The 129293-nt window shown below is 41.4% G+C and overlaps 1 protein-coding gene across 1 annotated transcript; it reads right to left on the bottom strand.

Annotated features, from left to right (window-relative positions):
* Window positions 1-37262: 37262 nt before the first annotated feature.
* On the bottom strand, window positions 37263-93812 carry LOC134382000 (ATP-binding cassette sub-family C member 2). The gene is made up of 32 exons (XM_063102032.1): window positions 93780-93812; window positions 91854-92027; window positions 80557-80682; window positions 78666-78800; window positions 78351-78458; window positions 77881-77936; window positions 76501-76729; window positions 74324-74487; window positions 73342-73519; window positions 70692-70946; window positions 69560-69625; window positions 67534-67671; window positions 66832-66978; window positions 65185-65269; window positions 63976-64042; window positions 62357-62483; window positions 60348-60524; window positions 59201-59368; window positions 56542-56722; window positions 53299-53425; window positions 52877-53012; window positions 52027-52246; window positions 51721-51875; window positions 49085-49240; window positions 47138-47337; window positions 45498-45624; window positions 43773-43874; window positions 43189-43332; window positions 42203-42361; window positions 40994-41160; window positions 38170-38364; window positions 37263-37392 (listed from the first exon to the last, which is right to left on the bottom strand). The coding sequence occupies exons 1-32, from the start codon at window positions 93810-93812 to the stop codon at window positions 37263-37265; spliced, it is 4632 nt and encodes a 1543-aa protein (XP_062958102.1).
* Window positions 93813-129293: the final 35481 nt, after the last annotated feature.

The following is a 129293-nucleotide window of genomic DNA, read 5'->3' as shown; positions in this document are numbered from 1 at the left end:
CATCAGTGTTTTGTTTTTTGTTTGTCTGGTTGCGTGTGTGTGGGGACTGACAATTTTCTGGGGCGACATGGGGCAGACTGTCTCAACCCCTTTAAGTCTGACTCTAAAATACTGGACTGATGTAAAGGACAGAGCTAATAATTTGTCTGTGCAGGTTAAAAGGAATAAATGGACCACACTGTGTTCTTCAGAGTGGCCAGATTTCCAACTCGGCTGGCCCGCTGAAGGTTCCTTCTCTCCGCCATTGATTACAGCAGTAAAAAGAAAAATTTTCAGTTCTGAAAGTCACCCAGACCAGATACCTTATATCGTTGGCTGGGAAGATCTAGTCATGGATCCTCCTCTGTCGGTCCATCCCTTTATTCCCTTAACAGGTCCAATGGCTGTATTTGCTCTCCAAGAAATAAAAAAGAAACCGGAGGTCCTGCCGCCCACCGACCCGGACTGGCTTCTTTCTGATCCTCCTCCCCCTCCCTATCCTCCCTCTCTCCGATCACAGGCAGTCCGGCTGTCAGCTCCACCAGAGGACCCACCAGAAAATGAATCTGAGGGAGGGCCTACTCAAGGGACATGCAGTAAACGAGTAGCCTCTCCAGAGGCAATCCCTTTCTTCCCCCTGCGGGCTTTTGGCCCTCCTGATGAAGAGGGCAACCAGCCCTTACAGTACTGGCCTTTCTCCTCTTCTGATCTTTACAACTGGAAAACTCAAAATCCCCCTTTCTCTGAAAACCCCCAACGTCTCACTAACCTTGTAGAATCCCTTCTCTGTACTCATCAGCCCACCTGGGATGACTGTGAGCAGTTCCTCCACGTCCTGTTCACCACCGAGGAGAAACAACAGATCCTCCTGGAGGCTCAAAAGAATGTTCCAGGAGCCGAAGGGCAACCCACCCTCCTCCCTGATGTTATAGATGCAGGATTCCCATTGATCAGACCAAACTGGGATTTCAACTCGGCAGAAGGTAGGGAGCACCTGAAGGTCTATCACCAGGCTCTAATGGCAGGTCTCCGAGGGGCAGCAAAATGCCCCACCAATTTGACTAAGGTAAGAGAGGTGAACCAGGGGCCCAGTGAGTCTCCAACAGCATTTCTGGAAAGACTCATGGAGGCATTCCGTCAGTTTACCCCATGTGATCCTAGTAATGAAGAGCACAAAGCTACTGTGACAGGTGCTTTTATTGATCAGTCTAGCAGAGACATCAGGAAGAAACTGCAGAAACTTGAAGGGTTACAAGATAAGTCATTGAGGGAATTAGTGCAGGTGGCTGAAAAGGTTTATCATAATAGAGTCAGAGGAAGAAAAAGAAATAAAGAGAGAAAAGTGCCAAGAAAGAAATTTTCACAAAATTCTGGCCACTGTAGTCAGGGAAACTAGGGAGCCTAATGAGACAGTACCGGGCAACAAAAAGGGACCCCTGGCAAAGGATCACTGTGCATACTGTAAGGAGAAAGGACACTGGGTTCGAGACTGCCCCAGGAAAAAGAAAAAGCCTCAGGGCCCCAAAGCCTTGGCCCTGCAGGAGGTCAATGACTAGAGGGAATGGGGTTCGGACTCCCTCCCCAAGCCCAGGGTAACTCTAAAAGTGGAGGGGAAGCCCACTCAGTTCGTGGTAGACACCGGAGCTGAAAATTCAGTGTTACAATGAGCAAATGGACCCTTTCTCAAAAAGAAGACATGGGTACAAGGGCCTACAGGGTACAGACAGTACCCCTGGACTACCCAAAGAATGGTGGACCTAGGCGTGGGCCGGGTATCCCACTCGTTCATTGTCATTCCTGAGTGCCCCTACCCACTACTGGGAAGAGACCTCCTCACCAAAATGGGTGCTCAAATCCATTTTGACCCAGAGGGACCTCGGGTGCTAAATCAGCAAGGAAAGCCTCTCCAGATACTAACTCTCAGGTTAGAAGATGAATACCAATTGTTTGAAAAACAAGGGTGGGAGACCAGACAGATAGACTGGTGGTTAGAAAACTATCCCCAGGCATGGGCAGAAACTGCAGGGATAGGGAAGGCTAAGAACCAGCCCCCCATCCACGTAGAGCTGAAGGCTCAAGCCAGTCCTATAGCTGTCCGACAATACCCAATGTCCCGAGAAGCACGCGAAGGCATCCGACTCCACATTGCCCGTTTGCTTCAGCTGAGGATCCTACAGAAGTGCCAATCAGCCTGGAACACACCCTTGCTGCCAGTCCGAAAACCTGGGACTAATGACTATCGACCGGTCCAAGATCTCCGAGAGGTAAACAAACATGTGGCCAACCTCCATGCCACCATCCCTAATCCCTATAATATTTTAAGTTCTTTACCTCCAGACAGGACCTGGTATTCGGTACTGGATCTCAAAGATGCATTCTTCTGTTTGCCGCTGACTGTAAAAAGTCAAGATTACTTTGCCTTCAAGTGGAAAGATTCAGAGACTGGCCTAACAGGGCAACTCACATGGATCCGCCTGCCTCAAGGATTCAGAAACTCGCCCACCATCTTTGATGAGGCCCTCCACCAAGACTTGGCTATGTTCCGGGCCTCTAACCCCCAGGTAACTCTGTTACAGTATGTAGATGACCTCCTCCTGGCGGTGGCCAACGAACAACTGTGTCTGGAAGGAACAAAGCGTCTCCTTACGGAGTTGGTAGAACTGGGCTATTGAGCCTCCGCCAAAAAGGCTCAGATCTGCAAGCGACAGGTCAGTTATCTGGGGTACCTTCTTAAAGACGGGAAAAGATGGTTGTCGGAGGCCAGAAAAGAGACAGTGTCTCACATTCCGCCACCCTCTAACCTGAGACAAGTCAGAGAATTTTTAGGTACTGCCGGGTTCTGCCGCCTATGGATACCTGGTTTTGCTGAGATGGCAGCCTGTTATATCCCCTCACTAAAAACAGTCAGCCCTTCAAGTGGGGAAGAGAGGAGCAACAGGCTTTTGACAACATCAAGACGGCCTTAATGTCTGCACCGGCTCTGGGGCTCCCAGACATAACTAAGCCCTTCCACCTGTATGTGGCAGAAAATAAGGGGGTTGCAAAGGGGGTCCTAACTCAAAAACTGGGGCCCTGGAAAAGGCCTGTAGCATATCTGTCTAAAAAAAAACTAGACCCAGTAGCCTCGGGGTGGCCAGCTTGTCTAAGAATCATAGCGGAAGTCGCAGTTTTAGTAAAAGATGCTGACAAGTTGACTATGGGACAGAGTTTGGTTATCTCGGCACCTCATGCCTTAGAGAGTATTGTCCGCCAGCCCCCGACCGCTGGCTCACAAATGCTCGCATGACTCACTATCAGACTGTTGCTGAATTCAGACCAGGTTACTTTTGCTCCACTGGCAAGCTTAAATCCAGCCACATTGTTACCAGACCCGGACCTTGACCCTCCTATCCATGACTGCCAACAAGTGCTTGCTGAGGCACATGGATGGCAGAAAAACTTGTCAGATCAGCCTCTCACGGATGCCGAAGCCCCCTGGTTTACTGATGGCAGCAGTTTTCTGGAGGAAGGAGTACAAAAGGCAGGAGCCGCTATAGTAGATGGCCAGAATCTGATATGGGCACAGGCCTTACCTGCCGGAACGTCCGCCCAGAAGGCAGAGCTCATCACCCTCACGAAAGCCCTTGAACTAGGAGAGGGCAAAAGAATCAACATCTATACAGAAAGCAGGTATGCCTTTGCCACTGCCCATGTGCACGGTGCCATCTATCAACAGCAGGGCCTGCTAACTTCTGGAGGAAAAGAAATCAAAAACAAGGCAGAGATCGTAGCCCTGCTGGAGGCCCTTCACCAACCGCTAAAAGTGAGTATTATACACTGCCCGGGCCACCAGAAAGGGGATCCCCCCATCACCAGGGGAAACAACTTGGCCAATTCTGAGGCAAGGGTGGCAGCCCATGAGTCCTCATCTATTTTGCTGGTTAACGTCCCTGAGCTAGAAAAGCCCAAATTTAAATACTCAGCTGAGGATGTAGCAGTGATCTCAAGGGACTCTAATAACCACTTTGATCAGGGAAAAGGGCGCTGGCATGCAGGGTCAGGCAAGCCTATCTTGCCACAAGAACAAGCCCACACCATGATCAAACAAATGCACCAATGGACTCATCTGGGAGTAAACAAATTAACCCAGACTGCCCTGAGGACAGAATATCATATCATAGGGCTAAAACAATTAGCAGAGCAGATAGTTAAAAGTTGTGTACCTTGTCAAAAAGTAAATGTCTGCAAAAATACAGCGGGACCTGGCAAGAGACTCAGGGGAGACAGACCAGGGGTGTATTGGGAAGTAGATTTTACAGAGGTTAAGCCAGGCAGATACGGTTACAAGTATCTCCTAGTTTTTATAGACACCTTCTCCGGATGGGTGGAAGCATTCCCAGCAAAACAAGAAACAGCCACTGTCATGGTCAAGAAAATCCTAGAAGAAATCTTCCCACGCTTCGGGGTGCCCAAGGTAATGGGGTCCGACAATGGACCCACTTTCATTGCCAGTGTAAGTCAGGGAGTGGCCAGACACCTTGGGGTCAATTGGAAATTACATTGTATCTACAGACCCCAGAGTTCAGGGCAAGTAGAAAGAATGAACAGAACTCTAAAAGAGACCCTGACTAAATTAACCATGGAGACTGGCGTAGACTGGGTGATGCTCCTTCCCTTGGCCCTGTTTAGAGCTAGGAACACCCCCTCCTGGTTCAACCTGACCCCTTTTGAAATTCTCTATGGTTCCCCTGCCCCCTTGACTTTACTGGGGAACGCCTTTGAACCCACTTGCCACAGTAACAGTGACTTATATGCCAGGTTTAAAGGACTACAAGTGGTGCAAAAAGAAGTCTGGACACAGCTGGCTGCCACCTATGAGCCTGGGACCCCCAAAGTTTCTCACCAGTTCCAGGTTGGAGACACAGTCTATGTGAGACGGCATCGCTCCCAGACCCTGGAGCCCCGCCGGAAAGGACCTTACCTAGTGCTTTTAACAACCCTAACAGCTGAAAAAGTAGATGGAATCTCCGCTTGGATCCACGCCTCGCACATAAAACCTGCACCACCAGAGGACCAAGGACTGAGAGACACCGCCTGGAGAGTCCAAAGCTCCAAGGAGCACCCCTTAAGACTTAAAATTGTTCGGGCGCCTAAGGTGTTATAAGATGAGGGCCCTTCTATTCCTCCTGTGCCTGGGGGTCTTTTCCCTAAACCGGGGAGCATCCAACCCACATGCCCCTAGAAAGTTAACTTGGTGTGTTATAAATGGGGTAGGAGATACAATCTGGAGTCAATCCAAGGTAACTACAGGAGGACGGTGGCCTGACTTATTTCCAGATGTGTGTAAACTAGCTTTAGGAGCCCCACCTAATTGGGATTTAGTAGAATACTTTGATAGCCATAAACCCCCTGCTGTCCCCAGCCCGCAGCACCTTGGGATCTCACCGGGGGTAGGTTGTGCAACCCCTTTTAGGAGGAGTCGGCTGAGTGCTCTCACCTTTTATGTATGGGATAGCAGATTATTTCTGCAAAAGCTGGGGGTGTGAAACCACAGGAGACACATATTGGAGTCCATCATCATCCTGGGATTATATAAAGGTAACTGCTAATTATATCCACCAAAAGTACCAAAAAACTGTCCCTGCCTGTAAGGGATGGTGTCACCCCCTCCGAATGTCCTTCACGGATTCGGGAAAAAAGGCCATTGGGTGGGAAAAAGGATTTACGTGGGGGTTAAGGTTCTACAAAGAAGGATATGATGATGGGCTGTTATTTACCATCAAGCTCAAAGTAGAAACCCAGTACACTGCTGTAGGCCCAAATAAATATTTAGCCCCAGTGGAGCCTACAATGGTCAGACTACAAACTACCTCAGCACCCCAGGGTACTCCACCAGAGTCCTCAGCCCTCGCTAAAAGGTCAAAAGCCAAGGCACCAAAGAAAATGTCTAAACCTTCTAAACCTAGGCTTCAAAAACAATCTGGGATATTCCGCTTAATCTCTGAAGCCTTTAAGGTCTTAAATAGAACCAACCCCAATGTTACCCACTCCTGCTGGCTTTGTTATGATGTTGCTCCCCCATATTATGAAGGAGCAGCCTTTAGAAATGAAATTAAAACTGCAACTGATGTCTCTAACTGTCATTGGCAGCAACGACAGGTCACACTCACTCTGTCAGCTGTTACAGGGCAAGGAACATGTGCGGGAAAGATCCCCTCCTCACATAGCCAGCTGTGCAATGAGACACTTAACTTGACTGAGTGGTCTGGTGACTCATATCTGTTGCCCCCTCCAGGGGGATGATAGGCTTGCACCACGGGGTTTACACCCTGCGTTAGCTCAAAGGTCCTGAAAGAAACCCAGGATTTCTGTGTCCTGGTTCATTTGCTACCTTGGCTCGTTTATCATCCTTACGAGGAACTATTATCATATTGGGATAAAAATAATGGAAACTACCGAACTAAAAGAGAGCCCCTAAGTATCACGCTCTCTGTCCTCTTAGGCTTAGGATTGGGAGCAGCTGGAGCAGCTACAGGAGCCTCAGCTCTAGTTACTCAACATCAGAATTACCAAAGTTTGCAGACAGCCATAGATGCTGATATTAAAGAGATAGAAATTTCAATTTCTAAGTTACAAGAGTCCCTCACCTGTCTTTCTGAGGTGGTCTTGCAAAATAGAAGGGGGTTAGATATCTTGTTCCTTCAGCAGGGGGGGCTCTGTGCTGCACTAAAAGAAGAATGTTGTTTTTACATTGACCACTCAGGAGTAGTTAAAGACTCCATGGCTAAAATTAGGGAAGGCTTAGCCAAAAGAAAAGGAGAAAGAGATCAAAATCAGGGATGGTTTGAGTCATGATTCAACTCCTCCCCATGGCTCATGACCCTTGTGTCTACTCTGCTAGGACCATTAGTTATTTTAGTGTCACTTCTGACCTTTGGTCCCTGCATTTTAAATTGCTTAGTAGCTTTTGTTAGGGAATGTGTTAGTACTGTCCAGATTACAATGTTAAGACAACAATATCAGGAAGTAAACCAACAAGAAACAAATATTTCATGATTGAAATACACACAAGAAAAAAGGGGGGAATTGTAGGGGAATGAATTGTAGGGGAATTGTAGAAAAATATAACTTTAGTATACGCAGTTTTGTAACAAATGCTTGCTAAAAACATTTTAAGTAAAGAAGCTTCTAAGAGGCCATATAGAGGTCAGGCGGGCCCGAGCACACGAAACATTCCAGGAAGGGAGTGACCCCCACCCGGTTCCAGGAACTGACTAGTTCCTTATCTAAAGGCCACCTGGCCAGACCCCAGGGAAGATAAACGATTGAGAAATGCGCTGTTCCTTATCAGGGTGCCAGCCAGCCTGCTAAAGCCTACCTGTAAATCTAAAGGTGCCACAGATCTATCAGGGTACCAGCCTGCTAAAGCCTACCCATAAATCTAAAGGTGCAACAGATAACCAGCAACTCATCCTGTCACAAAAGTCTATCCAGAAAAACTGTATAAAAGGTGCTTGTGTTATAAGCTCATGGTCGCTTCTGTCCAGGAGACTAAGTGACCCCAGCATGCTGGAATAAAACTCCTCTTGCCTGATTGCAACAGTCTCTGTCTCATGGTCTTTGTGAGGTGAGCCATGGTGGTGTGTGTGGGATTTGTGCATGGAGCACGGGTCTTACATTTTACCATATAATTTGGTATTGACATTGGCATATGAGCTGATATTTTGAGACTTTACAGAATTTCTTCTAAAAGGCAGTAAGAGGACATCATGTTTCACATTAGTTCTCCCACTTGAGAGGAATTAGGAAGAGTCCCCAATTTGTCCTTCTGACAAAACACTGACCTTATCTACATACAAATACAGGACTTGAAGGCAAAAAGTCTAAAAATGTCATAATAAAACATCAAGCTGATGTGTGAGGCACTGATGGTTTTTGCTCAGGGACATTGTTTACCCTTGCAATATATCAATGGAATTTTTAGTACACTTACATTTGATTTGGGTTAATATCAAAATAAGAGGAATTCTCTAAAACTACAGAGGGCAAAAGCCCACATTATGCCAAGTACTCAGAGAACACCAGCCTAGGACTCAAAAACTGTCACGATCAATCAGGAGGAGCTCACTGTGCACTCACTCCTTTATTCAGCAAATGGTAATTGAGTCAGCGACCAAAACTGACAAAAGCCCCTGCCTTCCCGGAGCTTACATTTTATTAGGGCGGTGGGGAGGGAGATGAGACCATATGCAAACTTTAGTAAATTGTAGTGTGTGTTAGAAGGTGTTTCTGCAATGACAAAGAATGGAAGAAGCAGAGCAGGGCAGGAGCCACTGGGAGCACCAGCGTCAGCACCGGAAAGCAGGACTGTGGTAGTGGTTGGGTGGTCGTGGCAGTTGTTTGAGCAGGAGACCGCATGAGCCAAGACTTGAGGAAGTGAGGTGATCGGTCATTATCAAAATCCTGCAAAAATCATCTTGGTTCTAACTCGATCATTTACTTTTTGATGAATTAAAAAAACCTCAAATTAGGGGAATACGGAAATCCTAGAGATGATAAAAGCCTTCACCAGGGCACAACTATAGGAATAATAACTTGAAAGGAATATTAGAAATAGTTAAGATGTTACCAAATAGATATTTGAGATGGTACAAACTACTTTATAATGAAAGTACTAAAAGCCAAATTGCTTGGGAAATCCTAAATAGATATATCTGGGACTGTTAAATTGCAAATAAAAATGAATGGGTGGGATTTGGCAGTTTCTTAAAGATTTCTGGATGGCTTAAGGCTGAAGAACACACGCACACTTGAGGAGCTTACGGGTGTCCAACAGTAAATGATTTTAATAAGATACTACTAAGCACCTATTTATGTTCTATATGTGTTCAATACCATGCCCTCAACATCTCTCCCTCTAGAAAGAATTAAAGAGAAAAATTCTTTGAAAAGTGACAAGTAGTTAAGATTATGAAAGGTATTATGGGTGTGTGAGAGTTACTGTGCCCCAGATTTATGTAACAACTAAATATAAAGTTAAATTCAATCTGTATAGACACATATAAATAATAAGCCTTATCAGATAATCACATCTGGTTTGCAATGTAAACATCATAACAATGTGCAGTTTAGCATTTATCAACTAAGGGGCTAAGGTGGGAGCAGCATATTTTGCATACATATTGGTGTGTGGGAATTGTCAGATGAAGTGTAAATTGAGAGGTTTTGTGGAATATGCAAGTAGAGTCTAGTGCTGCATCAGCAGGATGCTATTGTGCATGGGTCTGGCTTGTGCACTAGAAACAAAGCAGATGATTCAGGACACAGCAAAATCAGTTGTAGAGAATCACACATATGAGGTGCTGACCAGCTGAGCGATGTGCCTTTCTTGTCCCTGCAGAAGGAGAGGACAGAGCGGCTTGTCATCTCTCCCTTAAGTCAGTTACTGAGCATGTATATGGGGCCCCACAAGCTGGTACAGAAATGCTTTGATAAGTCTGTGGACTTCTACAACTGTACAAAACAGGCAGAGAAGTTGAAGGACAAGAAGACTCTGCAGGAGCTGCAATCTGCCCAGAACAACTACGAGGCCCTGAATGTGCAGCTGCTGGACGAGCTGCCTATTACACTTCCCTCTGTGTGCTGAGAAAAAGAAAGAATCACTCAAAGTACCATCAATGAGGCCTGGAGGGACTGCCGCCCATCGGGGGAGCAGCAGCGATTCAAAATCAGCCTTTCTTTTTATTGACAAGACAAGGTAGTTTCACAAGAAAAAACGGTTGATTCAATCATCAAAGAAGGACATAAAAACAGACAGTGTTACAGAAGGGAATTATAGCTAAGTATAGCTTTAAACAACTAAAAACTAGTAATAGCAGTAAAATTAACAATGTGACATTCCAGAATGCAATTTGTAAAAAGCTAAGTTGATCCACCAACAGAGAGCTTGTCCCCAGTAAACATTTTCTTTTCCACATACTTTTTACAGCAATTTCTTTAGCATATTTAAACAGCATTCAAGCAGTTTCTTTAACATATCTTAAGAATAATCAGTACATTAAATAAATAGTCATTCAAGCTGGAATCAAACCAGCAACCTAAAACAGTCAAAGTACACAATTCCATCCCTAAACAGTGATTAGAATTGATTAGATGGCTATTGCCAAACTTATCTGTGGACTATTGTCCCCTACTCAAGAGCCTTTTGGCTCATTCATGTGTTATTTAAAAATCCTATTCTAAGATCAAAGGAGAATCAAGATTTCTGACCCATTATAGCTGCCCAAGTTCCAGCAGTACGCCCAGGGCCTCTTCACCAACTGCATCCACGGCTATGCCGAGGCCCACTGCGACTTCGTGCACCAGGCTCTGGAGCAGTTGAAGCCGCTGCTTTCGGTGAGTTCCTTGTGCCTTCTGTGGGAAAGTCATCTCTGCTGTTTTCCTGTATTTTTCTTGGAGTGCACACAGGGTTGTTTGAGAAATCCAAACAAGATGATTTGTATCATTTGGTCAAGCCCATCAGGAATTCTTGATTCCTTGATGGTGTCATGAAACCTGGAGTCTTTCCATCTTGAGCAATTCCCGAACAGTGGGCCAACATGGCCCCAGTCAGTGCCACAGAGAGCTTTGTCACCTCAGGCTGCAGTGTTGGTAGCTCCCTGACCAAATTGCAGCTGAACTTCAGCTTCCAGTTGGCTCTAATGAGGCTTTGTCAGTCCCAGTGATCTTTTATCCATGTTCTCTTCTTTCCACTATCTTGGCTGTTCCCGTGGGCTCCAGTTACTTAAAGTGTCTGGCAGAGAAGGAAACCTGATCGCCATCTTCCACGAAGAGCACAGCAGAGCTCTGCAGCAGCTCCAGGTTTTCACCTTCTTCCCAGAGCCTCTTCCAGCTACCAGAAAGCCATTTGAGAGGAAAACCACTGACCGCCAGTCTGCTCGGAAGCCACTCCTGGGCCTGGTGAGTAGGGAACTGGGGAAGGGTGGTAGGGCCTGGCGGTTAAGAGTGTGCACTCTGGAGCTAGACCACCTGGGTTCAGATCCCAGCACTGACACTTAATTCACTGCGTGTCCTCGAGCAATTTGCTTAACTTCTGTGCCTTGGTTCCTCATCTCTAAAACACAGATAATAATTGTACCTACATATAGAGTTATTATAAGGATTTAAATAAATTAACATTGGTAAGGCACTTAGAAATTGCCTGGCATGTTGTAAGCACTGTAAAAATAAGCTGTTATCATCATCATTATCATTAACATTGAGGGACCTGGCCGAGTCTCTACAGATTAACAACTTAATAGAAATCTGAATATTTCATAATAAATGGAGAATAGAGGCTATTGAGTTCTCATTCATTCATTCATTATTTACTGAGTATGACCGATGTGCCTGCTGGCACTTGATGGCGACCGCCTGTAGTTTTCTCATATACTCGACGTGTACTTCAAGCTGCCCTCTGAAAAGCGTTCTTGGATCTTAGTCCCACACCAGTGAAAGGAGTTAGTAAACTATCAATATTAATATGTCAGTCAATAAATTAAGGGAACCAATTTGAAGGTATATTAACTCTGCCAGGCCTCCCTTTTTTTGATCACGTATTGGAAAAGTTAATGCCTGGCTGCTTTTTGAGAAATGATCCAAACTAGATAGATTAAGTGTGTCACTGGGTCAAGCCCATCAGCAATTCTTGATGGTGCCGTGAAACCTGTGACCGTTTTAACATCTCTTTCCATTCTGAGCAATTCCCAGAAGAGCTGGCTGCCCTGGCCTGCAGGCAGTGCCATGGACAGCTTTTTCTCTTGTCGCAAGAGGCAGCGTCCACAGTTCACACAGTGGAAGCTGCAGCTTTTTCTCAGCTGGAGTTCTGATCTTTAACTCAGTCTTTCACAGTTTAAAAATTAGGGTAAAATACACCATATTATGTGGACCCACAATCTAAAAGACTGCTGATATATGTTTGCTTATCATATTTTTGCTCCATATAATCCCATAAACATTAATTTACATTGCATTAAAAGGGAGAATCACATTTATTATTACCTTTATTTTTTCTTATTTTTATGACTATTATTTGCTTTTATAGATGGGGAAGTCAAGACAGGGAAAGTCTTGATTGTTTAGGGTTGTCTAGCAAAATATAAGACCTAGAGTGTGGTGCTGGTCATACCAAGTTCCTGGGTTTGATCCCTGTACTGGCCACCCACCAAAAACACACACAAAAAAGATATCATTTGAATTGCATTTGAATCACATTTATATGTGATGTCATTTGAATTGCATTGCTACAAAGGGACCAAAATGTTCCCTAAACAATCATGATTTTTACCCAGCCACATGGGCTGACTCGATCACAAAAGCATCTGATCACAAAAGCATCTGATGGGGTAGTGAGTGGCTGATTGTCATTGCCTTATTTCTGAGACTGGCTGCTAGGAAAACGTTTCTATTTTTCTTTTGGCTGCTGGCCGGTATGGGGATACAAACCCCTGACCTTGGTGTTTGCAACACCACGCTCTAACCAACTGAGCTAACCCACAGCCCTGTGATGAAATATCTTGTGATGCCTTTTAGCCAATTACATGCTGCAGTCAGAAGAACTCCAGGCTTCCCCTCTGGCAAGGTATCCCCCTGAAAAACTCTTCCAAGCAGAGCGGAACTTCAATGCTGCTCAGGACTTGGATGTCTCACTTTTGGAAGGTGACGTGGTGGGTGTGATTTAAAAAAAAGACCCCATGGGCAGTCAGAACTGCTGGCTAATTGACAATGTAGGTAAGAATTTTAGACATCAGATGAATGTAACTCTAAAGGATGAAAAAATGATTTTGGCTATACCTGAATTCTGTCTAGCTCAGAAATAACATGAGAGTATTTGATTAAAGAGAAAAATAATCTTAAAAATTCTTTCCTTCTCTAGGTGTGCAGCACCCAGATCATTACTGAAACAGAACCTGTTATGTTTTTGTTTTAACAAATTCCAGAGGAGACTCCATTACTTATCTTGCAAGATCTTGCCATATTTTACAGCTCTTAAAGGCAGGAAATTCTGCCTAATGAAATTCTGTTCTGAGTAAGCCACATAATAAGCTGCCCTCCCCAATTTCTATTTGTCTTCCATGTGTGTGAATGAAAAAACTGTGGTTGTTTGTTTGCTTTTTGATTTATTTTCCCCCACAGCAAACAGTTTTACCTCATGACTATTTAGGAAATGACTTTAAAAATAGCTCACATCTTTTGGGGATGGAAGCGGTGACTTAGAGAATTTAAAGAAAAGTACAAAGAATAATACTGGTCTATAATCTTTTCTCTTTTTTTAAAAGAATTCCAAAATCCAAAAAGCTCTGAAAAACAAAGGTTTTTTTTTCAAAACCCATTTGCCAAAACCTGTACAAAGTGAAGTGAGACTATGCATAATCGTGGCTTATCCCTTTTGGTAGGAATAGTTACATATTTTCGTATAGAAACATTAATGGGTTTGATTGTAGGTGCTGATGCAGACCCTGCTGGGAGTGTTACTTGACTACCTTCCCAAAATCCAAAAAACCTGAATTCCAAAATACATCTGGCCCTAAGTGTTTTAGATGAGGATTGCAGGCCCATGTAATAAACATCTGTGTACATACCACTCTGAACTGAAAATTTTAGCATTTCTTGGTTTCTTGAAAAGCATCTTGTAGATTTTTTTCCTTCTCCCCTCTTCTGCTTACCCACACTAGTAGAGGTTGGAAGTGGGAAAGGACGGACCAAAAAGGTGGTGCCTCCCAGGGTCACAGGCAAGTGACAGCCACAGATGGGGTGAGAGATAGATGGACTCCTGGTAAAGTTTGATTTTGCTTTTCTGTTTTTTATAATCAGAATTTTTGTGTTTGGGGTGGTAGTGTATCCTCATATCTCAGCCATCTTCCATATTGACTGAAGGTTTCCTCTTTCTCTTTTTAAGGCAACTCTGAAAGAGTGAAAAGGTGTGGATTTTGGTTTACTTTGAATCTGCAATGTCCATCATGGTAGCCACCAGCCATATAGCTATTTCAATTTGAATTAGTTAGAATTAAATAAGATTAAAAATTCAGTTGCTCAGTCTCATTAGTCCTATTTCAGGTGCTCAATAGACACATGAGGCCAGGGACTGCCATGCTGGACAGCACAGACATAGAACATCCATCCCTATCACTGAAGAAAGTTCTGTTGGGAAACTGCTTGGAGCAATGCCGTCCATTTCCTAACTCACTTTCTCACCCTCACACAGGTCTCTTTTGCTGTGTATACCTTCAAGGCACGAAACCCAAACGAGCTGAGTGTGTCAGCCAACCAGAGACTCAAGATCCTCGAGTTTAAAGACATTACGGGAAACACAGAGCGGTGGTTAGCTGAAGTTGATGGGAAGAGGGGCTACGTTCCTTCCAATTATATCCGCAAGACTGAGTACACCTGAGCCTGTTCTGCCTCCCTCTCAAATTTGCGGCCTTCGCTGTCAGTCTGCTGAAGGGTTCTGGTGTCCCACCAAGAGAGCGTCTGCTCCCAAGACATGGGGCCTTGTCCACATTGCTTAACCACGGCACGGTGGAGCACGGGAGAAGTCTAGTCCTCCTCAACTGGGCTGTAAACCTTGATGCTCACTAGAATTTCTAGAATGTGAAATGGACCCTGGGGTTTGCAAATGATTCAGTGACCATGAGAAGAGAGGCAAGTCCTGGGGTAAGCCCTTGGAAATGAGAAATTTCCAATCAGAAGACCAGTATCCTGTGTATGAAGGAAGCTGTGTTACAGCATTAGAAAATGTCAGCATTGGTTGTACCACACTGAGTCTGCGGTGGCCCCAGGCTCCATCATCAGCTGACCAGAAACCAGTTGGATGAAGAGAATTATGGCTCTGGAAGCCCTTTTAGGCTGTGCTTCTGCAAGTGGCAAGGAATTTGTCAGGGTTGTAACAAACCAAGTGTTTCAAAGTTTCTAGGACACCTCCAGTGTCCAGCACATATTTTCTATCCCTCGTACACACACACCCCTAATTTGTAAATTCCCTAAAATACTGCCATCTTTAATTTCTTATTCCCAGACTGGTTATTCAAAATTCAACTGCTTTGTTCTTTTAAGCAGTGTTTAAGGTCTTTATTTTCCTTTGACCCTTCATCGGAAATGTTCTCTCCTTTTGATAGATACGGTGATTGTAAAGGTACACGACTACCCCAGTTGTCGAGTTGAAGCAATAGCTATGCTAATTGTATGGCTGGGAATTTTATAACTAAAGCCAAAACGTTCCGTTGTTTTAGTTATACTAAGTTTACATTTGTATTGTCAGGGCTAGGGCTCAAACCCTTCAAATCCATTCTACAGGCTGGGTCACCAGACCCCTCACATGCCAGGCTGAGTCACCAGACCCCTCAAACGCAGATCCACAACCTAGGTAATTGGGAAAGGTCCCAGGAGCCATTGGCAGATGACATGAGCTCAGTCCTCAGCAGCAGCGGCAGTGGCCCCCGGAGGCCCTGGCAGCAACAACTTGCGGCAACAGTAGCAGCCTCCCTGTGACCGCCCCTGAGGGCAGGAGCTCCGTGGATCAAAGCCACTCGTTCTTTATTCTTAAGTCATAACCCAGGACACACGCACAATTACATTAGACAATAACCAAGGAACACCTGGGTGCACGTGCCTATTCACATCAAATGCTCAGCAAGATTCTGAATATCTGAGGGCCCCTGACCATTTTCCTTCACTTTCCCTCCAGTCATCTACACCTTTCTGACAGTCATCTCTACTTTATACAGTCTGTGCATGATGTCTTGTGGCACTCTCTCCCTGGACTCAGCAACTGATAGGAATAACAGGGTGAGAGGTCTAGCCATTCCATTCAAAGTATTAGTTCTGCAATGAGCTGAAACCAGTCAAGCCTCGTGGAAGACTGGATGCCTTTCTCCTTTATCCAAGCACACTACTACCATTTAGCTACATCCACAGATGCAGAACACATAACACACGTGACTTATTTGAATTAGGATAAGCAGTTCCAGAAGTAGCTTAGCCTAGCCTCAGAAGTAAGGTCATCTGTTTCACCACTAACCTCCATGTTTAAGAGACAATATTCAAAGATGAGATTATAAGGTGCCTGATAGTACCTCTCCTAGTTTCAGGAAGACATTTACTAACCACTTACACTAAGAATCTCCTCTTGAACGTTCTGTTTTAGCAGGGGTCTTATTCTTAGGATCTTCCCCACATTTTAAAACGGCCTTGGAACAGGACACTATGAATTTAAGAAAGGGAACTGAGAACAGCCTTAAAGCCCCTGCTCCTCCACGTGCACATTTGCCCTTAAAATCCTGGTGAATTGGGGAGACACCTGTGGACTCCTTATCCATAGTGTCTCTGCTCATCATGCTCAGAAGGCAGTCACGCAAGAGTCTCTCGTGAAGAGTGTTTTAGAGGTGTTTATATTTAAGAGTTATTTTATAAATAAAAGCATTTCTAATTGCCATGAGTGTGTTTTGATTTCTCTCCATGTTTAATCTGAACATTTCCCTTGGCCTACTAGGGGTATCTTCTTGATAATTCAGTGATGCCCAGATTCTGGAAGAATGGGAGATGCTAACTGAAGAAATGCAGGTCAAAAATTTATTTTGTCAACTCTGTGCACAGAATTTCTGTATACTCAAAAGATATACTTGCTACAGATGACTGCCTCTTTATTTTAAGCTGTCTTGTACTAGCAGAAGAGAAGAGCTGAAATCTCTAACTGATGTCCCTAAGGGATAAGTATTTTCCCAGTATTACAGATGTGGAAACCGATTCACTAGGGATTAACTAAAAAAGTCACACAGGACCAGCTCGGGCAAGGTAGAAGGCAGGGAAAGGAATAGTAGGAGTAGTGGCAGAGGTGGGATTGAGGACACTATGTGGGTGACAGTGAAACAATTACCCAACATTGTTAAGAAATAGAAAACAAACATGGTAGAATAGGCAGACTGTTGGAAGAAAGTTACAGGTCACCTAGACCAACTCTTCTATTTTATGGACTAGGAAAACACAGGTTATAATCAAGTTCTGATGGATTATGAATTTAAACTTGGGCCTGCAGGCTCTCTAGCTGAGTCAGTACACCTTTTTCTGGAGCCAGACTAGCTTCGGACACTTAAGAGCTTTGTGATCTTGGCAATTTGCCTAACCTATGCTTCAGGTTTTCATCTAAAGTAGAGGTAGTAATATGAGTACTATCCACCTCACATGGTTGCTGTAAGGATTGAACAAGGTAACACATGCAGAATGCTAAAATAGGACAGCAAGGTGGTGGAATAGGACTTTCCAGTGCTTGTTATCCCACGGAAATATCAATTTGAGCAACTATCCATGCACGAAAATGCCTTCGTGAGAGTGAAGGAAACAAGGTAAGAGAATACAGCACTTGGATGTAGCAAAGAAATAAGACAAGATGCATTGAAGAGGGTGTGGGAGACAGTTTTATGTTACCTACGTCACCCCTACCCCAACTCCAGGCAGCACAGCATGGAGAGAGACACGCTTCTCTGTGTAGGGGAACAAGAGGGCAGTGCGCACCAGATGTTGCCTTGGACTCCAACACTGGACCAGCCCCAGTGCTAAACAGGACCCCATAGCCTCAGACTCCACACTGGTACCTGCAGACTGAACCTCCAGGCCTGTCTGCAGCATAGATGGTTCATGAGGGAATGTCCAGAGATCACAGCAGACACTCATGTTTGCCCGAGACCATTCACCTGCCCATCTTTGCTAGAATAGGAATGACTTCTGTATTTTTTTTTTTTATCCTGCTGGCCACAAGTTTTAGGGTATGTAGTTCCCAGGGACTTTAGCTTGAGGAAAGCAAAGGACAGAACAGGAAGATGATGAGTGGCAACAGTGCATCCAGCTGGAAAATGGAAGGAAATTATGTATGCAAAAGGCTTAACCATGGCTGCTTAGTACTATGTGCTCAGTGTGAGTCAAGTCTTATCCTTCTTCTTATGTTCTACTCTTGATGAAGAAGAGAAACCCAGAAATCACTCCTGGATGAAGAAGGTACCACTCAGGAGCTGGTTATTACCACCCAGTAGCCATCACCCCCACAAATCCTCCCCATCCAAAGCACCCACCATCAAATTCCCCACCCAGCTCTAATTATTTGGTATGAGGTTAGTTTGAAGGGATTAAATCATGGGTAATTAAAGACATAAGTAAGCATAAGAGATCAATACCTTAGCGAGCCACTCTCCTGTTGCCTTTTGTAGCCCTCACATTTATGCTCAGTTGATTATTGGCAAAGGTGTCAAGAAAACTTAATGGGGAAGTCTTTTCCATAGATGGTGCCAGGACAACTGGATATCCACATGCAAAATAATAAAGTTGGATCTCTTAAACCATATACAAAAATTAACTACAAATGGGTTATATGCATAAATGTTCCAGGTTTTTTTTTTTTTTTGGTAGCTGGCTGGTACAGGGATCTGAACCCTTGACTTGGTGTTACAAGGTGGTGCTCTAACCAACTGAGCTAACTGGCCAGGCTGTATGCCTAAACATAACAGTTAAAATTATACAAAACTTAAAGGCAAACACAGGAGTAAATCCTCACAACCCTGGGTTAGTAATAGTTTCTTAAAATGACAGCAAAAGCACAAATGACAAGAAATAAAGATAAATTAAATTTCAGCAAAAGTGAGAACTTTTGTGCTTAAAAGAACACCATCAATAAAGTGAAAAGAAAACTCACAGAATAGGAAACAAAATATATTGCAAATTATATATCTGATAAAAAACTTGAATCCAGAATATATAAAGAAATCTTATAACTCAGCAATAAAAAGACAAATTTTAAAAAGGGCAAAGGATTTGAATTTCTCCAAAGAAGATATACAAATGGCCAATAAACACATGAAAAGATTCTCAAGACCATTAATCATTAGGGAAATTCAAATCAAAATCACAATGTCATACCACTTTACATCCACTAGGATGGCTAAAATAAAAATGATAAATGAGATCTGGACATCAGCAAGATGGTGGAATAGCACATTCCAGCATTTATCTCTCCATAGAAACATCAATTTGAACCACTATCTAAATGCAAAAATACATTCATGAGAGCTAAGGAAACCAGGAGAGATTACGGCAGTTGGGTGTACCACAGAAACAAGAAAAGATTCATTGAAGACGGTAAGAAGGACCATTTTACATTACCACAAAATCTCTTCCCCAACTCCAGGCAGTATAGAGTGGAGAGAGATACCCTCCAGGTGTGAGGAGAAAGAATTGAGCATTATATCTTGCCTTGGACCCCATCACTGACTCTTTTGGACCCAGTAGGGCCCATGTCTGCCCCCACTGACTCAGGCTCCAGGTATACCACAGTGCCAGCCATCCCCCATGGATTCAGCCTATCCCAGTACCTGGGCAGACCCCACAGACTCAGGCAAGGCTCATCACAGCACCAGGCCAGCCCCCTGGTGATCCAGTATTCAGGCAAGCCACCACAGATATAAGCTTCAGGCCCACACTAGCAGACACATGCTCCTGGCTCACCCCCATTGATAAAATCAACAGGTCCACACCAATGAACCCAATCAATAGGTCCACCCAAGTGGTTTCAGGCTCCAAGCCCAACCCTGCAGACTCAGGAGCCAGGCCTGCCTGCCTGCTGACTCAGGCACCACCCCAGCCTCCTCAGGACTGCAGCAGCAAGCTTGTCCAGGGACCATGCCAGATGGCCTTCCCAGAATCTCTGGATGGACTGACTGGTGAAGATGCTTTCCCAAACAAAACCAGTCTGCAAAGATTGGTATAATGTCCTACTTTCTTCAAGTGAGCAGACACTAGTGCATGGCCATTAGGATAAAAATTTTAAAGTGAAAAAAAGGAAAGAAAAGAAATCATGGAAATATGACATCTCCAAAGGAATGAAAAAAGCACCGGTAATCAACCCTAAAAGGATTCAAAATAGTTGTTTAAGGAAGCTCAATGAGCTTCAAGAAAATACAGAGAAACAACCAAATGAAAACAGGAAAACAATAAATGACCAAAATGAAATTTAACAGAAAGAATGAAATTATATATATTTCAAAAAGTCAAACAAACTATGGAGCTGACAAATACAATGAACGAAATGAAAAACGCAATGGAGAGACTCAACAGCAGAATTGATCCAGGAGAAGAAGGAATCTATGAACTTGAAGATAGATTATTTGAAAATATATAGTAAAAGGAAAAAAAAAAGATAAAGGAATAGTAATTGAAAAATCCAAAACATGGTAGAAAGCATATAGGATTTATGGGACAGCATCCAAAGAGCAAATATTTGACCCATAGGATTTCAAGAAGGAGAATAGAGAGACAAAGAGGTAAAAAGCTTGTTTAAAGAAATAATTGCTGAAAGCTTTCTAAATTTCGGTAAAGATATAAATATCCAGCTATAGGTAGGTCAAAGGTCTGTAATCAGATTCAATCCAAATAAGAATACACCAAGAAAAACTATCATCACACTGTTAAAAATGAAAGACAAAAAGGATACTGAGAGAAGCAAGAGAAAAAAAGCAGATTGCATATAAGGGAATTCTGATAAGGCTCACTGCAGTCTTATTAATAGAAACTTTACAGGCCGGAGAGAGTGGCATGATATATTTATAGTGCTGACCACCACCACCACCAACAAAACTGCAAACTATAAATACTGTACCTGGTAAAGCTATCCTTCAGAAATAAGGAAGAGATAAAGACTTTCCAAGACAAACAAAAGCTGAGGGAATTCATCACCACCAGACCTGAATACAAGAAATACTAAAAGGAGCTCTTAAAGCTGAAAGAAAAGAATGCTAATTTGTAACATGAAAACATACGAAAGTATAAAACTCACTGGTGAAAGTAAGTACACAGTCAAGTTCAAAATACTCTAATACTTTAATGGTGGTGTGTAAACCACTTATATCTTTAGTATAAAGGTTAAAAGATAAAACTATTAAAAGGAATAATAGCTACAATAATTTGTTAAGGGAAGCACAATATTAAAAGATGTAAATTGTGACATCAAAATCATAAAATGTGAGTGGGGGTGGAGTAAAAATACTGAGTTTTGTATGCAATCAAAGTTAAGTTGTTATTAGCTCAAAACAGCTTGTTATAACTGTAAGATGTTTTATGCAAGCCTCATGGTAACCACAAAGCAAAAATGTATAGTAAATACACAAAGGATAAAAAGAAATCAAAGCATACCACTACAGAAAAATCACCTAATCATAAGGAGGACAACCAGTGAGGAAGAAAAGAACAAAGGATCTACAAGATGATTTTGTAGGGGAAAAAATTTACAAATGGCAGTAGTAAGCCCTCAACTATCAATAATTACCTTGAATGTAATTGGATTAAATTCTCTAATCAAAAGACATAGAGTGGCTAAATGGATAAAAAAAAAAGACCCAAGTATATGCTGCCTGTAAGAGACTCATTTCACAATTAAGGACACACATAAACTGAAAGTGAAGGGATAGAAAAAGATATTCCATGCAAACAGAAACCAAAGACAGCAGGAGTAGCTATACTTATATCAGACAAAATACACTTTGAGTCAAAACCTGAACAAAGAGATATAGACTGTCATTATATAACGATAAAATGGTTAATTTATCAAGAGGATATAAAAATTGCTAATATATATGCACCCAACATAGGAGCACCTAAATATATAAATATTAATAGATTTGAAGGGAGTAAAGTACTGCGGTACAATAACAGTAGATACTTCAATACCCCACTTTCAACAACAGACACATCATCCAGACAGAAAATCAATAAGGAAATATTGAGACTTACATTATACTTTCCACCAACCGGACCTAACAGTCATATAAAGAACATCCATCCAATAGCAGCAGAATACATATCCTTCTGAAGCATACATGGAACATCCTCCATGATAGATCATATGTTAGGTCAAATAATAACTCTTAGAAATATAAGAAGGTTGAAATTATGTCAAATATCTTTTCCAACAACAATGGTATGAAATTAGAAAGCAATAACAGGAGGAATTTCAAAAAATTCACAAGTACTAGAAATCAAATAACATGCTCCTGAACAACCAATGGGTTCAGGAAAAAATTAAAAGGGAAATTTTAAAATACCTTCAGACAAACGATTGTGGACACACAACATACCAAAACTTATGGGATGCAGCAGAAGCAGTTCTAAGAGGGAATTTTCTAGCAATAAACGCCTACATCAAAAAAGAAGAAAGATCTTAAACAACTTAACATTAGACCTGAAGGAACTAGAAAAAGAAGAACTGAGCTCAAAGTTAGTAGAAGGAAGAAAATAAGGGTCAGAGAAGGAAAAAATGAAAAGAAAGCAGAAAAACAATAGAAAAGATCAACAAAACTGAGTTGGCTTTTTGAAAAGGTTACCAAAATTCATCAAACTTTAGCTCGACTAAGGGAAAAAAGAAAACTCAATCTCAGAAATGAAAAGGAGAAATTACGACTAATATCACAGAAATACAAAGGATCATAAGCAACTACTATGAACAATAATATGTCAACAAATTGAATATCCTAGAAGAAATGGATAGATTCCTAGACACATGTTACCTTCCAAACACTGAATCATGAAGAAACAGAAAATCTAAACATATCAATAATGAGGAAGGAGATTGAATCAGTAACAAAAAGTCTTCCATCAGAGAAAATCCTAGGATCTAATGGCTTCACTACTAAATTCTACCAAACATTTAAAGAACTGATCCCAATCCTCAAATTCTCAAAAAAATTGAAGAGGAGAGAATACTTCCAAATTCATTTTATAAGGCCTTGACACCAAAGCCAGACAAGGACAGTATAAGCAAAAAAAAAACTACAAGCCAATATCCCTGATGAACATGGAGGCAAAAATCCTCAGCAAAATACTAGCAAACCAAAATCAACAAGCACGGAACAAATCTGGAGTCCGGCCATCCATCAGACACAAGCGAGGAGGCACAGGAGAGTGTAGAGATCATCATGCCTTAAACAGGGTACAGAGGAAAGAATTTCCTTTCCTGAAAACAGAAAAGACATTTTAATCTGGCAATCCTGTCACCCGTTTTCTTTGTGGAACTCAAGAGGCATGCGGTGGCTCATATTCTGAAATAGCCCTGTAACACTATTTGTAAATTTGTCCTTAAAGGTCAGCCTGGGTTGGGATTCATTGTTGACAATCAGCTCATTTGACAACTGTTTCTTGAGGGAAAGGAGACTAACGTTTATTGAGTGCCTACAATATCCCAGGCATTATGCTGGGGTTTTAAATGTGTAATCCTCATAATGAAATGTTGGAGCTTTTAGGATTAATCCCGAGTGCTTTTCTCTTGATCTCCACCTGCGTAACTTCCTGTGAAGTCACATTTCTATCTCCAGCTTGGCTTCTAAGGGCCACATTTGAAGTAACTCAAACTTCCTTCTCAACTCTGTGCTCGGAGAACCTCAAATATTTCCAAAACTCTTCATGCTCTGCCCAGCCCACAGCACCAAACTGCTAATGTCTAAGGCTGTTTATCTCAGTCAATGACAACCAGATTATCTTCAGTGGTTCCATCTTTGCATCTGTCTCTATCTCTGTTTCCATGTAAGCTACTACCCCTGGCCTGGGCTCCTGAAAATCCTTTCAACTGGTGTCCCTGCATCCTGTCTGGCCCTCAAGTGTATCCATTCTCCTCCTCTCAGAACCTTCCAGTGGCTTCCTGTGATTCTTGGAATAGAATGCAGAGGTCTTAAGGGGACATCTCCGGACATTTGCTTATTTCCTCTGGTCTGGCCACAAAAGAAAGTCTTGTAGGTTCCAGGTTCCTTCCTATATCAGGGTATCATTCATACCCATCGAGTTAACAAGAGATTATTCTGTAAATCTGGTGCAATTTAATACTTTAAAATGAGGTCTTGTCAGTTCTTCCCCAGGCACTTACCTATCTCATTGTTTTCAGTTTAGTCCCAAAGACATTTTAATTTGGTAACCCTGTTTTAAGCCTCGATCTATATTTATATTCATGCTTTCTCCCTAATACAGTCACAAATGGGATAACAGACAAATATTGTTCTCTAACTTTTTTTTCATACATACTTTGTGTAATTCTTTTATATCAGTTCTTACAGATGTGCCTAATTCTTCTTACTGCTACTTACTCTCTGGTGGTGTAAATGTACCATAATTCACCATTTCCCCATAAGTTGCTCTCATGTTTTTCTTTTATTAATGCTGTAATGAATGAATGCTATACATCTGTGTACGTGTGTGTTTAGGATTTGTGTGAATATTTATATAAGATAGAGTTCTGGAAGTGAAATGTTGGTTCATATGAGCTGTGCATTTTAAGATAATCATTAGTTTGTCAGGGTCAGTTGCCCTAAACCAACTTCTAGAGCAGGACTAAGTACTAGAGGAAACCTGGCCCAATATGCACGGTAACAGGAGTGGAAAACTTAGAATGACAATGCCCAAGTGTCAACTGGAGATTAAAACGGACCTAGGATGAGAGGACAGGGCTAGAGCTGCTGATTTGGTAACTCCCTCAGAGGTGTCAATGTGGTCTGTGAATCTTCTAATATTGAGTAGATCTAGAGGAAGAACCACCCTCAAGGGCCAGAAAGGAAGAGAGGAGTACTTGAGGAATGAGAGGACTGGGGCAGAGAGTGTCCAAGCACAGAGAAGAAGCATCAGCAGTGACAGGGGCCAGAGAAAGTAAGGAGAATGAGACCTAAGGAAAGACATTTGAGTTTGGCAAGGAGAGTTTGTGGTAGAGTAGTTTCTGAATTCTTATGAAGCTCCACTAAGAATGTGTTCGAGATCTGCAATGCAGAAACAACTACCATTTATTGACTGTTTACTCAGTAAACACTCTAAATCACCCCTGAGGCACAGAGAGGTTAAAGGCCCCAACACAAACATCTGTTGAGGGGTTGAAGCCTGATTTTTAAAACACAGTGTTCCCCTGCCGTCCTCAACACAGGAAGATGTGTGTCTCCCCAAACTATTCATAAGATCTGAACTCCAACGGTGTTGACTTGGCTGGTCCTCCCCACCCTCTTTGAAGGGCTTATGGGGTATTCAGTGCATGCTGACCTTTCTCATGTCACAGCCAGGCCATGTCTGCTCAGGTCAAGCACCCTTAGGTCTTAGGGACATATCTCAGCAGGCCTGTGAGTCAGCTCCCCTAGGGCCCCTAACTGATTCAGTCACTTGCTGTTGCTTCAGAGTATTAGTTTCTGTGGTTGCACTACTTCCATTTTGGTGGGTGGGTCAAGAGATAAGCAATATGTAGGAGTGGGTTAGAGTTTGGATTTCAGAGTCTGTTTACTTGGGCTCAACTTTTGGCATCCTGAGCCTCGGTTTCCTTTTCTGAAAAGGGAAACAATGATAGTACCTGCCCCATAGTTGTTGTGAGGATTAAATGAGGTAATGTGTGTTGTGAGCTTAGAACAGCAAATGCTATTCACAGATGAATGAAAGCTCAAGGGGGCAGGGACAGGCTGGCGAGGTGGGTGCTTCAGAGGCAAGGAGTGCAGACTCCATCTTGTCTGTGTGGAGTTGAATTGGCTCTAACAAGAAGTAGCAAGCTGTCTAATCCATCTGTGCTCATCTGCCTCGTCCATGCAGTGGGGATAAAGAGTAGTACCACAGACCACTGTGAGGATTAAAGGAAACAGTGTTTAGATTGGTGCCCAGCACATAGCACCATGGAAGTGTTTGCTATTACTGATCATTCTATTTACAGCCATCAGAAGCATACATGATAGGTTCTCTGTTTACTCAAAGGCATAATGAATTATATTTATAAGCAAAAAACAAACAAAAAAACCCCCTCTGGTATATTAGAAAGATTATTCACCCTGATCAAGTAGGATTTATCTTAGGGATGCAAGGACAGTTCAATACATGCAAATCTATAAATGTGATACATCACTTTAACCCAATGAAGGAAAAAAACCTTTTGATCACAACCTTATACAGAAAAACATTTGACAAAATTCAACATCCTTTCATGATGAAAACTTTTGACAAATTAGGAATAAAAGAAATGCACCTCAACACAATAAAGGACATATATGACAAACCCACTGCTAACATCATACTCAACAGTGAAAAGATGAAAGCTTTTCCTGTAAGATCAGGAATGAGACAAGGAGTCCACCCACTCCTGCCACTTCTACTCAACACAATACAGGAAGTCCTAGTCAGAGCAATTAGGCAAGAGAAAGAAATAAAATATATCCAAACTGAAAATGAAGAAATTAGTTCCTCACTGTTTGCAGGTATCCATTCAGACAAACTGGGTTATCATTGTTTGCAGGTATCCTAGTCAGAGCAATCAGGCAAAAGAAAGAAATAAAATGCATCCAAACTGAAAATAAAGAAATTAGATTGTCACTGTTTGCAGGTGACCTGGAACCTTTCTTATATATTGAAAATGCTAAAGACACCACAAAAACAAGCAAACAAAAAAATTAAAAAAATTGTCAGAACTGATAAACAAATTCAGTAAAGTTACAGGATAAAAAGAATCATCATATGGGGCTGAGCGTGGAGTTATATCACTAAGCAGGGTTGGAATCCCCATACTGGCTGGTCAGCTACTGAAAAAAATAAAATCAAGATACAAAAAATCAGTAGCATTTTTATATATTAACAATAAACTATCCAAAAAAGAGATCAAGAAAACAATCCTATTGACAATAGCTACCAAAAAAAATAATAAAATAGAATACTTAGGAATAAATTCAACCAAGGAGGTCAATGACCTGTACACTGAAAACCATGAAACACTGATGAAAGAAACTGAAGAAGACACCAATAAATGGAAAGATATCCCATGTTCATGGACTGGCAGAATCAATATTGTTAAAATATCCATACTACCCAAAGTGATCTACATATTCAATGCAATATCTATGAAAATTTAGATGGCATTTTCCACATAAATCAAAAAAATTTTCTAAAATTTGTATAAAATCACAAAAGACTCTGAATAGCCAAAGCAATCTTGAGCAAAAAAAGAACAAAAAACAACAACAATAACAAAAAACAAAGCTGGAGGCATCACACCATCTGACTCTGAAATATACTACAAAGGTGTAGTAACCAAAACAGTATGGTACTGGCATAAAAACAGATACATTAACCAGTGGAACAGAATAGAGAGCCCATAAATAAACCCACACATTTACAGACAAATGAATTTCCTCAAAGGTGCTAAGAACACACAATGGGGAAATGACAGACTCTTCTATAAACAGTGTTGTGAAAACTGGATTTCCACATGCAGAAGAATGATAGTAGACCCAGTCTCACATCATATAAAAAGAAAACCTCAAAATGGATTAAAGACTCAAACATAAGTCCCAGAACTATGAAACTACTAGAAGAAAACATAGGGTAAATGCTCCATGATATTGGTCTGGGCAATGATTTTTTGGATATGACCCTAAAAGCACAGGCAACAAAAGCAAAAATACACAAATGGGATTATATCAAACTTGAAAATTTCTGCACAGCAAAAGAAACAGTCAACAGAGTGAAAAGAAAACTGACAGAATGGGAGAAAATATTTGCTAACTTTACATCTGATAAAGGTTAATATTCAAAATATATAAGAAACCCAAACAACTCTCTAGGAAGAAAACAACCTAATTTTTAAAATGGGCAAAGGAACCTCTAAAAAGAAGACATACAAATGGGTAACCAGTAAATGAAAATATGCTCAGCATCACTAATCACCAGGGAAATGCAGATTAAAACCCCTAAATTGCCTCACATCTCTTAGAATACCTAGTATTCAAAAAAATAAAAGATAGCAAGAATTGGTGAGGATGTTGAAAAAAGGGAACCCTTGTATTCTGTTGGTGGGAATGTAAATTGGTACAGCCATTATGGAAAACAGTATAGAGGTTTCTCTAAAAATTTAAAATAGAACTAGCATCTGATCCAGCAATCCCACCACTGGACAGATATCCAAAGGAACTGAAATCAATATGTTGAAGAGATATCTGTATTCCCATGTTTACTGCAGTATTAATCACAATAGCCAAGTTATGGAATCAGCCTAAGTGTTCATCAATTGTATTAGTCCGTTTCTGTTGCTTATAACAAAATACAAGGAACTGGGTTATTTATAAATAAAGTGACATTTATTGCTTACAGTTTTTGAGGCTGGGAACTCCAAAGTCCATCTGGTGGTGGCAACAGTGACCCAAGGATCTCACATTGCAAGATGGTAGAAGCAGAGAGAGCAGAGAGAGCAAGAGAGACAGATTCTCCTCTTCTTTTAAAGCCCTGAGAACCACACCCCTGACAACTATTTTTAATCCATTCACTACTGCAGCGTCCTACAATCCAATCACCTCTTCAAAGCCCCATCTTTCAATTACCATAATAGGATTTCCCACCCTCTTAACAGTCACAGTGGGGGCTAAGCTTCTTTTTTTTGTTGTTGTTTTTGTTTTTTTGTCTTTTTCGTGACCGGTACTCAGCCAGTGAGTGCACCGGCCATTCCTATATAGGATCCGAACCTGCGGCGGGAGCGTCGCTGCGCTCCCAGCGCCGCACTCTCCCAAGTGCTCAACGGGCTCGGCCCGGGGCTAAGCTTCTAAACATAAAACTTGGGGGACACAATTCAAGTTTCAGTGAGTTTTGGAGAGACATAATTCAATCTACTACATCAATGAATGAACAGATGAAAAAAATGTGTAACATAAACACACAATGGAATACTATACACCCTTTAAAAAGAAGCAAATCCTGTCATTTGCAACAACATGGATAAACCTGAAGGACATTATGGTAAGTGAAATAAGCCAGGCACAGAAAGACAAATTCCACATGGCCCCACTCATGTGGAATCTAAAAAAGTGAGAGCCATAGAAGTGAAAGTAGAATGGTAGTGGGCAGGGACTAATAGGGTGGGGAAGGGGTTGGGAGATGTCGGTTAAAGGATATACAATTTCAGTTAGATAGGAGGGGTAAGTTCAAGAGGCCTGTTGAACAACATTGTGAATATAGTTAATAACAAAGCATTGTATTGAAAAATCAGTTAAGAGTAGATTTTCAGTGTTATCACCACAAAAAACAAGTATGTGAAGTAGTACATTTGTCGATTAGCTTGATTTAGCCATTCCACTACATATGCATATTTTAAAACATGCTGTACATGATAAATATATATAATTTCTGTCAATTAAAAAAATAAGAATGCTAGAATATTGCCTGACACATAGTAAAAACATTGAAGAGACTTGAGGTCTGTATCAAGTCTTTCAGATTTGATGAGTCAGGTAATAGCAAACAACTATGTTTTCTTAAGGGGACTGCCTGCTTTAGGAAAGCTCAATGAAACAGGACGATTTGGAGAGACAGAGAAGAGATCTAAGACAAGAAAAACCAACTATTGGCAAGAACTGATAATGTTAACAGATTTGGGAGTTTGATTGAGAATGGAAAAAAACAATATACTATAAAGAATATGAAATTTAAGAAATAATGGAATCACTGGCAAAAGGGAGAGAACTGGGTTGAGAACAAGTTTATGAAAAGAAGATGAGTTTTGTTTTAAATGCTGGATGTCTTCTAGGCCCTTGTTCCTTAAAACGTGGTCCCCAGACCAGCAGCATCTGCATCATTATCACCTGGGAGCTTGCTGGAACTGCAGGCTCCACCCCAGGCCTACTGAATCAAAGTCCATTTTAACAAGATCCCCAGGTGATTTGTGTGCATGGTAAAATCTACAAAGCAGGGCTGGCTGGTTACCTCAGTAGGTTAGAGTGCAGACTTTTAACACCAAGGACAAGTGTTCACATCCCCATGCCGGCCAGCTGCCCACCCCACCCCTCAAAAGAAAACAGGAAGAAAAATTAGTAATAATGATAAAATTTGAGAAGCAATTATCTAGGCAATTTTTGCTTTTTGGTGGTTGGCCGGTTCAGGGATCTGAACCCTTAGATCTTGGTGTTATCAGCACCAGGCTCTAACCAACTGAGCTATCCTGTCAGAACAAAGCAATTTTTAAAAACGGAACTCTTTACTGTCAGAAGAGCAGGAGTGTAAAGCCATTTGAGTTCCATTTAAAAAAATTTCCCAGGGGGGTGCTAAGAAAAGAAAGAAAGAAAGAAAGATTTAAACAATCCTTGAACTTTCAGAGTACTAGAGATGGGGATGAGGTGGGGCAGGGGGTGGGGGATAAGGAAGGATAGGTTGGGTAAAGGGGATAAAGAAAAGTCACAATTTGTAATAATAATACGCTTATAATAAATAATATTTTAAAAACTACAAGATATTGCCAAAGAAATTAAAGGAAGCCTAAAGAAATGGAGAACTATATATTGAAAAAAAAAAAAGCAGGAGTGAAGCCTTGTTCATGGATGGGATCAAGATGGCAGAATAGATGGTCCCAAGCATCAACCAATTAACAACTATTAAAAAGCAACGACTGCCCAGTTGGGGCCTCTACAGTTCAAGGGAACAAGATGAGAAGATGAGAGACCTACAGGGTTCATGATGGCAGGAGAAGCCATGATCAGTGAAAGAAAGGAACATCTGACCATTTCAAGCCCCGTTTCAAGGCTGGCCCTGGTGAGCACACAGAGCAAGAGCTGGCAAAAGCCACAGCCATGTCCTTCTCATAAAGTTGCTTGGAGGTTGTGGGGGAGAACAGGATGATAGTAGACCCCAGGCCAGCAAGACCACTAACAGGGTTCTCCTGGACCCATACGGGAGTGAGAGGCCACAAACAACTGGGGGAAAAAAAGCCACTCAGAAGCTGGTGAGTCATCAGAAGGGACCAGCACATGGCCCATCCCATGGGAAGTGTTTGGAGTGTGGGTGATGGGAGAGATCCGCCCACTGGGGGAACACTGGGGTACAGCATGGACAGCTGATCGAATCAGCTCCAATCAGTGCAAGACCACTCAGTGGAGATTGGTCAGGAATATAGAACTGCAGGGGGTGCAGTTTGCTGAAAAACTCGGGTCCAGACCAGAGTTTCCACATAGTCCAGGTGTACCAGACCTCACAAAACCTGGAAGTGCTTACAAGGTCAACAATTAAAACCTGAGCCACACAAAAAGCCTTCCGCAGAGAATCAGCAGCAAAGCAGCAATTTAGCTCAACCATGGGGCTCAAGTGCTGGTCCCCATAGGAAGTTCTCCCATTTTAGAAGTAAGCAAAGGACAGCAAATTAGTTCCAGTGCAGAGTTTAAGTGGTGGGGGTAGCTACTAATCCAACACAGAACCAAAAGTAAAAACAACCCACCAATCAGAGACAAAGTTCTGATATTAACTAGTAAGGGTCCAAAACCACCAAAGAACACCTATGAAACCTAGAAGAACCGGAAGCCCCCTGGGCTCCAAATCCAGGGCACAGAGAGGGCCAAGGGCCTCAGCCACACACCCCCGCCCCCCACCCCAACGTCTGCATCCAGCCTAGCCAGGACTGAGCCATCAGCAGAAGCCCCCTGGGCTCCACTGCTTAATGAGGGGGGTGCCATGGGCCTCAACCACACCCCCCCTCCTCATCATCCTACCCTCTCTCCCATTTCCCATCTTTTGTCTCCCCCTTCCCCCCAACCACTATGCAACATCTTAGAATGTAAAAAAAATAATAAGTATTTTAAAAAAGAAAACTAGGAGGTATAAAAATCATGGAGAGAAAGATGGTGTCAGATATTTCAGACACAATAGAAGGAAATGTTATTGAAGAAAATTTCCTTATTTTAAGATTAAACTCATGCTTATAGAAGAATATATATAGTCTTTGCTAACTAAATCGAAGTTGCAGCAGTTTAGAGACTTAAATATCAATGTTTGTGTAATATTGTTCACTTATTTTTAAATAAGTTTATGATCACTATGCATTTATGATTGAATTTATTCTCATTCTAATACCTAAATGGAACAAATTTCTTCAGAGGATGTTTCAAAAAGCACTTCTGAAATTAGCCTGCAAAAAATTTAGGTCCAGTTGGTACATTTATTCCTACTGTTTGTGCCAATGTATTAATGTAGAATTATTTTGTTTTCTTCAACTGTATTTATTACTACTGAAAAAAGAGGGTGCTGCTCGGCTGGTGCTGGTGTCTCTGAGGCCCACAATGACACTGTTTCTGTGAGTGATGGAAAAAAACACAAACTAAAATCAGTGTTGCGACTTGTGAACTGCTGCTGCAGAGAAACATTGCTAGAGTGATGCTGATGGCAACAGAGCAAGCAGGATAGAACAAGTCCCTTCCTCATCTAGCAGCTGGGCTCCTGTGGCACTTTCTGTGGCTGTTAGTTGGTTGTTGCTAGGCTGGGTGTGGGTGGCAGGGGGGTGTGTCTGTGGCACTTGGCCCCCCACCATCCTGATTCAGGAGCCCAGGGAGCTTCCTGCAGTGGCTTGATGGTCATTGCTAGGCTGGTTGTGGGTGTCAGGGCCCCTGACCCTCCCCACTACCTGGCTTAGGGGTCCAGGGGGCTTCTGGTCCTTCTAGGTTTTATAGATGTTCTTTGGTGAAGTGAGAACCTTACTAGTTAATGTCAAATTTGTCTCTGGTCTGTGGGTCTTTTGTTTTTTCTTTCAGTTCTGTGTTGGATTATTTGCTGTTCCCACCACTTAAACTCTGCACTGGAACTAATTTGTTGTCCTCTGCTTACTTCTAAAATGGGGGAACTTTCTGTGGGGACCAGCACTTGAGCCCCATGGTTGAACTAAATTGCTGCTTTGCTGCTGATTCCCTGGGGAAGGCTTTTTGTGAAGCTCAGGTTTTAATGGTTGACTTTGTAGATACTTCCAGGTCTTGTGAGATCTGGTACACCTGGGTTGTACAGAAACTCTGGTCTGGACCTGAGTCTTTTCAGCAAATTTCTCCCCGTGCTGTTCTATATTCCTGACCAGTCTACACAGGGTAGTCCTGCACTGATTGGGGGACAGATCAGCTGTCCATGCTGTGCCCCAGTGTTCACCCATGGGCCCATCTCCCCCACTGCCCACACTCCAAACACTTCCCTTGGGACAGGCCATGCACCAGTCCCTTACAGTGACTCACTGGCCTCTGAGTGGCTCCTTTTTTCAGTTGCTTTGGCTCCTCACTCCTATGTGGGTCCATGGGAGACCCTGTTAGTGGTCCTTCTGGCCTGGGGGCCACCAAGGCTCTCCTCTCCACTGCCACCTCCAAGCAACTTCATAAAAATGGCACAGCAGTGGCTTTCGCCAGCTCTTGCTCCATGTGCTCACCAGGGCCAGACTTGAAGCAGCTGGGGCTCGAAATGGTAGGAGTTATCCTTTCTTTCTCTCCTCGTGGCTTCTCCTGCCTTCATGAATTTCATAGTTATCTCCTCTTCCCCTGAGCTCCAGTGGCCCCAGCTTGGCTGTCATTGCTTTTAATAGTTGTAAATTGGTTGATTTGTGGGAGACTGTGACACTGGTGACTGTCTATTCTGCTATCTTGATTGGAATCTGTTATTTGAAATTCTAATGACCAGAAAGAATAGAAGGTGAAAACAATGGTTAGTTACCTGGCAGTGAAAAAGAAACAGAGTTGAGAAAGGGACATAAGGGAGATGATGATAATGGTGAGGATGATATTGGATTAAAAGAACAATAGAGACAAGAAAAATCAGGAAAAAGGAACAAAGATCAGTAGCAGAGATAAAAGACATGACTTAGCTCTTGTACAGCTTTAGAGGTACTGTATTGTATTAATCCTAAAGTACCTTTATTTTTCCCACGAATAGGATGCATCTTACAAGCAATGCATTGCAGAGATTAACTGGCCATATTCTCTCTCAATGGCACATGAAACAATGGGTATTTACAATTGATGGCATCTTAGGTTAATATATACTAATCTGCAGTATACAGGAGCTACATATCGTGTAGCAAGCAGTTATAGATTTCAAAAGCTAACTTTGAAAAATAGCCAACAACTTTAGAATATACTTAATGTACCAGATCTACTTTGCAGAAGTAGGGGGGGAGTCTCCCTGAATAGCACCCCTAGCCAACACTTCAATATTTATACAACTTGGTAGATCACCATCCAAAATCTCACAGGGCTATGTGTAGGAGGACCACACAGTTTTTGTCATACAAACCAGACAATTTTTACAGTGAAAGGGGGAGCTATTATTATGCTGAGACAAAAGATGTAACCCATAACTGTCCAGAGTAAACCAGATTACTCCAGCTATATGCCCTTCCATTAGGAAGGTTTTTTTGTTTGGTTGTTTAATTTTTATAGAATCATAATTGATTATACATATTTTTGAGATTCAATGTTGACACATGTTGACCAAATCAATATTACTAGTATATATATTGTTATAAATTGTACTTATTCTTTATGCCGCTTGTCCAATCTCTCCCTATCCCCCCCTCCTCCCTCCCACCACTGATAACCCTAGATCCCTTCCCTTCTTCGAAAGAGTAATGGTTACTCTGTTAATTTCTTGCCTAGATGATCTGTCCAATGCTGAGAGGTGTGCTCAGGTTCCCCAATATTATCATAGAGCAGATGCTTCTTCTGTTACTCTGGAATGGGCTTTGTGGAGAGAGACATCCTGCTCTTTTCTTCATCTCTGCTGGTGACTCTCCTTGTGTCAATGCACTCCAGTGGCTGGTGAACCATCTGCATGGTGGTTGTGGTGTCTAGCCACTTTTGCAGCAGCCATGGTTACTGTGGTGGGCCACCCACATGGAGGTGATATTTTTGGCATGCTCCTTGGTGCTGGCAGTGTGCCTGTTTGTTGGGGGGGGGGGGTCTGATTCCTGGCTCGATGCCTTAGGACCCTGGTTGGGTGTCAAGGTGCTGACACTGTGCCTGGTTGTGGGAGGGGAGTCCGGTATGTGGGTCCATGCCTCAGGTCTCTGGGCAGGCCCCAAGGCCTGGCAAAGTGCCTGGTTGTGGGTGGAGGGTCTGGTCCCCCCTTCAAGCCTCAGGTCCCCTAGCATGCCAGAGGCGCTGGTGGTGTGCCTGGGCCAGAACCAATTTTTTGTCCTTTGCTTACTTCTAAAACGGGGGAACTTCCTGTGGGCACCAGTACTTGAGCTGTGTGGTTTAGCTAAATTGTTGCTTTGCTGCTGTTTCCCTAGGGAAGGCTTTTTGTGCAGCTCAGGGTTTAATGGTGGACCTTACAGATACTTCCGGCTCTCCAGAGACCCTGTGCACCTGGGTTGTGTAGAAACTCTGATCTGGGCCTCAGTCTTTTCATCAAACTGCATCCCAATCAATTCTATATTCCTGACCGGTCTCCTCTGAGTGGTCCTGCACTGATAGGGGGTATGGATTGGCTGTCCTTCCTGTGTCCCAGTGTTCTTCCTGTAGGCCTGTCTCCCTCACCACCCATGCTCCAAACACTTCCCATGAGACAGGCCGTATGCAGGTCCCTTGTGATGACTAACTGGCCTCTGAACACCTCCTTTTTTTCAGTTGTTGTGGCTACTCACGCTTGTGTGGGTCCACAAGAACCCTATTAGCGGTCTTGTTGTCCTGGGGGCAACAAAGTCTCTCTTCTTCCCTGCTGCCTCCAAGCAACTTCATCCAAAGGGCACAGCTACAGCTTCTGCCGGCTCCTGCTCTGAGCACTCAGCAGCTCTAGTCTGGAAGCGGCCACGGCCCAAAATGCTCCAAGCAGTTTTTTCTTTCTCTCATAGGGGCTTCTCCCGCCTTTGTGAACTCTGTAGGTCTCTCCTCCTCTTCCCCTGAGCTCTAACAGCCCCAGGTTGTTGCTTTTTTATAGTTGTAAATTGGTTGATTTGTGGGAGAGAGTGAAGCTGAGGACTGTCTATTCTGACATCTTCGTCATGCAATCCTTTAGAAAGTGTAATGCTCTGAACACCTCACTAGACAAACTGTGAAATGCTGGAAAACTCAAAATCTTTCTAATTATATCACTGAAATGGAAATGAGAAATATGATGAACCCAAAATAACATGACAGAAAAAGCCCTGGGGTATAAGAAAGGACCAAAGCTTAGACTGGCTTCTGAGCCTGCTGATCATGAACTCTCATTTTGTTGACAATACAGGATGCCAGGGCAAGAGATAAAGCCAAGGTCTGCCAAGATGGAGAATAGAACAGGAGCTCCACCTGCAGTGTACATGTAAATGAGAAAATCCCACCATACAGAATGCAGAAGGAGTTACCAAAATACTCACGCCTATCTCCAACCTGTCACTATGTCAAGGGGACTACTCTCCCTTGAGAATTTGTAAATCACAAGGTGGCTCCCGTACAGGACTGTGGTCTGAAGTTGCACTAATTATATGGTTTAAAACCACTTAATGGAGAATTTCATTCAAAGAGGGTCTGGGTAAATCTCCCAGGAAATGGGCAGAAGCTTTCACAATTCCTCTTAGGAAAAACTCAGGTTCAACTCAGTCCTCAAGGAATGTCCATAGATAAAGTTGTAAGAAGAATGAGCTTATTGTAAAAATTCACAAGATATACACAGAAATAAAACACCACGGACAAGAAACGACACAAGGTAAAGAATCCAGGTATTGGAATTATTAGACCCAATATTTTTTCCAAACTACATAATAGGAAATTCAAATGCCCCAGAAACATATGAAAAGATATTCAATCTCAATAGTAACCAGGGAAATGCAAATTAAACCATCAATGAGATACCAGTTCATACTTACCATGTTTTAAATTGGCATTACCCAGTATGTGCATGTAAACATGTGCATATCGTCCATTCCCAGATTATACTCTAGAAAATCTCTCACACATGTATCCCAGGAAATGTAGAGCAGAATGTTCAGAGCAGTATTGCTCATAATAGAAAAAGAATAACCCTGGAAATAGCCCTAATGCTCACCAATAGTAAAATGGGTAAACTGTAGTATTTTCACACAATGCTATAAGGCAGAGCAGTGAAAATTAACATCACCATTTGCACCAACATGGATGAATCTCAAATATAGTATTGAACAAAAGAACCAAGTCATAGAAGAATACATGCACTGTGTGTCAGTCCGTTTATATAAATTGAAAGGTAAGCATTGTTTAAGGACACATACAAAGGTGGTAAATCTAAAATGAAAGGCAAGGAAATAAGTATGAAATCCAGGACAGTGGTTGTCTATGGGATGGGTGGGTAGTAGGAGATATGAGGGGAGCAATTGAAGGGTTTCTAAGGGACCTGGTAATATTCATTTTCTCAACCCAGGTAGTGGCAACATGGGTGTTCACTTACCACTCTTCTTTAACATGTACAGTTTATTCATACTGTTGTATGTATGATAAATTTCACAAAAAATAAAGTTAAATGAGGAATGTTCCTTACAGTCTTTCTTTAACCCGTGCGACCTGCTGCTAGAGTGCTGTGGTGTTCACATTCTCAATGCCAGTTTCCTTGGCCATAAAATAAAAGGAGCCACGGTTTTGCAGCAGTTCTTCAGGGCTGCCGTACTCTACAATCTTTCCATTGTCTAGGACCATTATTCTGAAAGAAAGAGGAAAGAAATCACAGTCTTAGAAAGTAGCATCTCAAATCTTGGCATTTATAAGAAGGACTAAGAACTAAGTTGTGGTGGAGTCACGCAAAGCTACAAAGCAGTGAAAATGAAAGAACCATGGCTGTGTGCATCAACATGGATGAACTCCACATGTAATACTGACAAAACGAACCAAGTGACAGAGGAATACACGCAGTATGAGTCCATTTATATGAGGGTTCTTTTCAAAAGTACACACTGTTTAAGGATGGATTGGTTTAAATAGGGAGCCTATCCTCTCCAAACACTTTCTAACATATCTGACCTTTGAGTGCAAGGTGCCAGAGTTGGAAGGAACAGAAAGCTTCTGGTCATTTTACAGGGACAGAAGCGAAGGCCAGTATAACTGGGAAGGTCTGTGTTCAGACCTTCAAGGTCTGTGGTCAACATCTGCAGTTTGTGACTTGGGCCTCCACCTCCCCACACTCAGTCAATACTTACACAATTTCCTGTTTTACCCTCAGGATAATTCCCTTAGACCTATTAACTTTCATTAGCTTGAGGTATAGTTCTGGCCAAATTACTCGGCCTCAGATTCTTCTAGAAATCTCTCGATTTTTCCTAAATTTTCTCTAATTTCCTCTAGAAATTTCTAGGCCTCAGATTCTTCATCAGTAAAATAATGGTGGTTAAGCCTTCTGCTGTAAGGTATCTCATAGTTGACACCACTAATGTTGACCAAGGGTTAAGCCATGGCTACCAAGTTCTGCCCCCCCTCCACTCACTTGTCACTGTCCATGATGGTGTGCAGCCTGTGGGCAATGGTGATAACCGTGCAGTGGGAGAATTCATTTCGGATGGTCGCCTGAATGAGGCGGTCTGTTTCTAGATCCACTGCAGCAGTGGCCTCATCCAGGACCAGAATCTTGGATTTCCGAAGCAGAGCCCTGCCCAGGCACAGCAGCTGCCTCTGTCCTATGCTGCAGCCCAAAGAAGAAACCATGCATTAGCCTCGAAGGACCAAGGAAAACCTGGGACGGGGGAGAGTTTTCATGTTCCAGATGAAACTTTCAAAAGTCCTACTCTAAAATTCCCTAGAATGCATTAGCCTCTTCAACTAGTCCTTCTTTGTTGCTGTAGGCATCATTTTTCAGGCTTTCCCAATTAGAAGACTCACCACAGGTACTTAAAATATTCTTATTTCTGAACACAATCAGAATGCAGAGAAGCCTAAGAATGTGCATTTTCAAAAAGCACCCCAGACAATTAACAAGTTGGGAAAACATTGGCCCATGACCACTGCTTTGAATTTGGCTACAGTGCTATCAACAATTCCAAAACAACATGAATGCCACCAAGTTCACTTCAGCAGTGCTTGACCTGACACCATTAATATAGAGTGACACTATACTACAATGCCAAAACAACATGAATGCCACAAAGTTCACTTCAGCAGTGCTTGACCTGACACCATTAATATAGAGTGACACTATACTACAATGCCCCAGTGGCATTTCTCTGGGGCCTTAGCAAATCCATCTGTGTTATTTTAATGTGTAATTCTAGTCTCAAGGCTATTTGTTTAAGACCTTTGTCTTGATTAGAGAAGATGCCATAGAATGCACATGGTGTCTTGGTGTGAGATGCAATGTATGGAGCGTTTGAATATGCTTGTAAAATGCTAGTAGCTTTAATTTGCTAAAAGCCTGTAATGAAGGCTGGACCTCTTACATGCATAAGAAGGTTTAAGACATGATGTGAAGGAAATATTTAGGAATTTGCTAATTGCTCTTTCCTGCTGTGGCCATTAGGGAACATATTAAACAGGAGGTGGCTGGACTAAAATTCTGTAATTCTCTGTAAGAAAATTTCTGTAGGACATGAGAAGTCACCCAAGATGAACTTCAAATTTTTTTCCATAGTGTAAGATCAGAGACACTGCAAAACTATTTCCTTAGCCTGTACCACACTCTTGTCTCGGTCAATCGGACTTTATAGTAACAGGCTATTGCTGAGGCACCACTTTGGCTTCCAGCTACTCTCTCCTAGCTGATTTCTCCATCGTGCCCCAGAGAAATGTAAGAGGTAATCCCCCAAGCCAGGTGTGAAACTCAGGTCTGGAATCAAGGTCTTGGTAATGCCATTTAAGTGTCTCCCAGCATGAACAAGAGAAGGATGGTGTGATTTTTGTTCTTGCAAACCAGAAGTGTCAAAGTCCCTCTATCACATTCTACCTTAGTGTCCCACGCTTTCCCTCTGCAACATGGACCACACTGTCCTTTATTCACATGGGTCTGTCTTCTCCATTATGTTGTAAGTGCTACAAAGGCAGGGCTTGTGTCTGTGGCACTTGCCACTGTGTCTCCAGTGCCTCACTTATCGTAGGTGCTGATATGTGTTTGTTGACTGAATGTTGGAATGGTCTTTTATGCTGGCCTAAAGAACTACTTAAGTCCTGCCAGTCCGTAGGTATGTTGCTGAGAGAAAACAAAACGATAGTGTTCTCTACCAAGGCTTGCAAGTGTTCCCTGGCACTACACACTGAAATCACTTGGGTCTCTGATCCAATTGGTCTGGATACAGCATGGGCATTGGGATTTTTTAAAGGTTCCTGGACGATTCTAGTATGCAGCTTAGATAAGAATAAGTGCTCTCGGCAGCACTTCTCAAGCTGTAATGTGCATGCAAATCATCTGGGTATCTAGCTAAAATGCAGATTTTAATTAGTAGGTCTAGGGCCTGAGATGGTGCATTTATAATAGTCTCCCAGGTGAAGCCAGAGCTGCTAGTCTATATTAGCTATTGAGCTCTCCATTCTTTCCTGAGCTTCAATTCCTAGTTGTCCATTCCTTGCCAACCACTACTCAGGCACCATAGGCAAGAGCAAGAACTGTCCATGAGCTGTGGGCTTTGCCTAAGAGCTGAACTTCAGTGTGAAGAGGGAAAACCAAATTGTTATAAGGAAAATGCCAGGTCAACTTATTAATAGACAGGGAACATATGGTGAAGGCAGGAAGAGAAGTGTCAACACATAGGAAAATGATTTGAAAAGGTAAAAAGAAATGTGAAAGACAAGAGAGTCTTTCTGCTGATTTAAATGTTTCAGCTGTGCCTAAGGACTTTGCAGACACTACATCCCCAGTCATGCCATCTGCATGTCCTTTAGATCAGTGGTTCTCTAACTGGGATGCCTTTAGCAGCCCCATGGGGATTCTTGAAAACTCCCTTTGTCCAGTCTATACTTCATACCAGTTAAGTCAGACTGTAAGTTTGGACCAGGCATCAGTACTGTTTTAAACCTGACTGTGCACAGCTAAGTTGAGGACCTTTGCCTTCTGTGATTCTCCACAACAGTGGGATCTGTAAGCTCACATTGTGTAATGTCACTTGAAGGGTACATTTCATAACAAAGGATTTCAACAGTTTCAAAGCACTCTCACATCTATTTTATCATGTGATCTTCACAACAGGTTCAATTTACATATTAGGGATTACAGCTCGATACTGAACATTCCACAATGCCAGGCATCCCCTAACCCAAGAAACATAAGAAGTGGTCCCCTCACATCTTCTCACTGCCTGTGGGAGAAGTAGGTTCTGATACCTTACCTCAGATTGCCACCGGCCTCTGTCACATCATGAGACAACCCAAGTTGCAGGCCAGCCACAAAGGATTTAAGGTGAGCCAGCTCCAGGGCCTTCCAGATCTCCTCATCTGAGTAGCTGCTGAAAGGGTCTAGATTCATCCTCAGGCTTCCAGAGAACAAGACGGGGTCCTGCAAATCAAGGGATGAGAGGGCTATTGGGGCTAATGTTAGAAAAGGACCTAGTAGATCCTTGTGGCTAGGAGAAAGCAGGTAGGACTGGCCTGGGATGGACTTGACTCCTTAGGTAGAAAGCTGGTTCGTGGTTGAGCTTCTGCAAGGTTTCCCCTTTTAAGGCCTGGACTGGCTGCCAGCCAGGGAGCTAAGCAGAGAACTAGGAGGAGTCTTGGATGTTTTGGGGTTTTGTTTTTCCATTCTGAAAAAATTAATTTGGTTTTCCAGATTCGCTACAGCATCTTTTAGGTGAGAGGAATATCGCACACTCCCAAATGAAAACTCATGGTTTAGAGGTAGAGGATTCAGGGGAAGGTAGAGGAAGGGACAGTGAAGTCCCATGAGATGAGTTTATTATGTTTTTGAAGAGGCTGGATAAGAGTGTATGGAACTGAGCAAACATCAGACAAACCAAAACTACCCCCAGAAAAACCTTGCCAAAGTGAGCTGAGGGGGAATGGTTCTAACAAGGAGCCACATGCCACCTGAGAGTGGAGAAGCCTCCATGGCAATCTTTATTTGGCAGGGTCCAGAGAAAAAGCCAACGAAAGGGAAGTCTCTCTTGCTGATGCTCTAAGTGTTCCACTTACTGGCAGAAACCTGAAGCAAATTCCCTACTCTGTGTTTTATCTGTATCAAATGGAGAGTATAAAGCTTAATGGCTTCAAGTTTCAGTGGCAAAACTGTCAATGGTGATTGCAGAGGTCTTGCAAAGCATGATGGGCTATAGAAATGCTAAGTAATCATCTGCTCTGTTTCACTTCTGTTGTGTCACTGCCTCCTACTGGTCACATCCTGACAGTCACAAATGCATATTACAAAAAAATTCATAACTTATTTGAACTCTGGAAACAATGTGTCTTAGGAAACTAGCTCAGGTATTCTGAGTAGACTGTAGAAATGACACTGTTAACTGAAGAAACATCAAGAAGAAGATGCACGTTTCCTGCAGAACAAGCTGACCGCCCCTGCGTGTGCCAAAGTAAATTCTAAAGCTCACCTGGGGGATGATGGTCAGTTTCCCTCGAAGGTCATGGAGCCCAATAGAGGCAATATCTACTCCATCGATGGTGATCTGGCCACCTGCAGCCTCTAAGATTCTGAAGAGGCAGTTTGTGAGGGATGACTTCCCAGCTCCTGTCCTGCCCACCACACCAATCTGTGAATATAGTTCCTATGCACGTTAGTTCAAAGTATAATTCTTGGGGAAAAAATGATGTAGCCTGGGCATTCACAAGCGCAAGTGGTAAAAGGTAGTGTCCGGCTACTTTATCTGTAAGATATTGACTTGATTTTGATTTGGGAGGGGAAAGAAGTGCCCAGATGTCAGAAAAAGACAGACGTCCCATCCTATCTCCTAAATCGTTCCTTGCTGAAAACTCACTGAGTGTTGGATATGGACACACACTCTCAGCAGTTGTTTTTATAATTATTGTTGGAAATTATAAATTAAAAAAAAAAAAATCTTGTCTGGCCAGTGGGCTCACTTGGTAAGAGCACTGTGCTGATAACACCAAGGTGAAGGGTTCAGGTCCCAATAACAGCCAGCCACAAAAAAAAAGACCAAAAAAATGTTGTTTAGAAACAAGGAGAAGGGAAAGATCAGGTCTGCCACTAGCTGAGAGCCAGACCTTGACCTAGACCTCAGTATCCTTACCCAGATTTTTCAGGTCCAACCTCAGATCCCAAGTCCTCAGAGAAAAAGAGCACCATATGTAGGAGAGTGCTCAAATTGCAGCTGGCAGGGAGGCAGGGAAGAGCTGAGCACAAAGCCCTGCCAGCTGCAGTGTCTGTTTGATCCCTTGCTATCTCCTGCCCTCTCCTGGTGGTGCTGTGTCCCTACACCTCCCCAGGGCAGAGGAAGTGCCCTGACCCTCTGCCTCCATCCACACGATGAAGGCCCAGTGTCCAGCTACTCTCCACTCTGTGCCCAACTGTCCTCTGATCACAAGGCCTCACATCCAGGCCTTCCTTCAGTCCACCTACCTTCTCTGTGCTCCTGATGTCACAAGTGATCCCTTTCAGTACCAGATCCAGCTCAGGCCGGTACCGTACTTGGTAGTTGCTAAAGCGGATCTCACCTTTATTGGGCCAACTTGCTGGAGGCCTCTTATCGTTCACCCAGGGTGCCTGGCATGAGACAGGATGAGAAGTGCTTTACGTGGCGAACTCAGCCGAACAGTCCTCATAGGACTCATGTCACAGAACAGGAAGAGGATAGCTGTGTCCCAGCTACCTGAGAGCATCTGCACCAGATAGACTGAACTGGATTTGTATTTCCAGAAGGTTTCTACCTTATTCGATTAAAGAATTCCTGTTCCATGAGGTTGCTCTGTAGATCTCCAGAATGAAGTTGCCACTTAACTCGGGGCATTCCATGCCCTGACTTCTCCCAAACCATTTCCTAGTCTAAGTTTGAAGAAATTAGGTCCTTTGAATGAGAGCAAATGAAATTTTTGGAGAACCACTATGAACCCATGTGAAATATCGAGAAACAGTAAAGATGCGCTCTCAAAAGAGTCACAAGTTTTTTGCCTTGTCCCTGGGTTTCTCTAATTCCTCCTCCTTACCTCATTTTCCACATTTATATACTCATTGATTCGCTCAACAGCCACAATGTTGGTCTCTATTTCTGATGTCATCCTCACTAGCCAGTTCAGGGTTTGTGTGATCTACAGAAAAACCAAACAAATGGAAATCATCTCAGGCTCTGAAACCAACTCACTAGTCAAACCACAACGTCAGTCAGTGCATACTTTGTACCCAGCACTGTGCTGGACTGTATGAGAGAGCAAGGAAAAGGAAGAAAGACAATCCTCACCTCCTTGGGGCAGGAAATAAGACCAGTGCATGAATGGCTGGAGAATGATTAAGTGTTCAACTGTGTGGTGCTGTCATGAAGGGCAACATGAGCTTGGAGTGGTTTGGGGCTAAAGCTGGGGTTGGAGAGGCAGGCAATTGGTAGAATGGGACAAGAGCTAAGGTCTCCTACGTATAATCTTAGTGCCCTTTGTGCAAGTGGTCATGGATGGCAGTCTTCAAACGGGAAAGAGCAAGAGGAAAGACACAGGGTAGGAAAAGGCCTTCCAAAAAGCTGCCTCCTTCCTCTCTGCTGTCCCTCAACATCAGCCCTCAAGATGGGGCCATCACATGGACCCTTGTCCTCCTGTACTCCCATAAACTCCAGGTGCCTCCCTGCCAGTACAAAGATACATCTAACCACCAATAAAAGGGTTGTCATGTCCAGACCAGTCTAGAGGCCAGGTAATCTGTGGATTACTCAGATGCAAGCTTCTTTCAGGCAAAGACTCGAGAGTTCGCACATAGGCACAGGGACTTTTTGTTGAGTGAAGGGTGGTTAGAAAAAGGGAGCCACAGACTGCAGAGGACAGGATCACGGGGACTAAGAGTAACCACTTTGTAAAGATTGAACCACATGTAATTGCTGATATTTGAGTGGTTTTGTATTGGTTCAATCTAACTCTTCCCTGAACCTCTGCCTTGTCTGTCCTAGGTTAATTAACCTAGAAATGGGGGGATTAAGGAGCAGTGGCACAAGGAACCAAGTGACTACAGTGAATAACAGAGTCCTTCTGGGTGCCCTGGAATGATCACAGTGGGCCTTATTAACTTCTAATGAAGTCAGCAGTATGTAATGCTCACTTGTGGCTATGCAAATCCCCAAAAATTAGTTGAAAAGATACCCTGAAAGATGGTCAAGTGACACATTAATGGATAACTATTTATTGAACAGTTTCTGTAATGGTGGCCACTGTCTTAAGTGCTGGGAAATACTCTTGTCTGGCATTTATCTCCTAGTCATGCTGGGGCTGCTGCAGTGGGAAACATTATATTGTTGTATCAGACTCTATGTTCTCTATTAGAATTAGCTCCAATTATTCTGTGATCTAAGAAAAACAAACACAGGATTTATTTCCTGAAAAGACTTTGATTGCTATATCCTAGTGAAGAAACTTATTTGTTCTGTCTTTGGACTACAGACAATCAAAGAGGCAAGGAGACAGGGAACCATTACTTTGAAACATATGAAATTCCCTTCTTGAGCCCTAAGGGCAACTACAGTGTGTGCATGTTTCCAGATGACACTGGTCCTGCTTAGAAAGAGTAAGGAGCATGTGTGTGGGTAAAAGGTGGAGCCAGGGTTTGAAATTCAGTTTCTCCGTAGTCCCTCTAGATGTAGAAAGGAATGAAGAGCGCGAACTCCACCTTATGCACCAGACTCAACTTAAGGATAAGTCCATTAACTTAGCCAAACTCCCATCCTTCAGACTCACATTGAGTGCATTGGACAGAACAAAGCCCACAGTGTCCCCACTTAAGGTATCTCTGTAAATAACCATCATCACGGATGAAAGGGAGATGACCAGGTTCCCAATAAACTCCAGACGAACTGCAAGCCACCTGTGGGGCAACAGAACCAGAGAGAGAGAGGCGTCATTGATCACTTCCTCACCTTCCCTACAGCCTCGGTGTTGACAGAATATTCTCAGAGGGTTTGAGTTGGTAGGGATTCACTCTTAGGATGTGACACAATTTGAACTCAGGAATACCAATTATTCCTAAAAGTTTATTGAATTGTTTTGTTTTGTTTATAAGCAAATAAATTCCATTTTAAAGATCTTACAGGAGTTTGCCAAACTAAGGGAATCCTATAGTGCATGTCTCAAACTTGCTAAATCATAAAGATCACCCAGGGCCATTGTTAAAAATACAATGTTACACATTCACATGAAGATTTAATGGACCCATCCCCAGGTGATTCTGATTTTGGGCACCTAGGATAGGGTTCAAGAATCTGCATTTTTAATGAATGCTCCCAGTGATTTCTCTGGATCAGGTCAGAGAAGCAATGCCATTGTGAATCCATATGTAAGGTTAAAAAGTAAGTACCATAGGGAGGTTCAATGTACCCTGTTAGATTTCAGTGTTTTCAAAACGTGGAGAAGCTGAACGTGCAGGGAATTTAGGTGTGAAGTGATGACAAGGAGATACATTGGGGCTTTGTAGAGAACTGAAGAGTACTCATTCACAGACACAGTTTATAAACTTTGGCTTTCCCAAATATAATGTGTTTAAGTAAGTTTGCACCAATAATTCTAGCATGTGTACAAATAAATTTGATACATATTTTACAACAGGGGTTTTTTAATGACTTACTTTAATACCTTTTCCTTCTTGTAAAGTCTCTAAGAAATAAAATATCGTTAAAATCAAATTCCTAACATCTCCACATTTCAAATAATATTGAGCATCACATATCTTGTCCTTAACATCTCAAGACACTTTGAAAGCCACTCAAAAATTTTCCTTTCCTGGGAGAAAACCTTCCTCCTTTAAGGACATACCACCACCTGCCAGTGTTTAATGATGCTGGAAAATAATGCTTACCCTATTCAGGAATTCGTCTCACATGATGTGAGCTTCCACTTCTCTCATCAATGGTTTTACCTAAAAATTCCCAACTGTCCTCTCTCCAACCTCCGCTTCTTTCTGCCCCTAAAGAGAGTATCATGCCTATGGAGAATCTCACGTCCATTCTCAAGGAAGCAAACACAGAATGTCCAGTTCACCTAGCATGTGTAGGGTGGGCTACAAAATGCTCACAATTGTCATCTGACTTCCACCGAACCCTGTGAGGTCGGTTGTGTTCTAACCATTGTAAAAACAAAGAAACTGAGATTTTCCTTAGAGAAGTCAAAGCAATTCACCCGGTTGAGTAACTGGCAGAGCTAGCAAGGGGACCCAGTCTCTGACTCCAATGCTCTTCCGTTCTTTTACCTACGTTCACAGCATGACAGGTGTGTGTGGCCACAGTGAATTCCACCTACCGGCCATGCCTGCACTCCCATGGCTAATCTCAAACATTCGGAACCCCAAAGCACACATTTGGGTAAATATCCAGAGAAAGCCTCACCTGTTAGATGTAATCCAGGAAAATACACATTTCTGGTTGGTGTCGATCTCCATCTCACTGTGTCTTAGAAATCGCTGCTGGTGCTCAAAGGCGCGAATAACAGGCAAGCCTGATACAGTCTCACTGAAGTGAGAGTAGATTGGGGACCTGGTGACAGAGTCCAGACGCCTCAGCTGGCGGGAAGTAGCCACATAAAATATCTAGACACAAAAAGTACCAAGGTGGAGGGTTTGGATCCCCAAACCAGCCAACCGGAAAACAAACAAATAAACAAAAAACAGTGAAGAGTCAGTGAGTGACGCAATTGTGTCGCACATGCTGTACTTCCTCCTTCCTGGCCATGACCAACATTCTTCCCCCTGTGGCCACAGCTCACATCTCAACAGGACAAAAGCCTGCAGTGTCCTCTCTGGCTAGAAGAGCAGGGAGAGGCCCAGAGGAGGACAATGGAAGATTGGGTTGGTGGGAACAGAGGAGGGTGAAAGTGACGAGACTTTATCACACCTTAGAGGTTTGATTTTCCAAACCATGTGAGGAGTTTTGTCAGCTAATCCATATCTCCCCCCAAATCTGCATATATTGTCCAAATGACAGTTTCTGTACTGGTTAGAGAAATGGTCTCCAAAAGGAGGTTGTAAGGGCTGCTGGGACCTGAGGGGAGGGTAAAGTGGGGATGGGTAGAAAATGGCCAAACAAAGGTCAGCTGAGGTTTGGGTGAAAACTGAAGAACAGTTAAGTATTCAGAACTGTGCCTCAGTGGTGTGTGAAGGTAAAGTCAGTTCTGGAGGTGTGCAGAACACTGAGGATATAAGAACTGGAACTGGATGTAACCGAATGCAGGCAGAATCTCCACTGGCCTAAAGGACAAGGTATGGTAGAATGGGTAAGTGGTGCTACTAGATTCTGTGAGGATTTATTGAAACCTTGGAAGAACTAGGCATTTGAGAGTCAGAATACGAAATGCTATACATGGATGTTTCCTCAAATCATCCTGCTTCTCATTTGCTGGTTTGTTATTTACAGTCAGAAAGTTGTTATGTACCTGAGGAACTGCACACAAACACTAGAGTGCCACCTTACCACAGGCCACAAGGCCACAAGACCCTGACTATAGGGTCTGTGGAACTGTTTTCCCCTAGGTGACAGTCCATCACAAGACAACTGGTGGGACAAGAGTTCTGCCCACAGATGCCCTCTCCTCATCATTTTTTTTTTTTTTTTTTTTTTTGTCTTTTTTGTGACCGGCACTCAGCCAGTGAGTGCACCGGCCATTCCTATATAGGATCCGAACCCGCAGCGGGAGCGTCGCCGCGCTCCCAGCGCCGCACTCTCCCGAGTGCGCCACGGGCTCAGCCCTCCTCATCAGTTTTTATTATGGTCATGGGGACCTCCTCTTTGTTCCAGTTTTTCTGTGGGGCTAGGCTCTCAAGCTACCTGTTCTCTCAAAGAATACATTGGAATTGAGCCTAAACCATCCACAGATACCCCAGTGAAACTAGAAATGCCCCTAAGTGAAATGAAATGGATCTAGCTCAGGCTGAGAGACATCTCCAAGTAGATACGTCTGTTCAAAGCCAACCAAGGAAGCAGCCATGGCACAACTCTTCTAGAAATGACCTAACCATTGTGGGGGTTTCTTATGGAGCTGCAAGACTGTCCAGAGCCAATCTCCAAGTAGCCTTGGATCCAGACATAACTGTCCCACTTAAGCTTCTGGGGGGCAGTAGTTTGGGTAAGATTTGCTGTGAATCGTACCACAATTGATGGTGACTCTTCAGCTTCAGAGAGTGGCCTGTGGGCTCCTCAGTATATCAACACATGACTAAATGGCAAAGATGCTGGGGACTAGTGAGTGGCTAAGCAATAAACAAAAGAGAAGATTCTCAGGAAGGAGACTGGGCTTTTATAAGTAGAGAGGAAGGAACACCTGGCCATTTCCAAACCTACCTGAATAGCCACATAAATAATGCCAAGAGGAATGATGACTATGGTGAAGACAGGGGTGACCATGCAGATCATGACAAGGGTGCTGATTATCCCCAGGAAACATATAGCCCAGCTGCGCAAGGACATAGGGAGGGAGTCATCCACCGTGGAAATATCCTAGGAATACAATTAGGAGAGATGGTGCAATGAAGAATTTCTAAGACTTTACATCTTCCTGGTTCCAGCAGGGAATCTGTTAGATTCTCTGTAGTCCTTCATCTAATCATTTCATGATATTGTTTGCATAAATTGTACTGCTCACCCCAATAAGCAATTTGATTTCAGTAATTTCTTCATTTTTTTCAAAATTCCTCCACACGTATATGGCAGTCATCCTCCACCTTTTCAATAGATTTAGTTTTTACTCTTCTCAGTGAAATTACTATATGTCAAATTTATTAAACCATTCATAATCATTGTAGGCTAGTAGAGCCTTACAGGTAAATTCTTCTCCCATAACCAAGCCAGTTCAGTTATTCTAACTTTACACAGGTCCTTATTCCTTTGAGTACATAAAACAGAGCCTGACACATAACAGGCATTCAATAAGCATTTGTTTGGAGACTCCAGTCAATAGGTCCTGTTGCCCACCCCGACTGAAGGACCATCCTATACCTGGGAAGTTGTTTCCTTTGTGAAACATAGAGCTTCAAGGGGATGGGAGGTGGGATTGAATGTGAGCCCTGCCTGGCCAGTGTTCTAACCAAGGAACCCAGAGGTGATGGATGGGTCTTACTGATGAATTGCCTTTGTGCCACATGGAAAGAATAAACAAATGAGAAAATTAATGAATAGATGGATGGTTTGGAACACACTCAGGAAGTCTGGGTTATATTTTTGTGTTGCCCTTACCTAGATTTCTTAGAGGATTATGTTTATTCTACAATGAGTAATATGTGAGTTCCAAGGTGAGTTCAAATTATCTCTGAAGTTTCCCAAACTAGGTCAGGGATAACAATCTTCCAAAAGAGTCATGAATCATGGATGACTCCTGAGTCTAATCTACCTTTCCCAAAGTCACATCAGAATGCAGATAATCATGTCCAGGGTTGGCAGAACAAGAGATCCTCACCAGCTGTCAGTTCTATGTAGATTACTTTTGATCCTTATCTGTCAAATTATCTATCTTTCTCTCCTCTATTCTATCTCCTTTTAACGACTCAGCCATTGAGTGTAGAGGACCCTAAAACAAACTCCCCTTAACAGGCCTGAGCCACATCCATCACAAAACTTACTGTATAATTAATGACAGTTTCCTTTTCATGAAAAAGCAGTCAGCAAAGTACAACTGTTGCCTAACTAACTCAAAGTAAGACCTCCATGTACTATTTTCCAGAAGATTATATACATTATAACATGAGGAAAGACTATGCAGTCTTTGCAAAATTCATGGGAGAAGTTTTCACCACCCAAAATTGTGTGTTCTTTTAGGATCTATTAAAGAGAAGAGAGCTCACTGAAGTTGTCTCCAGTTACTTCATGCCCATCATTTCTACCCCAGAGGAAGGTAACAAAACCAGTTATCTGCCCACTTTTGAAGCAGTTACTGTTGCTCAGAACCTGGCTGTGGGCTGTGAGCTAACCTTTTTGCGTCTGCTCCTAGACCAAAAAACAAGGGTTGAGAGCTGATCAGACAGTTATTTAAATGTGCTTTTTCTTCCATAAGTAGAGGACTGAAAACTGTGCTGATGATAGGTGATTATCATCCAGAATTGCCTGTTCTCTGCCTCTTTCCTGAAACTTCCATTTCAGATGCATTAAAAATGAATGAGTTAGGTCTGATCATGGAAGAGAGCCATCTATGATCTTAACATTTATCAAGTGCCCCAGCACCTCATACAGTACTTGGCTCATAGAAGGTGCTCGATGAATGCTGTGGAATGAGTGAATAAATGCCAAGGGTTCCAGGATCTGCAGTAGTGGAAACAATGTCTGATAACCTTTTTAAAATCACAGATGGCTCTATTCCATAATCCAGACCTAACTTATTGATTCTTAAAACATCAAAGATGGAAGTTTCCAGAATGGAGGCAGAGACCAACCAAACGATTAACCTACTATCCCTTTTATTTACTGTCAGTGGTAGTGACAGTGCTTTTACTTATGTTTTTCCATCTGTAGAATAAGCCTGCTGCTACTGTCTCCTCTCTGCTCCCCACCCCCCAACCAGAACCCTCACCGTTTCCTGGGCTTACTTGTAAGATTTAACTCAAGTCTCACCTTTTCTGACATTCCCACCCTAAGTCACCCATGTTGAGCTACTAGTACCTCTTTTTTCTGTTATTCCCTTGTGCTCCCAGAACACTTCTGTAATACTGTTTTTATTGGTTTTACCATATTCCACCATAATCATTCATTTCCTTGGCGGTCTCCTTCACTAGACAGTGAGCTATTGGAACAGCCAGCGCTGTCCATCCCTAATGTATCCCCAGATCCTTGGGACCTCACAGGAGATACTCAAGAAACATCTGCATGCCAAGGAACAAAAGGACTGGAAGTGCACAGTGTTGTCTGGGGGGACATGAGATTCCTCCCTGTGAGAAAGAGAAAGATCCTCAGTGTACAAGCCACCACCTTATAACCCCTGAGGTACTTACACCAGCAAACCTGTTCACAATTCGCCCTATGGGTGTTGTGTCAAAAAAGCTCATGGGTGCTCGAAGGATATTGTTCAGTAGTTGCTTGTGCAAGATGTTTGATGCATGGGTGAAACTGTAGGCACTCCAAAGGTTTGCGACAAGCACACATATACCTGGAAGTAGAACCAGTTTTGTCATTACCGTGCACAGAGACCCTGAAGACTTGTGCCCAGGACATAATGGCAAAGGTTTTCCTGAGTCCAGGAATACTACAAGGTCCAGACAGCTTCTGTAAGAGATGGCTGTCGTAGCCATCAGACATACCTTGTGCTAACCCCAGAGCTCCATAGACCCCAAGTCTCATGTCCCTCTGAGAGGCTGGATAGTCAGTGCTGTTGAAGATTTTTGAATCACTGGTCCAAGCACTGAGCCAGAGATTGGATCCAATAAAAGACACAGAATTCATCACGAAGGCAAAGATGATGAAGGATACTGAATACCATCCTATTGCCTGTAGGTATTTCATGTAGATGGAAAACTTCACCTGCAAAACCCCAACTCAGTATCAGTAGAACTCCCTAGTGGTTTTGATGAGAAATTAACTAGAACACCAATCACAAGGACTGGAGTCCCTTAAAAAGCGGGTAGCAGATAGCAAAATTTGGTAGTCTCTGGTCACTGTTTCTGCACTGGGTCATGACAATAGATCAATGCTGAAACACAAGGAAGGGTCAATAGCCATCAGGATATCATTACGAGCTTCTACATGCAAAGGGAAAGATTTTCAGAGTGGAAGGGATGAGGCTATACTGAAGATCTTGAAGTCTGTTGCTTTAAGTTTTAATTTGAATTGCATCCACTGCGTCTTATAAATTAGTGTTCCCTGGCTGCCAGAATTGCATCCCTAAGCAGTTAGTTGTTCTCTACATATCAGGATAGAATCAAATACTCATGAAGTTTGGGATGAGGATATTCACAGAACACGTCATTCTTCATTGAAATACAATTTGATAGAAAGCCCGCAGCCCCAACTAACATTTTAATAATGAATTTGAAGATTTGCAATGGACATAGGATATATTACTCCTGAGGGCATGTATTCAAGTTTCATCTAAATTTTTTAGATTCCAAGCCTCATATCACTTCAAATGGTACTTTTTTGTGTGGTGTTCACCTTTCCGGTTTCCATGAATTCCTTCTTAATTAGTTTTTGTCCTTTCGCTGGTTCTTCCTCCTCCTTCAGGGTATTCATATTCCGAATTTTCAAGGAGTTTTTCAGGGACTTTGGATGCCTGCCTTTGGACCTAGAACTGAGAGATTGAGAGAGGGAAGCTTCCCTGAGCATGTAGAAGCTTCCGAGGATCTTCTTACAAGCTGATGTCACAATCACTCAGCGGGCATCAAAGTGCCTTTCAAAGCAGATGACCATGGGAAACTGATACAACCCCAACCCTTCCCTCACCCATACAAGAAAGCAAAGGAAGAGCTGGCAGTGTCCATGGTGTCCACTCTCTCAGGAAAAGCCCAAAGGGAAAGGAGAAAGATCAAGTGGAAATGCGGAAGTGATGAGGGCTGCCAGCTGAACAGGTGACCAACCTGCGGTTAAGTGTTCCACGAAGGCTGTTCTCCCTTTTCATGACCAAGCAGACTGCATCCTCAGGGATTTCCTCCACACTGGGTGCCAGCCCATAGTCTTCATCTTCTTCTTCGCTGCCATCATAGACTGGAGATACACATTACAGGTTAGAGGAAAACTGCATGGAGCTCTCACAGCCCCATGGACAAGGAGAGTTCACAGGTCTGTGGACAAGGAGAGTTCACAGCTCTATGGACAAGGAGAGTGCACAGCTCTATGGACAATGGGAGAGAATCCTTCTCTGATCTTGCTGGGTTCAGCAAGGGATCCTAGTTGTACACAGGCTGGAACATTTTGCTCCACAAATACTAGTTATTAGTCCATCTTCTTATTGAGAAATACCAGAGTGAAGGACAAATGGGTTAATATTCCACTTGTAGAGTAAATTGTCAAAAAGGAGAAGAAAATTTTCAAAAATATCTAAATTCCTTTGGAGCAGGAAAGTACTTTTAAGGATTGTGGTAGACCAATAGAAGAGTCACCATTCCCAGAATTAACTAAAGAGCTGATTGCAAATTGAAAATGCTCATCTTGAAGGTTACAAAATTTAATAATCCTGTATTACTTTAAAGCGTTTTTGAAAGTGAAATCAAATGTAAAACATAGTGTGGGATTCAGAGGGAATGGTAGAATAAGGACGTCAGAAATCTTCTTTTCCATAAAAGCAATGAGAGCCAAAAATTGTCCAAACCAAGTTTTTTACAACTCTGAAATTAATGAAAGGCTTGCAACAATTCGAGGAGCATCTATTTTTTTAAAAAATGGGTAAATCTTGTTAAGAACAGCATGTTTTGTGGTGGTTTACCTTATCCTATTTTATTCACCTCTTCTCGGCTGCTGTGCCTAGAAAACCTACAGCGGTACAATCATAGTAGTCATGAAAACAGCAGCCTAGCAACCACTGAAAGGGGCAGAGTGGGTTCAGAACTCCCCCAAAAGTCCCATTCCTGGAGAACTGTCATTATCTCACCTGTCTGGAATTCCCTGAAAACCCTCATTCACACGGCTTGTCTATATTTGACCTAACGTGGAGCTAGCTCAAAAAATCAGCAGCAATTGCTTAACATCACAGCATCCTGAGGTGGTGATAACACCTGGAGCATACAAGAAGCAGACCAAAAACTTAAAAGGAAAAGCTGGAGAATAAGATGTCCGTAGGAGGCTCTGATATCTGATATATTCCTGTCAATCTAGAATTCCACACACATGTGTAGGGCTGTGTACATTCCCTGAAAAGACTATAGAAGGTCCTAATCACTCACTACTGGCTAACCCTGTGGCCCTGTCCAAGTAGGAAGTGATGACTGAAGCAGAGAAGTAAATTGCTGGAATGTTGAAGAAATGTCTAAACACACACACACAAAATCTTTCAGCAAAGGCTGAGAGACTTCCTGGTTTCGGTCATTTAAGGATCTCTGTCTAATCATTAGTTAACCACTACTCAAACCAAACAGAGACTTCAGTGACCACACATGATAAGGAATACAGGAAACTAAAACTAAACAGAAGAAACAACAGCAACAAACATCAAAAACAAAGATAGCCAGCAAACCACCAGAAACTAGGAGAGAGGCCTCAAACAGATCCTTCCCTAGCATCTTAAGAAGGAACTAATCCTGCTGACACCTTGGTCTTGCCCTTCTAGCCTGCAGAAGTGTGAGACAACAAATTTCTGTAGTTTAAGGCATCCAGTTTGTGGTACTATGTTACAGCAGCTAATGAAGAAACTTAATACACGCAGCCAATGTTGATGCAGCTCATCTTGCCCTCTTTCCCTTCACTTCGTTCCACCAAGTCCTAAGTTCCATAACCAATACAACAGCATGCTAGGCTCTGGGGCTTACACAACTGTTCAGAAATAGCCTCTCAACGTTCACCAGAACAAGGGCTTATGGAACTATTACGCAAACCGTCCTTTATACATAAAAGATAGGATTCTTCAAGGCAGGTCATCTACCCTGTGGGATATATACCAGAAACCATAATCTCAGATTCAGGAAAATCAGAAAAATGTTGTTTATAATTAGCATAAGGAAACTGTCCACGTCGTGGTGATGTGTTTGACAGCAATAACCTAGGGGTATCCAACATTAAATACTGCCCTTTGCTTGGGACCTTCATTTCGCACTCCAGGCAGGTGCTTTTAGTTTTATCCAGGCCAGTGCCTGGAGCACATAAAGGCTGATGAAAAGCTCCAACTTCTTCTATTCAGCTGGCTCCTGATACCCCTTCCCCACTCTCTTAGCCTGGCTTCTGATCCCTGTCACCCACACCATCCTCTTTCTTTATTCCTGCCCTTTTCTTCCAATGCTTACAGACTTCCAGGTTTAGACTTTTATTTTCCCCCAGACTATTGTGCTCTCCAGAGTGGTTATAAACCATCACTTGTCCTGACTTGGCAGTCACAATATGCTCCCACTTGTAAGCTCCATAGCTTCTGCCTCATCTAACTGATTTCTGGAATGCCTCTCCACCCTCCAGATCTTGCTTTCTCAGTCCTGACCTCCTGATGGTGATCACTACCTGAAACTCATAACCAGGATGATGCACAGAAGTACTGCTGGCAGGTGCTTGGGAAGGGTCACTGTAAACAGGGCTCCATTGCTGACTGGAGCTAATCCATGAACCCAGTGTTGGTGACATTGGAGGCTACTCCTATGGTATACTACGAAACTGGCTAGTGATGTAATTTTTGATGGTTCAAACATCCTGTGGATTTTGGTGTAGTAATCAAGATCCCTTTGTTAGGTCTTACCAAGAATTTAGCAGCACACTCTTAGTGCCAGGCTATGAAGCCATCCAGTGACTGGTTTTAATGGATTTGGTGTACTTGGGGTGGGATGTGTGTGACTTGAATCAACAGGAGCATGGCATGCCCAAAAGAGGGCCCCTTGTGCCATTGGTGTTCCTTACACAAGGGTTACTCATCCATACCTTCAGTCATACACTTCTAAAGAGTGTACCATGATTGTATGTTAGAGACCCAATGACAAGGGTGAGCCACCAGTTTGGCCATGGCACAGAGGTTCAATTTCTGTGTTCCTTACAGAGACACAGAACACAGAAAGAGCAGAGTTTGAATCTCTGGGTAATTCATTTCCAGATCTAGTTCATTGGACACTAAACAGTTCAGGACGTAGATACTAGTTTACCATTCCCACCCCTGCCCGAAGTTCTATCCTGTTTCCATCTTCCTTACATACCTGTGGCCTCCCCTTCAGGACCCGTATGTTTTATGAAAGTTTTCAGGTTCTTGGCAAACACTCCTTTCTTGGCCATCAGAGTGCTGTAGGATCCTTTCTCCAAGATGGTGCCGTTCTCCAGAACCACAATCTCATCCACTTGGGGAAGAAAGTGAATGCTATGTGTAACCAAGAGTCGAGTCTGCAAAGATAACATTCAGTTGTGTTGACTACCTTATGTCCACCATCTTCTCTGGCTGACTCTGAAAGGGGAAACCACGTCCATTCACTCTGGGGCTTTGCTTCAAAATTTAGCCCTGACCACTCAGCCTATTTTACTTCCTCTTTCCTTCACTTCATCATAAGACTTGACCCTATGTGTGAAATGAGACTCCTGTCATCATGGATCTGCTCAGTTATTTTTCTGTAGTAACAACGAGGTTTGCCCTACACACGTTCTCCTGCACGTTCCCACGTAGTCAAAGGTTGTGCTTAGGAACCTCATGTCAATGAGTATCAGTATAACTGATGCATCCAAAACTAACTAAATAGCTGACTAACTGCCCCTTTCACTTACCAGGTAACCAACTGAACTAACAAGAACCGCTCAGATTTTTCAGCATGTTAGAGACACTGGACGGCAGAAAACTTTATTTTTAGTCCAGGCCCTCCCTGGTGTTGAAGACTTGGCATCCCTTACACTCCTGTCTATCGACTACTGAGATAATAACTCCACTCAAAGAAAGACAAACACTTATGGGTCAGTAATGAGGCTTAGTTAGAGGGAATGGCGTTGAGATGGGCTGTGGAAGAGAAAACCTAAGCCCACTGCCTCTGCTCTCTACTTCACAGCCCACAGAGATTAGGTCCCTCTCATCTGTAACATCGAGGAGAAGCTCATCCCTTAAGTCTCATCTCGCAGCCAGCTCTGTGATGCTTTTCCTGAGTCCCCAGGGAAGACTTGCATATTTCTCCAGTGTTTGCACTATAGTTTGTACTGATTACCATCAAAACAACTCTTGCATTATAATATTATTATTTACTTTTCTGTGTCTTCCCGTTAGATTTTAAGTTACTTGAGAGAGAGGACCACAGCTTTCCGTCTATGCATGCCTAGCCTTTGTAACAAAGTTGGCACAGGATGGGTATTTACGTATGACTGAATGAAACCAAGAAGGCCTTAAGGATGGAAGACAGGACCAGGAATAGGGTGGGGAGTGAGTTCCTACTGTCCTATTGATGCAAAACAGAAGCAAAGGGCCTCAGTGCAATAGCAGCCCAGGTCTCAACAACTCCACCTTCGTCTAATGAGCACCATTCAAGAAATCTTGAAGGGAACAGGCCAAATAAACCTGGAGTTTAATTGTCCACTGCTAAAGGAAATGCTGTTATTCACAGTGGCCTCTTTAAGCCCTGTTTTCGATTCAGCTCACTGTGTCAAGACGAATGTGCCAACTTGCACATGATAAGAAAAGCCTAGTCTCCACCCATGACCAGTTAACATGCTTAGCACAGGCCCAGGACACTGAATACTCAGCAAGTGTTAGGTGTCATTTGTATGCTCAGGTTGAGTGCAGGCATAGCTTTCTCATACCCTGCAAGACTTCCAGGGAAAGTGCTTTCTTAGAGCTCTAATACCTGCAGGATAACATGTATCCCACCAGCAAGGTTGCGTCCTCTGGTCTGTTTTCTGACACCCACCAATTCTCTCACACCACTTGAGTGTTCAACAATTCAATTCAATTCTTACACTAATTACCTGGAGTTAGCACAGACCCCACAGTGTTAGGACTCAGTCCCATAAGACTGCCCCCTATTTAGATGCCAGTAACAAGGTCACCATATGTGTGACCAACTGGCTATAAATAGGGGCTTCCATCTTCAGGTTCCATAATTTGCTAGAATGGATCACCAATCTCAGGAAAACACTTTAGTTATGCTTATCAGTTTATTATAAAGGATACAGCTCAGGAATAGCCAAATGGAAGAAATGCACAGGGCAAACTATGGGGTGGAGATAGGGGGTGAAAACTTGGTTCCCTCTCCGTCCAGACCACCCTCCCAGCACCGTGATGTTTTCACTAACCTGGAAGTCTCTAAACTCGTTCAAGAGTTTTTATAACCCAATCTCCAGCCCCCCCACTTCCCTACCTGGAGGTCAGCGAGTAGGGCTGAAAGTTCCAACCCTCTGTCATTTGATCTTTCTGGTGACCAGCCCCATACTGAGGATATCTTGGGGCTCTACCCTAAGTCATCTCATTAGCGCAAACTCAAGTGTGATCAAAAAGGCCTCATTATGGATAACAAAAGACACTCCTATCACTCAGGAAATTCCAAGAGTTTTAGGAACTCTGTGCCAGGAACTGGGGACGAAGATCAAATATATTTCTTATTACAACCACAGGACCAAAAGTACTTTTTATCATAATGAATCATCCTAACAGGTTCAATGTCAGAGCCACAGAACAAGTGTCAAATTATCCAGTTGCAGCATAAGTCATGACCTCACAATTGGAGCCTTCATGTGGGAATCTCAACGACATCAGTCTGACATATACCTCCTCAGGAGCCCAGGGGACAGATAAACACAATCTGCTTTAGGATAACAGCTGTCCCAGGAGATGTGTGGGGTCCCCCTCCCGCCCCCCTTATATTTTCATCAGTTCAAATGATTTCTTACCTTGCCTCTCAACAGGCCATTTGGGCCCAAGACCTTATTGAAAATGTGTTTTCCCACATGAGCATCCACTGCGGACAAGGGGTCATCTAGAATATAGATGTCTGAATTTTGATAGACAGCTCTGGCCAGGCTGATCCTCTGCTTCTGACCCCCACTGAGATTTATACCCTGAAGAAGAAAATAATTTCTATGAAGCACTACTTCCTAGTCCTACCTTCACAGTGTCAAATAAGGAAAGAATAAAATAAATAAATAAAGGGAAGAAATTGGCCTCAATAAGGTATCAAGCTTAAAATCTTACAATTTCCTTTATGTAAATAAATAAATTTGATTCAAATAACTTTTAAGCCCAATAATTAAAGGTATGCCCAACTTACCATTTTCTATCTCATAAATTATGTATTTAATATTTTTGTTGCTTCCTACTCCGTGAGAATGTAGAGATGTATCAGGGAAGAGATTTTCTCTATTTTGTTCATAGAAATAACACCAGCACTTAAAATATTGTCTGGCACATTGTAGATGCTCAGTAAATGTATACTGAATTAATGAACAAAATCACTGTAGAGCTAAATCTACACTAGTCTTTTAACATCTCAAGATCCTTGTCCCCAAAAGACAGCTATATTAATTTGTAGTAATGGGGAGGGAGAATAAAAACATCCTAACTATATAGTAATCTGAGATTTCTAAGTAAATTATGCTATCTGTATATCATAAATAAAATATAGTGATTATAAAAGTATTTTTTAAGGCATTTAATAACATGAGAAAATAATTCACAGTAAATACTTATAAATTAAGTATTCAAAGCAGATTTGTAGAACCCTCCTCTGGCCTCACTATGTACAGAAGTAGAACCAGGACACCAATTCTGGTCCCACCTCTGTCCCACCACCTGTGAGGTCAAACTTGGTCACTGTTAACTTAGCCTCTCAGGTCCTTTGCCTCATCATCTTTGATCTAGATTACGTAATTTCTATATTTGCTTCCAGGTACGAAGTTTAACAATTCTAAGTTACTTGCACAAACTGTTTGCTTCAAACGTGACTACCAAGGTTAGTCAACTATGTGCTTCTTCACCATCACCCTCACTTTTTTCTTCATTATTTCTTAACCCTTCAGGGTCCCTTGTTGTCCTAAGTACCTTTTCTCCAATCTCAGCTAGGTCTCTTCCAGGCAACATTTCCAAGTCTGGGAGGAGGGCACAGGCCTCAAGAATTTGCTGGTACCTCTTTTCATTCAACTCTGATCCAAAAAGGATGTTGTCTTTTATGGTGCAATTCTGAATCCAGGACTGCTGTGGAACATAGGCAGTAGTGCCCTAGAGGGAAAAGGGTCAGAACACATGACAGTTGTACCTCTATAAATGCAGTGCTGAAGAATGGGGTGGCGGGAGGGCGAAGGAGCAAATGGAGCTTAGATTTGAAGAACTGTGTGTCAGGCTGACTGAGCATCTGATATTTACAATGCATTGTTATTTACTGCACTGACCAGGGAGAAAGATTCAATGTCCTATTCACCATTTAAAGTACCCCTTCTTTGTACCATCATTTTCTAGCCATGATCCTCAAAATCAGAAGATGAATGCACATGCTGATTCTAGAACAGGGTTTTAGTCAAACCCAATAGGTTTACTAGGATCAAGACAGCACTAACACTGACAGGGGAATGGTACAGATGGCACCCTAGGAAGCAAGAACTACGAGGTTGGAATTAGGATGCCAGAGTGGGACATGAAACAGGTCATGTCCAAAGAGAGGCAGAGACTGGCAAATGCCCATCTTTGAGGAAGAATTCAGTTATGATCTAGCAAGAAAAAACTTCCCAAAGGAGTTAGGAGACAGTTAAATCTGTAAAGCCTGCTTTGCTATAATACGTGTTTTTAAAAATGCAAATTAGCTCATTAGTGATTGGTAAATCAGGGAATGATGTCAGTATAGTGTGAAAGAAGAGATGGTTCTTAAAATTTTTACAAGCAGGTCAATATAAAGCAATCAGGTGTAAGCTTTCTCATAGTTAAAAAGATCTTTTTTTTTTTTTTCTTAATTTTATTTTGTCGATATACAATGTGGTTGATTATAGTGGCCCATTACCGAAACCCCCCTCCCTCCTCCCTCTCCCCCCTCCCACCCAACAATGTCATTTCTGTTTGCTTGTCGTATCAACTTCAAGGAATTGTAGTTGTTATGTCTTCTTCACCTCCCCCAACCCCCGGTTTTAAAAAAAATCTTTAAAAAGCTGAAAAGCTATACAAATGTCTCTGGTGCAAATAGTGGCTATTTTTTTTTTTTTTTTTTTTTTTGTCGTTTTTTCGTGACCGGCACTCAGCCAGTGAGTGCACCGGTCAGTCCTATATAGGATCCGAACCCGCGGCGGGAGCGTCGCCGCGCTGCCAGCGCAGCACTCTACCAAGTGCGCCACGGGCTCGGCCCAATAGTGGCTATTTTAAGATTCAAAATATCTCTAATTTCCTGTAAATTTAGCTCTCTCGGGAAGTTTACAGTGCTGATAAAGATGCCATGACAATATTTTACTAAATGTTTAGAAAAAAAAATCATAATTGATAAAAGAAGTCAGTACTCTACATCAGATTGTTTATTTGGAAGCCAATGCTATGAAAGATCGAGCTCTCAAAGGAAGAGGTGAGAGATCCAAGAATAATCAGGATGTTGGATGCAAATACCCTGTTGAATTTGCCCTGTACTGGTTTTGTTGCTTTTGTTGTTGTTACTGTTGGTCTTATTTTTGTTGGTCCTTTGCTTACAAAGTTATATAAACTTTTAGCGATCTGTTACAACTATTTTCCCTTAAGTAAAATGTTGCAGAATGTGAGGTTTTCAGAAACACATGCATAGACATAGCAGAAAAGCCTATACTTTGAATGAAGACGTCTCTAGTAAACAGTTTCCACACTATAGTATGCATATGAAAATTGCCTGAATACCTCATTAAATATATAGATTCTTAGACCTTTTCCCCGGAGTCTAACTATATAAGCCTGGGATGGGTCAGAGAATCTGCAGTTCACAAATCTACCAGATGTCATCAAGGCCCCACCTACGAGGACTCAGGGCATTCTCCCAAATGAGGAAACAGCACTAAGTGGCCCATATTTGAGGGTCAGAAGTCTTCTCCAGTGGCATTCCCTCTCACCTTGATGGTGATGTGCCCATGGACATTTTCCATTTCTCCCAGCATGGCTGACATCAAGGAGGATTTCCCAGAGCCCACAGGGCCCACCACAGCCACCAATTGGCCTGGCATAATGTCTAGGTTCACACTGAAAAAGAAAAGTGTCTTTTAAGGAAATGGGGGTTGGGGGGTGATATTCAAGAGTAGTTCAAGCGATTTCTCTGAATTTCCATGAATTCTGGCATTAGCAGATTTTCTCTCAAAATTGGAAATTTTAGTGATTTTTATTTCAATCTCTAAAAGACTACAGAATGAGCCCTCACTTCTCCAACTCATCTTTAAATTGTTTGTGCCAAATGTGGGTTTCCAATGGAAAAATTCTCCTAGAACCCACGTGGTACCATGGAACAAGACCCTAGTGGGAGCCTGGAGACCTGGCTTGGTTCAGATCCCAACTCTGCCACTGCCAGGCTGTGTGATCTTGGAAGGTCACTTCTTCTGGACTGAAGACCCATGTTTCTAAACCAATGGGGTTGGACTAGATCAGTGTTTGCCAAATTTGCTATTCAGTGAGTCACCTGCAGCACTTGGTGAACCAGATGCCCTGGCCCCTCCCCTGAAGGTTGGACTGTGTCTGGCTGAGGAGGGGCCCACATTGGGCTAGATTCCTGGGAACCCTGTGTGCCAGCCCTAGAACATCAGGAACTTCAGGAACTTGTTCAGTCTTTCTGAACCTGCCCACTGAGCTGAACTTCTTCCACACTTATAGCAGTAAAGTGGAAGAGTGGAAGCTCTATCCGGTTTCTTCTCAGCACAGGGAAGCTTTAGGGTTGGGAGTGTTCAGAGCAGGGGCTCCCGCCCTGACTCATCACTGGGCTAGCTCCAGAATCAATGTCAAAGGCTGGCGGAATAGGAGAGAAGGATGAGAAGTCATGGGTGTGGCAGTGGGGCAGTAGGTGTGCTCGATTGTAAAGAAAGGAAGACACGACCTGCTCGGGCTCCTGGTGTATTCTGTGTGTGCTGGCTCCGTGGATGAGTTGGGTGTGCAGTTACACACAGTGTTTAAGAGACACACTACCTGCAGCAGCATGGCAAGAAAGGGTTGGCTTAGGGCAGCACACCTGCATGGCAGGGAGGTGGCCTACCGGGTGGGGTGTGAGAATGGGTTATTTTTATGTAAAACTCCAGATCTCAACTTGAATCTTATAGATAAAGCTTCCATTGTCCAGTCTGGGGAAAGTCATATTCCAATGTTCTTGATTACATTCTTAAATGAATGAATAAACTAAGACTGAGTTCAGGTTCTTGTGTGTAACCCCTACCATACCCAGAGACCTGGGCCACCTGCCCACTCCATGTTACCTCCTTCCATAATCTGGAGCACAAATGTCTTCACGGGTTCTCAGCTGGACATTCCGAGTCCCACAGTAGGAAAGCAGGTGGCAAATGCAGTTGTGAGGAAAGAGGCTCAGGATCTTTGCTCTCAGCCCATCCTTCCAGGGGTTTAGCCTGCACTAGTATCTAACTGAACACATGCACATACCTCATTTCCCCATGTGTTCTCTTACAGGTAATTTTTTGAGAACAGGAAAAGCAAAGAGAATCCTAAAGAACAGCAGGATAGAAAGAAGACAACTCACTCTCGGACTGTGGCTTCCAAGTCTTGTTCCCAGGTAAAGGAGGCCTCAGAAAACTGCACAGCTTTGTCTGTTGAGGAAAACACCCTCCCTTAGTCAGATGTATGTTCTCTCATGTCTTTCTGCCCTTTCTCAGCTCTCATGTGCCTCTCCTTGTGTCTCTCCTTCCGCCATCAGCCCCTGAGATCGCCTCTGTTGGGTGCTGGCTCCTACACTAACAGGAGGAAGTGAAAGTTCCTGGAATGAAACAGAAGTGGTCTGTGTACAAAGCCCTTTTTGATTCAGGAGTTGGAAGCCTGTTTGTAGCCCAGATTCCTGACCTACAGATATTCTGGGTACAATCCCAGGCCCTCTGTTGCCCAATCCCTTTGTATAAATTCTACCTTATATAAATCCTCCCTAACCTGGATTCCAGATTCACTGCTCACTCTGGCTGGGGTTGCACCCCGTTCCTTAAACCTTCAGAACTGGTACGTTCTTTCACTCCAGGTTACCTTCCCAATCCCAGAAGCTTGGCTCCATCTTGACTTCTGCTTTCTGGATCTTTTGCAGGATTCCCTATACTATAGGTCAAATATGTCCCACATATTGGAAACTCAAACTACTTTGTAAAGTTTTAAGAGGATAGGAAATCTAATTATGATGTTGGAAAGATGGAGCCTATGAGAGATGATTGGATTATGTGGAGTGTGCCCTCATGAATGGATTAGCACATTCATGAAGTAATGAGTTAACATGGGTGTGCTTCGGATGGCTTTACAAGGAGAGCAGTGAGAAGGACAGCTCTCTTCCTTTGCCATTATCTCCCCACGTGATACCCTAGTCATCACCGAACTCTGAAGAGAGGTCCCACTCAGAAGGCCCTTACCAGATATGCCCCCTGGACCTTGGATTTCCCAGCCTCCAAAACTGTAAGAAATAAATTCTATTTCTTTATAAATTACCCAGTTTCTTGTATTGTATTACAAGGAACAGAAACAGACTACTACACTCCACTATCCTTAGAATTACAGGCCCGGCTCTGCTTAGCAACCTACCCTAAGCAAAAACATAGCTTTAGTAAAAACAGTAAGCTTATTATGCAAGTGCAGGTTCGAGGCAAATCCCCTAGGTCTCCCTTTCTATCAGTTTGCTGCTGCTAGGTCCTTGTGTATCAAAATCTGGTGCCAGCACTAAGAATAAGTGTGGGAAGCAACTTTCAAATTCATTTACCAAAATTGCAGTCATGTCGAATGGCAGATGTGTCCAGGTCATCACCTCCCAAGTACTTCTCTAGACGGTCTATGGAAACACTGGCCTAGAGAAGGACATAAAGGATCTCAAGAATAAAACATTCAATAACAAGAACAAGCAGGGAGGGGATTTTGACTTTTTGTCACAGCTGGAACCTCCTGTCACCCATCATAGACTCAGCCATACCTCAGCCCTGAAAGCCATCCCACCCTGGTCAGAGGGAATTTAAGATACTCTATTTCAATCTTAAAGAAAACTTAGGGAGTTCAAATGTACTGCTATCTCTCTCTAATCTTTGGCCCTATTTCCAGAAACTGCCTCCTCCTGCCTTCCTCCAAGACAAAACCCTCACTTCTATCTGGTTCTAGAAACTGGGCCGTTACCTTGTTCTTCTTAAACTGACTCTACGACTTGATGATCAATCCACTATCCTAACTGAGCTACTACTGTACCCTCTGTAGGGGAATTAGTCATGGCATCCCGATGACCTCACAAATGTCACATAGACCAGACAGGGAAAGCTTAAATTGCAGCTGACATAACTGTTGGAATAATGTGGTCCCCTCTGGAACATGAGAACTTGGGAGGATTTGGAGGAGCTTCTACAAGGATGTTTCTCACCTGCCTCCCTATCTTCCAGGGAGGCTGTCATGAGAAAGTTTCTTGTTGCCACTCAGGCTCTGATGAAGTGTCAGGCTTCCTGCCTGTCCCCTCCTTAGGGTGCAAATGCAGGCTGTAACACTGCCCAGGTTGCATTATCATCTGTCCTCTTTTGGTTCACTGTCATTCTGAGGGACAAGGAATGCAGGGAGCTGATACCTCTACTGATCTTGTGTTTGCCATGTAATAAACTGTATCTAAAAAGAGCATGTTGTCTCTTTACTGGCCAAACCTGTCAGCCTTTCTTCACATCCCCCAGGACAGGGAGATCTTCTCCTAAACACTAGTCCTTCCTTTGGCCTCAGCTTTCTGAAGCCAGCCCCTGCTGGGATGAATGCAGGTCACCATACCCTACCCCTGTCATTCTGGCTCAGTCATCATTCTGGCACCTGCCCTGTGCACTTCCTCCTGAGGTCTGATACTTGGCCCACCTTAGTGACTCAGTTTTGAGAATCCAGACATTCCCCCTGGCTCATCCAAGGCCTCCTGAACTCCAAACTCATTTTATGACATCTTGAAGCTCCCATTGCATTCCGGTTTACCATCACATAGGTTCATGCAAAGAAGGGTCTTTTCTCTGCCTTTGTGCAATATTTGTCTAATGCTAAACCAGTAACTCAGGAGCCTTGGAAAAATACGGCAGAAATTTTACAGAGAAAAGGGTTTAGAAATGTTCCCAGCACCAGGGATAATCATAATAATCTCACCAAATGCTTTCACAAGATTTTCTTGCTCTGAGTTAGATGAGATTTGTATGATAATCCTCCTTATATATTCAGATAAAGAGGGACTCAGAGAGATCATGATTTTATTAGGATCAAGCCACTCATCTCCAAAAACCAAACAGATCTCTGTATATGAAAGTTCACTAGTGGAAGCAAGACATGAGATATGATAGGCCAGTCATTTTGGACTCTGAGGCTTTTAACCAGAGATAAGCAGTTAGCAGTGAGAGTTGCTACCTACCTGGAGCATGGAGGAGATCACCATGGGAAGCATGCCCATGGGAAAGCGCAGGATATTGAAGAGGGAGATGGAAGTGAAGGCCTTTTCTGCATCCAAAATATTACTGCTGTCCACCAGGACGTAAACAGAAAACGTGACTACACACACCTAGAGAGAGCAAGGTCATGAGAAATTTATTCCTAGGAGGACCCAAGGAGGCTTGTGCTGAGCTTCAGGACCACAGCACATGAGAGTTGAAGCAGCCTTAGGGATTATACCAACCTCCTCACATTACAGATGAGAAAACTGAGCCCTGGAGAGGAGGAAATATCTTGCCCCAGGTCACAAAGTCAGTTAATTGATTTCCAGGACTAGAGCCTGAGTCTCCTGTCTCCTCTGTCACTCTTCCTTCCATCATAGATCCACACCACCTCCCCCAAGAAGACAAGAAGCCCTCTTATGCAAATCATTCCTGGATACCACATTCATGCCAAAAATCCTGAAAACTTGCTCTGGACTGCTGGACCACCAAACAATATACAAGGGTTGAGTTGGGGGGCACAAAGTTGGAACAGCATGGGGAGTTGAAGAGGGGGACTAGTTCCCTGCATTTCAGGGTCAGCCCTAGAAATGCTAGGTAGTATATGAAGAATAGACCTTCCTCTTCAGGAAGCTGACCCAGGATCAAAACATATCCAGCCCACTGACCCCTCCACTACTCACCAGGACCGGAGTTAAGTATAAGAGGAATGTCATTATAGCCTGCATCACACTAAAGGTCAGCAGGTTCTTGAGCTCTTTCTTCCGAAGGTTGTGAACTTGGTCTTTGAATGAAGGTTCCCAGGCAAAATATTTCAGGATCTAATAGGTTAGAAAAGAGCACAGCTGATCCACCCACATTTTAGGATATGAACACCAAAATTTCAGGGGTGGAAGGCTAGATTATGATGCATGATTACAGAATGTAATGTATGTATGTAATGAATGGAATGTAAGGTATCATTACAGAAATGTAGCTGTATTTTGTTGATACTTACTATGTACAAAGCATTTTACATACATTATCTCACTTAATCTTTATAACAACCTTAGTGTGACTAAATGTCCGAGTTTGCCTGGGACTAAGGGGTTGCTCTGAACACAGGCCTTTTCAGTGCTTAAACCTGAGAGGTCTGGGCAAACCAAGGTGAATTAATCAACCTACTTTTGTATAATTATTGTTTCCAATTAAATGATAAGAAAACAGGCCCAGAGAGGCTAAGAAACTTGCCTCAAATCCCAAGCTACCAAGTGCTAGAGCTCAGATTCAAAACCAGATCTGATTTAATTTTGCCAAATTAGTGGAGAGACATATTAGAGCTCTGCGTGGAGAAATATCTGGTAGTTAAAAGGGTCCTCTGTTTCATTATCAAGAAGTTTAGGGTAATTTTAAAATCCATGAATTCAAAACAATGTATTTTTATAAAAGAACATATTGGTTTTTTTAAAAAAAGCTTATTAGTCACAATTGGAGGATTGAAGGATAAAATGCATTATTTTGAAAGCTAGTAAATACAAAAAAAGAAGCAAGCTTTTATCCTGCCTATCCTGAACAAACTTCATTCTAGGATAACCCCCACAGAGTACAATTTAAATGGTTTGGAGTAGGACTCCAGCCTCAGTGGGCCTTATAAATTTCCCAGGTGATCCTAATGTGCTGCCAGGGTCACAAAACACTGCTCTAGGTCAAAGAATGGAAGAAAACTTTATGAGGGATGAATCAGGCTGACAATGTCTGGATCTACTAAATAGTCCATTCACTGCTGTTTGGAAGCACGTAGCACCACTTGAGAGTAACCTTACCCTCTCTCCCAATCAAACCTAAATCTAACAAAGCCTCTAAATCTAACTACTAATTTAGAAGAAATACAGGAAACAAGACAACCTGGTTTCTCCAATATGACAATGAGAGAGAGAGAGAGAGAGAGAGAGAGAAGAGGAACTGCTGCAGATTAAAAGCAGCATCAACTAGATGCAATACATGGACATTTGGGGATCATTATTCAAACTAAGAAGGTTTTTAAAAAGCATGTATGGGGTATTTGGAGAAATTTGATGATATCAAAGAACAACTGTTAATTTTTTTTTTCGGTGTGATGATGGTATTGTGGTTATGTTAACAAAAGAAAGTCCTGGGCTGGCCAGCTTTTCAGTTGGTTAGAGCACAGTGTTATAACAGCAAGGTCAAGGGTTCAGATTCCCATGCTGGCCAGTAGCAAAAAAAAAAAGTAAATTTAAAAAAAGGAGGTCCTTCTTTTACAGATACATACAAGAGATTATGAAGGAAATGACAAGATATCTGAGATTCCTTTAAGATACTCTAGTAGGTATGGAATGGGAGTAGGTAAGGTAAATAGATGAAACTAGTTAGGTCATTCTGATAACTGCTGGAGCTGGGTGACAAGTCTATGGGTTCATTATGTCATTCCCTCCTCTTTTGTGGACATTAAAAAAATGTTACAGTAAAATGTAAAGGCAAAACAACACAAACCATTTAGGGTAAATAAATAGAGATCAAGCTTCAAAAGAGGGCCTGGGCAGGATAGTAGGAGATGAAACAGGAGACTTGTAGGCAGATGAGTCAGGAGTCAGGTGACACACAACAGGCCCAGAAGCAGGAAGCCACAACCTCTACCAGGGTTTGTTAAGGGCAATAAGCCCACTGTTTCTGTCATTGCACACAGAGGGACACCAACGCTTGGCTTCTCACCTTGATTCCACTGAGAATCTCATTCATGATCTTTAAACGTTTGTCCTTATTCTTCATATTTCTGACCTGCCAGGAAAAAGCAAAACAAAAACAAAACTCACTTCCATGGGAGAGGGTCCAGGTTTGCTGCAGGTGTTAGGCACTGAGGGCACTTGTGTTTGTCACTTAGTGAAAACGTGAGGTGCCTGGTGATGGGATTCATCTCTCTCCACTCCTATCTTAGCCCACTCTGCACCTGCCACGCCCACCTTCTTTCTGATCCTTGAACATGACAAGCTTGTTACTGCCCCACAGCCTTTGCCTGACTGTATTCTCTTCCCAGGTTTTTCCTACCCTGCCCTTCCCAAGGTTTGCTCCTTCATCGTCAGGCCTGTTTTGTAGAGAGCTCAGCTTAAATGTCCCCTCCTCACAGAGGCCTTTTTTGACCTCCTAATTGAAGATAACTACCCACTCACACGCTATTACATCACCCTGTTTAATTCTGTAGAATTACAGAATTAAAGAATACATATCTTGGTCTGATATTTTCTTCTTTGTTTATTGTCTGTCTCTCCACCCCAAGTAGAATGTACACTCCATGACAGCAGAAGCCTTGTCTAATTTACTGCTATGTTCTCGAAAAAGTAAGATGTGCAATAAGTATTTTTAAAACAATTATTTGTAACTCAATAAATGCACAATAAATGAATAAATCATATACAACATCAAGCCCACCCACCCAACCTGTGATTCCTGGCAGAGCTAAGAACCGTCTGTATGTGGCCTATCCACCTGGTGGTAGCAGCATGATTGCCAGGACTTAGGCTTAAAGTTTATATCACTCATGTGAGGGCTCTGTGTGGTTGGTTTGTACTGCTATGGTGGAGAAACAGTGCCAGCAGAGCAGGATAGAAGAGTTATGTGCAGTGTCTCTGGACAGTCCTTCCCTCTCTATGAAGGTAGAGTATGTGAACTCTAAGAGTAGTCAGAAAATGAAAAAGGAAGATAGACAAAGCCAGATATATTTGGGATGCTGGAAAGTCTTCCACCAGCTTTTCCTGGCTCAAACTCTCACCAAGAATCAGAGGAGAGAAAGCAAGAGAATTTAGACTTTAAAGAAGGCATATACCCCCGGTTGGCTCTGTTTTTTTACCTGAATAGCCTTATTCTTGGCGGCCAATATCCCATTAATTGGGATAAGGAGCACCATCACCCCGACACCTGATAACACCGAGGGTCCCAACTCTCTCCACAGGAAGTAGATGGATAGGACAATCTGCAGAACACTTGACCACAGCATGTGCATGACGCTGGCCACATCCATGAGTTTCTGGGCATCCACGGACATCAGGTTCACTGTTTCTCCAACAGTGTACTGCTTCCTGGCTGAGTTGGATAGAGTCAGTGCCTATAGAGAAAGATTGGGATTGGGATCCACGGATAAGGCCAAGGACACTGGGGAGTAGAAGGGGAAACCCAGGAAGTGAGAGCACAATGGAAGGACGGGCTCCATATGGAAACAACTTCTCCAAGGGACTGTGACTTCTTGCCTCCAAACTTCGCACACAAACAGTGTCCTCTCATTTTTGATCATTCTTTCCTCCTATTTCCACCTTCCTCCAACCCCATCCATCCACACACTTCTTTGCCCAGAAAAGTCATTCCCAAGAAGGACTTATAATGAAGATTTTATAATGAAGAGGAAAGCTGCAGAGTTCACATATTTGAAGTAAAACCACTTGTCTCTTGGCAGGAATTTGCAGGTAATATCTAGATGCCTGAATCTTGCAGTGTGGGCTTTCTGTTCTCACGTTAGAGCTATAAGCAGGCTGATGCTCACAGGTCTGTCACTTAAAATAATCCCTTGTACAAATGCAGCAGAGCACTGAAACCAGCTTGCACGATGTTCACCACAGCACCATCTGGTCCCCATAGAAGGGGACCCTTCTTCTAATTCTCACAAAGACGGTATATGGGCTACAAGTGGCCCTAGATACCCACTTCCATCCTCATTGCAGAAGCTCTACTGTCATCTTAATCCACCAATACATTCTTCAGAACATACTAGGACTCTTGGTTGTGCAGTAAAAAGAGGGAAACTTCCTAAAATGTAAGACCACCAAGGCTCAAAAGGAAACAGCCCACTGCTGTGCCTCCCCTTTGGTATGAAAAAGCAAACAGACAGACAGACAGACAGCATATAATTATACTTTAAGGTAATCACTATACATTTCTTTTCTTAATAAATCTCAATAACATAGAAAGGTCATTAATTTAATCCCAATACTCTTGTCTGGGGTCAAGAACTGGCTATGAGATTGCAGATAGTGAAATTATCTTAGCCCTAGTTCTCTGTAAAATAGGAATAATGCTCTTCCTTCACAGGGCTGTGAATTGAGGATAGATGTGAAAAATGTTCCGTAAAGAGTGAGCCATTGTCTAAACATATGAAATTAGTAATTTTCTTTCACTCTTTTAATAGTGATATTTATGTGAATGAAGGTCTTATTAAGGGCTCTATTTTACAAATCTTTTTATTGATTGTAACATTTGCAAAACCTGGAATATATTAAGAATCAAAATGATGGGAATGAATAACACTTGTAAAAGTGCACATTCATAGAAATGCTTGAGATAGTCTGGTTAGTGACCTCAATACCTAGAAACTAACAGAAATTCAGTATCTCCAGAAGGAATAAGGAGATTAAAAGATCCATTTTAGGGAAGACAAATTCTAGTGCGGGGGTATCTGGGAGTTTAAAGGACTTGACCAGACTTCTGATCTAAAGACATTTGGATCACATGCCAGTGTTTCTCAATGAGTCAATATCTACTCAGGGAAGACAAAGACATATTGGTGTTCCAAGAGAGGAAAGCAAGGGAGGAAAGCAGGAACTGTACTAGAAAAGTCACTATGATGGAACTTTCCAGCGGTAGAAGGAAAAAAGGAAGAAAAGGTAACCGACGTTCTGACCTAAAGAGAGCCCTATCTCCTCAGGCATGAATTTTCCCCTCAATCTTGTAGACACTGATCATAACTACTATATTTTTATTTGTCAGGGTATAAAATGAGACTTCACCTTAGTATCAAGTACATAAGGGAAAAACAGTCGCCCTGAGAAAGTCAAACCTTAAAACCTATTATTCAGAGTGAAAATGAGCAAAATCATCTTAAGGAAATAGAAAGGCTCCCAATTCTGTTGAACTCAGAGTGCATGTATTAACATATGAAAGAAGGAGTTAGGCAAAGGGGGTTAGCTGGTAAAGGTTAGAAAAAGGAGTTGCTAGGCAAAAGTTGGTCTTGGGAGATGGAGCCCTGGCTCATGGAGCATTCTTCTCTCCCTGCAAAATTGTTTGTAATTTGAGATGGATATACCAGGACTCTGAGTCAGGTTTCACTAAGTATTGGGGTTAAATGCTGGTGGTTTCATAAGTCTGTCCCTTGTTCAGCTTATCTTCTGACTTTATATTCTTTCCCAAGGCATTCCCACCTTGTCTAGAGGCAGGAAGAAAAGAACAGATATCTGAGCCTTCAAAGCCGAGAGGCAGATCCTGGGCAGCAGAACAGCTTGCCAACTTTTCGTGGGCTGCAGCTGCCACCTACCCCACCACACACCTTATGATTCTGAACACATTTTTTGTATTTTAACTTCCAAATGAATATCTAAAGGAGGCTGTAGGATTAAGTCAAAATTAACCTCTGAGATCAGTTATCACTTCTATCACTTTTCCTCATTCTTGGAATAAATGCTCATGTTTACTAAGAAGATTTTCTTTGGTGATACCTGGCTTTTTCTGCTTACCTTCTTAAACACAGAAGCCATGATGGTTGTTCGTACACTCATGCCCAGCAAGAAGCACAAATGAAAATAATATTGAAGGCAGAGAGACTGGATGAGAGCCACAGCAGATAACAGGATTGCACAGATATATCCAGTCCACACGTATGCATCATGGTCATTTGCAAAGGAGATCATCCACCTGCCAGAGGAAAACCAAGTAAGTGATGCCTCTCAGGCCTTCAAGAACTCTTCTCTCTCCTCATGCAGAGCCAGCTACCCTACCCTTACACGACAGGTAAAAAAAGTGACCAGAATAGTCCAACACTTTTGGAAGACCTAAGCTCTACAGTCTTCCCAGTGTTCTTTCTTTCTCTTGGAGATGAGCAGCAAGAGCTTAGGGTTGATTTCCAAGGCTGCAAGAATGAATAATGAAGGAAACGCCCTATAGAGCTGCCACTGCAATGTTCTGGCCCTGTCTCCTCCTACCCCCTGGTAAAAGTGGTTGTGTGGAACAAGTTGACTCATTTCAGGACAATGCAAGCCTGAAAATGAATTAAGACATGCATCCAGCATGAGTTAGAAGGGCTTCTCTTGAGGTGGTTCATTCCATAGATGGTGGCAGATTACGAAGTGTTGTCATGATTAACCAGAACCTCCCATGGGAGACTGTGACTGTGGAGAGATGAAGTTAGTTACCCTCCTGGGGTATGTGCCCACCTCTTGGACATGGTCAGCCCATAGCACTTCTGTTTAAAAGGAAAGAGCCCTAACAAGTGTCTGGCCTCCTGTGAGGGAAGGGATATGTAAAAGAGAGAGGCTAAAGTGTTTATTATCTTAGATCTTGAAAACTGTCTTGCATGCTTCATGAACACATGTCATAAAAGGAAAGAAAATTATGAGCATTGAAAAAATGGGAATTTAATAATAAGCTCCTGCCTGCATACACAAGAGGGTAAAAGGAGGGTGGCAGGTGAGGCCCTGAAAGGACAACCCAAGAACTCACTTCAGCAGCTGAGGATTCAGGAATGAGAAGACATCATGAACTAGCTTCAGTAGGACTGCTTTCAGGAGCACCATATAGAAAGTTTTGAAGAAGGCCTTGACCAACCAGGACTTGGGAAAGTCTTTTGTGGGCCCAGACTTCCTTTTTTTCTTTTTAGCTTCTTCCTAGATACAAAACCAAACGACATCAGTGTCCACAGAGTTGTGTAGTGTAAGACCTCGTTCCTATTCTGAGCAGCTCCAGAGTGTTAAGACTGTGAGCTCTGTTGTCCTCTCTGTACAGGTTTTGATCTTCTCTTTATTGTCTAACTGCTGTCCACCCTTCAAGCTGTCATTGCTGTTCCTCTCTCTCTCTTCTAATGGATACTTGCAAATCTATTTTGGGTAAGAAAACCAGGCAACTATACCGGTTAAAATACCATGTAAAATGAAGAACAGACTCTGAGTGGAGACCAGAGGGACAATTCTGAGAGTGAAGGGCATGGACATGGTAATATATATTTTGGATGTTTAGAGACCTTTTTGTTCTTTTCTTGCTTGTGGTGGTTGTGAGATATTATGGGTTGAATTGCATGTTCCCAAAAGACATGTTGAAATCCTAACACCCATTATCTTCAAACATGCCTTTATTTAGAAATACGGCCTTTGCAGATGTAATCAAGTTAAGATGAGGTCATTAGGGTGGGCCCTAATCCAATATGACTGGAGTCCTTATAAGAAGACAAGAGACTGACACAGACAAAAAATAGCCATGTAATGACATAGGCAGAGACTAGAGTGACACAGCTGTAAGCCAAGGAATGCCAAGGACTGCTGGCAAGAACCAGAAGGTAGAGGAGGAAAGGAAGAATCCTCCCCTGCAGGTTTCAAAGGAGCATGGTACTTGCTGGTATCTTTGTTTCACTCTTCTAGGCTCCTGAGTTATGAGACAATAAATTTCTGTTGTTTTAAATTATCCAGTTTGTGGTACTTTTTACTGGCAATCCTACGAAACTAATGCTTGGGGCACTATGATTCATTCATCAGTGCTACAATTTGGGCTCCACATTACATTCCCCAAAGTCTCACGTCTCATTATGCCCCAGATTCCAGCTTCTCAACCTCAGTTTCCAGGTTTTGGTTTTTACGTTTGTTTGTTTGTTTCGGTTTTTTGTTTTTTGTTTCTTTTACCAGTGACATACTCTTGTAATTTCTCCCACTTAGGTCCTGTCTGCTCACTCTCTCTTGCCTGGACAACTGGCCCAGCCTTCCACCCAGCTCCCACTTATGCTCCACAATGATCCATTCTTCAGGCAGCAGACCAAGTAAGCTTTCTATTTTTAATATAAATCCACTCATATTACTCCTCTTGTCATAACCTTCCACTGGTTTTCCATCAGACTTGAAATAAAATCCAGACTCCTTACTATGGCTCATAGGTCCACACAGCTTAGTCCCTATCCACGTCCCTGAGCTCATCTCACCTCATGCTCAGCCTTTCTCTCAATGCGCCTTAATCTTCTTCCAGTTCCCTGAAGAAGCTACGCATGTTCCCCTCTCAGCCTTGCTCTCCTGCTCCTTCTAACTGGAGTACACTTCACTCTGACTGTCCCTCAGATGCACAGTCCTCATCGTGTGGGTTTTTGTTCAGATGTCACCTCCTCTGAGAAAACCTCCTCTGTTACCCTGTCTAAATAGCAGCCCTCCACTCTGAATACACAAACATGTTTTATTTTCTTAATAACACCTATTACTCTCAAAGAGTAACATATTCATTGGTTTATTGTTTATTTTCTAGCTCTCTAAAGATAGGTGCTCTTTCAGGCACGTTCCTTGTACCCAGTGCCAAGAATGGAGTCTTACACACAGTTGTGCTCAATCAGTATTTTTGAGTGAATAAATTAATAAATTATCTGCTAGTGCCAACTCCCACCCAAGGTACAAATTCTAGTAATGCTAAGATATTGTTTTAAAAACCCAAACATTCTATTATGGAAAATTTCAAATATGCCCAAAAGAAGAGAGAATAGACCATTATAACACTAAGTTATTATTAGTCTTGTGAATACTGCTAATAACACAAAACACACTGAAAAGCATAAAGTGCTGTAAAAATGTAAGCACGGTATCACTATGATACTGATGTCCTCTTGCCTGAGGCATACAACACACTCACACAGACACTCGTGCAAAAGTTACCAGGACAAGGACATCTTGGCTTTGACTCCTGTTCAAGCCATGCAGACTGGCTCCAGAGTTCTGCTGGGAATTCTTCTGCTGCCGTCTCTGGAATGCCCTCCTGGCTTTCTGCAGCTCTCTTGTCATGTGTGTTTCAAACTTGCTCACTACCGTCTTGGTTTTAAGCTCTTCACCAATATCCCAGACATCTTCGAGTGTCAGAGGGTGCTTGTAACCTTTCAGAATCATGCTGGAACAAGAGTGACCGACAGGCTGTGATCTCCTCACCACCTCTATCAAAACCTGCCTCCCACTCCTGGGATGGAGTGATGGAAAGAGCAGTTTCTCCCTTGCTTCATTATCCCAAATCTCCTAGCGCTTTGAACTTGACAGAGGAGTGGGGGAGGGTAGAAAGGGGAACAGGTGGGGGCAATGGAATGTGTTAGAGACAACAAGAGAAGGGAAAGGGGAGGGACACTACTGAATTAAGAGCCCAAAGAGCATCACCTCCCCCTGCTCCTGCTCCTTCCTCCTCAAGCACTGGCTGCTTTTTTGCTGCTCTGACATCTCCTTGACGGGGCTCCATGACAGTCTTATGAAATGGAGCAGACCCCATGGCTGCCTCTGTAATATCCATCTATTGAGGGTCCTCAACCTGGGGTTTAAAAACATGCATAGAAAATAATTTAGATCTTTATTTGCAATAGCTTCTACCTGGAATCTAGCCTTTCCTTCTAATATGAGTGTAGGCAACCAAACATAGTTGTAAAAGGAGGACCTGGTGCCTTCATTACCGGGAAAAATTAGAGATGTTTTCATGGCTCACTTATGCTCATCACCACTTTGAAATTATGGTCATTATTAGACCCATCACTAAATCTTGCTATTTAATGCATTAATAAAGAACAACATGTATTCCAAATTTGTTCTTAAAATATTTGGATAACTTTAGCAATAGATTTGACTTTTTTTTATAATCCTATGTCTTTTATTTTATCTAAAAACATTACCTGATATGAGAGTCACGGGTTTCACCAGCCTGCCAAAGGGGTCCACGGAATTATAAAGGCCAAGGATGCCTGCTCCAGATGCTTTGGCAGCCAAGGCTGCCTCACTGCCTGCCTCCAAGTTTTCCCTGTTCTGCCCTACAGCCTCCTTCCTCTTCTCCTGTGCAACTCTCAGGATACCAAGAGCAAATCCCCCTATATCCTCCCCTCAGCATCCCAATCTGCCCAATGAAGGGGCCAAATTAAATTGACCTGTAAGTTTTAACACTCTCTGTTTCTAAGTAGAAGAGAAATGGAGACCACAGGAGGTATTTTTAACAATTAAGCTTTCTGTCACTTTCAGAAGAGTGAAGGAGTAGGGATATAGACAATTCACACTCCAGGCATTTCCTACCTGTCAAACCAACTAAAGGTGATGCTACTCAGAAATGAAGCTGTGGATGATGGATTCTGAAAGACACAAAAAATTAAAAAGAAAATCAATTGGAAATGCGAACTCCATGGGATTCTAAAATCAGAAACTAATTTTTCTAGATATGATGTTGTGCTAGAAACTGGATACGATGCTGAAGTCATTTGGTCAACATGTTTATTTGGGTACCCTAAGGTCAATAGTAGAATGATCATCATATTTTCTGGCATAGATTTATGGACTAATAGCCCATGTTAAAGATTTGTGTATGAAAGTAAAAGTCAATATTTCAATACTCTCATCACTGTCTGTTTTCTTATGTCATAAAATGGTCTGTACTACCTTATTCCGGACTTGAGAGACCTCTGCAAGACATAAACATCTCTAAGTTACATTTGTGAAGATATTATCCAATTAAGTAATACATGAGATGGGCACATTTAGAGTCTTACGTTTGATGAGTCATTTTTTTCTGACAATGCTGAAAGGATCAGGATGAGTATCTGGAATCCATAGGAGATGAAGAACAGGCAGGAGTAAGCCAGATTGGAATTGCTGCCCTATCGGGAAAAAAACAAACACAGAAAATGAACTTTTTATCCAGACTCAGTCTAAATGACCCATTTGTATCAATGCCTGTGATTAAAGCCTAGTGTCAAATCCCCCCTATACAATTCTATCCTGGAGCTCAACATATTTGATGCCATTGACTCTGACTTAGAAGCTGCCCAGCACTACCTCCTCATGTCACTCTCTTTTCTCTTTACCTGTAGGAGTGTCCGGATCAGAGTCTGAAACTGGAAAGTCCCACAGAGTATTGAAAGGATCCAGAATACGGACAGGAACCAAGAGTTTTTCTGTACACACCATTGCCTGCTGTGTTGGGTCAGCAAAACCAGGAGCTAGAGAGAAATTCACATAAAGTTCTGAAGAATATTGTCACTAACCAAGGACAGGAGGGGAGAAAGACATCAGAGAACATGGGAAGAGAGGAGAGTGGAAGGAGGAGATTGTTGTAACTAATCTGGCCGGGCAGAGCCCACAAATGCCAAACTGTACATTTCCTCCATGACACCATCCAACTGTCTTTTCCAGGGCCTCATCTCTAATCACCACACTCTGGGGGGACATTAGCTAAGAAAGCAGAAGGTCACTTTCTGCATTTTAGTGGAGTTACTTTGGCACTACAAGTAGTCAGGTCAGGGAGGCAGATTCTGATGAATAGGTGCAAGGTGTCTGTATCTTGATTTTCTAATATCAGACTAAGTAATTAATTAAAAAGCAAACCTTGCCTTGCATCATCTCACTTTGATATAATAAATTAAATGTTGGTTTCCAAGACCTAGTACTGTGCTAGCACATCAGCATTCTGGTAAAAAAAAAAAAAAAGCACCATGATTTGTAGCATTTGCCCATTTTCATGGTGCAAGTACTCTCGCCATGGTATGTTTCAAACTCCAACATGATGTCACTAAATGCAGGGTTGGGAAGAGATATACATGATCAGGTCTGTGTGAGCCAGCTCCGATACACCAGTACCTAGACCCTTTTTTGCCTGTTGTATAATGGTGGTAGCAAACACAAATGCCTACAGAGGCCAGCAGATGTTACTGAGTGAAGACAGGGCAAGGGGATAGTGGGCTGTGCTGAGCACATGGTCTAAAAGGGGCAACCGCTACTTAGTCCTAGCTGATCACTGCCCTGTAATAATGTAGATCCATGGTTGCCAGACATTCTGATTTTTCCAGAAAGTTTGGAAATCCAAATAAATATACTTTATCTTCCTCTTTTATAATGATGAGAACTAATTCAGTTGTTTTTCTTTATTTTTCAATATATTTTTTCTTTGGCACCTGGTCTGTACAGGGATGGGAACCCTTGACCTTGGCATTATCAACATCATGCTTTAACCAACTGAGTTAACCAGCGAGCCCAAGACATTACTTTTTGATATCAAATTTATACAAACAACTCTAGACTCAGTGATCCATTGATCAGAGTCATCAATCAATAAAAAAATGTTATTTACAGCTCTCAAAAAATGATTTTTCATCAGTAACTTAGATCTCCATCTGTGATCCTTGGATGGCAAGACATAAGGGGATAAGTCATGCACTTAGTCATTAAAGCTAATACAGTCGGCCCTCCATATCCACGTGTTAGAAATCCATGAATTCAACCAACTGGGGATTGAAAATACTTTTGAAAAATTCCATTTGATCTGAACATGTACAGACATTTTTCTCATCATTATTCCCTGGACAATATAGTAAAAGAACTACTTGCATAGCATTTACATTTTATTAGGTATTATATATAATCTAGAGATGATTTAAAATATACAGGAGGATGTGCACAGGTTATATGCAAATACTGCATCGTTTTATATCAGGGACTTGAGCATCAGGGATTTTACTATTCACAGGAGGTCCTGGAACCAATCCCTGGTGGATACTGAGGAAGGCTCTATATTAGTGTCCAAAAGAAGATAAAAAGGTGAAATGTGTTATACCCCATTACAAACAAGTTTTGTCTCATTCTAGGTCCCTTGCGAAAGATAGATAAAATTGAACTTAATTTCATCCCCAAGGAGTAATTTCAGCTAGATATCTATGGGTAGAGAGAAAATAAACTGGGCAAAGTAGTGATGGGCCTTACCCATGTGCCTAGGTAGAGGCTTGGGTTGGTATATCTAATAGCAGGGACTGTGGCTTGTCCAGAGTCTTCTGTGAGTACAAGGGCCAGCTCTATGGCTGCTAGAACAAGAAGAAACCCAACGAGGACCTGAGAGGGAAAAAGAGCACTGTTAGGAGAATATCATTCTTGATAAGGCTCTTAGAACAGAATGGTTTCCTGTTAGTGGCACATGATAAAAAGTGGTATAGAGTGATTCAGATAATACAAGAAATATTTCTGGAATGAATGGATCCTTATAGTTCAAGTAATAGAATAAAGTTCAAAGTATGCCATGATAAGCATTTTTGAAGTATGATGAATGTGATGGTTACAACATTTGTCCACAAATTTTTTGATAGTCCTCCTTTCAAAAAGTAGAGCTTACTTACCCTTCCCATGAGTGTGGTGTGCACTTAATGACTTGAAATCAAGAAATGGAAAATGGCAGAAATGACAATGTGTGATTTCCAAGATTAGGTCATAAAAAGCAATGTGGCTTCTTTCTACTTGTTCTCTTTCTTGGATCACTCCCTCTGGGGAAAGCTACCAGCCCTGTCATAAGGACACTCAACTAGCTCTAGGAAGAGGTCCACATGGTAAGGAGCTGAGACCTCCTGCCAACAGCCACACGAGTGAGTCATCTTAGAAGCAGATCTATCTAGCCCCAGTCAAGCCTTCAGATGACTGTAGTCCCAGCAAATACATATTAACTGCGACCTCATGAGAGACCTTGAAGCAGAATCCAGGTAAGCTTCTCTCAAATTCCTAACCCACAGAAACTGTAAGATTTTTAAAAAATGTTTATTTTTAAGGTGCTAAGTTTTGTAGTAATTTCTTACACAGCAATAGAAAATTTAAAAAGTGAATCTCCACCCCAACTGGATGGCACTATTCTCTTTCTTTGGCTATTGATGCTAGCCCTGATTCAACATAACCTTTGAAGTTAACATTGCAAACAATTGTACCCCATGATGACTCCAAGCCAATTAGTACTTGTTCTATGAATTTATAAGACATGATACACATTGTACTGTTCTTCAGGCCCACCCCCATCCATCAGGAGGGAAAATTACTGCCTCCATTGAGGAGGTGCACCAGTATCTTATACACCAAAATGAAGATTTTGTCTAGCACCATCTCCTCTACTCTCATCCTTTTCTACTGCCATTTACCTGCCCCTACTCATTCTCATAAGTCTCATTCTTCCAGAACAGCTCAGGCAGAGATATTGGGCCCTTTGTAATGAAAAATAGCCACAGAAGGAGATAAATGCACCTTTAACTAATGGGGCCAGTGCTATAATTTAGCAAACAGTAGAGTCAAAGACATATTAATAATGGGATGTATTTTTCTCATGTATATAATACACTATATTGTTCTGTCCTCAAAAGAAACCATGAGGTTTTGAGAAAAAAATAATGACTTTTGAAGTGGTAAGTTATGTTTGCTGTTAGGTAAATTAGGAGGTAAAATAGATCAAGCTGGAGCTAAGGCACCCACTCTTGAGGATGACTAGGTAGAGAGAATACAAACCAGCAGACCACTCCTAGGCCAAGGAAATGAGGCAGCCTTGCCACAGGCTTACATACATTAAACTCATACAATTGATTAGAAATGCCCTGAGCAATTTATATAAAAAAGAACCAATATACTTTATACGAAACTTCTACAAAACAATTTTTTAAAAAAATCCTTATCAACGCGGTGTAAAAATATAAGCACAGAATATAAATGGATAATTTAAAGAAAGAAAAACAGACAAAAGACTTTTAAACATGAAAATATGTTTAACCTCACTAATGATGGGTACAATTTGGAAATATGACATACCAGTTTTACCTAACTGATTAGCAAACATCAAAATGTTTGATAACAAAAGTTGGTGAGACTGTGGAAAAACCTCTTGAGGGCAATTTGTATATCTATAATCTATAAGCCTTTAACTCAGTTATTTCATTTCTATTCATTTATCCTATAGACACACTCATATATACAAAGTTAGTTATTGCAGAATTGCTTATGATGGCAGAAAATTAGAAACCACCTAAATTTTATCATATAGGGCATGTAAATTATGGTACACCTAAATAACAGCATCTCAAGTAGTCATCAAAATGAAAAATGTAGATCTTTATGTGCTAGAATGGAAGGATCTCCAAGACACTGAAGAGCATACATGGGACATTAACATTTGTGTGAAAAAATATACACATATAGGTGTTTGTAAAAGCACGGGTTACCTCCAAAAGGATATGCAAGGAACTGGTATCAGTGGCTGCCAAATAAGACGGGAATGACTGACTGGAGTATTGTGTACCTGTTTGTACCTTTTGAATTTTGTAACTCTCTGAGATTTATCTATTCAAAAGATAAAAAGTCGGGCCGACCCCCGTGGCTTACTCGGGAGAGTGTGGTGCTGGGAGCGCAGCGGCACTCCCACCGCGGGTTCGGATCCTATATAGGGATGGCAGGAAAAAAAAAAAAAAGATAAAAAGTTAAATACACTAATCCCTGCATTTTGAAAAATGAACTGGTGATATGAACAGACAATTCACAAATGAAAAAATATTCTTAAAAAGTCAATTGCAGGGCCGACCCCATGGCGCACTCGGGAGAGTGGGGCGCTGGGAGCGCAGTAGCGCTCCCGCAGCCAGTTCGGATCCTATATAGGAATGGCCGGTGCGCTCACTGGCTGAGCGCGGTGCAGCCGGTCACAAAAACAAACAAACAAAAAAAATCAATTGCATTAGTACTCATAGAAATGAAAGTAAATGAGATGCCATTTTTGCACATAAAATTAACAAAGATGGAAATCTTATACTCAGTGCTGACAAGGCTACAGAGACATGCACTTTACCTCACTTTTGGTGAGAATCTAAGTTGGCAAAAACCTTCCTAGAATATAAGAAGTTTCTATTATCTTTCAAAGTCCTAAACTACTCATATACTTTGATATATTAATTCTAGGAATGTATTCTGAGGAAATAATCTGAATATCAGGCAAATATTTATGCACAAGAAAGTTAATTGGAGTCTCGTTCTTTTTTTTTAATGACCAGTAAGGGGATCGTAACCCTTGGCTTGGTGTCGCCTGCACCACGCTCAGCCAGTGAGCGCACTGGCCATCCCTATACAGGATCCGAACCCGCGGCCTCGGCGCTCCCAGCGCTGCTGCGCTCCCAGCGCCGCACTCTCCCAAGTGAGCCACGGGTTCGCCCGGAGTCTCATTCTTAATAGTAAAGAATTTAAAAACTTAAAATAACCCAAAACAGTGAGGGAGGGGTTTGTTGAGTGGAATTAATGTTGTAAGAGCTGTTAAAGTAAGTTATGGTCTACTCACGTGATGAAAATTATGTTTAAGAATAGTATTGATAACTCTGAGAAATGCTTTATGTATCATCTGAAATGAAAAATTAGTCTACAAAATTGCATATGAGTTCACTTATATTTTTTAAGTATGTGTAGAAAATGCCAGATTTAGTACATTTCTTTATCTCCCATCCCTCTCCATCCTATTGAAATGATAGTAAAATAAGCACCCAAACAATAAATCTATAACACATTGAGAATATGAATGCAGAAGGATGAGCTCAATAGACCAGGTAAGTTTTAGAAGATTAAAAGCAAACTTATCAATAGCGACAGGTAAAAGAGCAGAAAAGCCATGGCCCAAAACACACAGTAAAAGGCAGCAGTGAAAGGGAAGCCTGAGGTAGATAAGTAGCACTGGCTGCCGAGCTGGTATCTTCCGTCTGCCACACCAGGTTCCCTCCCCATCCTTGTTCCTTCAAGCCTAGAGTGTTAACAGCTTAGTGCTACTAAGCCCCAGGTCTCTTTGTAAATAAGTCCCCTCAAATTATCCTATTTTGCCTCAACCATCTGTTTCCTTTTGGGACCCTGACTGGTAGAGTTACCTACCCCAAACCACACTCTTCTTCCCAACAGAGCCCCCCTTTTGTAAAATATTCATTCTACTCAGCTCAGTGATATGCCTGAGAGGAAGCTGGACCCATTTCCAACCACATGGGGTGAATCAAAACCAATCATGATGTTTCCATTCCTCTGGCCTGTGACTGCTTTAGCCATGGGCATGACACATAATTCTGGCCAAAGATAAGCTGGAGACAGCTTGTGGGGGCTCCTGGGAAAGGTTTTCCTCACTGATCAAAGTGATACATAGATCCAGAATATATAAAGAACTCTTACAACTCAACAATAAAAAGACACAAGCAACCCACTTAAAAAATGGACAAAGGGTTTGAATAGGCATTTCTTCAAAGAAACTATGCAAGTGGCCATAAGCATAAAAAGCTGCTCAACTTTATTAGTCATTAGTGAAATGCAAATCAAAACCACAATGAGATACACTTCACACCTATGAGGACAGCTATAGTGAAAAGATGGACAGTAACAAGTATTGCTGAGGATGAGTATTACAGCCTCATATACTTCTGGTGGGAATGTGAAAGGGCATAGCCACTGTGAAATACAGTTTGTCAGTTCCTCAAAATATTAAACGTAGAATTACCATATAACCCAGCAATTCTACTAGTAAGTATATACCCAAGAGAACCGAAAACCTATGTCCAGCCAAAAAATTGTACACAAATGTTCCTAACAGCATTATTCCAAAAAGGCAAAATATGGAAACAACAAAATGTCCATCCACTGATGAATGGATAACAGAAAGTGGTAGATCCATACAATGGAATATTGTTCAGCCATAAAAGAAATGAAATATTGATACAAGCTACAATATGGATGACCTTTAAACACGTTATGCTAAGCGAAAGAAGCCAGACACAAAGTGCCAAATATCGTAGGCCATCTAAATACATAATTGCATTTATATCTACAATGTCCAGACTAGACACATGAAGAGACATAAAGCAGATGTAGGGTTGACAGGGGCCTAGGTGGAGGAGGGAATGGGAAGTGACTGCTTAATGGGTGCAAAGTTTCCATTTGGGCTGCTGAAAAGTTCTAGAACTACATAGTGGTGATGGTTGTACTACATTGTGAATGTACTTAGTGCCACTGAATCGCAAACTGCAAAAAGGTTAAAATGGTAAATTTCATGTTATGGATTTTACCAAAATAAAAGTAAACTTCCAAAAATAAAAAATGAATGAATGGCTGATTTAGGATACAACATGGGTAAAGTTTGAAAACACTACGTTACGAGAAATAAGTCAGACCATGTATTGGCCACATGAATAAAGCCACATTTTGTATCATTCTATGTACATGAATAGGCAGATTTATAGAGACAGAAAGTAAATGAATGGTTTCCAGGGTCTGGGGATACAGGAAGAGGAAAATGGAGAATTACTGCTTAATGGCACAGTTTCTTTTGGAGTGATAGAAATATTCTGAAATGAGACAGTGGTGAAGGTCACACAATTCCTTGAACATACTAAAAATCACTGAATTGTACACTTTAAACAGAGAGTTTTATAGTATATGAATTATAATCTTAATAAAGCTATTAGTTTGCTTGTTTGTATGTTTTAATGACACATACGGACTCCTGGCCCCTTTATCTGCCTCTGGACCCTGACACTTGCAAGTACGGCGCCTGGAGCTTTTTCAACCATCCTGTAACCACGTGCTAGCTTGATTACCAGCTGATATGCTGAATTATCAGAAGAAAGGTAAAAATAATCAGCTACATGTTGATGCTGAGTTGCTGACATAACAAATCCTGGAGCTGCACTAATTCTGGACTTCTTGTTATATACGATAATAAATTCCTTACAGTTGAACCCAAAAGGAGTGACTTGAAGGTGAAAGAGCCGTAACTGATGTAAATCTATTCCTTCTACTCAGCCCTGACAGAGAGTAGGGGTGAGAAACAGGACAGAAATCAGAGGCTCACTTGAAGTTCCGTGTACAGAACTGTACAGTTATTCCAGTCTCTTCCTTGTCCCCACACCCCCACCTCATCACTGCACATCCACTGACAAATATATTTACCGTCACCACCCCCAGCCCAGGCTAAAACAAGAACAGTGCTCTCTGAAGAATGTGAATGCTTTCCCTGAGGAGGGCTGGAGGGGTCGTGTGGACAGCGGTGCCCCAGAGGAAATTCATCCTCATGTCAGCTTAGGGGTGGAGAGGTACAGCCCAGGCTTCTTCTCTTGGGGGAAGCCAGGAAGTCCACAAAGATGGTTGTCCAGGACCCAGAGCTCACAGTCAGGCCTCACATCAGGGACAGGCCAGCTGGGGAGGCTGACGAATAAAGGCAGAGAGACCTACACCAGCCACCTATGTTAATTTACTTAAATGTTTATTCATAAACATGAACAGAACAGTAATCATCACTAGGAAGTGGGAAAAAAACCAATACTAGCAAAGAAGACAGCCAAGATAATTAAACGAAACAATTAATTCAGGAATGAAACAAACAGAAATTATTAAGTGAACAGTAAAATATTGCAAATTATTTTTAAATTAATGTCCTAAGAGATTTGAGAAGACATTGCATCCAATAATGGGTTTATGTTTAAAAAAAAAAGGATATATTCAGAAATTAAGAAGAGTACTTGGAAATCAAACCCATGATTGATAAAATAAAGGTAATTTAGGATAACTGGGGAAAACAAGAAAATCTCCCAGAACATAGGAGAAAAGAGACCGTGAGAGAAAGAGAGAGAGAGAGAGAGAGAGAGACAGAAACAGAGACAGAGAGACAGAGAGAGACAGAAAGAGACAGAGAGAGAGAGAGAGACAGAGAGAGACAGAGACACACAGAGAGAGTGTGCACAAGAGAGAAGCTGAGAAGGAGGACCGGTTCAGAGCACAACATTCATCTAAAAGAAGTTCCAGAGAGACAGAATTTCAAAATTGGAGGACAGGAAGTGAAAGGACTAATATATGGAAATTTCTCAGAGATAAGAAAGATGTAAGTCTTTAGATCGAAAGTGCAGAACCAACTGATTGAAAAAAGACTCATGGAGACAGACTCTGGAGAAATTTGAGGAAATCAAGAATAAAGAGCATAAAAGCTTCTAGAGAGGATAACAAGGAACGGGAAGAATTCTAACTCAGTATCACATGATGCTGGAGAACAACGTAGTGACATCTCCAGAGTAAAAAAATTTTGAACTTAGCATTCCATGTGCAGATGAACATTTTCAGAAAGAAAGGACTTAGAGACTACTTGCTGTCACTCTTTCTGAAAACTCGGAGGATGTTCTCCACTAGAAGGGATTGAGAAATTTGGGGGCACTAATTCTCTCATCTTACACAAAAGCCATCAGCATGTACAATGATGGCAGATTATCCTTAGATATAAAGGTGGCAAATAGAAGAACTGAAAATAATCGTGCAAAATAAAGAGACAGAAAAAGAGAAGAAAAGAAAGCCAAATTCCTTGTCCCTCCTAGAGAGCAGAAACAAAGCTTTTCTGCAGTTGATAGATCACGAAAGTATAGTTATAAACACATTAATTGAAGATACAGAGGTAACCACCAGAATAATTTTAAATGGAGGCCTCTGGAGAATGGGACTGAGATTTAGGAACATGAAAAAAATACTTTTTGCTTTTCTTTTATAAGTTGTATTTTGTTTTTAACTGACACATAATAATAGCACATGTTTATGGGGTACAATGTGATGTTTCGAATGTATCCTATATGTTGTTTAATGATCAAATCAGGATAATTAGCATATTCATCACCTCAAACACGTCATTTCTTTGTGGTGAGAACCTTCAAAATCCTCTCTTCTAGCTATTTTTACATATAATGCTTTTGCTTTTGATTTGTACCTTTTTATTTACTTTTTCATCAAAATATTTTAACGTTTACTTGTACACATTTGTGGGGTACAGTGTGCTGTTTCAATACATGCATGTACTGCACAATGATTCACTTAGGATCCATAGCATAGGTTCGTACCCATTAGTCCACCCCTTCTCCTCCTGCCCTCCACACCCCTCCTCTGGTAACCATTATTCTACTCTCTACTTCTATGAGAATCACTTTCTTTTTCTGGATTCCACATATGAGTGATATGAGGCAGTATTTGACTTTTTGTGCCTGACAGTTCATTTAACACAAAGGTTTTCAGTTCCATCCATGTTGCTGCAAATGATAGGATATCATTTTTTTTTTTAAGATAGCTTAGCAGTATTCCACTGTGTATATATGCCACAGTGTTTTGGTCCATTCATCTGCTGATGGACATTTAGGTTGATTCCGTCTATTGGCTATTGTGAATAGTGCTGCGATGAACATGGGTGTGCAGGTGTCTTTTCGATTATGTTGATTTCATTTCAGAAGACATGCACATGGCCAACAGGCACAGGATAAAATACTCAGCATCACTAACCATCAGGGAAACGCAAATTAAAACCACAATGAGATATCACCTCATTCCAGTAAGAATGGCTATTAACAAGACAAAAAATAACAAATATTGGTGAGGATGCAGAGAAAAGGGAACTCTCCTACATTGCAGGTGGGAGTATAAATTGGTATAACCATTGTAGAATACGGCATGGAGGTTCCTCAGAGAACTAAAAATAGATGTACCCTACAACCCAGCTATATCACTACTGGGTATATACCCAAAGTAAACAATATAATTACTTTGTTTTTATAAAGAGAGTAGAAGGAAACACACCAAAATGTTAATAGAAGCAGATCAGAGTGATACAGTTATCAATGGATTTCATTTTCTTCCTATGTCTCTAAAGCCTCCAAGCTTTCTACAATAACCACACATTATTTTTATAATCGGAAACGTACACATGCTTATATCAATAAGGATCAGGGAAATATTGTGGTCGTTTAATGATTACCAAGTCCTTGGTGCTCTTTGCCCTGATCTCTGATTTATTGGAAGAGCTCCAACCACACAAGGGGTTTACTAAACTCAACTTCCTAAGGAGATACAATCTCATTGGTATTAAAAAAGAAAGGAGTGTGGTTTGCCCAAATTTAATACCTCTCCACCTCTGCAAGGTGCCCCTTTTCCCAGCACTTTATGAATGACAAGGCACTCTGGTTGAATCTACCCACGATAGAGGGTGTCTACTTCCACCAGTCCCTAGCAGATGAACGTCTAACTTCATCTTCAGTGTTTTCAGGGACTATATCCCCCAGCAGCCCATTCTATTATTGGGCACTTATTTTTATCAGAAAATTCTTCTGTTTATTTAGCTAAAATCTGATTTCCTGAAACAAGCTCCAGCCACTTATCTTAGTCCTGTTCTCTGAAACTTTTTGCTGCCCATCTTCTTCTAATCTCGGTATTTCTACAGCCTCCAGCACACAAAATTCCTCTTTTGTTCCCCTGGGATTCATTCATTAATTCAGTCATTTTAGATTTCAATTCATTAAATTACTGAGTCTGTTCTGGGTCCTTCACTAAGGATGTATCCTTAAGCAAACAAACAAACCTGTGGAGTCACTTACCAGCTTGGACAAGTAATTTGACAAAGTTCAGATGAGGTAAGCACTGCACTAATGACCAAACGACAATACCAATAACAACTCAGGAGAGTCAGAGAGAAAAAGACAGCCCAAAGACATGGGAAGAGGAGGCTGAGAAACCAAATGAAGTTGGGGATTGAGAGGAGAAGAAAGTTCTCAGAGAAGTGGAGTTTTACTCTGAGGAATTATACTTCCTACCATTTCAGAGAAGAAACCAATTATTTTGAAATTTTTAGGAAGAAGCTAATTTGTGCTTGTCACCCTCAGAATAGAGGACAAAAAAGTAAAACATAAATTCTAAGTGGAACTCCTGAGATTGTAAATAAAGGTAGATAGATTGTTAACTACAGGGGGAAGAAAGCTAATACATTGCGTTTTTTGTTTTCTTCTCTAAAGTGATTTCCATCTATAAAATTTAACAGAATGTGCAATCCATTCATACAATGAAATAATATTCTGCCATAAAAAGGAATGAAGTACTGATACATGCTACAGCATGGATGAACCCTGAAACATTATGCTAAGTGCACAAAGCCAGTCATAAAGGACCACATACTGTATGATTCCATTCATATGAAATGTCTAGAATAGGGAAATCTATAGTGACAGGAAGCAGGTTAGTGGTCACTTAGGGTTACGTGGGATGAGGAAATAGGGGATAAAGGGTTTCCTTTGGAGGAAATGAAAATGTTCTCAAATTGACTAGCTCATTTCCAAGGATACTAAAGCATGTTGTTCGTGTTCAGAATATTCAGAGTCTGCCACATTCCTGATTCAGCCCCTATGCCTTGAGTACCTTTAACACCAACAGTCAACAAACCCTGAATTCAAACTGAGTGCTCACTACATGCTAGGTCCTATGCTGGGCACTTGGGTCAACAAGGGAGACAGTGATCCTGCCCTCGGCTCTCAAAGATTCTTCTTTTCCTGTGCAGAGTCTGACAAAACCCACTACCAGCCCCACTTCAGAGTGTCAATGTGAATCCCACTGGCTTTGGCCAAGCCCTTTCCCTCCTTTCAGGCTGAGGTAAACTGAGGTTGTTGGTATGTATGTTCACAGAACAATGAGATCTAATTTGCCTCCTAAATACCTGTTTAAAGATAAGGACAGACAGAAAAAAACGTACTGAAAGGAAGCAGACGTGGATTTTATGAGGTTACTTTACAACCTCAACTGAGGGTCTTGGGTTCCCACAAGTGCCCTCCCTGAGTGAGTCAGTGCAGCTGGCTGAGGTCCTCCCTTCGCTCCTCCTGGGCTCTCTCCCCAGCCCCTGTCCTTTCCATTATTTACTACTCAGCTTGTCACTGTGCACACTCACTTCTCCCTACACTGTGAGTGATTATCCTGATTCGTGGGACACTTCGGGAAAACTTCAGATCCAAGTGTTGGGAGCTGAGTCATGGTCAGATTGTCTCAAAGATGCAGAAGATACATTATATAGTTCATTTTCACCTCGAGGCAGGTGCCGGCTGAATGAGTCTCCTGACTTCTGAGAAGAGCTTAAAGACAAGTGGTGCAGTGTTCACTTCTCAAACACTGAAAAGATAATAGCAATTACATTGTTTACTTATCATTTGTGTTTAGGGAACTCAATATCCATAAAAATTAAGAGTCATTACTGGTGTGCAAAAATCAAACCTACTTTGACTAAGAAATACAGCAAGATGCCAGTGAAGCATACGGCAGGTGGAGAGAGGAACACTCAAACCATGTTTCTACCTGACACAGCAGCACTTGGGAAAGCTGGTTAAAGACAGGTAAGAGGACACTAATCAACAAGAAAATGTCTCTATTGTGCACCAAGGAAACAGAACTTGAAAACAGTGGCGTTACCATACCTGCTTGGCAAGGTAGAGTTTGTTTACAGAAGATCTCTTGCCCCTGAATCTGTACACATGGAGAAGCTGCCAAGGCGCCAGGAGCCAAAGGAAGCCCAAGGGAATCCACACCAGAACAGTCTGCTCAAAACAAAGGGGCAGGTCTGCCTCCGGGCTATCCAGGAATGATGAATTCTGGGGACCAAAAGGGAAAATTGTTGGATACAGGCATTTTTGAAGACAGGAGACCATCCCCCAGCACACCCACCCACTTCCAAACAGTTTTAACTCAACTCCATATCCATGTCCTTTAACTTTAACTGTATTTTCCTGTTCATTTGCATTGATACAAATTCACCGCTTAATGACATTTTCTGACGTTTCTGGCCAACCCAACCTCTGAAAACCTATCTTCCTGTGATTAAGTAAATCTCTGTACCAGCTGTTCTGAGTTAACCTCACCACTGCATTTGCCGAGTCATAGGAAGAAGAGGAACTGTTCCTCAGTCCAAAGGGAAGACTAGTTCCCTGGGATATAAAAACTTGTTCTTCTAGTTTCTAGCAATGATTGAAATCACTGACAGACATTCAAACATGCATGCACAAGACAGGCAGCATGCTCAGTCTCACCATTTAGCCTCCTAGGGCCCAGAGGGCTTACATCAGAGCTGAGAGCCCCTGGCCAGTTTCTGCACAGGAGCAACAACGGCACTGCTGGACAGAAGGCTTGCTCCCAGCAAGCCTTGTACTAGTCTTTGCGTTCTGCAATAAATGGAGGCGTCTTGTGGGATAGGGGTGGGAGCGGGGCACCAGTTCTTATATCTGAGTCATGTGCACGTAGATTTTACTCTTCCTATAAATATTTTTTAATTGTTTTGAATGGCGATTTGCACAGACTCTTTAAAGAAAAGGTTGAGGTGCCCTGAACAAGATGATTTGTTGGGTAATTCTCAGAGAAGATTCTCAAGAGATGACTTGCAAGGATACTTGGGCCTATTAGGCCCCATCTTCCTGTGGTATGCATGTCCTGGCCTTGAAGGCCTTGGGGCCCAGGATCTTTCTAACATCTGAAATGCAGCTTACATACTTCGCTATCTCATTCCTGCTCTTCTCATCTCTACGTAAAGTTGTCAAACTTTAGAATTCAGAAGAATCAAGTCACCTAAGATACTTAAACTATGTTAATCACCCCCAGGTGATTCTAATGCTGATGCTAGGAATTTGCAGATGACACTTTCTCAAAGCACTCAATCCGAGGTCCTTTCTCACTGTGTGTGCCACTAACCCACTCGGCACTGTCCATTGCCCTCTGTCTTGAGATTCTCTGTCTATGACTCCATGATGTTACACTCTTGTTGTTCACCCTGTAAGTACCTGACCCCTCCTTCAGCCGTGCCTCCTCCTTTCTTTCTTCTCTATAAACAGTAACTGCCCAATTATAATGGTTCAAAATTGTCTCAGTGTTTATGATGCCCAAACTTTATCCCTGGACTCAACTTCTAGTCCATGTTACTAGCTTCCAGTTCCTCTAGGACGTATCACTATGATTTCAAATCAACATATCTCAACAAGACTCAATCGTACCTTCCCTTCCTCCTACTCAACAAACTACACAACAACAATAACCACAACAATACCCCTTCCCAACACTGATTAAATTGGAAGTCTTTTCTCTATTTCTCTTTAGGCAAAGCAATATTACAGCTAGCTAGTCCAAGAAAAGAGCCTGGGATACAATAAACATATGTTAGAGAATAAATTAGATTACCTTTCCCAGATAGCATATCCTCTGGGGATATTGTAAATTACCCTTTCTAAAAAAGCCTGAGCTTTAGACCAACTGCATATCCAGCTTTTCTGGTTCTTATTGATGGCTACTCTAAGCTAATCTACCACTAGTTCTGAGTCTGAGAAGAATCAACAGTGAGGATAAACGTAATTTCTCACCCAAAAAGTAGAGTTGCAGAACTTTTCCAGCATGATTACAGGAGCACTTCTGGAAGGAAGACTCTCTTCTATGACTATGTTGTTTCTTTATTCTTTCCCTCTGAGAAGGTGGAAGGTGAGAAGCAATGTGTTATCCCCCATCCTGATGTTTTGATGTTTTAACTAAAGGCAAACGTCCTGACCTTTCATCCCAACAATTTAATCGTTAACCTTGCCAGGATGAATGTTACATCATCCCAGTGGATAGACATTTGACTGAGGGGGCCCAGGACAGGTAGTCTCACCGTTCCCAAAGAACCAGGAGCCTCTGTAGGCATGGCCATACATAAAAGGGACCCCTGAAAGATGTCAGCAGAGCTGGCAGACAAATCAGGAGGAGCCTTTCATTCTCCTGAAGACACATGACCTCCAAAGAGGGGCATGCACCCCTAATCATGCAGTTTCACTTCTGTTTTAAGGCCTTACAGTTTATAGAAATGTGAAATATCCTACTTCTCTGGATTTTTAATTAAAAATGTCGCATTTAAAACATGGTTAAAAATGGTGTAGACTTTCTTTGAAAAAGTCAGATTGTAAAATAGCATATCCAAATGTGAATATAGGGGACTTCAAAAAGGTCATGGAAAAATGGAATTAAAAGATGAAAATAAAAAAGATAGACTTTATTTCTCAACAAAATGGAATTAAAAGATGAAAATAAAAAAGATAAACTTTATTTCTCCACATAATCTCCACCAGGTTCAAGACACATTTGTAAGCAATGATACCAGCCATTTAGTCCATCCTTAAAGAACCAAGGGTCCTGGGAATTTAACCATGTCAATGCAGTGTTGTTGTTCTTCAATTTTAATATTTATCTGTACACATTTGGGAGGTACTGTGTGTTTTTTCAACATGTGCATGCACTTTTCATTGATTCCCTTAGGGTGGAGAGCATAGCTTTGTTACGTCTTCCCCTCCCCACTGTCCTCGCTCCCCTTCTGACCTCTGGTAACCGTTATTCTACTCTCTGCTTCTATGAGAATCACTTTTTTTTAGCTTCTACATATGCATGAGATCATGTGGTACTTGTCTTTTCGTGCCTGGCTTACTTCACTAAACATGATGTCTACAGTTCTAGGATTTCTTTTTTTGCATACAGCTAAATGGTATTCCATTGTGTATATACACCACAGTTTTTTTATTCATCTTCAGATGATGGGCATTTAAGTTGACTCCATCTCTTGGCTATTGTGAATAGTGTTGCAATGAACATGGGAGTGCAGGTGTCTCTTCCATATTTATTTCCTTTGGGTATATGCCCAGTAGTGGGATTGCTGGATCATAGGGTAGTTCAATTTTTAGTTCTCTGAGGAACCTCCAAATTGTTTTCCACGATGGCTGTACTAACTTACATTCCCACCAGCAATGTAGGAGAGTTCCCTTTTCTCCACATCCTCACCAGCATTTGTCATTTTTTGTCTTTTTGATAGTAGCCATTCTAACTGGGGTGAGATAATATCTCATTGTGGTTTTAATTTGCATTCCCCTGATGATTAGTGATGTTGAGTTTCTCATGTGCCTATTCACCATCTCTATGTCCTCTATTGATAAATGTCTGTTCAGGTCCTTTGCCCATTTTTTAATTGGGCTATTTGGTTTTTTGCTGTTGAGTTGTTTCTATTCTTTGCATATTCTGGATATTAGCCCTTTGTCTCATGTATATTTTGCAAGCACTTTGTCCCATTCTATAGGTTGTCTCCTTGCTTTGTTGATTGTGTCCTTTGTTGTGAGAAAAGTTTTTTAGTTTGGTGTAGTACCATTTGCCTGTTTCTATTTCTCCACTGTGACAATGCTCTTGCTATCAAACAAGGGCAATTTTGCAAGAGTTCCCCCCATGGGAAATCATGAAGCATCCACCTTGCAGTCTTGATTTAGCTCCTTCTGACTTCTTTTTATTTCCTAATCTTAAAAAGTCTTTAAAGGTCACCCATTTTTCTTCAGTTAATAATGTAGAAAAGACTGCACTGACATGGTTAAATTCCCAGGACCCTCAGCTTTTAAGGGATGGACTAAATGGCTGATACCATCACTTACAAAAGTGTTTTGAACTTGATGGAACTTACGTTGAAAAATAAAGTTTATATTTTTTAATCTTTTAATTTCACTTTCCATGAACTTGTGAAGCCCCCTTGTATATATTTTATGCATTTATTCAATAAAATGTTTACCTTAGTTGGGAAATATGGGTGATTTTAATTTTCCTTTTTCCTTCTTTGTATTTTCTGATTTTTTTTCCCATAATTATCAGGTATTACTTACATAAGAATGTATTAAAGCAAATTTTTATTGTGGTAAAAAATGCATAAAATAAAAATTACCATCTTAACCGTTTCTAAATATATAGTTCAGTAGTATTAAGTATATTCATATTATTATGCAATCAATCTCCAGACATTTTTTATCTTGCAAAACTAAAACTCTATGCCTATGAAACAACAACTCCCCATTTCCCCTTCCCTCCAGGAAAGCAAATGTTATTTTAATACAGGGCATCCTAAATTAACAGCAGCCAGATCTGCCTGCCAATATATTAATGTGTAAACACCATCATTTGGAAGATCATGGAGAACTATTTTGGTCATCAACACAAATGCAAATATGTGTTTGCATATATTTGAAATTATATGGCAAAACTCATTTATAAGGCCTTATTTAGATGATCTAGAATATATAAATTCCGTTAACATTATCATCAAAATGCCCTCCCCCCCCAAATAAAAAAAAATCCTGTAAGAGATTCAAGGGTATCAGACAATGCAGAAAAAAACCTATTTAACACAGTACTTCTTTTCAAGGCTCTCCTAAGAATATTAAACAGAACATTGTGTGTTTGGGAAATATTAAATTAGAGCCCAGAAAGACAAAGTGTAATTGAATATTAAGTGATCTAGGACTGGCCAGTTAGCTCAGTCAGTCAGAGTGCCATGTTATAACACCAGCGTCAAATATCTGGATCCTCTTACCAGCCAGCTGCCAAAAAAACCCAAAACAAAACAAAACCAGCTGCACTCCCCCACCCCCACCCCCAGCCCCACAAAAAAGTGATCTAGAAGGACAGATCTTGAATAATATTGGAAAATGCCAGGAAACAGAGTATTCTGGCCAGCCCCAACAAACCACACTTATAGAAAAGATTACCCTAATGCACACCCATATTCAGTACCATATGGGAGTATCTATAGAAAAAAGACTAGTTAATTCTCTGTTTTCATCCCTCATATTGAAATGAGAAGAACACCAAACCCAATATAGGAAATCCAACTTTGGGTTCCAGGTCGGTGAAATACACCTGTAAATTCATCACTTCTTTGTTCTATGGGTATATATAGGCTGTACCTACACAGATTAATTAACAAGAGAGTAACATATAGTTTAATGTACACACACATACATATTTTAATGTAGCCTTTAATGCCCAGTCTAAGGTTACTTTAAATTCATAATCGAAGGGCCGATCCTGTGGCGCACTCGGGACAGGGCGGCGCTGGGAGTGCGGCGACGCTCCCGCCGCGGGTTCGGATCCTATACAGGAATGGCCGGTGCACTCACTGGCTGAGTGCCGGTCACGAAAAAGACAAAAAAAATAAAAATTAAAATTAAAAATAAAAAATATATAAATTCATAATCGATAAAAATGTTTACCTCTATCATCAGTGCAGATGTTCTGGATTATTAACATCTGAAAGGTGTATACATTTTATTAGGACAGTCATTTATTTCCTTTTTTTTATTCACTCTTTTCATATGACATAATTTTCTTTTTGTGTGTTTGTGTGTGGACGAAATTTTATATTTCCCTCAGGGGTATATTCCAAAATGTAGAATGACGATTTATAAGATTTAAACTTTTGAGAACACGCCAAACTGTTCTCCAAAACGGCTGCACTATGTTACAACAACACAGGTAGTGTACGAGGCCTCCAATTTCTCCACATCCTCACCACACTTCTTATTGTCTGTTTGGTGGTTTTTGTTTTTGTTTCTGTTTTAGCTATTCCAGTGGATGTGAGGTGGCCTATCAGGGTTTTTGTTTGCATTTCCCTAATGAATAATGACGTTGAGCGTCTTTTCATGTGCTCATTGACCATTTGCACATCTTCTCTGAAGAAAGGTCTATATCAATCTTTTTATAAACAGGATTTATTTCTGGACTCTCAATTGTATTCATTTAGCTATATGTCTATCCTTATACTAGTGCCACACTGTCTTGTTTACTGTGGCTTTGTAGTTAAGTTTGTGTTTGGGAAGTGTGAGTCCTCCAAGTATGTTCTTTTTCAAGATTGTTTTGGTCATCTGGGGTCCCTTATGCTTTCATATAAATCTTAAGATCCACCTGTCAAATTCTGAAAAAAAAAAAAAGGCAGCTTGGATTTTGTTGAATCTGTAGAAAAATTGGGGGAGTACTGCCATCTTAACACTATTAAGTATTCCAATCCATGAATGCAAGATGCCTTTCCATTTATTCAGGTCTTTTATTCCTTTCAACAATGTTTTGTAATTTTCAGTGTACAAGTCTTGCACTTCTTTTGTGAAATTTATTCCAAGATTTTTTATTACTTATGTCACTGTATAAGCATTTTTTAAAATTTCATTTTCAGGTTGCTCATTCCTAAAACATAAAATATAGTTGATCGTTGTATAGTAATCTTTTAACGTGCAACCTTAGTGAACTCATTTATTAGTTCTAAATTTTTTTCTATGGATTCCTTAGGATTTTCTATATGTAATCATTTCATCTATAAATAGGCATAGTTTTACTTCTTTAAAATTTGGGTGCCTTTTAATTCTTTTTTTATTGTAATGTAATTGTACATATCTGTGGGGTACAGAGTTGAATATCAATACCTAGATGCAATATATGGTGCTCAAATCAGGATAATTAGTATATTCAACATTATACAGTATAATTGTTTTTTGTGGCCCTTTACTGATTCCTTCCTTAACTCTCTTCCTCTCCCCACTTCCTACCTCTGTTAACCTCAGTCCTGTTTTCTTCTTTTGAACGTTCAATGTATTATTGTGATTGTTCTTTTTTTTCTTCTTTCTTTTATTTATTTTCTAGCTCCCACCTATTTTTAAAATTTATTTATTTATTATTATTATTTACATTCTAAGATGCTGTTGTGAAACAGTGGGGGGGTGAGGGGAAGAGAAAGGTGGCAGAGGTAGGGGTAGGGGGGCAGGGCTGGTTCATGGCTGGCTCCTTTGCTGGCTGGTTGCAGAGGGCGGGGGGCTGTGGATGAGGTTTGCAGCCCCCCTAACACTTTGTCTCAGGAGCCTGGGGGTGTCTGGTGGTGGCTTGGTTGTCACTGGGCTGGATGTGAACATCTGAGGGCATGGCTGAGGTCCTCAGCTGCCCCAAACCTGGCTCGGAAGCCTGGGTGGCTTCCAGGGAGCATGTCTGAGGCCCTTGGCTCCCCACACCCTGGCTCAGGAGCCCAAGGAGCTTTCAGCAGGGGTGGAGTCATCACCAGGGTGGATGTAGAAGTCAGGAGGATGTGGCTGAGGCCCTCAGAACCCCATTCCTGGCTTATGAGCCCAGAACCTTCTGGCAGTGGCTCGATCATCACTGGGCTGGATGTGGATCTTGAGGGGTCATGGCTGAAGCCCTTGGGCCCCCCTCATCTTGGCTCAGGAGGCCAGGGGGCTTCTGGCTCTTCTAGGTTTTATAGGTGTTCTTTAGTGGTGTTAGACCTCTACTGGTTAATAACAGAACTTTGTCTCTGATGTATGATTTTTTGTATTTTCTTTCAGTTCCATGTTGGATTATTAGCTACCCCCACCACTTAAACTCTGCATTGGAACTAATTTGTTTCCCTTGCTTACTTCTAACACGGAGGAACTTCCTGTGGGGACCAGAACTTTAGCCCTGTGGTTGAGCTAAATTGCTGCTTTGATGATGATTCTCTGGGGAAGGTTTTTTGTGCAGCTCAGGTTTTAATTGTTGACCTTATAAGCACTTCCAGGTCTTGTGAGGTCCTGAATGGCTGGTTTGTGTGGGAACTCTGTTCTGGGCCTGTGTCTTTTCGGCAAACTGCACCCTCTGAAATTCTATTTTCGTGACCAGTCTCCACTGAATAGGACTGTGCTGATTGGAGGGCAGATCAGCTGTCCATGCTGTGTCCCAATGTTCCCTTGGTGGGTCTCCCCTACCCCCGACACTCCAAACACTTCCTATGGGATGGGCCATGTGCTGGTTCCTTGTGATGACTCACCAGACTCTGAGCGACTCCTTTTTTCAGTTGTCTGTAGCCCCTCACTTGTATGTGGGTCTCCAGAATCCTGTCAGTGGTCCAGCTGGCCTGGGGGCCACCAGTGCCCTCTCCCCCTACAGTCTCCAAGCAACTTCACATAATGGGCACAGCTGCAGCTTTTGTCAGCTATTACTCTGTGTACTCACCAGGGCCAGCCTTGAAATAGCTGGGCTTAGAAACAGAGCAGACCCTTCTTTCTCTCATTGCAGCTTCTCCTGACTTCATGAACTCCGTAGGTCTCTCCTCCTCTCCCCCTGAGCTCTAGCAGCCCCAGCTTAGCAGTCTTTGCTTTTTAATAGTTGTAAATTGGTTGATTGTGGGAGAGAGAGACACTGGGGACCGTCTATTCCACTATGTTGATTCTCTGCCTCCTAGCTCACACTTGTAAGTGAAGACATGCAGTATTTCTCTTTCTGTGCCTGCCTTACCTCACTTAACATAATTTTCTCTAAGTTCACCCACGTCGCTGCGAATGGCAGTATTTCATTCTTATTTATGGCAGAATAGAATTCCATTGGGTAAATATACCACATTTTGCTTATCCAGTCATCTGACAATGGCTCTAACTCCTGGCTATTGTAAATAGCTCTGCAATAAACATAGGAGTGCAGGCATCCCTTCGACATGATTTCCATTCCTTTGGGTATATACCCAGCAGTGGAATTGCTGGATTATATGGCAGGTCTATCTGCAGTTGTTTGAAGAAACTCCACACCATTTTCCATAATGGCTGCATCAATTCGCTGTCCCACCAACAGTGTAGGAGGGTTCCCCTTTCCCCGCACCCTCACCAGCATTTGTTATTCTGTCTTTTTGATATTAGTCAGTCTAACTGGGGTGAGATGATTTCTCAGTGTGGCTTTGCTTTGCATTTCCCTGATGCTGAATAATGTTGAGCATTTTTTCATGTGTCTGTTGGCCATTTGTATTCTCCCTTTTAGAAGTGCCTATTCAGCTCCTTTGCCCATTTTTTTAATCGGGTTTTTTATTACTTTACTGTTAAGTTGTTAGAATTCCTTGTGTATTCTGGATATTAATCTTTAGTCAGAAGCATAATTTGCAAATATTTTCTTCCACTCTGTAAGTTGTCTTCTGACTCTGTGAATTGTTTCTTTTGCTGTGCAGAAGCTTTTTAGTTTGATATAATCCCATTTGTTTATTTTTCCAAAAGCTGCCTGTGCTGTGAGGGTCATATTCATATAGTCTTTGCCAAGTCCTACTTCCTGAAGTATTTCCCATATGTTTTCTTTTAGAAGTTTTATAGTTGCAGGTCTTATGTTTAAGTCTTTAATCCATTTTGAGTTGGTTTTAGTATATGGCAAGAGGTACAGGTCTAGTTTCATTCTTCTACATATGGATGTCCAGTTTTCCCAGAATCATTTATTGAAGAGGCAGTCATTTCCCCAGTGTATGTTCTTGGTACCTTTGTCAAACATTAGTTGGCTGTAAGTTTCTGGGTTCTCTGTTCTTTTCTGTTGGTCTAAGTGTCTGTTTTCATGCCAGTACCATGCTGCTTTGGTTATTATAGCTTTGTAGTGTAATTTGAAGTCAGGTAATGTTATGCCTCTTGGTTTATTATTTCTTTTGCTCAAGATTTCTTTGGCTATTTGGGGTCTTTTCTCATTCTATATGAATGTTAGGAGTGTTTTTATTATTTCTGGGGAGAAGGTCATTTGTATTTTGATGGGGATTGCATTGAATCTGTATATTGACTTCAGTAGTATGGATATTTCACAATGTTAATTCTTCCAGTCCAAGAGCATGGAATGTCTTTCCATCTTTTTGTGTTCTTTTTAATCTCCTTCCACAGTGATCTGCAGTTCTCATCATAAACATCTTTCACCTCTTTGGTTAAGTTTATTCCTAGAAAATTTTTGTGTGTGTGACTCTTGTAAATGGGCTAGCTTTCTTAATTTCTTTTTCTGCTGGTTTCTTATTGCAGTATACAAATGCTACCAATTTTTACATTTTGATTGTGTATCCTGCAACTATACTGAAATCACTTATCAACTCTAAGAGTTTTTTCATAGGATCTTTAGGCATTTCTATACATAGGATCATGTCATCTGTGAAAAGGGACAATTTGGCTTTGTCTTTTCCTATCTGGATGCTCTTTATTGCTTTCTTTTGCCTGATTGTTCTAGCTTGTACTTCCAATATTATGTTAAATAGGAGTGGTGAGAATGGGCATCATTGTCTTGTTCCCATCCTTAAGAGAAAAGCTTTCAGCCTTTCCTCATTCAGGGTATTAGTGGTGGGTTTGTCATATATGGCTTTTACTGTGCTGAGATATTTTCCTTCTGAATCTAATTTGCTAAGAGTCTTTATCATGAAGCCATGTTGAATTTTGTCAAATGCTTTTGCTGTGTCTGTTGAGATAATCATTTGTCCTGGATTTTGTTGATGTGGTGTATCACATTTATTGACTTGCGTATGCTAAACCATCCTTGCATCACTGAGATGAATTCCACTTGATCATGATGTATAATTTTTCTGATGTGTTGCTATATTCCATTTGCTAATGTTTTATTGAGGATTTTTGTGTCTATATTCATCAAAGATATTCACCTATAGTTTTCTTTTTTTGTTGTATCTTTGTCTAATTTTGGTAACAGGGTGATGTGGGCCTTATAGAATGAGTTTGGGAGAAGGGCCTCTGTTTCAATTTTTTGGAATAGTTTGAAGAGAATTGGTATTAATTCCTCTTTAAAAGTGTTAGAATTCAACAGTAAAGCCATCCAGTCCTGGGCCTTTCTTTGTTGGGAGACTGCTGACTAGTGCTTCAAGCTCATTGCTTGTTATTGATCTGTTCAGGCTTTCTATTTCTTCTTGGTCAAACTTGGTAATTTGTTTGTGTCCTGAAATTAATCCATTTCCTCCAGGTTTTCAAATTTGTTGGTGTATAGTTGTTTATACTAGTCTCTAATGATTCTTTGTGTTTCTGTGCTACTAGTTGTAATGTTTCCTTTTTTGTTTTTGATTTTTGTTATTTGGTTCTTCTCTCTTCTTTTTTTCTAATTTTTAAAAAAATTAGTTAGCCTAGATAATAGTTTGTCTATTTTGTTTATGTTCTAGAAAAACCAACTTTTCATTTCCTTGATCTTTTGTATCATTTTGGGGCTTTCTATTGCACTGAGTTCTGCTCTGATCTTAATTATTTTTTCCATCTACTAATTTTGAGAGTGGATTGTTTAGTTCTTTGAGGTGTAGCATTAGGTAGCTTATGTGAAATCTACCTATTATTTTGATGTAAGCATTAGTTGCAAGTAAATTCCCTTAGAATTCCTTTTGCAGCATACCACAGGCTTTGGTATGATGTGTCTTTATTTTCATTAGTTTTGAGAAATTTTTGATTTACTATTTAATTTCTTCTTGGACCCATATGTTGTTCAAGAGCACGTTGAATTTCCATGTGTTTGTATAGTTTCCCGAGTTTTGCTTGCTATTGATTTCTAGTTTTAATCTGTTTTGGTCTGAGAAGATACTTGAAAAGATTTCAAATTTTAAAAATTTGTTGAGGCTTGATTTTTGACCTAACATATGGTCTATCCTGGAGAATGTTCTATGTGCTGATGAGAACAATGTATATTCTGGAGTTGTTGGATAAAATGTTCTGTAGATATCTGCCAAGTCCAATTGGTTTAAAGTGTGGTTTAAATCCTGTGTTTTTTCTGTTGTTATTTTGCCTAGATTATCTGTCCAATGTTGAGAGAGGGTTGTTCAGACCCCAGCTATTACCTTATTTAGGTTTATGTCTTTCCTTAGGTCTAATACTGTTTGCTCTATATATCTGGGTGCTCCAATGTTGGGTGCATACAAATGTATGATTGTTATGTCTTCTTGCTGGACAGATCCCTTTATCATTATGTAGGGGCCTTCCTTGCCTCTTTTTATACTTTTTGTGTGAAAGTCTATTTTATCTAAGAATAACTACACCTGCTCATTTTTGATTTGCATTTGTGTGGTATATCTTTTTCCATCTCTTCACTTTTAGTCTATATGTGTCTTTACAAATGATGTGAGTCTCTTGTAGACAACATATAGTTGGGTCTAGATTTTTAATCCAATCATCCAGTCTGTCTTTTGAGTGGAGAATTAATCCATTTACATTTAGGGTTGTTACTGAAAGGTATTGTCTTACTTCTGGCATTTTATCAATTTTCATTTGGATGTTTTAAATATCTTTTGTTTCTTTCTTTCCCTTTTATTGTTTCTCTTCAGTGTTTGTTGGTTTTGGAGGTGGTAAGATATGGTTTCTTTCTCCTTTTCATTTGCATTTTTGTTCTACAAGTGGTTTTGTTCTTTCTTGTTTATGCATGGTAGTGATTATTATTTTTTGGATTCCAGATTCAGGACTCCCTTGAGGATTCCTTGTAGTGTTGGTCATGTGGTGGTGACTCTTGTAGCTTTTGTTCATCTGGGAAATACACTATTTCTCTTTCATTTCTGAAGGATAGCCTTGCTGGGTATAGTATTCTTGGCTAACAGGGTTTTTTTTTCCTTATAGTATTTTGAATATATCCTATTCTCTTCTGGCATGCCCAGTTTCTGTTGAGAAGTCTGCTGTTAGTCTGATGGGGAGTCTCATAGGTGACTTGATACATTTCTCTTGCTATTTTTAGAATTCTCCCTTTGTCTTTGATTTTTGCCAGTTTGACTATAATGTGCCTTGGAGAGGACCTTTTTGGATTGAATATGTTTGGGGATCTTTCAGCCCCCTGGATCTGAAGGTCTGTGTGTCTCCCTATACCTGGGATGTTTTCCACTATTATTTCATTGAATATGTTCTCAATGCCTTTTCCTTAGTTCTCCCCTTCAGGAATACCCATGAGTCAGATGTTTGTGTGCTTAAGGTTGTCTGCTATCTCTCTAGGTTTTCTTCATTTTTTAGAATTTTTTTTGTCTGCCTGAGTTATTTCAAAGAGACTGTCTTCAAGATCAGAAATTCATTCTTCTGCTTTCTTTAGCCTGCTGCTTAAGCTCTCAGTTGTGTTTATTTTGTTGACTGATTCCTTCAGTTCCATGAGTTCTGCTACATTGTTTTGTAAGTGTTGATTTCTTTGTAAATTTCCTCCTTCATATCCTTGGTGTTTTTGCTCAGTTCAGCATGTCATTTCATTGTGTGTTCTTGTGTCTCAATGAATATCCTTAAGATTTTTACTCAGAATTCCTTTTTGCTCATTTCCAGGGTTTCCTGCTCTATGAAGCCTGGTTAATGAGAGTTATTGTATTCCTTCAGTAGACGCAGATTGTCTTGTTTTTTTTTTTTTTCATATTTCTAGTATCTCTATGTTGATGTATGGTCATCTAGTAGAGCAGTTGCTTCTTCAGTTACTCTTCTTCCCTGGACTCCACTGATGACCCCCCTTCTGACTATGCAGACAAGTGGTCTGTGGATCACCTCCATAGGGGTACTGGCTGCTGTGGCTGTTGCTGTGGTAATGGACCATCACTAGCTGTGGTGGTGGCTTTGATGGGTGGCCAACATGGCAGTGGTGACTCCAGTGGTGGTGGGTTGCTTGCATGATGATGGTGCCTGCTTTTGGCACCAGTGGTGGCAGCAAATGCTGCAGTGGCAATTGGGTGTCCAGAAGGTAGCTTCATGGAGAATGACTATTACACCTTAAAAAAAATACCAGTGTCTGCTGGAAGGGGTGGTACTTTGTTGAAAAAGCTAAGGACTCCAAAAAACACTTGAGACTGTATGTGGTAAATTATGGCCACAAAATTTTTGTGCTTCCTCCCAGCAAGAGTAGCAGTCTATTTTCCCACACATTGAATCTGGACTGATATTGTAATGTGCTTCAACTGGAAGAATGTGGCAGAAGTAATGCCAGGCAAGTTATAGAGCCCCAAAATCCACAGATTTTGTAGCTTTCACCTTCATTCTCTTGGAATGCTTCCACCACAATGTAAAAGAAGCCCTGTCTACCTACCAAAAAATGAGACATCATGTGGAAAATGGATGACAGAGAAAGAGATTGGGTCAGGCATCCCAACTATTCCAGCTAAGGCACTAGAATTGTGAGTAAGGTGATCCAGGACTATTTACTCCTCAGCTGACCCACCTGCTGAATACAGACACATGGTAAGCCTAGGCAGGAGAAACAGAAGAACTACCCAATCCACGCAGAATTATGAGAAATAGTAAATTGTTGTTTTAAGTCACTAAATGTTAGGCTGCTTTTTTATGCAGCAATAGATAGCAAATAGAGTAGAAGGAGGATTTTTTATGCTGGGTTGAAGTCTTGCATGAATGATGAAAGCAAGAACCTGTGGAGATTATATTACTGTTCATGGAGACCCATGTGTATCTATAAGCTGTTTAGACCTGGAGAAACCCAGGTTATACTGAGAAGGAGAAACCAGAAGTTCAATAATCTCGTCGCTCTGCTTCAATCAAATAGAGGACAAATTTTATAAGACTTTCTAAAGGAATACTAAGGGAGTCCGCAGAGATCTGAAATATTAAAGCACAATGCAATAGATGTTCCTTGGTATTATCTGTAAACTAGTTTTTCCAGGAAAAAGATTGAATATAGTGTTGAAAGATTGATAAAAATCTCAATGGACTAGACAGGAGAAGTTTAATACAGCACCAGCAGAAGACTGACGTTGGCATACTCAAACTCCAACCTCTGGTTTGCATATAGAAAATCACAAGATACTGTTACTTTCATCATACCAAAAGGAAGAAGCTGAAAAGATGACATAATCATAGATTTTAAAAAATCTATCAGTGAGGACATAAAAATCCTAACTGAACAAAACTTTGGGCCAAATCTAGATGATGCATTTTTGTCTGGCCCTGAAGCTAAGAATAATTTTTACATTTTTAAATATAAAATGTGAAAAAGACTATTCAGTGAGAGCAGTTGCTCAATTTGTCCTTTTGGCCCACAAAACCTAGAATATTTACTATGTGACCCATTACAGAAAAAGTTTGCCAACCACTGAACTAAATGCCAGAAATGATAAGACAGAAGAGAGCCATAGCACTTTCATCTCTGCCTGAAACAAAATGGGTGGAAGGAAGAGAAATCCACATAGAAGGCTCACAAGAAACCAAGCTAACTTTCAACAAACTTTTCAAGGCCACGTGTTAGGTTGACATAGCAGATTATAATCCAGAGGAGCTCCAGAAACAGTCAGACTGCACTACCCTGAACTATTTGCCACTGGTATTCACCAAGTGCCTAGAATACTGCCGCAAAAACAGAACAGGGGAGTTAAGAGAGCTGAGAGAAAATTCCCAGGCACTCTATGCTTGCACCTACAGAAGTCTAAGGCAGGACAGACGAGCCAAGAGAAACTCTTCCAATGCAATTCCACCATCACAGAGAGTAAGGCAGTCCTGACCATCCTTGCAATGAGATCTCTCAAGACACAGAAAGCAGGGGTCAGGACTGAGGGCAAACATCTCCACAATGACCCAAAGAGCTCCCACAGTTGGGAAGTAACTCATTTGATTGTTAAACAGAGGCAGACACCTGGAATCTTGAGTGCTCAGATCCCAGACTCTGCTGGAGGGAAAGTCCCAATCCTGCCCTCAAAGGGTTGAAGCCAGCAGTGAACTGAATCAAACCACAGACCAAAAAGCTGCAGCAACTTCAAGACCCAGGATAACAACAGAGCATAATGATTAAGTGTTCACTTTATTGGCCTCAAGGGACATGCCCCTTTCTGGAGATAAAAATCATTTGCTTCCATCTCTGTCATACTTTTATACAAAATGTTTGGTGCACAGGTTTTTTTTTTCAACAATCACAGGACAAAAGAAAAAGCAATACCATGTGGCCCATGGCTAAGGAAGGAAACAGTTAATAGAAGCAAAACTAAAGATGACCCAGACAGAATTTCCAGACAGGGCCATTTAAACAACTGTGACAAGAATGCTAAAGAATCTAGTGGAAAAGGTGAACAATATCATGAAGAGATGTGAAATTTAGGCAGAAAAATGGAAACTATAAAAAAAGTATCAAGAGAACACGAAAGAAATTTAAAAACACAGCATTAGAAATTAAAAAGTTAGATGGACACAGCAGAAGAAATGATCAGTGAACTTCAAAATCACAGTGAACAATAAACAGCATCAAAACTGAAAAAACTAAGATAAAAAAGAGTAGAGATAGCGATAGAGACAGAAGAGAGAAAGCGTGCATATGCGACTGGTGGGCCATTCTGATATGTATAGATAATGGGAGTCCCAGAAAGATAAAGAGTGAATGGGACAGAAGAGTTATTTGGAGAGATAATGACTGAGAACTTTCCAAACTAAGAAAATGCTTCAACCCATAAAGCCAGGAAGCACCGCAAATCTGAAGCAGGATAAATACAAAGAAAATCACATCATAATCAAACTGCTGAAAGCAAAGGTAAAGAATTGATCTCAAAAGTAACCATAGGAAATAAGCATACAGAAGTGATTAGAATTAAAACTGATTTCTCATCAGAAACAATGAAGGTCAGAATACAATGGAACCAGGACTAGAACTGTTTCTGTTCTTATTTCTAATTTCTCTATTGATGTACTAGAATGATGTGTATATATAAGTATACTCCATTCCCTCACACGTGAAAATCTGATCTTATAAAACAAATACTTTTCTTTAAAAGAGATCTTTGGCTTTTTATCCTTTTTTTCCACTTTAAACTAAGGAAAATTGTACAAATTTTTAAAAGGTACCAAAGAGATAAGTAAAAATAATTTTCTCCTACCCTGTCTCCTAGTCCTCTTCTATAGAGGCAGTCACCAGTTTATCAGATTCTTCTCCTATCAGAGATAGCCCACATACATGTGTGCACGTGTGTATGTGTCAGTGGGGATTCACTGTTCAGCATCTTGGGTTTCCACTTAAATCACATTTTAGAAGTGATTCCATGTTTGTACACTCAGAGCTGCCTTGTTCATTTTTGCAACTGCATAATATTTAATTGTAGGGACATGCCATAATATATTTGAGTAGTTCTCCATTGACTATGGGACTTTTTTACAACTGCATAGTATCTAACTATATGGATATGCTATAATATAATTAACTAGTCCCCTGTTGAACAGTTAAATTGTTTGCAGTTGCAAAAGACTAAAAACAGTGGTACAAGGAATATCCTTGTAGATACATTTTCTGATCTACGTGAGTATATCTGAAGGCCAGGTTACTAGATTTTCTGAGTCAAGTCATAAAGCAGTATAAATTTTGATAGATATTGTTAAATTTCACAGACATCATAAAAGTGAGAAGTCGCACCAGGAATACTCCTTGATAACACACAGTGTTACCAAAATGAAAATGTTTTTAATTTGTCTATAAGATAGGTGAAAAATATCTCAATATAGTGGAAATTTGCATTTGTTACCTCAAGATTGAAGTCGCTGATTTTCTTTTTTTAATTTAATTTTGTCAATATACAATGTGGTTGATTACTGTGGCCCATTACCAAAACCTCCCTCACTCCCTCTCCCCGCTCCCTCCCAACAATGTCCTTTCTGTTTCCTTGTTGTATCAACTTCAAGGAATTGTAATTGTGTGTCTTCTTCCCTCCCCCCCTGTTGTTTGTTTGTTTGTTTATTTATTTTTAGCTCCCACCAATAAGTGAGAACATGTGATATTTCTCTTTCTGTGCCTGACTCGTTTCACTTAATATAATTCTCTCTAGGTCCATCCATATTGTTGAATATGGCAATATTTCATTCACTTTTATAGCAGAATAGTATTCCATTGTGTAATATACCACATTTTCCATATCCACTCATCTGATGATGGACATTTGGGCTGGTTCCAACTCTTAGCTATTGTAAAGAGTGCTGCGATGAACATTGGGGAACAGGTATACCTTCAACTTGATGATTTCCATTCTTCTGGGTATATTCCCAGCAGTGTGATAGCTGGGTCATATGGCAGACCTATCTAAAATTGTTTGAGGAACCTCCATACCATTTTCCATAGAGGCTGCACCATTTTGCAGTTCCACCAACAATGTATGAGAGATCCTTTTTCTCCGCAACCTCACCAGAATTTGTTATTCACACACTTTTGGATATTAGCCATCCTAACTGGGGTGAGATGGTATCTGAGTGTGGTTTTGATTTGCATTTCCCAGATGCTGAGTGATGTTGAGCATTTTTTCATATGTCTGTTGGCCATTCGTATATTTTCCTTTGAGAAATGCCTGTTTAGCTCTTTTGCCCATTTTTTAATTAGGTTACTTGTTTTTTTCTTGTAAAGGTGTTTCAGTTCCTTGTATATTCTGGATATTAATCCTTGGCCAAATGTATATTTTGCCAATATTTTCTCCCACTCTGTTGGTGGTCTTTTAACTCTGTTAATTGTTTCTTTTGCCGTGCAGAAGTTTTTTAGTTTGATATAATCACATTTGTTTATTTTTCCTTTGGTTGCCCACACTTTTGGGGTCATATTCATGAAGTCTGAGTCCAGTCCTACTTCCTGAAGTGTTTCTCCTATGTTTTCTGTAAGAAATTTTATTGTTTCAGGGTGTATTTTTAATTCTTTAATCCATTTTGAGTTGATTTTAGCATATGGTGAGAGGTATGGGTCTAGTTTCATTCTCCTGCCTATTGATATCCAATTATCCCAGAACCATTTGCTGCAGAGGCAGTCTCTTCCCCATTGTATAGGCTTGGTGCCTTTGTCAAAGATCAGATGGCTGTAGGTGTGTGGGTTGATTTCTGGATTCTCTATTCTATTCCATTGATCAGTGTGTCTGTTTTTATGTCAGTACTATGCTGTTTTGGTTATTATAGCTTTGTAGTATAGTTTAAAGTCAGGTAGTGTTATGTTTCCAGCTTTATTTTTTTTGCTCAGCATTGCTTTTGGCTATGTGCTTTGGCTATTCCATATAAATGTCTGGATAGTTCTTTCCACTTCTGAGAAAAATGTCATTGGAATTTTGATGGGGATTGCATTAAATTTGTATATCACTTTGGGTAGTATGGACATTTTCACTATGTTGATTCTTCCAATCCAAGAGCATGAGATATCTTTCCATCTTCTTGTATCCTCTCTAATTTCTCTCAACAGTGGTTTATAGTTCTCATTATAGAGATTTTTCACATCCTTGGTTAACTCAATTCCTAAGTATTTTATTTTTTTGGTGGCTATTGTAAATGGGCAAGCTTTCTTGATTTTCTTTCTGCATGTTCACTATTGGAAAATAGAAATGCTACTGATTTTTGTGTGTTGATTTTGTATCCTGCTACTATGCTGAAATCATTTATCAACTCCAAGAGTTTTTTTGTAGTGGCTTTAGGCTGTTTGATATATAGGATCATGTCATCTGCAAACAGGGACAGTTTGACTCCATCTTTTCCAATCTGGATGCCCTTTATTTTCTTCTCTTCTCTGATTGCTCTGGCTAGTACTTCCAACACTATGTTGAATAGGAGTGGTGAGAGTGGGCATCCTTGTCTAGTTCCTGTTCTTAAAGGAAAAGCTTTCAGCTTTTCCCCATTCAGGATGATATTGGCAGTGGGTTTATCATATATGGCTTTAATTATGTTGAGATACTTTCCATCTATACTTAACTTATAGAGGGTCTTTGTCAAGAACGAATGTTGAATTTTATCAAATGCTTTTTCAGCATCTATAGAGATGATCATATGGTCCTTGTGTTTGATTTTATTAATATGGTGTATCACATTCATTGGTTTGCATATGTTGAACCAACCTTGCATCCCTGGGATGAATCCCACTTGAACATGGTGTATAATTTTCATATGTGTTGCTGTATTCTGTTAGCTAGCATATGTTTAATTCATTATATTCTTTTTCTGTGATTTATCTGAATTTTGGCACACCCATAGATTGGTTTTTTTCTTACTGAATTGTAGGACCTCTCTATATGTTAGAGAAAATAGTCCTTTGTCTGACATACTGGTTTGCAAATATTTTCCCCTGGTTTGATGATTTCTGAGTTTGCCTAATCTGTTTTCTGCATGTAGAAAAGTTTTATTTTTGTGTAATCTAACTAAATTTTTCTTTTATGCCTTTTTAGTTTTGTGCAAAGGGAGAAAGTCCTTTGTATTCCAAGATAATAATCATTTAAAAAATTGCCATGTTTTAGTATTTTTGTATCATTTTATAAGGATTAAATTGTTGCTCTTGGGTTGGCCAGTTAGCTCTGTTCATTAGAGTACTATCTTTTAACACCAAGGTCAAGGCTTCAGGTCCTTGTACTGGCCAGCTGCCAAAAAACGAAAAATAAAAAATTAAATTGTTGTTCTAGCTGGAATTTATTTTACGTACATGTATATGAGGTTTGAGGTATGGATCCAACATTTTTTTTCCCCAAATGGTTATCTGATCGTCTATCATCATGTATTGAGTAATCTCTACTGATTCAAAATGCTCCCTACACTTCCTTTAAATAGTAAACTCTTCCTTCATGTTTTAAGAATGTAGTTAGGCAAAAATTAGGCTGCATAAAACTTTTCCGGAGTACCTCGTCTTAAAATGAGAGATTCTACAAAGACAATATTGAGGCATTTATCAAGGATGCTCCCTTGTCTTACTGCTTCTTAGAACTTTCCCCTGAAATCCCTCTAATTCTGATACCCTTCTATTGGCTGTTTTCTCCCCATGTTTTCTAAATGTCTAGCAAGTATATATCTGAGACCTCCAAGCCTTAAGAGGCTCATCTTTATAGCAGTGGATGATAGCATTTGGAGGTGGGTGTAACACTGACAGCCTTCTGATGGATGGGTCCATTTGGTTCTGACTGCTGACAGCAGAAATTAAGGGAGAAAATGCTGAAGTTTTTTCACTGACATAAAATGAAAAGCCCTGCCCAACAATAAATTAGACAAATTGGCTGATAGAGAGCCAGCAAGAACATAAGCTGGGGGACATTGACCATATAATTTAGTATTGACATTGGCATGAGGTGATATTTTGGGACTTTACAGAATTTCTGTTAAAAGGCAGTAAGAAGACATCATGTTTCACATTAGTTCTCCCACTTGAGAGGAATTAGGAAGAGTTCCCAATTTATCCTTCTGACAAAACACTGGCTTTATCTATATAAAAATACTAGACTTGAAGACAAAATGTCTAAAAATGTCATAATAAAACATCAAGCTGATGTATGAGGCACTGATGGTTTTTGCTTAGAGACATTGTTTACTCTTGCAAAATATTAATGGAATTTTTAGTACATTTAGATTTGATATGGGTTAATATCAAAATAAGAGGAATTCTCTAAAACTAGAGGGCAAAAGCCCAGCATTATGCCAAGTAGCCAGAGAACACCTGCCTAGGACTCAAAAACTGTCACGATCAATCAGGAGGAGCTCACTGTGCACTCACTCGTCTATTCAGCAAATGGTAATTGAGTCAGCAAAAGAAACTGACAAAAGTCCCTGCCTACGGGGAGCTTGTATTTTATTAGGGCCGTGGGGGCCGTGGGAAGGGAGGTGAGACCATATGCAAACATTAGTAAGTTATAGTGTGTGTTAGAAGGTGTTTTTGCAATGACAAAGAATGCAAGAAGCAGAGCAGGGCAAGAGCCACCAGGAGCAGAAGTGTCAGCACTGGAAAGCAGGACTGTGGTATCAGTGGGGTGGTCACGGCAGTTGTTTGAGCAGAAGACAACATGAGCCAAGACTTAAGGAAGGGAGGTGATCAGTCATTATCATAGTCCTGCAGGAATCATCTTGGTTTTCACTTGATAATTTACTTTTGGTGAAGTAAAAAACCCTTAAATTAGAGGCATACGGAAATGCTAAAGAGAAGATAAAAGCCCTCACCAGGGCACAACTATAGGAATAATAACTTGAAAGAAATATTTAGAAATAGTTAAGATGTTACCAAATAGATATTTGAGATGGTACAAACTACTTTATAATGAGAGTACTAAAAGCCAAATTGCTTGGGAAATTCTAAATAGATATATCTGGGACTGTTAAATTGCAAATAGAAACGAATGGCTGGGATTTGACAGTTTCTTAAAGATTTCTGGATGGCTTAAGGCTGAAGACACGCACACTTGAGGAGCTTACGGGTGTCCAACAGTAAATGATTTTAATAAGATACTACTAAGCACCTATTTATGTTCTTTATGTGTTCAATACTGTACCGTCAACATCTGTCCCCCTAGAAAGAATTAAAGAGAAAAATTTTTTGAAGAGTGAAAATGGATATCACTAAGTAGTTAAGATTATGAAAGATTATGCATGTGTGAGAGTTACTGTGCCCCAGATTTATGTAACAACTAAAGGTAACAACTAAATCTGAAGTTCAATCTATATAGACACATGTAAATAATAAAGGTTACCAGATAGAGTATCACATCCGATTTGTAACGCAAATGTCATATCAATGTGCAGTTTAGCATTTATCAACTAAGGAGCTAAGGTGGGAGCAGCATATTTTGCATACATATTGGTGTGTGGGAATTGTTGGAGTGTAAATTGAGAGGTTTTGTGGAATTTGCTAGTACATTCTACTACTGCATCAGCAGGATGCTGTTGTGGATCTCCCTGGGTCTGGCTTGTGCAATAGGAATCAGGCAGGACACAGCAAAATCATTTGTAGGGAATCACACATATGGGGTGCTGACCAGCTGAGCAATGTGCCTTTCTCGACCCTGCAGAAGGAGAAGACAAAGTGGCTCATCATCTCTCCCTTAAATCAGTAACTGAGCATGTTTACAGGACCCCACAAGCTGGTACAGAAATGCTTTGATAAGCTCCTGGACTTCTATAACTGTACAGAATGGGCAGAGAAGCTGAAGGACAAGAAGACCCTGGAGGAGCGGCAGTCAGCCCATAACAACTACGAGGCCCTGAACGCGCAGCTGCTGGATGAGCTGCCCAAGTTCCAACAGTACACCCAGGGTCTCTTCACCAATTGCATCCACGGCTACACCGAGGCCCACTGCGACTTCATGTACCAGGTTCTGGAGCAGTTGAAGCCACGGCTTTCCATGAGTTCCTTGTGCCTTCTGTGGGTGTGAAATATACTAAAAAGCATAAGTACTTCACAGGGCCTGGTTTTCCAAAGTCTTGCAGTTTCAAATATTGACCTTGCAGAGGACAGGAAATTTTCCCCAGGCTAGTGAGTCTTTGTTGCAAGATAAGAATTGTGGCACAGCAGGTTGCTGGCTCAAAAACAGACTAGTTACTGATTGCTATGTAAAGATACTGAGAAGTTGCTGTAAGATCACTTAATTGTCTACTGGAATGTCATCTGGCTTGTTTCACTGAAAGTTACCAGCCTATATTGTTAAACTATCACCCCACCTATGTTCTCTTCCCATAACTTCCTGGTCTGGAAAATAAATGCAGGAAGAGAACCCCAATTCAGTGTTAATTTCCCGAGGAAGGGTTGCCTCTTGCTGGGGGGTCCCAGGGAAGTTAACCACTTCAGGCCTTCTCACTACTCAGAAGAGATGGGCTTTGAGTAATCCTTTGCATCTCTGTCACCCAGGGGAAGAGGGGTGACAAATCCATGGGGGGCAAAGCAACACAAAGCAACGTGTGGGAAAGTCATCTCTGCCGTTCTCCTGTATTTTTCTGGGAGTGCACAGTAAGAATGTTAAGGATATGTATCATTATGTTTGAGAAACCCAAATGAGATAAAGTGTATCACTGGGTCAATCCCATCAGGAATTCTTGATTCCTTGATGGTGTCATGAAACCTGTGGCTTTTAAACTACTCTTTTCATCTTGAGCAATTCCCAAAAGAGTGGGCTAACGTGGCCCCAGGCAGTGCCACAAAGAGCTTTGACTATCATCTCAGGCTGCAGTGGTGGCAGCTCCCAGAGTGAATTGCAGCTGAACTTGAGTTTCCAGTTGGCTTTACTGAGGCTTGTCAGTCCCAGCAATCTTTGATCCACATTCTCTTCTTTCCGCTATCTCGGCTGTTCCTGTGGACTCTAGTTACTTAAAGTGTCTGGCAGAGAGGGAAACCTGATCGCCATCTTCCATGAAGAGCACAGCAGAGCTCTGCAGCAACTCCCGATTTTCACCTTCTTCCCAGAGCCTCTTCCAGCTACCAAGAAGCCATTTGAGAGGAAAACCACTGACCGCCAGCCTGCTCGGAAGCCACTCCTAGGCCTGGTGAGTAGGGAACTGGGGAAGGGTGGTAGGGCCTGGTGGGTAAGAGTGTGCACTCTGGAGCTAGACCACCTGGGTTCAGATCCCAGCACTTGTCACGTCTCCCTCGGGGTGACAGCAACAGGGACACAAAGGATTACTCAAAGCCCATTTCTCCAGAGCAGTGAGAGGCCCAGAAGGGGTTAAATCCAAGGAACAACTTCTTCAAGCGAGAAGCATTCCCAGGAAATAAACTCGAGCTAGGTTTTCTCTCAGTTTTTTATTGTCCAGGCAAAAAGTTACAGAAAAGAACACAGGCAGTTAATCAGTCATCAGTGAAAACATAAACAAACTGGCTACATAACAATTTTCATTAAAGCAGGTGCAACTTAAAAATAGTTTAAGCAATTTACCATTAAAGGAGTCATAAAACTAAGCTATGTGACATGCAAAAGAACCAATGGGATAATCATTATGGCAACACTTTGTTCCCTAGGAAACTTAGAGAAGCAGTTGAAGGTGAAATGCGGAAGCAGCCACTAATTGGCAGAGTAGCTTTGAAGCTTTCAGTACACATATTTTTCCATAATTAGGTTTAGCTGCACCAAGGGCATCTGCCCTTAGAGCAAGCACTTATGCTGTATTACAATTCTCACATCCACACCAGAGACTTTTTAGTCCTGTGAAAGTTTTCTGTTTTTTCCCAGGCTTAGCATTTCTATGCGCAATACTAAAAGGTTAGGTTATTCCTCAAACTACAAGGCTTTGGCTTTGCTAAAACTAAGGACTGTGGTCCTACTATGCTACAGCCTAAAGTAAAGGGCTTTGGCCCTTCTAACAGCTAAGGACTGTGGTTCTACTAAGATAAAGTTCCTACTAAGATACAGTCTGATCTAGGTCCTTCTAATCTAAGGGTTGTAGCCCTACTAGGCTAAAGTTAAGGCCCTGTGAAATACGTGCACTTTATTAATGTTAGTACCCTCTACAAGCACTGACACTTATTCACTGTGTGTCCTTGAGCAATTTGCTTAACTTCTGCAACCTGGTTCCTTGTCTCTAAAACACAGATAATAATTGTACCTACATTATAGAGTTATTCTGAGGTTTTAAATGAGTTAACATAGGTAAGGTGCTTAGAAATTGCCTGGCACATTGTAAGCATTATATAAATAAGGTGTTAATAATCAGTATCATTAACATTGATGGACCTGGCTGTGTCTCTACAGATAACAATATATCATAACAAATGGAGAATGGACCTGGCTGTGTCTCTACAGATTAACAATTTAATAGGAGTTTGAACATATCAAAACAAATGGAGAATGAATGGAGTTTTCATTCATTCATTCAGTATTTACTGAGTATCACCGACATGCCTGCTGGCACTTGATGGCAACCACCTGTTGTTTTCTCATACTCAGTGTGTACTTCAAGCTGCTCTCTGGAAGAGCATTCTTGGATCTTACTTAGTCCCACACCAGTGAAAGGAGTTAATAAAGTATTAATACTAATATGTCAGTCAATTAATTAAGGGAACCAATTTAAGGGTATATTAATTCTTCCAGGCCTCCCTGTTTTTGATCATTTATTGGACAAGTTCATGCCTGGCTGCTTTGAGAAGTGATTCCAACTGGATAGATTATATGGTCATTGGGTCAAGCCCATCAGGAATTCTTGATTCCTTGATGATGCCATGAAACCTGTGGCTGTTTTTTTTTTTTTTTTTTTTAATTAAAGATGACCAGTAAGGAGATCTTATCCCTTGACTTGGTGTTGTCAGCTCCACGCTCACCCAGTGAGCAAACCAGCCATCCCTATATGGGATCCGAACCCATGGCCTTGGTGTTATCAGCACTGCACTCTCCCGAGTGAGCCACAGGCTGGCTCCCGAAACCTGTGGCTGTTTTAACATTTCTTTCCATTTTGAGAAATTCCCAGAAGAGCTGGCTGCCCTGGCCTACAGGCAGTTATGTGGAAATCTTTGTCTCTCGCAGCAGGCGGCAGCGTCCGCAGCTCACACAGAGTGAGCTGCAGGCTTTTCTCAGCTGGCGTTCTATTTTTTTTTAAATTCACTTCTTTCACATTTTCAAAATTTGGGTAAGAAACACCAGATTATATGGATTCACAATATAAAAGACTGCTGATATGTGTTTGCTTATAATATTTTTGCTCCATATAATCCCATAAACATTAATTTATATTACCTTAAAAAGGGGAATCACATTTATTATTACCTTTATTTTTTTCTTATTTTTATTACTATTGTTTTTATAGATGGGGAAGTCAAGATAGGGAAAGTCTTTTATTGTTTAGGTTCGTCTAGCAAAATATAAGAAGACCTAGAGCATAGTGCTGATAACACCAAGGTCCCGGGTTCGATCCCTGTATGGCCAGCCACCAAACACACACAAAAAAAGACATAGTAACATTTAGATATTTTGATTCTTTAGATGGCATTTGAATCACCAAAGGGACCAAAACACTGTCTAAACAATCATGATTTTTACCCAGCCACATGGGCTGACTCAATCACAAAAACATCTGATGGAGTAGTGAGTGGCTGATTGTCATTGCCTCATTTCTGAGACTTTGGCTGCTAGGATGATGGCCGGGGGTGGGGGTGGAGGGGTTGTTGATGAAAATGTTTCTGTTTTGGCAACTGGCTGGTATGGGGATACAAACCCTTGACTTTGGTGTTTGCAACACCACGCTCTAACCAACTGAGCTAACCTGCAGCCCGGTAATGAAATATTTTGTGATGTCTTTTAGCCAAGTTACATGCTGCAGACAGAAGAACTCTGGGCCTCTCTTCTGGAAGGTATCCCCCTGAAAAACTCTTCCAAGCAGAGTGGAACTTCAATGCTGCTCAGGACTTGGATGTCTCACTTGAAAGGTGATATGGTGGGTGCGATAAAAAAAAAAAAAAAGAGCACATGGGCAGTCAGAATCACAGGCTAATTGACAATGGAGGTAAGAATTTTAGACATCAGATGGATATAACTCCAAATGATGAAAAAGTGGGCTGTAATTGAACCTGTTAGCTCAGAAAAGAGAGTATTTGATTAAAGGGAAAAATAATCTTAAAAATTCTTTCCATCTCTAGATGTGTAGTGCCCAGATCATTACTGAAACAGAACCTGGGTTGTTTTTATAATTTTTTTATTGGTTATGAATATTCATGAGATACAAAGCTGATTATCACTCCTCATGCCCATGAGGTGGGGGCCAGATTCATACTGGCTGTATACCCACAACCACAAATTGCATTTGTACCCCATGTCCCCAACCCAATTATCCCCAACCTCCCTCATCCTCCCTCTTGTCCCCCACTCCACTTTGTAGCCCATAGAATGCTCTCTCCCTCTGCAAGTCCAATGCAGTACTATGGTCTTTCCTTCTTTTTTCTCTCTTAGCTCCCAGATGTGAGTGAGTACATGTGGTATTTATCCCTCTGAGCTTTGCTTATTTCACTCAACATACGTTTCTCCAGGCTCCTCCATGTCGTTGCAAATGGGAGTATTCCATTCTTTTTTATGGCAGAGTAGTATTCCATGGTGTATATATACCACAGTTTCCTTATCCAATCATCCATCGATAGACATTTAGGTTGGTTCCATGTCTTGGCTATTGTAAACAGAGCTGCCATGAACATGGGAGTGCAGGTATCCTTTCGACATGATGATTTCCATTCCTCTGGGTATAACCCAGAAGAGGGATTGCTGGATCATATGGAAGACCTATCTGTAGTTGTTTGAGAAACCTCCATACTGTTTTCCATGGTGGTCGTACTAATTTATAGTCCCACCAACAGTGCAGGAGTGTTCCCTTCTCCCCACACCCTCACCAGCATTTGTTATTTACCATCTTTTTGATTATAGCTAGTCTAACTGGAGTGAGGTGGTATCTCAATGTAGTTTTAATTTGCATTTCCTTGATGACTAGTGATGGTGATCATTTTTTCGTGTACCTGTTGGCCATTTGTATGTCTTCCTTTAAAAAGTGTCTATTCAGCTCTCTGCTCTCTCTGCTTCCACCATCTTGCAATGTGAGACCCCTGGGTCACTCTCGCCACCACCAGATGGACTTTGGACTTCCCAGCCTCAGAAACTCTCCTGGGTCCACATGGTGAAATACATAGCTGGTGTCAGCCCCAAGGCTACCTATAAAAAGCTGGGATACACTCTTCTCTCCTGTCTGTGGGCATCAGAGCTTGAGACTCTTCAGCTTTTGGGTTCCAGGATTTACACCAAAGACACCATCAGCTCCCCTGGTTTTGAGGCCTTTGGACTTGGACTGAGCCATGCTACCAGCAACCAGTTTTTAGGTGGCCTATTGTGACACTTTTCTTCATAGCCACATGGCAGAATAGATGGTCCCCAGTGTCACTCTCTCCCACAAATCAACCGATTTACAACTATAAAAAGATAACATCAAGTGCATGTGGAACAGGGAGACGTCCAGCGGGGGAGGCAGAAACTCCACGGAGACCACATGACCTGCAGTGTCGCTGTCACGCAATCCAGCAGATAGGCTTCAATGCCGACACCCAGCTCCATTCCCAGCCTGGCCCAGTATGCACGAAGCAGGGTGATGTCTGGCAGGGGAGGCGGGAGCTCGGCGGGGACCACACTGCTGCCACGTGATCCAGCAGCCCAGCCCAGTGCGTACGGAGCAGAGAGACATCCAGCAGGGGAGGCAGAAGCTCCACAGAGTCCACACACCCTGTGGGGGGGCCACCGCTGCACAATCCAGCAGGTAGGCTTCACCGCCGCCACGCGTCTCCATTCCCACCCTGTCCCAGGGCGCATGGAGCAGGGAGACGTCCAGCAGGGGAGGCGGAAGCTCTGTAGAAACCACACACCCTGTGGGGGGGCCGCCGCTGCACAATCCAGCAGGTAGGCCTCACCACCGCCACCTGGCTCCATCCCAAGCCTGGCCCAGTGTGCATGGAGCAGGGAGACGTCCAGCATGGGAAGGAGAAGCTCCACAGAGACCACTTACTCTACGGTGCCTCCACGCATCCCAGCAGCCGGGCCCAGTGTGTGTGGAACAGGGAGACGTCCAGCAGGGGAGGTGGAAGCTTGGCAGAGACCCAGAAGCCCAGCCGAGTCCAAGCTGACCAGAGAGGTGGCTCCCAAGACAAGCCCAAGACCCAAGGCAACCACACACGCAAGGCACTAGTGGCCAACTGAGCAGTTACTGAGGTAGCCATACCAAATTGGCAACCCCAGCAACATCATAGTCAGTCAATAGTGTCAACCTGCCGACTGTGAAACCCCCTGCCACAATGAATAAACATCAAAGAAAAGATACCAGAAATACGAAAAATCAAGAAAGTACACCACCAAAGGATAATAACTCTCAAGCTCTCGATCCTATAGAACAGGAAGCCCTTGAAATGTCTGGCAAGGAATTTGGAGTGATAATTCTAAGGAAACTGAATGAGATACAAGAAAATTCAGCTAGACAACATGATGAAATGAGGAAAAGTATACAGGACCTGAAAGAAGAAATGTACAAGGAAATCAATGCCCTGAAAAAAAATGTAGCAGAGCTTGCTGAACTGAAGAATTCATTCAGCGAAATAAAAAACACAACAAAAAGTTTAACCAGGAGGCTTGCGGAAGTTGAACAGAGATCATATGAACTTGAAGATGGGCTGTTTGAAATGACACAGGCAGACAAAAAAAAAAAAAGAAAAGAAAAAAGAATCAAAGGCATTGAAGAAAATCTGAGAGAGATATCAGACAACCTTAAACACTCAAATATCCGAGTCATGGGTATTCCGGAAGGGGAGGAAAAAGGAGATTGCATTGAAAACATATTCAACAAAATAGTGGCAGAAAACTTCCCAGGTATAGGAAAAATCACAGATCTTCAGATACAGGAAGCTCAAAGATCCCCAAATGTATTCAACCCAAAAAGGCCTTCTCCAAGACCTGTTATAGTCAAATTGGAAAAACTCAAAGACAAAGAAAGAATCTTAAAAGCTGCAAGAGAGAAGCGTCAAATCACCTCTAAGGGAGCCCCAATCATGCTAACATCAGACTTATCATCACAAACCCTAAAAGCTAGAAAGGAATGGGATGATATATTCAAAATACTAAAAGACAGAGATTGCCAGCCAAGAATACTCTACCCTGCAAGGCTATCCTTCTGAAATGAAGGGCAAATAGTATATTTCTGACAAACAAAAACTACAGGAATTCACCACCACACGACCACCCTTAGAGAAATTCTCAAGGGAGTACTGGGGTTGGTTCCTGAAAAATAACTACCACTGCCATAAAAACCCAAGAAAAATCAAAACCCACTAGTATAATCAAAATGGCATTCATGAAGAGAAAACAAACAAACAAAAACGCGTTCTACAACCTAAGGAACCAACAAACACAGAAAACAAACAGTAAATCAGAAAGCAAGGAACAAAAGATACCTAAGACAACCAAACAACCAATAAAATGCTAGGAAAAAATCAACACCTTTCAATAACAACTCTTAATGTAAAAGGCTTAAATTCCCCAATCAAAAGACACAGACTGGCTGACTGGATCAAAAAGCAGGACCCAACTATATGCTGCCTTCAAGAGACCCACCTCACCTATAAAGACTCACATAGACTAAGAGCGAAAGGATGGAAAATGATTTACCATGCAAACAGAAATGAAAAACGAGCTGGAGTAGCTATTCTTATATCTGATAAAATAGACTTTAAACTAAAAACCATAAAAAGAGACAATCAGGAACACTACATAATGATAAAAGGATTGATCCATTAAGAAGACATAACAATCATAAATATATATGCACCCAATGTTGGAGCAGCCAGATTTATAAAGCAAACTCTATTAGACCTAAAGAAGGAAATAGACATAATAGCAGGGGACCTGAACACCCCACTGTCAATATTGGACAGATCATCTAGGCAAAGAATCAGCAGAGAAACCCAAGATCTAAACAATACTCCAGGCCAATTGGAATTGGCAGATATCTACAGAACATTCCATCCAACAACCTCAGAATATTCATTCTTCTCATAAGCATATGGATCATTCTCCAGGACAGATCACATATTAGGCCACAAATCAAGTCTCAACAAATTCAAAAAAATTGGAATTATCCCATGTATTTTCTCAGACCCCAATGGATTAAAATTAGAAATCAATAACAAATGAAATTCTGGAAACTACACAAACACATGGAAATTAAACAGCATTCTACTTAATGACATATGAGTCCAAGAAGAAATCAAGCAGGAAATCAAAAAATTTATTGAAACTAATGAAAATAATGATACATCAAACCAAAACATGTGGGATACTGCAAAAGTAGTATTAAGGGGGAAATTTATCGCATTTAAATGCTCACCTCAGAAGCATGGAAAGATGGCAAGTGAACAACCTAACACTTCACCTTAAAGAACTAGAACAACAAGAACAATCCAAACCTAAAGTTAGCAGACAGAAAGAAATCATTAAGATCAGAGCAGAACTTAATGAAATTGGAACCCAAAAACAATACAAAAGATCAATGAATCAAAAAGTTGGTTTTTTGAAAAGATAAATAAAATTGACAAACCATTAGCACGGCTAACAAAAAAAAAAAGAAGAGAGAAGATTCAAATAACAAAAATTAGAAATGAAAAAGGTGATATTACAACTGATTTAGCTGAAATACAAGGAATCATTCGAGACTACTATAAACAACTATACGCCAACAAATTTGAAAATCTGGAGGAAATGGATAAATTTCTGGACACACACAAGCTCCCAAAACTGAGCCATGAAGACGTAGAAAATCTGAACAGACCAATAACAATAAAGAAGATTGAAGCTGTTATCAGAAGGCTCCCAACAAAGAAAAGCCCAGGACCAGATGGATTCACAGCAGAATTTTACCAAACATTCAAAGAGGAATTGACACCAATTCTTTACAAACTATTCCAAAAGATTGAAACAGACGCAAATCTCCCAAACTCATTCTATGAAGCAAACATCATCCTGATACCAAAACCAGGCAAAGATACAACCAATAAAGAAAACTACAGGCTGATATCCTTGATGAATATAGATGCAAAAATCCTCACTAAAATACTAGCAAACAGAATACAGCAACACATACGTAAAATTATTCACCACGATCAAGTGGGATTCATCCCAGGGATGCAAGGTTGGTTCAACATACGCAAATCAATAAATGTGATACACCATATTAATAAAATCAAACACAAGGACCATATGATCATCTCTATAGATGCTGAAAAACCATATGATAAAATTCAACATTCATTCATGACAAAGACCCTCCAGTGTCCAGCACATATTTTCTATTCCTCGTACACACACACCCCTAATTTGTAAATTCCTTAAAATACTGCCATCTTTAATTTCTTATTCCCAGATTGGTTATACAAAATTCAACTGCTTTGTTCTTTTAAGAAGTGTTTAAGGTCTTTATTTTCCTTCGACCCTTCATCTGAAAGGTTCTCTTCCTTTGATAGGGACAATCATCTACACCTTTCTGTCAGTCATCTCTACTTTATACAGTCTGTTTGTGGTGTCTTGTGGCACTGTCTCCCTGGACTCAGTAACTGGTAGAGTTGCCTGGGCTAACAGGGTGAGAGCTCTAGCCATTCCATGAAAAGTATTAGTTCTGCAATGAGCTGAAACCAGTCAAGCCTGGTGGAAGACTGGATGCCTTTCTCCTTTATCCAAGCACACTACTACCATTTAGCTACATCCACAGATGCAGAACACATAACACATGTGACTTATTTGAATTAGGATAAGCAGTTCCAGAAGCAGCTTATCCTAGACTTGGAAATAAGATTGTCTGTTTCACCACTAACCTCCGTGGTTCAGAGACAATATTCAAAGATGAGATTCTAAAGTGCCTGATAGTACCTCTTGCCAGAGTCCAGCTCCGTAGGGTTAGTAGGACCTGAAAATGTGGTGTGGAGTCGGTGGAGAAAGGAAGACACGGACCACAAAAGTCTAGTGCAAGTGTGGACCACGACCACATGAATCTTGCTTTATTTATATTTTTTACTTAATCTTTTACATAATGATTTATCTTTTAAATAAAACTTTTAAAATTTCGTTTCCATTAAAAAGGAAAGGTCAAAATGTTTCAAAGCACTCATGCTCTAACAAAAACATTTACTCATGCATCAATAATTCACCTCAAAATCTGTGGCTTATGGCCAGGAAACTGTACAATAGCAGCATGCTTGGCTTTAAAACGTCAGACTTTCGGACTGAGTCATAAATCTTAACCTTTTTAGCTTACATTTTAACCTATATTCTAAAACTCTTTTTAAATCTTACTTATGCTTACTACTCTTAATTTTTAATACATTAAGTGGTTATGTTTAACAATTTAATATTGCTTATACTCTGTATTGATCATTCTGATTCATAATCAAAATCACAATGTTTATAACACGATTTCCTTTATAATAAAATTTAACTACAAATCTCTATTAAATTTCTATATTATTGTTAAAACTTCTGTATTACAAACAGATTTAAACAAAACCTGTTAATATCAAAATTTGTTTGTGTTTTTACTATCTAACTTATTCATCTTTATAACGAAACTCTTCATTTCTCTGCCAGTAAACTCTGGGAACAGCACAGGGGACAAAGGGAAAAGTTAAATGACCCTTTTCAAGTTTACTAAGGTACAGTGCATCATTCTTATTATTACTATAGAATGATATTTTCTTTCCGGGATATCATAGAAATTTAGCACAATAACTTCATTCCACATGCACAAGAGCATGGCCACAGCTATAAGGCCAATTATTCCAAAATTATGGGTCAATGCACACACGGTCTAACGGGGAGGTTCAATACTAGAAATGAATCAAGCCATCCTATACCAGAAACATATATCTATAACACCTTTAGTATTGACAATGCCTTTCAAATAAACCAATTAATTCTGATACATATTTAACAAGTCCTTTGAGAAACTCCAGGGCCCTTGGAGTTCCCCAAAGCAATGCCAAGCCAAAAGGTTTGGCTTTTTAATTTTGGAAAGCTTTGTCAAGCAACAAAAGGCGAACAAGTAGGAAAATCCACGGAGCCGTGCCACACACACGGGATCCCCCTGCAGCCTCGCTGAACAAAGGGTGTTGCTCCTCAGGCTCCCATGCCATTCCCCATAGAAGTATGGCTCTCGACAACCTCTCCTTGTTTCAGCAAGACATTTACTAACCACTTACACTAAGAATCTCCCCTAAATAGTTCTGTTGTAGCAGGGTTCTTATTCTTAAGATTTCCCCAAAATGAAGCCTGCCTAGGAACAGGACATTATGAATTTAAGAAAGGGAACTGAGAACAGCCTTACAGCCCCTGCTCCCCCACGTGCACATTTGGCCTTAAAATCCTGGTGAATTGGGGAGACACCTGTGGACTCCCTATCCATAGTGTCTCTGCTCATCATGCTCAGAAGGCAGTCACGCAAGAGTCTCTTGTGAAGAATGTTTATTTTTAGAGATGTTTATATTTAAGAGTTATTTTATAAATAAAAGCATTTCTAATTGCCATGAGTGTGTTTTGATTTCCCTCCATGTTGAACCTGAACATTTCCCTTGGCCTACTAGGGGTATCTTCTTGATAATTCAGTGATGCCCAGATTCTGGAAGAATGGGAGATGCTAACTGAAGAAATGCAGGTCAAAAATTTATTTTGTCAACTCTGTGCACAGAAATTCTGTATACTCAAAAGATGTACCTGCTGCAGGTGACTGCCTCTTTATTTTAAGCTGTCTTGTACTAGCAGAAGAGAAGAGCTGAAATCTCTAGCTGACGTCCCTAAGGGATAAGTATTTTCCCAGTATTACAGATGTGGAAACTGATTCACTAGAAATTAACTAAAAACGCATACAGGAGCAGCTCGGGAAAGGTTGGGGGCAGGGAAGGGAGTAGCAAGAGTAGTGGCAGAGATGGGATTGAGGACCCTATGTGGGTGACAGTGAAATAATTACCCAACATTGTTAAGTAATAGAAAACAAATGTGGTAGAAGGTAAACTGTTGGAAAGAAACTTACAGGTCACCTAGGCCAACTCTTCTATTTTATGGACTAGGAAAATGGACAAAGACATTCTGACTTGCCCAAGTTAAACGTCAAGTTTTTGATGGATTGTGTATTTAAATTTGGTCTTATAGGCTCTCTAGCTGAGTCTGCACACCTTTTTCTGGAGCCAGACTAGCTTGGGACACCTAACAGCTTTGTGACGTTAGCAACTTGCCTAACCTATGCTTCAGTTTCTTCTTCTAAAGTAGAGGTAGTAAGTAATATGACTACTGTCCACCTCATACGGTTGCCTCAGAGATTGAATGAGGTAACACATACTGAATGCTAGAACAAGACAGCAAGGTGGTGGAATAGGACTTTCCAGTGCTTGTTACCCCACTAAAACATCAATTTGAATAACTGTCAATGCATGAAAATGCTTTCACAAGGGCTAAGGAGACCAGGTGAGAGAATACAGCACTTGGGTATAGCAAGAAATAAGACCAGACACATTGAGGAGGGTAAGAAGGACAGTTTTATTTTACCTGCATCAGTGCTCCTCCAACTCCTGGCAGCACAGCATGGAGAGACATGCTTCTCTGTGTGGGGGAACAAGACTGAATGCGCACCAGATGTTACCTTGGACTCCAGCACTGGACCAGCCCCAGCAAAACCCAGTGCCAAGCAGGCTCCCATAGCCTCACACTCCAAGCTGGTACCTGCAGACTGAACCTCCAAGTCTATCTGCAGCATAGATGGTTCATGAGGGAATGTCCAGAGACCACAACAGACACTCACGTTTGCCTAAGACCATTCACCTGCCTGTCTTTGCTAGAATAGTAATGAATTCTGCATTCTTTTTGATCCTGCTGGCCGCAAGTTCTGGGATATGTAGTTTCCAGGGCTCTAGCTTGAGGAAGCAAAGGACAGACCAGGAAAGTAATGAGTGGCAACAGTGCATCCAGCTGGAAAACAGAAGGAAATTATGTATGCAAAAGGCTGCTTAGTACTATGTGCTCAGTGTGAATCAAGTCTTTTATCCCTTTTCTTATGTTCTATTCTTGATTAAAGCTATGAGGAAGAGAAACCCAGAAATAAGTCCTGGATGGAGAATGTACCACTAAGGAGCTGATTATTACCACCCAGTAGCCATCACCCCCACATATTCTCCCCATCCAAAGCACCCACCATCAAATTCCCCTCCTGGCTCTACAGATCTGGTAGGAGATTGGTGTGAACGGATCAAATAAGACATAGGTAAGCAAGAGAAATCAAGGCCTTAGCATGCCACTCTCCTATTGCCTTTTGTAACCCTCACATTTATGGTCCATTAATGTTTGACAAATGCGTCAAGACAACTTAATGGGTAAAGAGTCATTTCCACAATGGTGCCAAGACAACTGGATATCCATACGCAAAATAATAAAGTTGGATCTCTTAAACCACATACAAAAATTAACTACAAATGGATTATATAACTAAATGTAACAGTTAAAATGATGCAACTCTTAAGAACAAACACAGGAGTAAATCCTCACAATCTCAGGTTATTAAATAGCTTCTTAAAATGACACCAGAAGCACAAATGACAAGAAATAAAGATAAATTGAATTTCAGTAAAACTGAGATCTTTTGTGCTTAAAAGAATACCATCAATAAAGTGAAAAGAAAACCCACAGAATAAGAAAAAAAACATTGCAAATCATATATCTGATAAAAAAACTTGAATCCAGAATATATAAAGAAATCTTATAACTCAGCAATAAAAAGACAAAGTTTAAAACGGGCAAAAGATTTGAAAAGAAGCTTTGAATCTCTCCAAAGAAGATTCACAAATGGCCAATAAACACATGAAAAGGTTCTCAAGATCATTAGTCATTAGGGAAATACAAATCAAAATCACAAAGATATACCACTTTATATCCACTAGGATGGCTAAAATAAAATAGATGAGATCTGGATATCAGCAAGATGGGGTGGAATAGCACATTCCAGCCCTTATCCCTCCATAGAAACATCAAGTTAAACCACCATCCACATGCAAAAGTACATTCATGAGGGCTAAGGAAACCAGGAGAGATTACAGCAGTTGGGTGTACCACAGAAACAAGAGAAGATAGATTGGAGATTGTAAGAAGGACAGTT

This window comes from Cynocephalus volans, chromosome 7 (genome assembly GCF_027409185.1).
Source record: "Cynocephalus volans isolate mCynVol1 chromosome 7, mCynVol1.pri, whole genome shotgun sequence".
NCBI classification, from domain to species: Eukaryota; Metazoa; Chordata; class Mammalia; order Dermoptera; family Cynocephalidae; genus Cynocephalus; species Cynocephalus volans.
Note: the sequence above shows the minus strand (reverse complement) of the source record. Positions and strands in the feature narration are given on the sequence as shown.

Bases quoted from the DNA above. Each gene is read 5' to 3' on its own strand.
- LOC134382000 (XM_063102032.1), bottom strand. From the start codon at position 93,812: ATGCTGGAAAAGTTCTGCAACTCTACTTTTTGG. The intron at 70,947-73,341 runs GTAAGCAGAAAA...CTTTCTCTATAG, and splicing joins TGGCTTCTGTGTTTAAGAAG to GCACTGACTCTATCCAACTC. The intron at 60,525-62,356 runs GTGAGAGGGAAT...TTTTCCCTCTAG, and splicing joins ATGGGCACATCACCATCAAG to GGCACTACTGCCTATGTTCC.